The sequence below is a fragment of the Chelon labrosus genome (assembly GCF_963514085.1).
Source record: "Chelon labrosus genome assembly, chromosome: 17".
Classification (NCBI taxonomy): domain Eukaryota; kingdom Metazoa; phylum Chordata; class Actinopteri; order Mugiliformes; family Mugilidae; genus Chelon; species Chelon labrosus.
Genome location: NC_140350.1, coordinates 18,074,668 through 18,218,846, shown reverse-complemented (window position 1 = coordinate 18,218,846; position 144,179 = coordinate 18,074,668). Strand labels below are relative to the sequence as shown.

Genomic DNA, 144,179 nt, shown 5'->3' with positions numbered 1-144,179 from the left:
GACTTCTTGTTTGACATATAGCAGCGTTCTGAAACTGCTGATATTTTGCCCCTTAGCTCCTAAAGTGGGTTAATTCGGCCACGAGCATAGTGACAGCACATATTTGGCCTCGCATCAGTCCGCTCACCCCAAAGCGTTTTAAATAAATTCATGGGAAGCCAGTAGGTGACACTGTTCTCTGTGAAGATCTTTGACTTTGGAGTATGACTTTCAGTGTGCTTTTCCTCTAAAATATTCCATGGATAGAAAGGCGAAAGCGAAAGAGGAGCACAGGGAAAAAGAGGGAGAGAGCCATTTGAAAAAAAGTGGGTAATTTCCTAGGCCAGTAATCGTTTCTCAGCATGATTGATTTCTGTTTAAGAAATGTAACTCTTTGTCAAGGACAATGCCATGCCATTGACACGTAAAACAATGCCATGTTTGTATCTCTGAGAGCATGTGTACATATACGTGTGTGAGCGTGCGCACTTCTGCCTACGTGGCCGTTACCTAGATTTGATTTTGTCCTAGTTTGTTCAGACGCACAATGCCTCTATACTATCCATACTCATGAATCAAAGCTAGACGCACAATGCCTCTATACTATCCATACTCATGAATCAAAGCTGATGAGAGTAAGCTATCTCCTGTGAGTGGAGGGGGGGAAAGGATTATACTTTAAATGCCCTTCAGAAACAGGGCTCCTTGTACTGGTGGACAGGCCATCAGAGATGCATTTATGTCTTGTCAAACAGGAGGTAGAAACACACAAAGGGCATGTTCCACATACAGTATTGATGACATTGTGGGGGAAAATCTTAGTTGTGGAAGTTTATGTGTGCATGTGTGAAGAACTTCTTGGAACTTGAAAGGTGTGAAGGTCAAGGTACCTTAACTTTGTTCCTGTAAGTTAAGGTGCAAATATACATTTAGTCCTTCTTCAAACTGCCCACCCAGATGTATCTGCTGCCATATCCTGATTATATTCAAATTAGGGCTGCGAATTAGCATACAGTGAGAATGTTTTAACTTCAGTAACCTGTGCTGATTGTAATTGGCAATTCATCTGTATTATCCTGTAGTAGAGGGTCACCATTTATACTCACATTAGCCTAACATGCATGTCTATGTATGGATGTAAACTCGTCCAGCAGGTTAGAACCCAGAACCTTCATGCTGTGATTAGCACCATTGCTAAAGGTTGCTAACACTCACTTAAGAGCAGAACTTTAATGGAAATGTACATCATTTACTTACAATTTGTGAATAGACTGGAAAGACAAAACAACGACTCCCAGGCTCTGACCACCAACCAACCATCAGACTAAATTCAATGCAACGGTTCAAATATTCAGCGGCTCAATTGTTTCAATTTGTGCAACTACTTTGTTGTCTTCTTTTTGGATTTTGTCAGGTTTGAGCTATTGGCCATGCTACTGCCCTCTACTGGACAAAAGTATTAACAATGAGAAACGACTTTCAAGCGTCTGGCTCTTTGTTCAATGAATTTGTTCACTTTTGACGTTTGGATAAGGGCTTTTTTTAGTAAACATTGCGACGCGTTGATGTATTATATGCATAATTACTAGCCTATTGGTAATCGATGTCATTGATGATGTCGACAAGTCATTGCAGCCCTAATTCAGATTGATATCCACATTAAATTTTGATTTTATTTCCAAACCACATCTGATGAGTCAACTACTGTTGACTCCAAGTAGCAGCGTACTTTGAAGGACAACTTGGAAAGCAACAGACTGGACCGACACCAAAATAAATGGCTGGCATTTATTTTGGTGTCATGTACATATTTACCTCCTCCCTCTCTCTCTCTCTCTCTCACTCCCGCCCACATCATGGACAACGAATTTTCCCCATTCCACCTCCATTAGCAACTGAAGGTCATCGTAATGGGGCCACTGGCAGACCAGTGGAATTGCAATTTAAGACAAAGACAATTAGACATTGATAGGACAACCCACCCCCACCTCTGACACATTTGTGCGCACACACACGGCGTTCAACGGCAATCACTCTACTCCTCTCACAAATCCCTGTTGATCGCCATCATTCTCCCACTCTCAGTCATTCCATCTGCCATCAGCCATTCTCTCACTCAGTCACTCCATCTGTCCTTTCCTCCGTCTCATTGACCGTTTTACTCATTATCTTCTTACTCAAAGTTGCCCACAGGTGGAGAATGCCAACGCTTGCTGCCTCATACGACTGTCTATTGAAAGTTGTACCCACAGATTTTAACACAGAAGCATTCCCCTTTCTAGACACCATTAATGATGGAGGGAGTGCATCAATTCAATTCAAAGTGGTGTCACTTGAAAGGTTCAGTTGAGAAAAAGATTGTAGTTTAGGCTGAATATCAAATAAAGAACATTCTTATTCAAGTCCCTTTTGACGTGTTCAGTATCTAAACAAGGTCACAATCTTTCTCTGACATTCAACAAATAAATATGAGTATCATACACATCTGTTCTTCAAGACAAATTGTAAACAGGCTTCGTTTTTTTAGGAGAACTGGCTGCTAAAAGTGATGGGTGAGCAGAAAACCTCCCATTAAAATGAGAAGAGAGTAACAGTAGTAGATAGGTTGAAACAAAAAGTGTGAATAACACAATGGGCCTACGTTTGGCAGCGTTCCTCTGCTGAAAAAACAAAGGAGAATAAATTACAAGCTCTTGAAATGCTAGCCTCAGAATGAGCTGGTGCCTGGTGTGCAGGGAGGAATAGCCACAGTCAGATTTTAGATTTCCCCCTGCCTTGAAACATACCAATCAACCACTATATTTTGATCACTGACAGGAGAAGTAAATAACATCTTGTGACAATTCAATGTTCTGCTGAGAAACTTTTGGACCTGGCATTCATTCATGTGGATGTTACTTAGACATGTAGCACCCACCTAGACCAGACCAGACACCCCCACCCCATAGCAATGGATCTGTCTGTGGGATGATCCACAGAGGCTCCTCCCCTCAACCCATAGGACCGAAAGGCCCCCACTAACAACATTCTGTTGCCAGACACCACAGGACACCCTCAGAAGGCCCATGTCCATTCTCTGATGAGTCACAACTGTTTTGGAGGCACAAGGGAGACCTACACAATGTTAGGTGGTCATAATGGTATGCCTGATCAGTGTATATCAGTGCATGCCACTATAGCAACCACAATTAAGTACGTATATACAAGATCAAAGCTGCATCAGGAAGATTTTTACCTTTCTGCAAGCCCAAAACCAAAATTATTTTATGTTAGTGTCGAGCACGTCCACATAAATTCGATCCAAAATTCATTTTATATTCCTTTTATTCTTGACAACTATTGTTATCTCAACTAGACAGTGACAGACTTTATACTTGGTAACGCAAGTCTCATTCTGTTCTACTCTATACATGTTTGACAGAGCCCCATTTTGATGGAAATTGTGCAGCATATACTGCAATCATGAAATGGAAGCAACACAGAAAGGGGGGATAGCCTCTGCAGATATGCAGATAAATTAAAGCATCCGTCTTCCATCTTGCCTGTAGGATAAATCTCCTTAGGGCATGACTCATCTCAGGAAGTCAAAGCAGCGCGCAATCTAGTACTTTCCGGTAACTCTCACAATATCCAGACACGACTGCCTTAATTTGGAAGGCTGTCATGCTGAGTCAAGGGAGGTAGGGAAGAACAGAGCACTTAGATTCTGTGTTCGAGCTTATCTGTGTGTATGGGTGTGTGTGTGTGTGCCTGTTCACATGCTTGCACTGAACACAATCTCAGCTGATGAATAGTTTAGCAGAGTTTTATTCCATCTCATTTAAAGGCGTTACATGTCCCCCTGGTTCTGGAGTCCTTCTTAACTCATTAAAGCCATCAAGAAAACTTTCAATGAGCATCAGTGAGGAAACACATCAGACCGAGATAAAGTTGCTGTCAGAGCTCTTTATTGGATAAAAAAAAAAAAATGAGATAACGTTCGGTCAGGTTGAATTATCTGTGCCTGTGTTATGTCTGAATGTGCTATGTGTGAATGTGTGTGAGAGAGAGTTTTGTCTCTTTTTGAACATTTGCATAGGAGCAGAATTTTACATCCCAGATTGTCAGCATTAATCAAATCAATTGGCAGACTGATGGCACCCTCTCCTCATTTACATTTAGAAATTGCCCAGATCTGTGTGATTCATTAAACTGATTTTAATGGAGGTAAATAAAAAATTTGTGAAAACTTTTTGGCACTAAAAATGGGCTGCAAAAAAAGATCTACAAGGGGATAGTACAGTGTTTTACTCATGTTTGCTGCAAACGGAGTTCTCTCTGGACTGAGGGATGTCCTGATAAAGTTTCTTTTTGTCCCCGATCCAATACTGATCATTTAATATTCAGTATCGGCCAATCTGAGTCTGGATCCGATACTAAATTTAAAATGTTATCCCCTGGAGATTCATAAAGGCTTATCTTACTTTCCCCGATCATGAGTGCACCATGCGACTGTATTTAGTACAGTGTTGTCAAAGCTAATGTAGGGAGGAGACGGTAGCTTATACTTTGGCTCCATAAAACCTGCGTCTGTACTAAAGAAATAGGCTGGTCTAACTCGGTAAGCCTCTCTGTAATATTTTTTTTGCTTGGCGCTGTCTTGGGGAAACTTTTCTCTTCTTTTAAACGCAGCCTTCAGTGTTTGTTTCAGTTCAGCCTTTGCTTGAGTGCACTAGTTTTGTTTAATTTTTTCACAACCACTGATACAGAAGAGGAAGAAGACGTTTTGACGGTTACAGGGACGTGGTTTTGGTCGATGGCAGACCTAAATGTGAAGGTTGTTGGATTGTCGCATTAAAGAGCAGTGTGCCAGCTTTTATGTAACTACTGAAAGGCGCTACCAAGGAAAGAAACATTTATTCTATACCAACAATTATAGGCTTTATTCGAAAAAAGCAAAAAGAGGAACGGAACGACCTCCGTCACCGTTGCATTCTCCAATTGTACCGCACACTCTTCCATAGTGTTTAAAGCTGAACAGCTCCACATCATCCACTTAATGGGCGACTTGTAGAGGCCCTACACTGAAGACCACTTAATGGTCTCCTCAGAGGACCTATTCTTAAATGCCCCCACACTTCTCCCTGCTGAACTATGGTCCTGCTCCCTTTTAAGCAAGAAGCATGCAAGTAAGTCTTAGCTAACACCACCATTAATGGGATGACCAAGATGCTCTCGCAGTCCACTAAGCCCAGTGGTGTCCTGTGGTTACACAGCATGCAAATGGCTTCACACAGAATTCATGATACAATGAATCCCAAACTACTAAGGAGCAGGTATATGGGGCCTTAAAATGAAAAAAGAGAAACATAATAAACCAAAATAACGTGTTGTTACCACATGCTTTTGCTATGCTTCGCATTACATATGAATTCACCACTTATGGAACCTTAGCCTTTAACAAACTATTAACGGTATTGGTGTGAAGCTAAAACTCAGCTTCTACTTCTAGTTTTTAGCTAGTATTCTTCAAAGAATTTAAAGTTTGGATTGTCTGACCCTCAAATGAGCAATACAAATTAAAAAATAGAATCCCATGTCTACTTGCTGTGCATAAGAGCATAATTATAAAGTAATTTATTAACGATTTTAGGTTTGTTTTTTTAATACAAGCAATTGATTTTAGACGAAACACAGCATCTCCCTGAATAATCAACTCCACTATTTTGCAATGCAGTGCAGTGCACAATAGTAGAGTGCAAAAGTGTTGGCAAGAGCACTTAAAATGTCAGTTTGGTGTTATTCTGTTTCAGTTGAACTGCTTAAGTGTAAATGTAACGGTGTGACGTGAAGAAAAGCTGAACAAACACCAAGACCTTTAATTAGAAACGGAATATGAAAAATGAGAATATTTTTTAATGAATTCATTCTTAATTCAATGACCTTAATTGACAAGATTAATGTAGAATAAGGGTGCAGTAGCTGAGGGGTGCTGGATTTGTACCAATTACACTCAACACATAAATTAGGCCAAGACAAATAAGCTCGGTTATGGGAATTACGAGCACAGAATGACAGATAAAATAAGAAAAACACTGGCCATTTAAAAGTTGTTATCAGCCGCACATGTATGGACAATACACAGAAAACCTCTGTGCACCAAAATGCTAACCACGTATCGTGCTGCATGCCACTGTTTTCACATGGAAGTTATGTCAGTGGTGTTTAATTTACACTGAAAACACTTCTTGGTGTCGACTCCCCTCAAGGCTCGCCAAAAATAAATAAATGCCAAAGCAGCTACGTGTTCTACAGTAGCTAAACATACATTAGTTATGCACACCAGATAATCCAACCTGAAATGTGCAATTTGCAACTTTGCCCTGGAGTGCTATATAATCCAAATGCTCATGAGAAATGCCAGTCGCACTCGCGGTCTTGAATAAATTTAATCTCGGAGCTACGGCTTCAGCACAAAGCGATTGATTATGGGAAGAGTAAATACAGTGTGAAAGATGACAAAAACTGTTTTGCTCATGCCATGCGGCGCAACAAAAGCCATGAATATTAAATACTCACATTGTACTGTGTTGCATGTGGATAAGGGGGGAGTAGCAAGAGAGAGAAAATATGAAAAAGGAACAAAAAATAAGGGCAAGGGGAGGACTGAAACTAGATTAAGATGTAAATATACATTGATTGTTCTTGTTTGAGAAAAAGGAAGAAACCTTGAAGCAACAAAAACATGAGTGTGAATAGTGAAGACCAGGTCAGTGAACATGCCAAAGCCCTTTGTTTGTCCCTGAATCCAGAATCTGACAAGACAATCAGGGACCAAACGATTCTCTCAGGGAACTCCCCTCTGCGTGGCTCGCAAAAAACACCTAGGTAGGTTGATCATGTTCCTTCTCTTTGAGGCCGCTTGAAGACTAATTACTCCCTGAGAACACATCACAGCTCCAATTCCGAACGTGATCCTAGAAGCTTTAAACGGGTCAAAATTACTTTTCTCTCTCTCTCCTGGGTTCCACCCCAAAATTACTTTGCGAGCTTCTTATTAGTGTCGGATCTACGGGGACTTCGTGTTGTTATGGTGCTAAAGACGGGGTTTTGTTTTAACACTGTGGCAAGTATTAATGTGTTTTCAAGGACTGTCAGGCCTCAAACACTGTAGAGACCATTCTCAATTCCCAAACACATGTCCATTTCTTGCTTAATACCGTTTGCTCACTGATGCTTGGTAAACCCTTTTTTTGGTTTGGTTTGGTTTTTTTAAGGAACAATCTGTAGCAAATAAAATAAAAATGCTATGAGTGCTGAACCACCTAAACAAAAAACATATACACATATTAATAACTGTCAAATATTATTTGAAGAAGTATTTGCAGATTCTCCATTTGTCCAACTGTTTAGATGCATGAGCTCATTTATGCAAGATTTGCCCAAATTAAATCCTGTGCCTGTGTCAGCAGCTTGAACCTGTTTAATAAATCACAAAACACTGAAATAAGGAGTCTCCAATTAAGAAATTTGTGCAATCAGCCAAAAATATTTAATGGTCCATCATCCAATGTAAATAATGAAGTTCTTGCCTTCAAAAGTAAGGAGCTGGTTACCTTGCTGAGAGGTTAGAGGTCTACCTCTTCATCTAACAGCTCACTGTGGCTGCTCTTTGGTTTTCTATTACTCTGCAATATTTCAAACAGATCTGCTTTAAAAAGAATCCTGAGTTGAAATACGGCAGTCAGCACAAAGCTCAGTGTCAATGGATTATATTTCCTTTGACTACTTAAAAAAACATTTCATGTTTTGCTAGTTAAATGCTTTTAATGTGAAGCATTAAGTAGAAAGTGTTGGGTATGAATTTCCATATATAGTAACTTGGTAAGACACTTTCTTGGCAAAGAAAAGGGTGCATTCATTCAGTGATTTTATATAAAACGGACCGTGTCCAACTTAATATAATTGCAAACTTGATTGGCAGACGTTTGAACATTGATATGCAAAAATAAAATCTAGATTTGGTTGTGTAGAGCTGAGTATTTCACTTTAAAGCTGCAAATGTGCCCGGCAAGAGATAAACTGAATAAAAGCTCCAATGTTGGAGCATGTCATTTTTCCTACGCCCACATTATGCAAAAGGTTTGACCCCATAACGATGCTACGGGTATGTTCATTATATCACAGGCCTATGAATAAGCACCGTTAATGTACATTCCGCTCACACTGCAGTCGGATTGTGAACTAATGGGATACACAGGGGAGCTACTGCAGATGCTATGCATGTTAAACAGTTGTCTCCTACACTGGCGGACACATATGTGAAAACTCCCACACGCACACCAACCTATGCATATGAGATCTATAAACAGACCTGCAAAGACACAATCACCCGTAAACACATGCCTACGCAGCAACATACTCCTACACAGGTAAACATATTCACGCCGGCGACGAGGAGAGGCAGAAAAACAGTAATAAGCTTTAATAGTTAAAAGAAAGGAAACCCAAAAACTCAAACAATGAAAGTTAACAGTGACTGGCATCTTTGTTGTCAATAAGTCTGTAATCTTACATAATCAACATTACACACAATGAAAACAAACAGGGCAACAAAATGTTTGAGACAACCAGTTATTACCAGAGAAAAGAGTTACATACAGTGTAATTATGACTGTTTCTGTGGAAGAGCATGCGAAAACAAAATTATGTTTTGATTGCCTTAGAGCCCAGTCTAATGATTCATTTTCAACAAATTGCCGGCATTGTTGAATTGTCCTGATGTTTATTGATGCGTATATTCCATTCGCCGACATTTATTTATTTGTTGTTGGGTTTTTTTTCCCCCTAGCAGGCTGATTTAAGTCAACTCGACTTGAAGTTCACTATATGCGCGTTTGCCTGCCAGAGCACAACTTCACTTGACATAAATGCACGTCAGTAATTGAGTTTCAACCATTTCTCAGTTAAAACAGGTGCACCAGCTGGCACTGCCAAAGAGAACCCAGTCCCCTCTCTACCTCCAGCTGGGGCTCCAAACACACCCAAACAAATAACCTCACAGCTTGCATCTTCATCTCTCCCCTCTTCCTGACATGTTCAGTTAAAACCTTTCTTCTCATCTCTAACCTTTCTTAAAAAATCTTCGGGTCCTTCACTTATGTGCTGATTTTGCCTGCCCTTATTCCATCTCCATTGCTTTCCTCTATCCAGGAACAGATTTTGCTGTGAAACTATTAACTCTTCTCCAGGGATGCAACGAATCCCTTCGTTCAAGCCTTGAGGTAATGTGGTATTCTAAACAACATCAAATACTCATACAGAGTTAGGGTTTGCTTCTATCAGAAAGTGGCACAGAGACATTCATATATGCGTGCCAGGGAGACGGGGGCATTTATAAAGCTCACATGCTTCTTTTTTATGAGCCATTAACTTCCCACCTGACATTTGGTTCTCAGGATTAACTCTAATTCAGTGAAGTGTCACTGACAGGCAATTAAGGCTTGTTCATTTGGTCACAAATGTTACAATTATGCCTGACAATGGTCTGTAAACCATTCCTCTTTACACATCACTTTGTACTTAAAAGAGAAAAATAAAATCAGTGAAGCATTTATGTAAAAAAAAAAATCTCAATTACTGAATCAGCTTCCTGCTTCTTTTCCACAGTGTCCTTGCCACCCCTCTGAATGGCATTTGGAGCAAAAAAAAGTAAGCAGGAAAGAGAAGAGTTCAAACAAGTGAAGCAGTTCCTTTGCTGACAGCCTTCTGGACATCTGTCCAAATACAGGTCAGGTGTGAAATAAGAACAGCTCAACCAGAACTTTGTCTATACGTACTGTATGTGTGTTACTGCACGTATGTGCACGCACCCACATATACTGAGAAGAGCATTTATTTTTTTTTGTTCTTGGGCAGGTTTAAATTCTCATTTGATTCATCTAAGTTAAACATAACGTGAAATGCGAGGCAGTTCTGAACACACCAAACCTCCGAATTTAAACATCTAGATCATTGCGATGAATTAGAATGTAGCTGTTTACTTCTCCCGTCAGTGGTCATAATGATATGCCTGATGGTCCATGTAAACCACATATATCTTATCAGACTATTTAGTTAGTGTCTATGTTAACAGCTAAACTAATTTGTTAAGACTTGTTTTTTTTTCTAAAGCAGGAAGCAACCATAAAGCAAACTATACCTCCCAAATGTAGGTTTGAAAGAAATATGCAGTGACATTGTTTGCCCTTAAGAAAAGTCAGACTGAAGCCTGTGAACATGGCAGTGGTAGCCCCCCACCCCCAACCTTCCCTACTGATGCACATCTGGAGCGTTATTGATTTAGTTATTCAATGGCTGGCAACATGGGACTTAAAAATTGAATGAAAAACAATGGCACAGGCACTTAGCACATGTCCTTCAAAAATGACTGGAATGCCCAATAAGTCTGATTTATTTATATTTTCATCACACTGTTTCATTGAATTTGAAGTATTTCAGTACCAGTTAATTTACATTTGTCGATTTGCCCGATCAATCTTTAATTCACCTCTACCAAATCCTTTGAAAGTACAATTTGTATGCAGTCCTTACTGTTCCGGTACTTGGAATGTCATTCGTCTCTAATTCACCTCAAACTCTGAGGGCACATGAAAACCATGGGACCTCTCGCACCACATCAAACCTCACATACTGCAAATTAGCCTGAAATAGCAGTGCATAAAATAAACAGGTAAATATGCACAAACAGGCCAATGAGTAGAATGTAGGAGCAGGCGTCTGTCAGCGTGTTGGCTTGGATGGAGTGTGGAGCATTAAGGATGTTTGGATTCAAGCACTGTGTCTCCTGTGAAGGTTGCTCACCTGAAAGCCCCAGCATACCAATGAACATGCATATATATACACACACACACACAAAAACACACCAAGGAATACTTGTCAGATTGACTGGATGCCTCAGGACTTTTCCATTCTAGAAAAGGATTTTACTCAAAAGCAGCGTAGTCAACATGCATGAGCAAACACACATGAACATACACACAGAAATAAGTGCATATAAAAAACCCTGCAGAGTTAAATGAAATAAAATACAGATGCGCTGTGTAATTATTTATATCTTCATCAAAACACTAATATGTTTAATGTAAAATATAATTAAACGTACATTAAATGTATACTAGATTCAACGGCACTTAAGAGAAAGCCAATATGTCCCCAGAGAAGATTAAACATTTTTTCATTTAATTGTGCATCAGCATTATTCCGACAAGGTAGGGAGCTGGGCCAAGCTTCTGCACACTTATCTGGCAACAGGACAAGAATTTTCTTTTGAACTGGCAATCAGGTAACCACAGTGTGTTGGATAATTGGGTTTCCGTGCCAGCTGTTGCCTCTTTCACAGCATTCTCTACGTCGCGTCTACAAGTCACATTTTGCATGTGCCCAAGAAATTCCGATGTTGTTTTCATTCATTCGTTTGAATATGTTCGCAGCAGATTTTTGTGCCAAGTGTTGTTACATGTAGCAAAACAGAAAAATCTAAGTAATTAAAGGTGAGTTTGAGATGTCTTGAAGCGCATAACCAAGATAAATTAACTGCTACTTGTACAAGTGAGAACTAGCTAAATGTATAGTAAATATATAAAGGAACAACAAACTATTCTATCACAGCAATACCCCCTGGATTATGGAAGACCAGATGTCCCAAAATCCAAACCAAATAAACAAATATTCAACAAAATAGGTATTTAGTTATGAATTTACCAATGCATTTTCTGTCTTTTACATCCCTATCTCCCATTTATATCCTCACACGTATTTATTTCTGGCTTTTCTTTTTATATTTCATCATGCATTCCTGCACCATTATGCAAATAAGGGACCTGCCATTCAAAGTGTCATGCATGTATGAATTTATTTGCCCTTCCCCATATGAGCTGGGTTCTGCTCAGTGTTTCTTCCTTCCAGCTTGCTCTGGGGAGGTTTCAGACACTGAGTCCTGTAAAACACCTTCAGACAGTTTTGATTGTTGCTGGCATCATATAAATAAAACTGAATTGCATTGCATTGAATCCTAACTATGTTCAGAATCTAGGGCATCGACAGAAAACTAAAACTTTATGGTTTTCATTCACTGACCTAGGGATGAAGAAGCTTCTCCTTAGACCCGAAAGGCTGGAATTTTAACTTGGTACACTACCACGCTGCCCGGAGCAGTGTCAGTATTAATGTCTCCAAATTGCTTCAGGGACCATGGGTCCTTAAGGCTGGAAGCAAGTATTTTCACATTTTTACAACAGTGTCAGCACAGGATTAAGTGAACAGGATTGACTTGGCATTTTATATTTCACACCATAATGTGAAAATTACCTATGCTCACCACATCTTAAAGTAACTTTGCATTTAAGTTTTCTCTGGCAGTCTTTTATTTATATAAGCCAACTGGAACCACTTTATTTTTATTCTGGTGTTTCAAGCGAAAAGACGTTTTTATAGATAACATACGGGATGAACTGGGATCTTGTCTCGTAAAGAAAATGTACTGTAACTTTGAGGCTCTGCTGTGATTGGCTACACGTATTCCAATAAACTAGGAAGGAGACAGTCAAGTTTATTATAAAATCAAATGAGCACAACAACATTATTACAGTGATTTAAAGCAGCAACTCTTATTGTACTGTCAGACATTGAACGGTTGCCACCGCATGCTGATAGTACTGAGTAATAGATTATGGGAATTTACAATTTGGTTGGGGCTGTTGGAAGGTTACACCCTCCTGCAGACTAGAAGTAGTGTCTGTTGTTTTTTTAAACTGAAGCGCTGTTTTATAAATTCTCGATTAGAAATTCTCAAAAAGGTTTTAACAGTTAAAGATGCTTAAAAAAGTCTGTAATGCAGCATTCATCTTTTATGTGTATACAAAACATCATCTTGAATTCATATGTTTTTTTGAGCAGATGCGTGCAGTTGCATGCTGATGAGATGGTAGGAAAGAGACCACTGCATCCTTGGCTGTGCTCCAGCTTGGCTGATTATTCTGATGCTGGTATTTAATTGGTGTTCATAAATAAAACCGGCTGGTTTAACTTGCATCGTTATACCGTCTATGATAATAATCATTTTTAAAAAAAGGGATTTGAGGCATCGTTTCACAATTTTCAGATTGGTCAGGGAGCAATAGCATGATGAATGATGCTGAATATTGGGTTATTAAAATACATCCCACTGCACCACAGCAGTTTGTTGGTATGCGTTTAACTCTCTTGGTACTGTACCAAACCTTTCCCCATTGGCAAAGGCTAACAATCCAATTACTGCAAAAAGGTAAGCGCTAACTAATTAATCAGAGTGAGATCCTTTTTTAACAGACTGATGAATTTCCCATCACATGCACTTTAATTAAACTGTCTCAAGGACATGTTTCTCTCTCTTTTTTCTTTCTTAGGGTTGCATTGTCTTTTCATGGGTCCCTCACCACTCCACATAAAGCAATGGGCTATATGTTATAATAACCTTCCAGACTGTATTTTAAAGATTGACTATTTGTCCAAAAGGAAATGAAGTTAGGCCATATTGTGCATGCTCTTGTTGCAGAACGAGGCAGTGACTAAATGATAGTAAGTGGTTACCACCCAACTGCTTGGTGCTGAAGCAATACATAAATCAAAACCATATCAAATGTGCTGCTGTGGACCCTGATCATTTGATAGCATACGTTATCCCCGTTTGTTCATTTCAAAGCTGCATGCGCAGGCGTCCCTTCATCTGACACCATCGGACGCTTTTTCAAATTGTGTCAGACGGCTATTCAGCCTCTTTTTACAGTTGCTGTTTATAAAAGATAAATCAAAGTGATTTATTTCGTTTGATCAAAGAAGAGGACCCTAGAGGTGGTAATGTTTCAGAAAAATCACATTTTCACTTTAATTTAACAAACTGAAACATCTGGTCTAAAAAAAAAAAAAAATCTTTCAGAAGTTGATTGTAACATGGACCATTGCCTAAATGAAGAACCAATAAAAGAATAATAGTGTGTTTTGGCCATGGCTAAAAATGTAATTAAACGCACCACACATACACCTCAATGAATATACACCGATCAACCACAACATTAAAACCACTGACAGGAGAAGTAAATAGACTGCCACCACAGGACACCCTCAGAAGACCCGTGTCCATTCTCTGATGAATCCCAACTGTTTTGGAGGCACAAGGGAGACCTACACAATATTAGGAAGGTGGTTATATGATGATATGCCTGATCGGTGTGTTAGCAAATGCCATGCGTTGGACTGGCGGAGGCTGGTTGGTAGTTTTGAACATGTTGCACAACCGTATTGCAAATTGACAGTGATTGACTCAGTCCTTGATGTACTCTATGAATACATATCCTTCACAAAACTATCATAATTATACTTTACTGTCTCCAAAAAGGCATCAGTGATTAAGCAAAATTCAATAATGGGAGAAAATAATGGCACATCCCAACAATAAAACAGCAAGGAAAATATGCCCGTGAAGAAATAGCAGTGCTGCTAACGTCTAATTAGGGCAATAATATTTTAACCTCACTTTCCTATGAGGCATGAGGGGCACAACACCAATGGCTTATTCATTTGTTTCAGACTAAATTGTGCTGATGACCTCTGTGTTGGTGCAAAGAAAGGAGGTAGGTCTGCATTTTATTGTGTCAGTCTTTTATGCGACCCAAAGGATTAAGCCTGGTTTTAGGAGTGCGTGTGCAGTGGTCGTCAAAGGACCAGTTTATCCATAGCGGGAGAAATTAGGAACACGGTGAGAGATGAGTGTCAGAAGCTAGGTCACCTTTTGTTTCATAAAGCCTTGTGACAATACGAAATTAGACTAGGCCGGATCTGCTCTGCAGTCATTTTCTCTTCATTAGGGCTGGTCAGAAAGAATCTCAAAAAATGCCACTTCATAAACTGAAATGCAAATTTCACTGAGTGAAGTTAGTTCACATCATCAATCATTTATTTCAATGTTTTATTTTTATTATTTTTTTTTTTGTACATTGTCCTTTGAGTTTTCTTCCTAAAGCAATTGCAAAAAATAACACAAACAGCATCTATAGCTGTCACTGAAAACCTCCAAGACTACAATGGGTCCGTTATTCACAAAGGGAGTTTTTTTCAGTTTCCTTCAAGAGGATTTACGCAAACGTTTACAAAGGCCTAGAAGCACAAATCATTCTTTGATTTCACAAATCTACTTACATAGTGCGCGCTTTTCTTTCAAAGTCAGCACTTGAGATTAAAAAGAAACATGGTAGGGTATAACTCTATTCAAGATGAGAGATCGAGCACAGACAAATCAAGAATTAGACGAACTTGAAAGAGGAAGATAATATAAATACAATGTTGAATGTGTAATGATAGTGATAAGGTGTTTAAGTTGTAACCAAGATAATGTTTTGCCTTAAGTGATATGAGTTGGTAGCCATTAAAATATTAATCACACTCTAGTTGCAACAAGTGGTTACTTGGGGCTATTTAAGATGTTTTTTTTTTTTTGTTCTTTTTTGCATCTTTGCTCATAACGTTATTAAAAATGTTTTCCTATCATGAGCTGTGTATACCATTGTTTGTTGCACATCGTCTAACATGATTGACAGCAGACAATAATAAATTCTCTGCAGCTTGTAGTAGCAAAGCATTTTTGGAGAAGGTTCAGTGATGTGTGGTTGAAAGTGGAACATCATCGTATTTGCTAATTCTATCCTATCCATGAACTGGTCCTCTCTTAATCACGGTTTTATTTTGTAAATGAAAATACATACCCCGCCTACTTTCTTGTTTACGAGACTCTTTGCTTCTCTTCTCTTATAAAAGAGAAGCAAAAAACCATCTGCCGACAGTGTTGTGCTGTCATTGCGAATATAGCTGTTTTATTACAGTTTACATAAACAACTCACGACAGATGTCACAGGTCCCATTAAAACCCATAGATCCCTTAAGTAATTCTAGACCTCAGCCATCACCGAACTGCAACTATGGCCCCCCTTTGCATTCTTAATGCTGCTAGAAATGTGTAGTGCTTCTATTTCAGTATTACTAACCCATAAATATTGGCTCTGATTCAATTTTTTGACAATCCACACGAGGGATTAACACTGTGTAAGACGTCTTGTTGAAAGCTTTTCTCCTGACTTCTCATTTCAGACTCCCATGACGCCCCAAAGAACATATACAATATTGCCAACATTGTTTTACAATTCAAGTAAGGCACTAAAATTGGAAGATGAGTCAATGCGAGAGACTGTTGTCTGTAATTCCTCATATTCTTGCAGGGAACACAAAAGACTTCCTGTAAGGTTTCCGGCAAACTATAGAAAATGTAAAGCTGTCATTGTGAGTAAGCTCGATAATAGCAATAGCAGCATTCCTGTGATGTTAGTTTTCAGTACCCCTGTTGCTATAGCGAGAATACGACCTTGACAATGTGGCATACTTGGAATTGACCCTTTCAAGACACAGTAGTCCATAAACAATTAGCATTTAGATTAAGTTCACGTAATGACCACATTTCTGTGACATTTCAGGTTATTTCCTTCTATCGTGTTGCAGTGCCATATGCTGCTCATTGGTGGCAGCTGATGGTTTATTCTAAGCACCTGGCATGTTATTATAAACACCTGTTATTTAACAGGGATGACTGTCTTTCTATGTTTATATACATATATATATATATATATATATATGTATATAAACCCAATCAAACTAATGACACAATATTATACTTATGCATTAGGGTCAGCCAATCTGGTCCTGTCGCTTAATGTTAACAAATCTGCACACCTGCCCCTCAGTCCCTATTCACCTCATATCCTAAGGTCATTGCCAGAATGGGTTTCCCTCCCTATTCGTTTAAACACGTCTCCTTTTGAAGACGACAAAAGCACAGGTGTGGCTATAAACGTGATCAGCGACTTTCATTACCTAAAGCCTTTCCAACAGAGTTATTTCTCTTAACTCACCGAGTAGCCAGGAAGCCACACCAACTTCTCTGTCTACAAACTGGAAACAGATTACGCTCCAACAAACATCTGCCAGGCCATTAAAGTGATTTGGACGAGCTTTATGCAGTGACGGACAGAAGAGTAATGATGTGGTAGTCATACATGTCATCAGAACACATACTTCGTTGCTCTATTTAGTTGGAGGACTATCCCATTGTGTGCAGAAGGACACTTTTCCCTGTATTTTTAGAAACAATCGCTTCAATTTAATGCTGGCAGACTCACATTCTGATGAAATCTGACCGTACGTCAGTAGCCTACAAGAGTCTACTCTATTCAAAGCCAAAAGTTAGTATGGGGAATTTGGAAACCGTATATATCAGGCATTGACATTTGTTGACAAGAAAACCTAGTTTCACTGAATCTCTATGCTGTAGGCCCAACCAGGCCTAACCAAATCCTCGTCATATTCAAAAGATTTATCCGTCTTACACTAAGCCATATCATGCACTCCTCGTCTCTGTCCTTTGCAGCCCTAATTATTTTCCCTATAATCTATTGGGCTGCAAAGTCACACAGAGCTCTATCAGATCAACCCTGGTGCTTTGCCATTTGCCTACACAGCAATCTATACAAGGGGGTCAATCTGTAAATCGCCTGCAGCCATCTACTGTTTGAAACTGATAGGAGTCTGACGCTGTAGACACAGTGGAGCAAAGCTCCATGATAGTAAGAAAATATGGAATCAGTAGAGCACCGCAATACTTGTTAGCTTGTAAACCATTAACACAACTGGATGTGTAGTATTAGTGACACGCTTTTTCAGAGAGCATTACTCTGAGCTTATAAATCTTCTCAGGGTTTTTTTTTTCCCCTCACATATATTTTCTGATCCATGGTAAAACTAACAATATATCCTTTGATTATATTATATTTTGATACTATAATTTAAATCTTTTCCCGTGTCCTTCTCTGATCAGTTCCAAGCTCTCCAGACAAACATATTCACTGCAGTGTGCACCCCATCTAGCTGAAGCCTGTATCTCCATATAAATAGGCAATAACCAATAATCAAAGCCTGCAGGCGCGCTGAGAGAGAGAGAGATGCTGACGTGAGCCTGCTGCCAATGATGCGCTAAGAGTAGGTACTCAGCAGGCACCGTCTGTGCTGCGGTGCCTTTGCAGCACCGGCCAGTTAAATGGCCAAGCATCCAGTAACCAAATGGCCTCCAGGAGGAGCCAAGAGGGGCCTGACTAACTGACCGAGTGAGTGACTCATCCTGCACAGCCACATGGTTTAATCAGAGAGCACACAAACGTGAGGCCAAATACTGTAGGGGGGACGCAAAGCACACTAACATCCCATCATTTGTCACATGGCCATGCATGCATGGAGCTTATAGAGCAGACACTGTTCCTCACATTCAGCAAGACAATCAGCGTGCACTGGGTGGCAGTGGGCAGTCAAATTTCTTGGTAAAGGGAAAACATTCACAGTCTGCAATGTGAAATTAAATACTCCAGCACTGTTTCAAAGTTTAAATTGGAATACCAGTGTGTGGCTGATAACGAGGTTGACAAAATATTAATATTAGGTAAGCTTAGCCATAAACATGGCTTTTGCTAACTGTTTATCTTTCCTTACCCTTTTGAAATTTGAAGGTGGTTGCATTATCCATGCAAGTTCTTTGAATAACTTGACGGGCCAAAATAAAAATTCTCATTTGAAAAAGGAAAAATGAAGTCCAGAGTTGCAGAGCGCACATTAACGTCAGTGATGTATTACCAGCGTTCTTTTATATACGTATATAAATGCATTGTCTTCAGACATTTTTTTATGTAACTCTGGGACACAACTGCTACTAAATAAACGTAAGCGAGGAACCCTGCAAATGTATTTGCATAGCCACATTTAAACACGACAATGAGCACGACTGTTTCAAATGCTGATAAAGCGAACAATGCCAGTTTTAAAGCACATTTGCCTCAGTTGTTGCAGAACCACAAAGCAGTCCCGGGCACAAATGCGGCTACTGTATATTTCTTTTCTTCACTTGCAAAGTGACGCTGACGAATACCAGAACTTCAAGGTTAATTACAAACACACTTATAAGTATCGAGGACAGAAGAAAGTGCTACAAACCATGATGCCTTGATAATAATAACAATATATCTGACCCTAGTAGAGTAGTATACTAGAGGAAATATCCTCCTCCAACAAAATGGGTCCAAAATCTACAATACAAGCAGTTTCAGCAAAGTTGCATTTGAATAATTTACAGTATGATTTTCTCCTTATATCTATCTATATCCTCCTGTTAAAGAGTTGGCATTCTGACCAAACTATCGAATAGTCACAGTGATTCCACTCGTAGCAAAGAGTTTGCATCTCTGCATCTGATGAGGTGTCATTATTTCAATGTGTTTGATCACCCTGTTTGTTAGCCCACTGCTTTTCCTCTTGAAGATGCCTGGAAATGTGCCTGTGTGTGTTTGATGAAATGCTGGCATGTTACGTCTGTTATCTGTCATGTTTGTTGGAATAATCACAATATTGGTACAGGAAGGGGAGAACGCACTGCCTTCAATACCACCACGGATGTCAAATTACAGCCAGAGGCAGACAAGAGCATTAAAAGAGAAACAAAATAAATGTTGTTCCCATATTTAATTTCGTGTCCAATCTTTTCTCAGAACAAAGTATAATAAAAATGGCACTGCTTCTATTCTGAAATCGCCACAGCACCTATGAAAGAAAAATAAAAAAATAAATATTAGACCTGTCAGTGTCATAACATGCATGCTGGCAGACTGACAAGAGCTGCAACATCAACCGTCCTCAAGCACATAATGCATTCAAATCTAGTGTTCGTGTATTCTCAGGTGTCTTTATTTCTTGTATTCCAGTCAGTTCTGATGGGCCAAAATGCATTATGCAAAACTCCACATGGTAAGTTAAATGAAATGAAAGCAATATACTGCTACATGTTCACATCAATGCATTTATGAATGATTTTAATAATGGAGTGACTACGCCACGGTTTTAGAGGAACTTTCCACCGTCTCTGCCAGCTGGAATGTTGCATCTGCCGCCATTACTGCGGTATTTACTATCGTACTTAGGGGTACTTTTAGAAGTCCGCCAACATTCCCCTCAGTCTATCGAATTTTGTATACTGGCACCTGGAACTACGTGGACAGACTCACTTTTGGACCCAAGCCTCAATTGGCCATTCAGGGATGTGCAGTTTTATGCACCTCCAAATTGGCTTCCCTTTTCAGACCCAGAGGTGGGAAGGTTCAACACAGAAAATGGGCAAATATGGTATGATCTTCTATAATCTTGTGCAATGTGTTAACTAAAACAACATGCTCCATCAAAGCTAGAACCTTCAACTTCTCTGCTTAAACTCTGTTGGCTATTTAAAGCTCACACTGAAAGTAAGCACCAAGCCACGAAACCTTATTCAGACTAGAAGGCTGTGCGTCCTCAGTGTTGACAAAAGGATAAAAGTATGATTTTCCTGTGGAAATCTGTATCTTTTGCAGATGCAGTAATCATTTGCAAGTTTGAAAGGTCAGTCTTACATGTTTATAACCAACTTGTGATGAGAGAGGAGAAGAACGCCAACAACAGCACGGTGTCTGCTGTCTAAAAACCTCACAGCCTCCATGACCAAGTGAACCGTCATACGAAAGGTTCCACAGCTGGTTTGCTTGTCCTGTTAAACATCCCACAGCCACTACTGATTAGGTTTTAGACAGCACTTGGATAAAGATATGCAGAGCTGATAAGTGGTTTTGACCTCCTTCTATAACCTGTACATTTCCCAAGTTTGTAACTGGGCACAGGAATTGACAGCAATTGACTCCCACTCTAGACGTAACGTGTGGGTTCAACAAGTCCTCTAAATTAGAAATATGCAATTTTTAGCAGGGCTTACTGATGTGATGCAAACATCAGTGTATAGGGATGGTATTGAAGGGATCATCTTTTTTCTTAATGGACAAATAAATTCTTTTTTTTTTTTTTTTTAATTTTTTATTTTGGCAAATACATTCTTAATACAAATACATATAATTTCACACTGTTACAGCTGTATTACTGTTGTCCAAATGTTGCCCATCCAGAGTTTTTGGTTGTTGTTTTTTTTTTTTAACAATAACATAACTAACTAAACACAGTCGAACAGGGGAAGCTCCTCACTCCATGGTCCATCCGAGCTCATATCAATATACATGCATACATATAAGGACAAATAAATTCTAAAACAATAAAAAATAATAATATTAATCGGTATATATTGCATGTTTCCTTCCTTTGGAAAGTGAAACTGAAAATAATATTTTTTCAGTTCGATGCATGCAATGTGGTTTTCTATTATGGATACAGATTCTTAAATCCGTGCTAACGCAGAGAGATTGCAGGTCTGTTCTCCCACACCACCAATTCTATTTGGTACAGGGCTTTTTTTTTTTTGTTCTCCATGATCCGTTCAGAATTAAATCAATCAGAGAAACACAATGCACAACATATTGAAATGCACTGCTGGCAGAGTAAAATGGTTTTATTAATACATTTGAAGGTCTATTCAATATCCAGCATAAAGTGTTGTGGAAGATTAGAGACAAAAAAAAAAGAATACTTGCATATATTATGTCTATATTTGCAGAAAATCTCATTAAAAATAAGAATTTAAAATATTTTTTGTGTTAGCAGAGAATGACATGCACTCTGTTCCAAAGATGTATTTACAACTGCAGCTTTAACAAAAAGACAAAGCGGTTAAGGACACTGAACAGTTGCTAAACAGTTTAAAAAGTCACAGAATCAGCATGTCCTTTTGTCTTTTCAATAACTAATGTCCCTTTTTATGCTGTTAATGTTGTGTTAATGAGGGTGCCTGTGCCATTAAGTGGAAGTGAAGCTATTTTGGACATCTTGAGCCATATAATTTAGTACTAATGTGGCTAATGTGCCGTTTTCTTGGCTTTGACAGACAGTCCAGTCGGGTTAGATTCAGCTTCTTCCCCCTCTTGTCTTTCCTTTCCACACAGGCAAATTAACACGTAATTATGCAACATTTGTGCACAGCTAGGGCACCCTGTGGGATCCACCTGGCACAAGCAGCCATAGTGTGGGTTTCACAGCACCTCTCTTCCTCTACACATGCTACTGACAGGAAATGGAGGCCATTTAAGAGATGACCTCATCTATGGAATTAGAACGCTGCCATAAATCGTGCGCGCGCAATGAGACTCGCGCGAGCGCAAATCAAACATCCGCGCGCGCAATGAGACTCGCGCGAGCGCAAATCAAACATCCGCGCGCGCATTTTTGCCCCCCGAGCGCTTTTCCAAGCACTCGCGAGCTATTTTGTAGCTCGCGCGCGCGCAGAGTCCGCTCGCAAAACTTTCCCCTGCTCGCTCGCGAAACTCTCCTCTCCTCGCGCGGAAAACTGTCCCCTGCTCGCGCGCGAGTTATTTCTTTTACTGGGCGTTTTTGTCAGTGAGGGGGACGGGCCTGGGGGCATGCCAATCACCATTGTATCCCCGAATATAATTGGTTGAGCGTATTGGCCAGTTGAACAGCAGGGTACGGCAACACTACTAGGACAAACGGGACAAACCACACAGCCCCGAATGCCTGAATGACATGTATTGTGATTTGGTGTCTTGACTTGAAAGTTTGCAAAATGTCACACAGAGCAATGAACTTCAGTATGTTTGACTGAGTGCTGTCTTTCCTTCCCTCCATCGTCGACATTAATCTGATAAAATGCTGATCATTTTTTGTAACTTGGATTCTGTTGCACAACGACATTTTTTATTTTGGTAAAACTGTTTTGTTCATATTCTCGATTTAGACTTCTTCTTTCTCCCTGAAAATTATAAACGTAATGTTAAAAAATCCTAAAAATAAATAAAAAAGATAGAAGGCCTGTAGTTTATATAGGCGTCAGCAACTCTCGATATGAGAGCAGCATATAGACGTATGGTCCAGATGCAGATGTGTGTCAAAATATAGTAGGCTATTTCTTATTAAAATCTTATTAAGGCAAAGATGCCCATGGACACTCTTTTTAAGAGACACAACCCTGCAAACATTTCGACGTCTAATAAACGTTGAAACAACGTCTAAACGTACACGTCGCCAGGAGGTCTAAAAGTAATGCTGAAAGGCAAATTGAAACGACGTCGCGTTGCAACCTCGACGTCTTTTTAACGGTCATAAACAACGTCCCGTTGTAACACAGATGTCTTCTAAGCGCGCATTATTCACCTTCTAAAAACGATCCAGTAAATATTCTGATATATATTTACAGCTGTATGTGTCGAGTTTTAGATGTTGTTTCTGCAGTGAAGTTAAAAAGAGGTTGACAAATGCAGGTAGAGAAGATGTTGACGTTGCGATCTGACGTCTTTTCAACCTGCATTTCAGCATTACTTTTAAAGCCCCTGGCTGCGTCTAGGTCTCGACGTCGTTTTAACGTTTGTTCAACGTCGAAATGTTATCTGTTCAAACTGACTGATTAACTGTAACAATTAGTGTTTACATATAGATAATACATTTAATGAATAATAAATGATATTAAAAATATTTTTTGCTATAAATAAACACATTTATATAAATACAATGTATTAACAGAACCTACCTTTGGGGGGAAATTATAAGTTTGACAACACAAAAGTGCAATTTCTTTAAAGTTTTATTACACAAACAATCAGAACACTTGAAAAACTAAAAACTAATCAGACCAACATGATTCTTACACATACAGCTCTGGAAAAAGTTAAGACACCACTTCAAAATGATCAGTTCCTCTGGTTTTACTATTCATAGCTATGTGTTTGAGTAAAATGAACAGTTTTGTTTCATTCTATAACCTACTGACAAAATTTCTCCCAAATTGGAAAAAAAAATATTATCATTTAGAACATGTATTTGCAGAAAATGGCAACAGGTCAAAATGACAAAACAATTCTGGTGTTTTCAGACGTTGTATAATGCAAAGAAAACAGGTTCATATTCATTTTAGAACACAACACTACTTTTCAAACTTAGGAGGAGTTTAGAAATCAACATTAGTGGAATAATCCCAATTTAATCGCAGCAGTGGTCTCTTTATTTTTAGCTGTATGTGCAATAAACATAAAAACACCCACACAGTTGAAAAACACTTTGTAGGCGATCACGATCTCCTCTGGACCCCTCTCCCTCCTATCAATGGCTCCTTCACCTGGAGTGGAGATCCTCACTCTGTCATGTGAAGCTGGAAAAACATTTGAAGTATATTACTTAACAATTCTTAAACACATCTTGGAAAATTATACACCGTTTTACCATCTAATTCACCTACGTGCATACTACATACATCACATGAATGTTAAGTCATGAAACAGACATAAATTGCTTTTTGGTTATATTTACATAGGCCAAAAAGTCCCAGATAATGATAAAATAAAAACATTACATGATCTTAAACAGAAGAAACATTGTTGATTAACAAAGCAGACAATTAGGCATTGCATTGGGAGTCAAATTTTTATGTTCACAATCCACTGAATATTAACATTTTAACAGCTAATCAATAGATTAGGCTACTATTGTTTTTTTTGTTTGTTTGTTTTTTAATGAAGATAAATTAACATTTTCAAATTATCTTGGGGAAAAAAATGCATTTTCTGGACACCTCCATGTCAGCTCGTCTGTATAAGTGCTTCACTGATTTATGTCTGGATTTCTAAACTCCAATAGTCCAAAAATATCAGAATATTAGACAGAAAGCACACTGCAGAGCCCTGTTTATGTTAGCCGAGTGAGCAGCTAGCTTGAAATCCACTCGACAGTTAAACACATAACGCACGGTCGGTCAATGCCACTTTTTAAAACACAGAAAGTTGCAATATGAACCTACAGTCTATGATAATGAACACATATAAACCGTCTCTAATGTTTTATGTCAACGAACTTACCGAAAAAACTGTTCGGTACGTGCCGTGCTTGCTTCTCTGCAGTCGTTCCGCTGCCAGGTTTGGAGTAGAAGGTCCCGCCCTTTCCGCCTCTGATTGGCTAGAAGGGCTCTCACCCGATTGGTTGTATAATTTAATTTTTTCTTCTAGTTGGTTTGTGGTCGAGGTGCAACCTAGACCTACATTTATTTTTTTCATCAAGTTGGTTTGTGGTCGAAGCGCGACCTAGACCTATTTTAAACTCGTTTCACGCTAGAGGTCGCCCCTTAGACCTACCGTCAAGGTTGATGAAATGTTTGCAGGGTACTGTCTTTGACGTTACCTGAATGGCGGTTCGGCAACCAGCTTTTTGGTGCATTACCGCCACCTTCTGTTCTGGAGTGTGAATAAGTGTGGTTTGTCCCGTTTGTCCTATTAGTGTTGCCGTACCCTGCTGTTCAACTGGCCAATACGCTCAACCAATTATATTCGGGAATACAATGGTGATTGGCATGCCCCCAGGCCCGTCCCCCTCACTGACAAAAACGCCCACTAAAAGAAATAACTCGCGCGCGAGCAGGGGACAGTTTTCCGCGCGAGGAGAGGAGAGTTTCGCGAGCGAGCAGGGGAAAGTTTTGCGAGCGGACTCTGCGCTCGCGCGAGTCTCATTGCGCGCGCGGATGTTTGATTTGCGCTCGCGCGAGTCTCATTGCGCGCGCACGATTTATGGCAGCGTTCTAATTCCATACTCATCCTCCACTGGCTTCTATACTGTACACAAGTGATAATAACATCACTGATTGAGCCTATTTTTGAATAGGCACCAGATTGGGGTTTTGGAAGGTGCAATTTTCACAAATTTCTCCTCTGTTTTTGGTCGTTTTTAGATATTTGCCCAGAAGCAGTTCCTGAAGGTCATCAGTATCAAAATGTGTTTTATGTGGATACACATGGATGGTGAACCAACATCTGAGAATGTGGGCCCTCATTACTGTCTGTTGTAAATTGCCCTGTAAATGTCTGGGCATGAAAAGGCAGAAAACAGATACAATGATGATAATCATCCCAGAATGTGTGTTGTTCTTCCCCAAGCCTATTATTTGTCCACAGTAGGGTTGAAAAAACACTTAACATGTGCAGTGAAAGTCAGTTCGATGCCAACTTGTTTCTAAATACAGTCTGCAATCTCTACGACAAGCTTGACACTCCATTATGACAGCTGTCAAATAATCAAAATCTACTTTCTTTCTCGTGAAAGACAGGTTAACTTCTGTTGTTGTGATAGCACTTCAGAGTGAAACTAACAATTATTTATTTTTTTCAGCAAGTGACAGATTTGTAAACCGTCTCCAGTTTAGATATCTCTTGCAGCCTTATTGCTTCTTATATATTCTGCATATGAGTTTCATAAATGTGTATGGACAACGCATCCCAACTTCCTTGCATTGGCCAAAGTGACGCTATTTTCCCAGGGATATGGACGGCACCATCTTGCGACTTTGGAGCCAGAGTCTGTGCTGTACGGTCTGAAAGTTGAGCCACGCGGAACAGTGTTATCAATGACCCATCCACACTTCCTCTAGACCAGTGGTTCTCAATTATTTTCTGTCATGCCCCCCATAGGGAACAGAATTTTTTTCAATTTAAATTTAAATACTATTGAGAACCCCACCCCCCACCCCCCGCCTCTCAACATTACATTAACTACCTAAAATGAATAAAACCATCTTTGAAAAAAATATTTGACGTGTACTTTTGTGTTTTAATTTGGCCCGAGTCACATCCACTAACATGGAGGGGATGAAGCGTATGACCTATGCTGCAGCCAGTCACCAGGGGGAGCTCTACTTGCTTTGGCTTCACTTTTGAGGAGTTGTGCCGCATCCATCTTTATACAGTCTATGATTCAAACCATTAATTTCTACGTTTTCCATTTCTAAAGGGGCATACACAAAGGAAGTGAGAAGTGTTTAGCAGCAATGTGGTGATGGGAAACCATGGTATGTTAATGAAATTTAGCAAATTGTAGTGATGACAGGTAAAAGAAAAAAGCCTTTGATAATGGAAACTGGGCGGGTACCACATTGAACTAATCTCAACTTTGATGCAATACAATTCCGTCCATGAAATTCATATTTTTGTGTCCTGCACTGTTGGAACTATATGGAGTGGGAAAAAAAAAAAGATAGTCAGCTTGGCAACCAGAGCCCGGAAGTTCCAGTAGTGGCCGATTGTCAGCCACAAAGCAAATTAAATGCTGAAATACAGATATAACACGACTTAGTAAGATAACTGGATAGATGGATAGATATTTCATCATCAATAGTTGTTGAATTTGGATGATAAGATGAAATATAATTTTAACAAAAAAAATAAAAAAACATTGTTAATTGTGTATTTGTTTGGATGGATAAATAAACAGTGTGAATGAAGGGAACAAGGAACGGTTTCTAATCACCTCATCGTAAATGAAAAGTGGTCATAACCACTTTTTTTGCTTATGGAATTATTTAGTCACAATATCTTGTATAGTATTTGTGTAAAAGGATACACTAAGAAATACACAATGAAGGGATCAGAAAGAAAAAAAAAATACTTTCATCCCTGAGTCTTTAAGATTCAAGAAAGCTGCAATAACCTGTGATGGTAATTCCCTTTGGCTTTCTCTAATTAGGACTTATTGGTTCCTTGACCCTGAAAATGTAGCCTGAGCCTCGTGAATAATCAGTCCAAGTCACACAGGATGCGAGATATAGAGAAATTATTTTTTTCAAAGTCAAAAAAAGAAAAAAAGAAAATCTGGACAGAGACTAATGTGTGTTTCTGTGCAGCACATTCATTGGAGTGAAATCCACGTCTTGTTCTCTCTTTGCATCATGAGGAATAACCTATTTACATAAACTGTGAGCAAAAATTTTCCATGCACGGATGGCTGCACATATATAAAACTAAGCATGCTGTTACATTTATGCTTGTACTATAAATGTTTAACTTCAAAGGGCATGCGATTAATATGCATGACAGAGACAGCAAATGGGGGAACAAGGGAAAAGCTAAACTGGAAAGGCCATCATGTGTACAGTATGTGGATGCACGTCCGTGAGCGTTTCTGTTCTTTGCCCTCCGGTCCTTCTGGCTCTGCGTTGATAAACAGGTATTTGGCTTTGGTCATAATTATCCACTCTTAAGAGGATATAGTAAATGGGTACATCTGTCAAGTAAAAAATGGCATTGTTGCGTGGCTTCTACTGCAGTTTGTATCATTACCCTAGACCAGATTAGCCTTATTGAAATTCATATTGGTATTACGATCCATAAGAGACCTTCTTTTCATCATCTATTGAAAATTCCTCTGTCAGCCTGGAGAGAGAAGTGGTTTATTTGATGAGCATGAGGGGGAGATGAGTGGCGTGGCTGTGAGCTGAGGATTTCAAATGGTTGTGACAGCCACCTGGTGAAAGTCAGGGTGGGATTAAACAGAAGGAACCCATTATTGGATAACGTAAAGGACTGTATGTGTGCGAGCCTGTTTAAAATGAGCATGGCGTAAGAGGATGTAGAATGAGGAGAGAACGGACAGCGGGGGGATTTTCAACTCCCCTATTGAAAATGTTATCTGAAAGGCTAGGCTCAGTCTTTGTGAGATCAATTCTTTTTTTTTTTTTTTTTGAGGGCTTCGATTTGTTGTTGGAAAGTGACATTTCTAGCATTTCTCCTCCTAGTGACTTTTTGTATTTTGGTCACTTACTGTGAGGTGTAATAGGAATTGTGTCAGTAACCGTAAAGTACTGCAGCGCAGAGCAATTTTGGTGGCAAGGATTACTGGGATTTGCTCTTGATCTGCCCGTCTACCTCAGTCAAAGGTGCATAGCTCAGTCTAGTTTAATGTACAAAAGAAAAACATGAGGCTAGCTGTCATAGTGTGTCACAGTTTCTGAACATCATTCTTCTGAAATACATTAAATTCTCTCGTTTTGTGTTGTGACATTATCAAGTGGGTCTCTCTGAAAGATGAAGCAAATTAAGTCGAGTGCAGTTCCTGGAATGGCTGCTTAAATCTTTCCCCAAAAACCAGTCAATCCTCCAATGACCCCAATGTTAAAATGGCCAACTTTACAGCAGAAATAAAACCTGCACACAACCTGGTGCAAAAATGGTTTTGTGCTCTATAGATAATTTCTCCATTGACAACAACTGTACAAAAATGTTTAAATTGTCTCACATCTAAAAGTCATGCATAATTTAGGACGTAGCTGCTGTGAGGGTCAGGCGGGTGCGGCCTCTAGATTTCTGGGAGTTAGAAGGGAGCGTTTCGCAGCCAAGATGGTGACGGCCAGTGTCGCCCTAATTAAGCTTCAAGCTCTGCAGGAAAACACTTATCACGGAGAGTTCGTCCATATTTATATGCAGTTAGTGGACTAAACACAACAGACGACTCAGGAAAAAAGTAAAAACAATCATTTATTCATCCACATTTCCTAATATATCTAAAAAAAGTTACAGTACATGTCCTCTTATGATTAATTTCTGCAGCTCTGGTTTATAAATCACTTTAATTATTGCAATAACTAGAGTGATACAGTTGCAGGAAGCCATATTTTAAAATTTATGAGAAAACCTTCTCTTCTACTACCAATCATTGTTTGGCGTTTGGCCTAGAACTCCTAAACAGTTTCTTACAATAACAGTGCTCATTCCGGGATCAGAGCTATGCATTAAGCAAATGTGTTCTCTGCTCCAAGGCTAAACAAATGTAAGGTGTTTTATCTTCCCTCATTGTGATTCTGCACATCCCACACAAGTGCATCGGTGGTTAAAGAAGATCTGCAGAAAAGTATCTGTCAGTCATCCACCGAACTGTCACAGCACTTTTTTTTTTTTTTTTTTAAAAGCATAGTAAAAAGGTGTGCTCCCATGAGTAACGGCACCCCCACCTCATCCGTGTGCCTTTGGATATGATAAATTAATATATTGTATCTCAAATATCAGTCTTTTTAGTGTGACAGCAATCAAGCAAGACTTTACTGATATTGCAGGGTTTCCTATACAATGATAAAACTATGGCAGCCCGCCAGGGTCTAATTTACTCTGACATAGTGTCATAATGAATCAGAAATATTTTTGTACGTCTCAAACAACATTGTGCTTGCGTTGTGTTTTTCCCTATTGCTTGCGAAAGCATCTCAAAGCTAGTCCTTCCAATTCTTATTTTAATCTTTCAATACACCAAAATATGTGAAACAGGTATTAAAAAAAAAAAAAAGTAATTCTGAGATTCTGCTTGCTTGTTCATTGAGTAAAATATGAATTTGGCTCCTTAGAGACATCATCACACAACTTCAGCACAAAGTTGTCCGATAGCTAATTTACATGATATCTTGTAGGAAAAACATTACAAAAAGCCACAGTTCACGAGCCTTTTGTTGCTGCATCTTGCAACGACTGGGATTGAAATTCGTCAGAACTATGGAGGCTCCAAAATAACAAAAAGTTTCAGTCGAAACTCTTAAATAAACTGCTGTGACAGAAGCTGAAGTTTCAAGGCGTTTTTCCTATGAAAGCCTCAAGATAGACGATAAGAGTAAACACTACATTACATCTGGTAGCCTTTTTTTTCTTGTGACATTGGTAAGACCTCAACACAGGACATGCATACAAGAAACCAAGGACTGGATGACGTAATAATTTTTGCGTAATGAGGACTTATGATTAAAAAGCGCTGCAGAGTGAGGCAGGGTAATCAAAAGCAAGACAGAACTTAGAAAACAGAAACACCAGGAAACACAGCGGTGCATGAACAGGTAAATCCATGGTAAGAGAACAGGTGAAAAAGGAAAGGCAGGACTATATATTCACACTGAGATTAATGAGCCTTGCTGTGTGGGTGCACACAAGAAGAAACCAATCAAACAATCAATGGAGGGAAAAAACAGTAAGTAGAAGTAAGAATCAAAACACCAAGGAAGAAACTTTAAAAACAGAAATAGGAAATGCATGAAAACCAAACAGGGTTAAAGAAAATATTCAAAACTTTACCTCATGAATGCAGAAAGATTCTAAAATTATAACCATGACATTTACAGTGCAACAATCAGGTTGAGTTTTGAGCTCCATTGTGGCTGTCAGGACATTTTTATATTAGAGTTTAAATGTAAATTAGTTTTCCATCGACTGAATCTATGCAATGCAGAACTGTACACTGAGATACAGAGGAAGCATTTAAGAGACACAATAGACCTATAATCTTCTTATTGTGAGCAAGAAGCATTTATGGCTTGCATGGTCAGATCCAGATGATCAAAAGAAAGAAGCGCTCTGATTGGATAGGACATAGTCTGAGGAAGTAGATGTAAGGTTCCACGATACACAACTCCACATGCAAAACTTAACACATTCATGTCACACAACAGACACCTTTCAGTCTCAGATCCTGAGATAACAAACTCATGCTGCGAGTTCTCAACACCTCAACTAATGAATCAACAGTTCTCCCTTCCTTAAACTCAATTAATGAACAACACTGGGAAAACTATAAGGTGACTCAAACGCAACAAGCGAGACAATCGTGCACTTATTCTGCTTCATTACAATATGTCTCATTGCAGTTGCCAATCAGACCACCTGTGCTGGCTTTGTGTTTTTAAATCTAACATTAATCAGTTTGTTTTATTAAATAATGCATGCATTTAAGGCAGGCATTTAAAAAAAAATATGAATTATACTAGTCTCACATTACAATTATGAATAATGTTTAAATAAATGTTTGGAGTTTTTTTGGGAATGTTATGTTACATGGGTAGCTTCAGCCCCAAGTGGATATTTGGTTATGGATGGTTATGGTACCTTCTTTACGTCACATATTTTTTGGTAATGTGAGCCTTCAAGTGTATACAGTCCTATTGAAATTCCGTTATTGTTTTAAACACTGCAATATGCACTCATAAGCATTCAAATTCCAAAGCAAACTTAGAGACGGACTCAGCCTTCTGATCATTTCAAGTGTTGACAGTCATAACAAAGTTTTAGAACCTACTTCCTGTATTGAAGTCTCTCATTCCTTCTTGAGTGGTGAGTGAACCTCAGTACAATCAAACGTTATTTTAAAGTCACAAATTAAGCCAGCCTGCACACATTCTGCAATCCACACATCAATGCATTAGAGATAATCTATTAGAAAATGTAGAATATGCTCCAACAAGGAATTTGGAAGAGGAGGATGTGTTAGAGAAATAAATACAGAGAAAACAATGGAGACAGAAAGAGAGTGTAACTCATTATCTAGGAGAAAGGAGTCTGGACAAAGACAAAGAATTGTTGACTTTTCTATGGCTAATGTAATTTCACGTTTTGGATATTTGCAATGCTTCATATCTGCCTCAACCAGGGTCCTTATCTTAAATTTACTTTATTTACCTGATTTGTGTAAAATTATTATGCGTGTGGGTCAGTTTGACATGCATGTTGCACAGACCCTAAATTAAAATGTGTATACTCACTGGATCTAATTGCCAAAAATAACAGCACCACACATTTCAGTGCAGGAAGAGGTTATGGTGAGCTTATGGAGAGTATTCTGTCACTTGTATGCAGAGTAAGAAACAGTGTATTTGCCTCTGTGAATGGCAGTGTTGTTCTCCATCTACCACTGTGGTCCAGACTTAATCGCAAAAAAAATATTTTATAGACTGAGAAGAAATTTTTGTTCAGACATGCATGGCACAAGATCAATCCGACCAACTGTGTTAAGCCTACGGCTTTTTAGCTTTTACACAAATAACTTATGAAGTGTTTGACAAGTAAAATCTCAGGTTCACACCACCCTAAGTCCATGGCCAAGGTGACCTGAGCAAGCATCCAACCCCCAAACTACCCTGGGCTCTGCACGGGTCCCAGCCCACTGCTCCAAGTGAACAAATGGATGTTTTAAATGCGAAGAAAGAATTTCCCCCATGAGGGATCAATAAAGGAAATTAAAAAATAAATAATAATGGGGCAGTAGATGAGACTAATGAGTTTAAAGAACTCTTTTTCTCTTGCACTAACTGCTAGTCAAAATTTTAAGCAGTCTGGTACTCAGGTTGAAGACCAAACATGTGATGTCATAATACTTGGACTCCTTCACTTCCTACAATAAAGGGTGCCAAAACTGAAAGTGTTCTCAATGGTTTCTGAAGTGACAGTATGTAATACTAGCATAATCAATGTCATTCCAAACAGCCTCAGCTCCCCTTTGTGCTTAGTTCTAATTAGCTAGCTAATGTTAGCATATTACCAATATAAAACAGTCAACATGGTGAACCTGATGCCTGCGCTGCAAGTTGTTCTTTGAGTGGAGTTGGATTAACCAGTTGCTCCACAGAATGTGCTATTCTGAAGTCTGAGGGGTGAGATCTGCGACCTCTGGTCATAAGAATTACTAATCCTTGTTTAAATTTGCAAAGATGTTTGGTTATGGGGCTAGAGAATGACAAGGAAATTAAGTTAATATGTAAAGTGGGAAAAGAAATGATTTATTTCATAGTGAACATAGCATTGCCAAAACACTGATATAGCAGGGGTACTGTACAGCATGAGAGAAGAGTCTCCAATTGTCTTCGAGCAAGAAGAAACATAGCAAGCCTGCACAGTGTAGCATGCAGTGTTCAAAGTACCACCCTGCAACACAACAAAGTGTCAAAAGCACAAAGATGTAAGAACAGTCGCAAACAACAAAGAGAGACAGAAACGTAGTGACAGAGAGAGACACATGCACACACCCACCCACCCGTACGCACACACAGACAAACAAACCCATTATTAAACAGATCACTGTGTTCCTGACTTAAATTCAGCCTGTAGTGTTGTGCATGCCCAAATCAGGACTCTGGTTACTACCTCCTACTCACCAAAGGCAACCCCACGTTCTGTGTCTGAGTAAGATAACCAAACTTGATGTTTTCATAAAGTGATAATTCACCATCAGAGTTGAGAATTAGTTTCATTTTCATTTTCTAACCAGAGAACAATAAGATACAGCACACTGTGTAATCTGTTCATGCAGTGCATGTTAGAGCTGGGGTGATTTCCTCGACAAGCGAGCCTGCCGCAAGGCACACACACACATAAGCAGACGCAATCAGACGGGTGCACACAATGGGACCGGCTGACAGTATCTTCTCTCTAATCAGAATCTTAATTAGTCTGCTAGCAGCGTCCCATTAACATATATTCCTCCTAATTAACTAGGGACACACACACACACACACACATACAGAGCGAGAGAGGCAGAGATAGAGAAATTAAATATGTTTCTTGCTGTATCATAAGATGAGAAAATAAATTAACGAAGCTGAACAACAAAAGTAAAGCTTTAATCTGTCAACCTTCTTCTGCCTTGACAGAAACGGCTCAGCTCCATAACTTTGGTGGGAAAAGTCTTTGTCAACCAAAGTCAACACAAATTAAGTTTTGCCATAATAGCTTTCTGTACTCTGAGTAATGTTTCTTTTCTTTTCGTTTGAAAGGGAGAACAAATGAAAAATGAAAGCAAAACAAGGGGTAAAATCGTCTGCCAAGGGGTATGGAGAAAGGTCAAGAAGGCAATTCACATTTGATGTAAGCTTATCTTTACCATGATCTCATGACGAATGGCACATATTTTTGTACGTTTCAAACAACATTGTGCTCACGTTCTTTTTAGATAAAATTGGGTCACACCATTCCAGACAAAAACGAGGTGAGATATCGAATTATCTATCTGTGAATGTTCTCAGTCGTCCAGGCCATCTTATATCCCTCCCAACAAAGGTGATAGCTAGAAGCCACTATCATTGCTGAATATATATGCTGAAGGTTAATAACTGACACATGAGTAATGTAAAGGTCAAATGATTAAAACTTTATATGACTCAAGCTCAGACAGAACTAACTAAAACGAAACTTATCAGAAAAATCGGCACTTGAGTATGCATCAGCATTATATTAACTACCTAAATGACAGAAACCATCCTTGAAAAAAAATGTATTTGACGTGTACTTAAGTGTTTTAGTTTGACCCAAGTCCCATCCGCTAACATGGAGGACATAGAGCTTAGTGTCTATACTACCGCCAGCCACCAGGGGGAGCTCCTCATGCTTTGTCCTCACTTTTGAGGAGGAGCCGTTCCGCCCTCCATCTTTATTTACAGTAAGGTCCGAAGCGTACTAACTCTTTCACTGATCAAACAGCAAAACATAATAATGGAGCAGTTTTTGTACTCACGCTCTTCCTGTTCTTTAAGTTTACAGCATGTTGTAACTGGCGAGGGACATGGTGAGGGAACCGCTGACAGAAAGATGAGGGATATCCAAATGGCTGTTGCTGCTTCAGGAAACCTCGACGCTAGTCAGCGGGAATAACCGTGGTCTTCTAGCCGCCCACAAGAACAGTGTCCAAGATGTGTGTCGTGGCCCAGTCCTTTGCGGTTGAACATACATGTCTCTTAGGTTACACCTCATTTCGAACAGCCTCTACGCAATGCAATAAGCTAATTCCGGGTTTATTTAGCTTTAGCTTAGCTTCTGCTACAACACTGCAACAGTTTCTAATCGCCATTAGCGGTTATGACAACTATTACAACACCGTGTCATAATTAAACTGTTTGTAATTACAGTTAAATACATATTAATAAAGTATTTACCTCTGGGAAAGTTTGGGAACTATATCATTTCATCCGTTGGTGCACTTACATCCATCCATCACTAGTATCTCTGACGATACAGCCCCTGCTAATTCCCTACGGGGTTACCTTGATGTTGCGCGTACATAGCAAACAAACTGTTTGAATTAATAAAACTTTATGTACACTGACAATCATATTAATATCATCCTTGTGACGAACATAAACAGGAAGAGAAGGTAACTGTGATAATCTTATTATTTATTCATGCTTGTCTGAAGATGTTTTCTTTTATAGACAGCTGGCTACACGACCCAACACATGATTTATTATTTTTTTAACAAATGATATGACACCACCATCATGAATGTTTTCCACGCTGTTGATTAGGTCCTGCGGAACCGTGGTGGAACAAAGGTTGCGGCTATATGGAGCTCCGTGTCTCAGGATATTTATAAGACCACAAAGACTAAGCCCCTCTTATGTAACTGATTTATCCAGGATGGAGTCCTTGGAAGGTAACTGTGGCCAATTCTCCTGCATTGGAAGGTACGCCACTAATTGATCGTGTTCATCAATTGGTCATGTTGAGACACGGGGGTGCCAGAGCGAGTCCTGTTGTGTCAAAGATGGTCCACGCAAACACACACTTAGGCACACTTCCGGTGACATTCTCCAGCTGCTTCGGAGGCAATTTATCACAAAGTCATGTTTTTGTGTTACACATATCCGTCAGCAGTGAGTCACCATTTGCAATAATGCTGGTATGATATCTGGGCTGAGCAAACACCGGTTACCCTTTTGTCAGTTTAATCTGAAGCCGAAGACTGTGGGTGATGACCGAAAAGCGTGTTGTGGGTGAAAGATGAAAAGGAACATTTTGCATTAGACTCTAATGTCTTTGTTGCGATGCCAGGCCTGCCCACAGTTCCGTGTCATGACTCACGTCTATCCAGAGCCACCACAGCTCTATTTCTACACCGCTCTGTTTCAAATCTCAGCGTCACACTGTGTTTGTATGAAAAGGCAATGCAAATGTGAAAGGATCTTTGTTGCCATGGGATGCAGATTCTTTTTTTTATTGAAATGGCTTACACTGTGCTACATACAGTTGTGGAAACGAAAAGCACATGGAAACTGATGGCTATTTTTGACATGTTTGGCAAGCAAACATTTGGTCTTCTTTGAAAAAGTGCTTACCGAAACATGGGTTTACTTTAACAATACTGATTTATTCAACAATAGATGTCATATTTGTCCGTGTTAAAGGTAAGTACGCACCTGGCATCAGAAGCTGTTACTGCTCCCTTTAACATAACTTCGTGTCGGCGTTTGGCATAATGGTTCACCAGTCTCTGATGATGGCTCGATGGAATTTTTAAGCACACTTCCATGCATAATTCCTTCCGTTGGAAGATGTTTGAGGGTATTCTTGAATGTACTGCCTGTGTCAAATCCCTCCCAAACACCAATTTAAATCAATTCAAATAGTTGAACCAATGCCCAGTCCCTAAGGCAGTGACGCAACCCCTAACAATAGCATTTCCACCACCATAATCACAGATCACATGCGGCTCTTTTCATGAGAAGCTGCCTTATGTCTGCACACTGTATGTCTACTGTTACGGTGGCCAAACTTTGCATTTTCTTTTACGCCGATGGCAACACTGTGTGCTGCCATGAGCACATGCCCCCCCACGAAGGCCAAATTTGTGCATTCCCTCTTTGACACCAGCAGTTGCAAGATCCGACTCGTGTTCTTCTGTTTGTTATCAACTAAAGAGTTAAAAGGTAGCAGTGCTTCTCAATTTCACATAATCTAATTAGTTTTGACATTTTAATTCGTACCGCAGATGTACGTGATGTGAAGTCTTGAAATTTAAATGCAAACCCACGGGCAGTGGCTGCTTGTGAGTGAACTTGTACTTCATTTTTCTATTAAATGAACAGATGTGAATGAATTACAAACTATACTTTTTAAAGAGCACATTTAAACTAAATTTGAAATTAGTTGTGCCAATGATCATCAGCTATATATACTGTGAGTTAGCATGACTCTGGGTATATCTGGTCTCACTGGGGTTATTTGGCGAACATCAAATGCAGATTTGTATCCATCACACAATACCATCTGGGGAGGGAGTCCAAGCCCAAACGTATCTGCCAAAAATGTTTTGTAGTCTTTGTTTTCTTCCTCTCTGAACTAAATGCAAACACAAACACAGATTTAGAACTGTATACAATATTTATTGACAATGTATTAATTTCCATTGGTTTTTCATAGTAAAGACAGACACTGGCTTTTACAGGGCTCATCTTCGAGAAGGGTACAGCTCTGGGTTTCTGGGAATGTTCTCGTGAGTGGCACATACAAGGATTTCTCAAGGTGGAGGGTGTCGAGGGGGTTAAAAAGGATTGATGCCGCTCGGAGTGAATTCCGGGGCAGCAGGAGGCTAAGGCTTCTTCTGTGAGTGTGTGTGCAAACATACACTGTCACCGAGATGTGTCGTTTAGGCTTTTAGGATGTCAGTCTGTTCCTACTCTCCAGAGAAGGCTCTGCCGTCTGATGAAATCCTTGCATTTCCAAAAACCTCAACTTTCCAGGAATAAATAATAATAAAAAAAACATTTTCAAACCATTTACAACCATGTACTTTATCAATTTTACACAAGGTACTATGGAAGGATTTCATCAGCATACATACATTTTCTGTGTCCCTAGAGGATGGTGTATAGTATAAATATGAAAACTGCCAAAATTTGATTTACAAGGTTTTGTTAAACAACAGCGTTTGCACTCCCCCCACCCCACCCTCCCCTCAGTAATATAGAAGTATAAAAATATATGAAACAAAAAAGCGCTGTGAAGTACAAGCACATATCCAAAGTGTAGAACTTATGAAGCAGAACTTTCTTACTACCTGGCAAACATACACGCACTGCACACTCTCACACTCAGATACACCATGTCATACCACACACAGTATATTCTGAAGATTAGGAAATACATTAATATTGGGTAGCTTCAGACGTGTCTATGGCTAAGGAGGGGGGTATCTGCCTATGCTGAAAGACTGTGCCATACTCTCAGTACTGTAAATGTGTACCGCATACAGCATTGTGGGACTTGTGTTAAACAGAGAAAGGAAACAAATCATCAAGGAAACATCTGGAACAATCTACTTTTCTTAGTACAATTACTGGGTTCGAAGGTGTGGCTGTGGTGTCGGTTGTGTAAACTGTGCTGACCTGAGAGGGTTGAGTTTTGGCCTGATACAAAGGCATCACTGGCCCCTTTAACACTTGACCCTTTGTATGTGTGTGTGTGTGTGTGTGTTGAAAAGGTGGTGTACATTAAGCTGTACTTAGCTAATCATTGGTACAAGAAATCGTCATACGTCCGCTGACACATTGCAGCAAATACACGCTGCAAAAGAATATCAACTACATTCATGAATACGTGTTTACAATTTGGCAAAAAAAAAAAAAAATACATAAAAACGAAAAGTGTGCTTTGATGAATAGAGCAAACAGAAATCAAACGTAATGCTGTAAAATAGTCTATATACATAGGTTCACATCAGCCTTTGCATTCTCATAATGTTACGAATGATACTGAAAAGTTCAGTTTGTCTTTTCTGTAGGAAGCTCATCTGAATTTATTTACAGGAATAATATGTTCCAATCGACGATTAACAATATATTATATGATATATACATATTAAAATCTTTTATATATATTTTTTCAAATTGTTGTTACATGATTTGAAATTAGACTTTATCGCATCCTTATAGATCTCTAGACACCTCGATCCCTTTGTGTATGTATTTTAAACGTACTTATAAAATAAACTACTTTAAGAATATATTAAAAATAAGATATATAAGAAGAATTGCTGACACAATCACCAGAACTTTAAAAAAATACATAAAAACAAAAACAATCCACTAACTTTGTGCAGATTTCAATCACTAGAAACACAAACTGACTGATAAATAACATAGAAATACCAGTGAAGTGAACTGAACTGGACTGTTGCTGTCCGTCAGAACTATGCTCAGTGTTAATACTTAAGTTTCTGGGCATTGCGAGTGAAGATGCATCGTAATGCCATTCTTTAAATAGTCTCAACTGTTACATAAATGCTTAAAGACGTTTTCATCAGGAACGTTATTTGCAATATCAGGCATACCTCTTTTATGTATCTGTAAATGCACACATCCTTATGCTTATCTGTGGGGTTAGTTAAACACAAAGAGCACAGATTAAAAGGAAACAACTGGATGAGAAAGCGATTAAAAACAGAATATCGAGGAGTTCCTACTGTACAGAGCATGCAGTGAGTCATAATGTGCGGCTGCACTTTAATTAAACATTACAGTATTAATGATTGAGTATTCGCTCGCACCTCCACACTCAAAACGAATGACACGCCAGGAGCGATGAACCCTTTGTGCTAGATTTTTGTTGATTTAAATAAACTCAATAACAGCAAAGAGAGGAAAAAAAAAAATTAAGTTTCCATTTCAACCTCTGATAACTGATCACGTCCTCTGTGTATGTAGAGTATAAGCCATAAAATCACAATTCATTCATAAGGACAGCGTGGCAGTTCTATGGGGAAGGGATTTATGACAGTGTATTATAGCCCTAGGTTTAATTTTACTTTCTAACCTTGTAACTGAAACGTAAAATGTGATAGTAATAATAAAGTTCCTCTTAAGACACCCCCCTATAAGCACCAGATATTAGATATTAGAACTATGGTACAGCCTCTATGGCTTTTAAGAACGTGTGTGCAAAAACCACTTATAAAATCTACCATGTGACTTCACAGTCAAAAGCACAGCATCTGCAATTATCTGTAATGAGTTCTTTTTGGACTGGCTGCTACGCCTTTTTTGATTCTCAACCTATTTTTTATTTATTTTTTTTCCCCCCACAACTAAGAGGTTTTAGGTCTCTGTACGTTAATTATAAAAATCTGACTTGGGAGGCAGATACGGCACATACTGTAAACCCAGTAGAGTCAAAATAAAAAAAATATCCTCTTAACACAAAATAAATGCTATAATCATAGTAGATAGATGATGTTTGTGCTTTTATCCATTCTGGGCTTTCTTTGAGAGCAGCCGTGCGTATTTCGTCTTGAACTGTCACTGCTAGGAAAGTGTCTCTTGCAGCAGTGGTTAACTACGTTTTTAAAATCTGCGATCTAGGTATGTATTCAAGGAAGTGGGTATAGAGAGCTGCAAAGGGAATTTTGTACAATATCCCTATAATAAATGCCATACAGGTGATATTTACATTAATTGTTCACAGACTAAACTAATTTCTCCGGATATACTTGTCCCCAAATACCTTTTATGAATGAAATTATATAATATATTAATATTTATTTTCTTATTTTGCTCATTCATTTATCTATTCGTGTCGCTTATTTTCTTTTAGCAGTTTGACACAGTTTGGATAGTTATGACAATCCAAATTAGATGTATTCACTTCACGCTGCTTGACATAACTTAACATTCAGCAGGCTTTGTTGAGTGCAAGCTGAATAATAACCTTTAGATGATTTGAAATGCTCTTGAAAAACTTTCCAGTGGCACTTCTGTTGAAAAGGTTGGGAAAATACTGAGAAATAAATCAAATTGTGCCCCCGTGTATATTAAAGTAGAAAACGGTTGATCTGATTTTTTAATTTTCACATTACATGATTATGTAAATTGTAAAATTTTAGGCCCTTAAAGGGGAACTACTGTTGTTTTACAACCTGGACCTTATTTCTGGCATTAAATACGATCGTTTACTCACCCATATAACTTTTGTGTCATTTGTAGTCAGTCAGAAGATGTTTAGATCTGCATATATCCATATAGTGGGAGTGACTGGTGCACCGAAACACAGCCTCTAAATAACACATTATCTGCCTCAAAACTTGTTCATTTCACCAACATTTTGTTGTCGTACACTAGTGCTATGCTGAAATGAACGAGTTTCACGGCAGATAATGCGTTATTTAGAGGCTGCGTTTCGGTGCCCCAGTTACTCCCACTATGTGGATATACGCAGCTCTAAATATCTCCCGATAGACTACACAAAAGTTATATGTGTGAGTAAACAATTGTATTTTATGCCAGAAATAAGGTCCAAAAACTGTAGTTCCCCTTTAACCATGGTACTAACTGATTTAGTTGATGTGCCTAACCTGTTGACCTGAAACTTGCTGTAGCACTTTTAAGTAGTGTTAGTGAAAGTAAATGCTCATTTAAAAATAATATGTCCACTTCTAATTGATATAATATATTGGCAATGAATTACCTTGACTGAAACATGAAACATAATAATAAGAAGAAAAAGAAGAAAAAATAAATACATTAGAAAAAAATGCAAACAAACACAACTCACAAAACATGTAAAATTTTACTCAGGGACAGGCACCTTATATGTTTGTAATCTCTCTTCTATAAGGTTTTTCACGTGTTAGCCAGCAAATGTATTCCAAGATATGGTGGATCCAGTCCTGAATACAGCAGTTCAGTCTAGTATTAGTAGATCACATAAATATGAAACGAAACAGATACAAAAAAAAAGAAATGAGCAACATATTCTGCTGTTTGTTCTCGCCCTCACTTGTGTCCTTTTCTTCTCATTTTAATTGACGTAATAAAGCCAGTAAACAATGTTGAAGAAGGAGAAGACGGTTGGGAAGATCATCCTCGACCATTTATCGATCGAGTTCACGTCAGTCAAGTCTGGGATGGTGATTTTTAGCTGTGAGGCACGCCTCCGTAGTCGGCTTTTCTTCTGAGTCATGTGGCGCTCCAGTGCGTTTCGCCCAAAGTTGTGCCTTGCTAGCCCCGCTTTGCGATACTGTAGAGTTGAGCTATCGTACGTCAGCATGGTATTTCGTGGGTCGTTGAGACCCAAAGCCAACTCTGAAACGCCCATGTCGTTCTTGATATCCAGGGTTCCCAAAAGGATGTTTTCATGTGGGTCCATCTGTCCAGGGAGAAGAGTCAAGTTTGTCTAGTGTATTTATGTCAGTCAAATGCATTTTTTTAACCTATAAAAATGTCATTTTAGAAAAAATAAAACACCAGTTAAATCTGATTGAAGGGAAAAAATATATAATATGAAGGGCAGCACTGGTGGAGGCAAACCTTAGGAGAGTTATATTTTGTGGTTTTAGCAACTTTCAGCTCATTGTTTTGGGTTTACCAACAGATTTCCAAGACGTTGGATTGACAATTGAATAATAATAATAATTCAGTAGTTAAAGCTATACATATAAAGTATCAGCTTCACATTGTGGACACAGATTTTTGCCGTACCTTATTCTTTTGATCGCCGAGTCCAATTGCTGCATCATCCACAAAGATTGGTTCCCACATTGAATCGTGGCCATCAAGATCCCTTTGTTTCATTCTTGCGTACAAAGTATCATCTCTGCCAACTACATTACCCACCAGCCACTGCGGAATCAAAGACACAACACATTCACAGTTAGTGGAAGTGGTAGGTTAAGCAGTGTAAGCTGGAAACAAATAATGTGTATCTTCATTCATTCATCTTCTGTGACCGCTTGTTCCTGTGAAGCCTATCCCAGCTGTCATCGGGCGAGAGGCAGGGTACACCCTGGACAGGTCGCCAGTCTATCGCAGGGCTAACACAGAGAGACAGACAACCATTCACACTCACATGCACACCTACGGCCAATTTAGAATCACCAATTAACCTAACGAGCATGTCTTTGGACGGTGGGAGGAAGCTACCTGAGAGAACCCACACATACACAGGGAGAACATGCAAACTCCACACAGAAAGGACCCAGACAGCCCATGGATTCGAACCCGGGACCTTCTTGCCGTGAGGTATCAGTGCTAACCACCTTTCCACTGTGCCGCCACTAATGTGTATATTTTTTGAATAATTCTTACGTTTACAATTGCAAAATACTTGTGGACATGAACTGTACACTTCACAGTACATAACTGTTGAATCATTTGAGAAAAAACTATTTTGTTATAGTAATATTCTTCCTTCATTTCATTCACTTGATGTCTCAGGACATTAGTGCAGACATTTTCCGGCCCAGTTAGCTTCTGTGTTTTGTATTAAACATATTTCAGCAGTCCACATTAAGCCATGTTGTGGTGGCTATTTGCATCTCTGCTGGTAGACATTTAGTTCATTTCATCTGGGAATGCCAAATGGAAAAGTGAACGCAATTCTGTTTTATTGAGACAAAGTGCCAGGTGGCACAGAGACCCTCGTTCCCTCTGTTCCTGCTGGCATCATGTCACATTGGGCTTTCAAACTGGGAGAGTGCGGGTTTATTAGACTGGCTTTACTTAGCACAGTGAAGGAAGAAAACATTGGGTCAACCCTCCTTGCGAAGAGAGGGCCTTTCCTTTCTTTGCTAGTGATTATTTTTAAGCTACTTAGACAGTTTTATGAATAATTTAATTAAGATTGTACCACAAAGAAAACAGGGAATCCCGTGAATTAGAGCAAAGAAAACTTCTTTGGCTCAAAAATGCAAGCATTTAGTGGATGACATGCTTGGAGATTGTTTTACATAAACAGACATTTTCTGAAAATTGATTCTGGAAGTATTAAGTCATTTCCATTATTAGGGTAGGCCTACAAAACTGCAAGGACGAGCAAAACAACTAACCTTGTTTGGATCCATCCTCATCTTTTCATTGTTGGCTGTAGTTATTTTCTCCGCTGCCCTTTTCTGACGCTGAGGGCCCCGGCCAAAGAAGATGTAGTTCACCAGCGCATACTCCAGCAGAGCCAAGAAGACGAAGACGAAGCAGCCCATGAGGTACATGTCTATGGCCTTGACGTATGGGATTTTGGGGAGCGTCTCTCTCAGATGGGTGTTAATGGTAGTCATGGTGAGCACCGTGGTGATACCTAGTAAAGGAATTAAAGGAGTTAAATGCAGTGCCGCTTTCTAAAGTTCATCTCAGGAGTGTGTCATTTTTTTTTTTTTTAATGTAATAACTATAAATCAGAGGGGCGAGCACGAATCCGCGTCTTGCATTTTTCTTGTCTGTTAGTCTAACTGCGGCAATCGCTCAAACTGACTGAATGTGTGACAGATTTAATCCCCCGTCAGCGAGACAGCTTCGTGATCACCCTGTGCTTGATTAAGCCTGTCAGGATCAATGAAACCTGGGGGCCGACCCCCGTGATTTTAAAACATACTTTGGGAGACAAGGTTAAGGACTTGAAGCACCTGAAGTGTCGGAGCAATTTGAAATTCAAATGTCAACCTTGATCTTGTTCATTAGTGGAGAACTCCTACAGAGAAAAGTTGTTGTTTTTTTTTTTTTAAAAAAGCCTCGCCCAGCAAGCCGTGGCAATAGGTACTGTCAGACTGACTGTGCATATCAATGTGTTAAGATTGAGCTTATTATGACTGGCACGCTAACACTTGCTGGTAGCAATTTCGTTACCGGCTCTAAGTAGTGTGCTTCCAACAATGTGTCTATTTTGCATACGCAGGAATTATAACAGCACGAGAAACCTGATTCTAAAGCTTGGATATAATTTTCCACGCACGAGTAAATGCTTGTCTTCACAGCTCCTGTAGCGCTCGCAAATTACCCCTCATGCGCCTACTCTGAAACTGCACATTGCGCCGTTATTTAAGACAATGTCTACTGAGAGTCCCAGTAAACAATTACTAAATTACAGCTGTCACGCCGCTGTCAGATGACCACTCCTCAAAATAGGATTTGGGCAATTTTTCCCCGGGCTGTCGCTGCAAGAGCTTATAACAACAACAGCGAAGGATTTCCGCACATGGTGGCCACGTGATTTAGCCATTACAGGTCAATTTTAATGCCCAAAACCAGGTCAAAGTAAAGTGGTTCCTGAATCCAGTGTAGAAAGGGGGGTGACCAAACATTTCCCAACTCGGTTGACCTGCCTCCATTATGGAGCATTGCCTTTTTTTTCTTTTTTTTTTTCATTAAATCCTATGCACGCCTTCCCCCTGGATCACTAAATGCAGCTCAGTCGTCAATCAGCGAAATTGCCCTGTCGACTAAAGCGAGGGATGGGTAAAAGGATGGATGATGCTGGGTGGGTGGAGTTGGGTTAAAAAGAAAGACAGCGAGCTTCTGACAAACACGGAGGAGCTCGATACAAACCTCGCTGGCTACATGGGGTTTACATAATCAAGGATGACTGGGGGGGAAATTGTGACTTCCAGAACTCTGGAATCAAAGTAGAAACAAATCAGTCTGGTCATCCATCATAATATGTGTGTGGAGTGGACTAAAGTAATACTTGATACTGGATATTGACCCTGTTAAAAGATGCATCTTCATATGAAGACTTCATAAAGGCGTGACGTACTATAATTAACAAATTGATAGACATAAAATAGGAGAAATTAGACCAAAAAAAGTGAAATCCTCATAATTAGAAGTGATGCTCCTCACAGTTCAGCAAAGTTTCGACAAACTAATGCGCCCACCGCCTCACCTAGAGCCACTCTCGCAGCAGAGGCATCATAGTTGATCCAGAAGGACACCCAGGAGAGGATGGTGATGAGGATAGAAGGCATGTATGTCTGCAGGATGAAGTATCCAATGTTTCTCTTCAGCTTGAAACTCAGGGACAGACGGGGGTAAGAACCTGTGGGGAGGAGGAGAGGGTGAGAAAAGAAAGACTAGACTGGTACACGAATGAGGTCTCTCTTTAAGGTATAACTCCCCTTTAAATCGCACATTTTGGGATGTTTGCTGGCATCAGTATAGACTTCTAATTTTGGACCTGCCACCTTCGTGAATCTATGGTTTAAAAAAACTGCTTGGTGAATGTCTGCCTCGATGATTAAAAAGCCGACTGTTGCCTGGACACAGGACAAGAATAGAAATCTCTGCAGTAGAAGCCAGACACTTATAACACCTAGTTATTAGTTCTAGGTTGAGAATCCATCAAATAAACAACAAAGAGCGTTCACCACTGGTGGAGGTATTTTTGTTTTTATGGCATAATAAAAATATGGACGACCCACTAATGTTGGATTGTCTTTTCAGAGCCAGTGTTGTTTGTGGATCAGTTCGACTCAAGTGCTTTCATGTACTCACACAGTGACAAAGACTCAAAAAGGGAGCTGTCCAACACTTTAAAATGTTGAAAGAGACTATGCCAAAGCCAGATAGCATTAAATGAGCATCAAGAGACTGACGGCTGAAACGCGGTTCCATTCGTAGGAAGAATCTCTTAACGGGGTCATTAAGAGACATTACCTGTTTCTTTTATATTCTACCTTGATGAAGCGTGTAGACATTTACTATATTTAGCCATCTTAAATTGGCTTTGTGGATGGCAGTGTTGGTCTGTCAGTCTACCAGGCTGAAAACTCTCTTCAGCTATGTTCAGGCATCTGTGATACTCAGACGATAAATCCTGACCACTGGTGATCTAATGCGACATTGAGGCTGAAATTTCTAAGTGTTTTTTTTTTTTTTTTTTTTCAAAAATTTGGAGGATAAATTTGTGATCATCTCACTTCCCTTTTCAAGATCTCACTTGTCGGGGAAATATCACAACATCTATTTGATGTGTTGCCTTCAGGATTCTTAAGCAACGACTCGTGATGTCCCTTGTGTTAAATTCACGAATAAACTAGTAAAAAGAAAACTGAGTTCTGTCAGCCAGAGATGGCAACTTTATGACCAAGCTGGATGCAGTGAAAGTTTGGCACTATGTATTCCTGTGATACTGGAAAACCAATGCTACAAGATAAGACCATACAGATACAAAGGTGTTGGATTCTTGGGCTGATCCTGAGTATAGCAGCTCATCCTTGGGTAGTCCACTGAGCACTCATCAGAACCACTTGTTTCCCTGTTATATACACCGATCAGGCATAACATTATGACTTATACTGTGCAGGTCTCCCTTGTGCCTCCAAAACAGCTGTGACGCATCAGAGAATGGGCATGGGCCTTCTGAGGGTGTCCTGTGGTGTCCTGCAACAGAATATTGTTAGTGGGGGCCTATGGGTTGAGGGGAGGGGCCTCTGTGGATCATCCCACAGATATTTGATCAGTTTTGGGATCTCGTGAATTTGGAGGCCAGGTCAACACCTTGTGCTGTTCTTCATGTTTTTTGAGTTGTTCCTAAACGGTTTTTGTGTGTGTGCCTGTGTCAGGCTGCACCCTGCTGGGGATGGCTGCTGCCATCAAGGAGTGTCATTGCTATGGGATGGGTGCCTGGTCTGGTCTAGGTGGGTGCTACATGTCTAAGTAACATCCACATGGATGCCTGGTCCAAAGGTTTCCCAGCAGAACATTGTCACAAGATGGTCAATGTCATTTACTTCTCCTGTCAGTGGTTTTAATGTTGTGGCTGATCGGTATGCACATGATTGGTAAAATCAACTTTTATCAGCATGCATAGTTTTCTCCTTAAAAATTGTCCATACTTCGGTTGCATTACCATACTGCAGCTGGATGGAGGATGGCGCCACAAGAAGAGCTCGAGTACAATTTATTAGAAAGTCAAGTAGAAACAGAAGAAGGGTGAGGAAGAAGGATTAAGTCTTTATAATGGAAGCACAGACAATCCACCAGGCCCCTCTTTAAATGTCACCACTTAGATCTGTTATTTCAATTAGCTTATGTTAACACGAGCCACGGAGACAATCACTGAATTATTTTCCTATGAAATGGGGAAACTGCTTGGGTATAATCACTATTCATGAGGAAAACACTGACATTGCCTATCCTTGGAGTGAAACATGACACTTGCATTGGATAAAAGCTCATGCACTTGTGCTGATGTTTGCATTCCTCAGTGACCACCGGGTCAGGTTCCTTCATCTTGCAATACACAGCGCGTGATAGAGGAATCCCCCATCTCCTGTATCTCTGTTTAGGGTAATAACATCAAGCATAGCGCCGGGACACACTTGGGTAAACTTGCTTGTATATTAATGGTACACACACACACACATTCACACACAAACACACAAACACTGGGCATTCTGCAGTCGGCATTGTGTTTTTAATGAGCTTGCACTGAATGTGTGACCCCTGCAGACAAAACAAGTCTGTACTGGGGGAGTCTCCCATAACTAACACGGAAACCAGAAACTATCTTCCAATGAACGACTGTTCCCGCTTACGAATGCTCTCCTGCATGACAAATTCATGAATATGACAATGTCAAAGAAATGAATATTTTATTGCAGCAGGCAGCATTCTTTTCGTTTGTTCATGTTGAATAAGTCATGGTGTCTTCGGCGGGTCTCCCAGCCATTACAGCACTTCATTTGAAGCTGTGTGGTTTTTTTACATTTAAATTGCATTTTGCATTTTGCATTTTGCATTTGCGGAAAATTGCCACCTTCGCTGCAGCAGTAATGATATGGAAACATCACAAATAAAGGGGGAGTGACAAGAGCCAAACATGTGTACAGAAAACTGAACTCTTTCATAACTTTTGCAGCGTTTGACGTTTAACATTACCTGTGGAGAAGACGACATTCTTGGAGATGAGCTTATGATCCACGATGGAGAACTGGGGCAATTCGATCTTGTCCACGCCCGTCACAGCGTGATCTCCCCCTCGCCAGTAGAATTCAATGTCATCTGTAGTGTAGCCATCTGAGAGGGTGCAGAGAACAGGAACTGGTGAGCACCGTTAAAGGTCTACATATGCGTTCGTAAATGGGTCCCATCTGGATCTCGGGCCGTCCTGTTAATTAATCACTTAGCATGATTAGGCCTCTATTTGTCACCGTTGACAGCAGGCGTAGTAATTTGCTAAATAAAACGTGTTCTAATCCACAAGGAATGGATGAATCTAATAACCCATCGGATTTGTGTGTATGCAGGTACCGTACAGTTTGTTTACATTTGCTTGTCGTCTACCGCTTCGATTTGAACCAGATGCATTTCCACTGTAGCTAAATTAAACTGCACAGGCGGGGATGTACTATATGATTGTCTGCCATCTAATTCCAATTTGGTCTAGATATAAAAAATTCGATTAGCACGTGTATCATGTCCAGACGTACAAAAAAGCTTTTTGTAGCCAAGAAGTCAAATATTTTGAATTCACTGTGACCAATCAGCACCCCCTTTTTTTTAACCATTTGCAGCAACAGTAGTCCTTGTAAAGAATGAACCAGAGTGACTTAAAGTAAGGTTGGGGTCATCTAAAAACATTTGTAATGACTTTTCATGAAACATTTGATTTCTATTGTTTGAACTTGTTGTAACCCAGAGGTTCCAGTGTCAATTTGCTTAAAATTTTTGAAGTCTGATAAGAGCCAGGAATGAAAGCGTTTATATCTTAATACTGAACCGTAGCCACAGCACTACCTACTGGTAGCAGGAAGACAGCCTCATGTGACGATGAGTGGTTGTTCTCCAACACCAGGTTTTGGACGCAGGAAATTACATGCTACTCTTTTTGTTCAATACCTGAGAGACTCTAGGCCCACATGCCCAGAATTAAATGTTATTTCTGTTGTTTTCTGCTGTGATGGTTTTTCCAAGAACCAGCATGGTGTTACTTATTATTACTATTATTGTTATTATTTTATGTTGGCACTACGCTTGCCCCACTTCTAATACTTCAAGGTTACAAAACCTTGGAAGAACTCATAATTAATGCTGAGTTACTTGGAAACACACGGTTACACATTCACCGATCAGCCGCAACATTAAAACCACTGACAGGAGACGTGAATAACATTGACCATTTTGTGACAATACAACGTCCTGCTGGGAAACTTTTGGACCTGGTATTCGTGTGGATGATACTTAGACATATAGCACCCATCTGGACCAGACCAGGCACCCCCACCCCATAGCAATGACACTCCTTGATGCCAGCAGCCATCCCCAGCAGGACACACACAAAAACATGAAAAACAGCACAAGGTGTTAACCTGGCCTCCAAATTCCCCAGATCTCAAACTGATCAAGTATCTGTGGGATGATCCACAGAGGCCCCTCCCCTCAAAGGTCCCCACTCACAACATTCAACATTCAGGCCCATGTCCATTCTCTGATTAGTCACAACTGCTTTGGAGGCACAATGGAGACCTGCACAATATTAGGAAGGTGGTCATAATGTTTTGCCTGATCAGTGCATACACCTGCACAATCACAGTTTAGAGTGAGCCATAATGTATCGCTACAAATGCTGCTTGCCTTGTTCAAAGTGCTCTCAAGATTTAGGCATCCTTAAGCAAGATGCATACTGATGTTTTGGTACTGACAAATATCGTATCATGAAAACTATTAATTATGAAATAAAGTTGAACATACTGTGTAACATCCTTTATAGTCAACGGGTGCAGCCCTCTGTTGCTCAACATATTCAGTATGGGTCAACTTTATTGTGTTTTGTCCCCTGAGCAACTAAATGATTAATGAGCAAGGGTGATTGAATAACCGGGTCTTTTTTTTTTTTTTTTTGGCTTATTTGCATCACTAGAACTCAATAAAATCTGCAAAGGAACAAGAAGCACAACCATTAATATTAATCTGAACAAAAGCTGTTCCCTCTTTTGCTCTCATTCTAGCCAAATCAGCAGAGACAACGACAAGAAATGAGACCAGTAATGACTGAGTAAAATGGAAGTCCGCAGTTATAACTTAAGTAAAAAGTCAATAAGAAAAGTAGAAGATCTTTATTAGACCATGAAACCTGGGTCTTGTATAGACCAGTGCGCACTCCCCGTCCTTGTGCAGTTGTGCCATGTTTGCTTGCTTCAGGGCACAAGGGCATTGGTTTCAAAGAGAGGAGGAAAAAAGAGATGAAGAGACGAGGAGAGACAGGACGCAGATGGGGCTAGTGTGGTTTATTAGAGGGATGGCTCAACTTTAAAAGCAAGCTAAAACCGCATAAGTCTGCAATTGGTAAAGCAATTTTAAAAACACATAGGTTATAATCATGTAAACTTATGTTTAAATGCCTGTCCTTGTAGTACTGAAAAAAAAAGTACTGAAAGCGGAAGCAGGACGTGCATGGCAGAACTCTGTGCATACACAACATTAACAGAAGCTTTGTTTTAAAAAGTTAGCGGTACGTTTGCTTTTCCACTTTGGCATACTTTAGGACTGACACGACTGACACACAGCTACCTATTTAACGTGAAGCACACGCCTCTTTTCCTAATATAAACTGGCAGCGCTACGTTACTTCTTCTCGTCACGATGTGTGTCTTGATGGTTTTTTTTCTGCCTTAAAAAAACTTAATATTGTAGTCTTACATCTCTTCGTGTGCAATTTTGTACCACTCCAATTCAGGCAACAGCAGGAGACGGATTATTCTGAACAATAATGATGTTTTCCGTTTCTAAACATGCAACATCCTCTGTAACGGCTGCTGCATTCATTTTCCCCAGTGATTATTGTATATTTGTTTGCATGCATGGACGGCTTTTGCCTTCTTGTACGTGCAAGCATTACTGTGCTGAACGCTGATGATGGGGAGATTAGAAACTAAAAGTGAATTAGCGTGTTTGATTCACACAGTACAGGATGTGTGTGTGTGTGTGTGTGTGTGTGGTGATGGTGGTGGTGGTGGGGGAGGGGGTGACAGTGAAGATGGGGCTGTCTGGTTGACACATGAATGCATGTTTGACAGAACAATTTAGAGGAACTCCCACGCTGCTTCATTGATTATTATTAAGTAAAATATAAGCTGTTACACCACTCCTCCTTTCTCCTCTCCTCTCCCTCTTCTGGTCCACACCTCCCAGCTGTTTTTATCCCCCCCTCCCTTCCCCACCACTTTTTTTTCCCATTTGATTGCACACTCTGTCATAACTACTATTATGTGTCCATCCACCTCTCACTGTGCCGTGCCACATCTCTCTCTCCCATCTCCTGCTCGCCTTAATTAATACTTGCGTGACCTATTTAGTCTCTCTGCATTAATGAGGCAGACTTTTCCGTGGCTGATTTCAACAGTCTCCTCTTCATCCGGGGGGCTCATTGCACTTTGTCTTTTTAAAAACACATGTTGTTCCAAAACATCCATGTACAGGATGGTTTGAGCAGTCATCATCATTACCATCGTCATCATCCTCGCCATGTGTAAGAGGTAATCAGCAAAATCTCAAAATGCATTCCTGAGGGAATAACTTGCCAACAGATGGGTGGTGAAATGAGATTAAAGTCTTTTCTTCTGTCTGTCCCAGTGAAAAGCATAGCAGCTGCTTTTTGGACCAACTGCAGCTGATTAAATGCTTCTCTACTAAGTGCAGAGTATGGGGAAATTCTATTAGTTGAGATGGGATGAAATAAAGGCAGGTCAGGTCAGGGGCACATGGAAATAACTTAATTTCGGATACATTTCCTAAGTGACAAAACTGCAACCGAATAAGCCCACTACTTGAGATTCATACTTTAAATTTGAGTCCAAGAGTCCATTCAAAGTGGACTGTCGGCGGCTAAATGAACCCTACTTTTTAAATAATTTTTTTGTCGTCTTAACAAATCTTTGGACCCACGCTGAGACTCGTTTATAAGACATATCAAAATAAGAGCAACAAGAACTACTGAGATGATCATTTGGTGGAGACGTTCCTTGAACTTTTCAAATAATACATCACCGAATCCTCGATTACTGTGCACATTTGTGATGTTAACGGGATAAAAGTTTTTTTTTTTATAGTAATGAGTCCAGGGCAAGCTTTACATTCTATCCACAGAATGCACTTCTGTATTGTGACTATAACTTCCAGTCCAAGGACAGCTTTTACAGGAACTGGTTCACAAATATGTCAACTACACTCAAAATGCAAAGTATATACTTACAGTACAGCAGAACTGAATGTGTAGCATACCTTAAACTGTCAACATATCAATGAATGGGTCAATGACTTTACCCAGTTCTTTCAATTCTATTATTATTATTTTTTTTTACTCTATTGTTTTTACGTGACAGCGACTGACTTTCCAATTTTCCATTATTTTGCTCTCTTGCTGAAGTTACTGTGTGTGTTTGGCACAGATAACTTAAAGCCCTTATTGCCATTTTGAGGAGTGGGAGGGAGTAAAAATAAAAAAAGAGAAAAGTATCTTCAATACATCATATCAAAATGAGCATTAGTCTAGAGCACAGGTGTCAAACATACGGCCCGAGGGCCAAAAGTGGCCCAGCAGAGAGTCTCATCTGGTCTGCAACATGAATTTGCAAAGTGCGAAAATTATATGCAGTTTTTTAACGAAAATAACGGCTATCCCTAATTTGTCTACTGTTTTAGTTAGAGAAGTGGACAGAACACAACACTGAGACCCAGGACTAAACAGCAGACAGCAATTTGCCTAAAATGTCCTTATTTTTCTAAACAAATTTCATTTTTTTTTTTAGGATAGTTTATTAAATGTAAACATTCTCCTAATTTACTTTGCAATTTACTCTTCTTTGCTCTAAAACAAATGGAAAAAATCTGGAGTGGTTGTTACTTATAGGTTATTATGCTATTATCTTACTGGTCCGGCCCCCTTGAGATCAAATTTTTTGAACAAAAATGAGTTTGACACCCCTAGTCTAGAGTATATATTAACTATGAAATGGTAAAATGAGAAAATTAGCTCTTGGACTCCTTTCGTCGGCACGCGACGCAAACCCTACAATATGCATTTTACACTAGCACAAAGGATTCTCTTATGGATTCCACAGTCTGGGAGCGCTTGGAGACCGAAAAATAAATGAAATGGTTCACGATAACATCAGAGGAGATAGCAATACAATACTAAAGCTATTTAACTGGGACTCTGGCGTATCTCCCTGACCAAATCTGACTGGGGGGCTTTTTTATCAAGCTTATGAAATAATGTTTCAGTTGATTTGTTTTAATGGGCAAGGAAGGATTTTGGAGGAAGATAAAACATTGGCTTTGATATTGCTCTGGGCAAAATCTAATCAGGGAGTATTTTTTTTCTTTCTTTTGTTCTTACTTCTAAAACGGGCTTTGGAGCATCATACATCTATAATAAAATGTAAAGAACAGAAGGATAGACACATGTTCCCATGTGTAATCAAAGGCATGTGTGTAAAAGGCCATTCAAATATATAAAAAATCATTGGATTGTCTTCACATGTGTTTCTAATGAACACACAATACTTTTACAATGGAATTATTCAATTATTGAATTTGTGAATTGAATTCTTCAACTATTGCTAAAGAACAATAGCCCAAAATCAAAAGGTACCACGACTCCCTAATTTATTCCCTGTGAATGATGTTAGTGAAAAATAAAGAAAAGTCCAAAATTCTCTGACGTAAATATTGTGTAATTGGCAGAACCTTTAATACAGTACCTTGCATCCACCAAAAACCTGCAAAGTTCAACCTAATGAGATGTTCACAGGGAATGGTTTGAGAGACCGGGCTCTTGCTCCTGTACAGTTTACATGCATGCAGGCCAACTTCCTTTGCAATGCATGAGCAAATACATGTCCACAAACACATGACGACACACACGCTTCCATGTGCACACAGAAATATCTTCAGACACACACACACACACACAAATGGGCACTTCAAATCAACCCCCTCCTGACGGCTGCCTGATTCTCGCCCTCCCTCGTGAGCGTAGAGGGCTACTCTACTCTTAAATATGTCTCAGATGAATTTTTGATTCCACCAAGTTCAAAGCGACTTTAATGTTATTTCTGGTGTCATAATTAAAAACTTTTTGCGGTACACTGCGAGCCGCAGATGACTGCATGCCTGGACGGGGACGGAACATCTAAAAGATAAGATAAATAAATAAGCCTTGCAAGCCCAAGTGTAGAAACCATTCACACCCCAGAGGATGTCTGCAGTTTCTAAAAATGGGCTCTGATAAGCAGAGATAGCAACAGAGAGTCAGAGAGTGGAAGAGGCTCAGTCCATATGATGTGGATCGCTGGTGCAGAAAATATAACTATTACTTGGCAGAGATGCTGTAATGAAATGATAGTTTCACTGCACTGTGAGTGCAATATCAATTGTAATGTGCATTTCACTTCTCTCTCAGTGCACATGCCAATAAACACTGTCTATTTTGACATGCAAGTGAGAGGACATATTGGTGGCTGGAAATCTGTCTTAATGTCAAAGCAGGCGCCCTTAAATTCCCAATTTTGCCGTCTGCTGAAGAGCCGCCTACAGCCGAGCACAAGCTAAAGCTAAAGCAGCTAATCACGGTCTTCTGTGCTTCTGTGTGGTACTCAGTGTTTAGCAGCTTGGTGACCCTGTTATGATTTATTGAAAAGCTGCACAGCTGCTGTTCTTGGGAAGTCAATGTTACATGTTTTACAAGGAACTAGATTCCGGTTAAGGTAGGGGCACCCCACAGCAGGACACATGCACTGTACATTATTGTAAACTGCATTACTGTAACAGTGACCCAGAACATGAGGGGTTTAACCGTTTTAAATAATGCAGTAAATGGTATTTCCTTGCGCTAAGTTAAGATGTTGCGTGGCCTACTATGCTAGCTGAAGTGCTGGATTACGTATGCATCGCAGAGATGACACAAATGCAAGGTGACACGGCTTGGCTTGCAAGGTTACAATCCTGGCCTTTATCCACTGATGCCGAATATGAGATTGGGTGCTATTTAAGCCATGTTCAGTTTAAAGAAATGTTCCCCAACCCTAACCCTATTCGAGTGAAAATAAAAAGATGCGGTGAAAAGAGAAGCATTCAACGGTAATGTGGTAACATTTTTGTGTATTCTTCTATAAGTTTAAGATGTAGCTCACAGAAGATAGAGCTGCATAAAAATGTTTGTATGGCTATCTTAGTGAGGGCATTCATTGACATCATGCCTTCCCTAGCCCCTTACCCTAACCATCTCAACTAAGTACCTAACCCTAACCCTAACCTTTAACCTAACCATAACCTTGTTGTAACCTTTACCTTAAAACCAAGTCCTAACCCTAAAACAGCCTTGTAAAGAAAAGAGGACCGTCCAAAATGTCCTCACTTTGCACAAATGTCCTCACTCCAGTGGTGTATAGCTCTAGTCCTCAGAAAGATAGCTGTACAAGTACACACACACACACACTCCCACTTCTGTGCATGCATGCACACTCCTCCCCAGCCTGTGTCTTTTAAGCCCGGTTGGAAAAAGCCTGTCACCAAATTAAAAGAGAGGGATGTGTGCACGGGGTACTGATGACTAGCTGTGTTGTGGGGCGCTCTCATTTATGAACAGCCAACGCTCCTCTCTGCCTCCCCCTCCCCCGCTCCGCCATCATTCTCTGAACTAGGTTCAAACAAGTGGTGTAAGTGGACACCGCACAGCAGGAGGTGACGTTTGTGGTAACAAAATCAAGAAATCTTACCAGGGGTATACTTGGTCCCCAATTAGGTTTGATGGCTTGTTGGTCCTCTTGACAAGGGAAACTATAGATGATATGTGAACTGCTGTGCGCACAGTGGTGTCAGCATAAAGGTCGCCCTCGCAGCAAAAGCACGAGCACACGGCTTCTTCAACTACATGTCTGTGACATTATGCACGGTGAAATGTGAAAGTTGGAAAATGAGGCCTAATGGTTCATTTGTTTTTGTTTTTTCTTCTTCAGTCTAAACCACACTGTAGTTTTCTATTATAATTGTTATTTGCTCAGATGAATAGATTTTTTTTTTTAGAGTCGTGGGTGTCTTCTTAAAGACATCACACAGCCTTAGCCACTGCACTCGGTCTCTCTTTTCTGGAAGAGACTGCAACCTGTCTCAACCATCACTTTGAGTCAAAAGTCAAAGATAAAGTCAGAAGTGTAAAGTTGTAGAGAGTCAGGAGGATTAGTCTCCACTGCCGTGTTATAGGTGTTCACAGAGGTCACAGTTTCCATTTGTACGTTTTTTCGAGAAAACGTACAAATGGCTTGATAGCAGATAGCAGCATTTCTACAAAACCGTAGACGGCTGCCAGCACTTCTCTTAGATTTTCCTTTCACATTAATGTCAGCTGCACAAATGTGGATTGTGAACCTTAGAATAGCAGTGATAATGGACTATTCTGAAAGCTTTACGTATTTGAAATATAAATCTATGTCCTTTCTCACATTTTGGAATATCCAACTTTGTGCAAATGTATTTCTCGATAATCTTATAATGTCTGCGATGTCTACCACATCCATACTGTACCGAAAAAGGTTTAAAGGTTAAAATGCATTTGAACATTTACTTTAAACGCTCCTACTTTCGCACAAAGTGAAGGACGGGCTGGAAAAGGCATGGTGAAGTTGTATATTTGATGGACAGCTGATTTTTGATAAGGAGCTAAGATTCCAACTGTACTTTCAGAACCAAAGATAGATGGAGACCTGTGTAGGTGACCTGAGGTCGCCTTATCAAACGTGCAGGAAATAAGGTTTAATTGGTTGTATCCCTCCTGGTTCCCTTCAGCCTTTTGAAGCTTTTAATGTTCCTTGTATTCTGCAATCTTTCACAGCCACAGCTTATTTTTAGTAGCCTCTTTGATGATGTTATTTCCCTCATTTTTTTTTTTTTTTGATTTTCTCAAAGCATGAGTACTCTAGCTATGAATCGAATCTGTCTGTTAAATGCAAATTTCCCATAGATTGATATAGAATTAGACGCAAGCTGTAATGCAGCTGGGGAGGTTTGTGTGGCCATTATGCACCAAGCACAATGCATTCTAGTCCATTAGCTGGCGACCATATAGCAGAGCCTTCATGCATTACAACAAGAACACTTTTACAGAGCTGACTGTAGCAGGCTGCGTCTGGACAAATGGCCTGTGTCTGAGGACAGAACAGTTTATAAAGTGACTTTGGAGCTGTGTGTACCCTTAGCCTTGCATCCAGAAAGTTCCTGTCTCTTATTTAAATAAAAATATAAAGCCGCTGGAAAATTCAAGTATAATATGCTGTTTCTGTGACTAGAAGGACAAAGTTCAGAGTATCAAGGCTCAACCAAACTTCAGTGTCTTAACTTGTGTGACACAAAAAACAACTCTTGAACAACTGTCTTTGCTCCTTTATGCTCCAATTCCCTTCATACATAAGCACCAGCTGTAGACCTTCCAGCTCTGTTGCTCAATTAAGTGTAGCACCCCTCAGCCGTTTCTACACGTTACAGATGTATTACCCATCTTGACTTATAACTGAAACTGGTTCATGCTGAAATATGTTTACTCCTCATGATATTGAGATGGGTTTCAACGTTCAGCGCTCTCTAGTGAGCCAGCAAACTAAGGCAGAAAGGTTTTTGGCAGTTTAGTAGTGCATCTGGGTTCCCAGTTGTGCAACATAACATGCCTTACAAATACACTTATAAATGCTAAGAAGGTTTTTGCCTTTTCTTATTTTGTCATGGTTGACTGAACAGATGAAAAGCTGAGCAAGGAAAACTGAAAGTGAAAACTTGATGGGAGAACAACACACATCTAAGGATGCATACAGACCTAGAACACCGTGGTTCCCAGGTGCCTCGGAGATGCCACCGCACCTTAGAACAACCCTTATTATGCACTTGCTGTGAATTGTTGTCATTCGAAACTAGGCCGCACCTGTGCGCTTTAGCTACCGTTAGCAGCAGCACTTATTCATCACTTCAGCACCACGGACAGTGCACATTACACAAAGTACAGCACTCGAGGAGAGTGGAGGTGCTTCAGCCGTCGCTCGTTTGATGAGGGCCATCGGTGTTAATCGAGGATCATCTACACCAGCCCGTGGTGAAATCAAACACAGTAAATATTACCCTTTAATTCAAAGTCCTTTTTGCAAAGCAACTTTGTTTCTTGGTATTTCTGTGCAATACAAAACATCTCTAAGGCATTTATTCAAACTAATACAACGCATCTTCTTTACAAGAGGAAACACCACCATGGGTGTATTTAGGAAGAGAAGAAAGCTTCTACTATACCAGGGGAAATTCTGTAAATTGAATGGAAAGGATTATGCTGAAAATATTAAAATTAGCGCGTATCCTTGTACTATAGTAGAGAAAAACAAATCCCGGGACCCGGTGCAAGTCAAGTTACACACCGTTCTGAAGCAAAATAAACAACAGCAGGGGACACTTAGTGAATAAAGGAAGGAACTCCTACTTACAACTCTCTATCTCGAGTGTGCAGTTTTGCTCATCCAGTGGATACCGTCTTAGGTCCATCATACAAGCAGCAGTGGTGGTGATCCTGAAAAGAAATATAAACATATATAGAGTTCACTGGGGAAGTTGAAGACAGTAAACGCCAACGTGATGTGGACACAGATAACTGATGATTAAGATGCTGATGAGAAGCTTAAGCCAAACCCTTAAAATGCTGCGGCGTGAATAATTCAAAGCTAATTTAGATGTTGACGGATTTCTCAAGATTTCTGATTTGATATCCGCGCGACTACAGGTAACTAAACAAGACTTAAAATCGCAAAACTCTACAGGTGACTGCTTTTGAGGTGCTGGGCCTGGGAGTGGGAACTCCACTGGGGATTGCAAGACCACAGCTAATCCTCACATCCCAGTTTTAGCATTGTTTGGATAATCCTGTGGGTCCTCCGTTAGGCCCCACCTGAGATGTGAGCCACTGCAGGGATCAAGCTCCGCGGGACAGCGGTGACAGCAGTAAGGCCCGATAACATTGGCAGTGTTTGCACTCTGACAACTGCAAAGTCCCGTCATGAAACACTGACGTGGGTTGAAAGGGAATGTATTAAAAGCTGACGACATCTTGGCTTTCAAGTCGAGATTATTGCCCGGGGTAAATTAAATCCTACCCATACTGCAACTGACGCTACTAGTGCAAGAAGAAGGAGGAGAAGATACTACAAGTTTTTCTATTAGAGGGTGAAGTTTATCCTTTATTTTCGTTTTAGTTATCAGTCTTGTTATTATGAGTTATGTAACTTCTCTTATGTTTCATCTCTCCAGCGCCACAGAGCTTTATTTAAGTGTACCATTTGTGCGAGTTCAGGCGCAGTTGTCCGTCCCTTCCCTCTCCACATCTGAATGACAGCGCTCGCCTTTGTGAACGCTGTAGCCGAGTTGTTCAAAAGTTGCGCGGATAAACAAGAATAAAAGAGATCGTGGGAGGCTCTTCTTTTTTTTTTTTTTTCTTTTTTTAATGTTTGCCTCCACTTAGAGTCAAAGCCCTTTTCATAATGTTTTTAAGTTCCTCACCGCCGGAGTGTGTTCGAGTGAGAGCCGAGCGTTTACGGGGCGTTGGCACGAGGCCACAGTGAGACGGGGGAATGCACGACTCATTGAGTTATTGCAAGGCGTTGATTTTTAAGCTAATGAAATGTACCTCAAGACGGCAATGAAGTTAAATAACTTTCAGAGAATATATTATGTATCATACCCATAAATAAGCCTGACATTGTTCCTTGAACGCTGTGTAGCTGAAGGGAGGTATTTTTTATTGTGTGTGAAATGATGGAAAAGGCCTTTAACACTCCCTCACGCCGTGTCTCATCTGAACACTGTTTATTACCAGACGTTTCACTTAAGAAAGTAATTTAAATGACAAATCATATTACCTTGTTACAGGCTGAAATGGGGCCTAGCTTCCTCTTAAGGTGTCACAAATCAACACAGGAAAAAAAAAAAAGATCGATACGGCCGTAAATTTATTCTTCATTTCGGCGAGATCGCGTGGACAGATACATGAGCTGTGGAGCGTAAAGCTGACCTTCAAGGCTTAACTTTCCTAGCAGAAGCCAATCCTGACACAAAGTCACGTCTCCCGCTTTACCGCTCCTATCCCTTTTTGCCTATGCATGTCAGCGCATAAGCGTTTAGCCGCCCGGTCGTCTATGAAAACAAACAGACAGGGATGGATTATAAGGGATAATAACGGCAGCCGACCATGAGTCAATAGAGTACGGTTATGTTGTCCATCAGACTTTGTGAAGTGAACATAAGGACGAGGCTGTGAGTAATAGGCTGCCATTCTTTCCCTGGCTCTGGTCTTGTGTGGGAACTTGACTCCCACTGAGAGAGTTGCCACAGAGCAGCACAGCATGGTGGGTAATCGTCTAGGCACACCTGACAACACAGATAAATTTGTGCCAGAGGAGAAGCTCATCTTGAGTCCAATCCCATGCGTTACACAGCAGAGATAATCACCCTTCTGCGTCTCTGTGGCTCTCCCTCCTTTGCTCTCTACTGTCTTTGTTCTCTTCTTTCACAGTTCCATCACTTAAACAGCCACCGCAGTGCCGGTGTGTTTATAATCACGAGCCACACATTACAAAAAAAATAAATAAATAAATGAAAATCTGAGCCAAAATTTGTGGAATTCACACTGGGCAACGATGCAAAACCCTTCGCGTGAAGTAAAGATTTTGAAATGACGATGCAGAAGTGCTTTCACAAAGCTCTTGTTGGGGCCGTCCCAGCGTCTGTGTCTGAGCAAGAAAGCTCTCAACAGGCAGCATATGGCGAACCGCGCCTTTCTAACTCTAAACAGGCTTTGGGGTAAATCTGAGGTAAAACTGAGGTCAGACCAAAAACAAGAGGAAAGAAAAATGTGAACTGTGAACCTCTACTTTACCAAAAAATACTGTTTATAATCCAACTGAAAGGACACCTGTATTTAGTTTAGGCTGTGTTTTTATTTAATAAACTGGTAGAAGCACCAGGCCATTGTGTCCTCCAGTGACCTACAAAGAGCTGACGTCAGACACCTTCACTTTGAAGTTTGGACACATGATTCTGCTTGGCACACAGTGTACGCTGCTGGGAAACGTTTGGACCTGGGATTCATGTGGATGTTACTTAGACATGTAGCTCCATAGACTGTACATAAATATGGACAACATGTTGCCACTTCCTGGCACTGGTCAAACTGACACTATTTTCCCAGGGACACGGGCAACTCTCACGGTTCCTCAGGTCCGCTTTATGGAGCGGTTGGCATGAGAACTCGTGTCACATTCTGTTTCTATAGCGCCAACTAACTAACCAAAACGAAACTTATCCAAAAAATGACACTTGAACATGTGTCAACATTATATTAACTACCTAAAATGACAGAAACCATCCCTGAAAAAAAAAACTGATGTGTATTATAGTGTTTTAGTTCGGCCCAAGTCCCATCCACTAACAAGGAGGAGGTGGAGCTTATGACCTATACTACAGTCAGTCACCAGGGGGAGCTGTAATGACTTTGGCTTCACTTTTGAGTAGCAGTTCTGCCATCCATCTTTTAAAAGGAAAAATAAGTGTATATGACAAGACTTGTGAATCACATTTATGTTTTCCTGGCACGCCACCCCTTGCAGTCACATAACCTAATCTATCCATACAAAACATCTTCAGCAACTTATTCACCCTGCCCCGACAAACAGTCACCGCGTTTTCCTTCAGCCAAACTTTGCAATGATCCAAAGACAATTTCTTTTTTCTGTCTTAATATTTTTTACTGACAAATAACCGGTATTTTTGTTTACCGTGGGTAGAATTCCAAACAGTGGGAGGGCAGCAAGGCAAAAGAGATGAAAAGAGACGAGTCAAGACGAGAGCATTTGAGGACAGAAGAATGTCAGGGGAGACAGTGAGGGGGCTATCACAACAGAACCTTTTAATACCAATAAAGAAGTTCAAAGGGAAGAGTTCCAGCATTAACATGCTGTTTCATATTACACACCTCAGGGATTTCCACCCTGCAGCGTGTGACAGTAAGGTTGTTTGAGTCTAAGAGGTTTAGATGGATTCTCCTTTTCTTTCCCTCTTGTCCCCTGTCTTTGTCAGCATTTATTTCTCTCTGACGGATTTGCTGCCGGTGATGGCGCTCTGTGGCTTCCAAGTGTTTAACCAAGGAGTAAATTGCTGGTTACTTCCTGGCAACTTTCTGATCTCTGTGTCAAGACGCAGCCATCGGTGTAGAACTCAGAGCGGGAGCCCCCGGCAAGAGTTGTTGAAAAGACCGTTCTGGAAAGGTAAAGGTTATTCATGTCTATAGTGGGTAATGAGCGTGCATTTGTGATTGCCGTTGCTTTCACCCTGTGGATGTGTGTCCCCGAGTGTCTGATTGTGTTTGCAGCTGTCTGGCTCTCCATTTATCCTCACATGCTTTCTGACTTGTCACATCCATTAAATGATGCACGGATGCGATTCTCACTCAGTCTCTGCATGGTTCACGGTTGCTTGGCTACCGCCTGAAAACACTGCCAACCGCTCCGACCGAGCTCCATATGTTGCATCACCTTCAGTGACCCCCCCCCCCCCCCCCCCCCCCCCCTTATTTAGCAGACCGCTCAAAGATTCTCTTTCTGGATGAATTAAACTTGTGAGGTCAAGTCAGGGCCAAGGGTTTCTAGCAGTCACTGGGATTTGGGCCTAGTGAATGTGGAAACAACTGGTCACATAATCAGACCAGACGTTCCTAAACACTAAGGATAATCAAAGGGGAACTACTGTATTTTACAACCCAGACCTTATTTCTGGCATAAAATACGATCATTTACTCACCCATATAACTTTTGTGTCGTTTGCAGTCGTTCGGGAGATATTTAGATCAGCGTATATCCATATAGTGGGAGTGACTGGGTCACCGAAACGCAGCGTCTAAATAACGCATTATCTGCCGCGAAACTCATTCATTTCACCAATATTTTGTTATGATACGCTAGTGCTATCCCCCGTTGTAGTTTTTCGCAACATGGCTGAATATATTTCCGATTCTGAGGTTGTGGACAAACCATAGAAGTAGCAAGCCGACCGTCACAGGTGCGCGTGGGTCAGAAGACATCATCCGGGGTCTGTAGGTCAATCTACAGATCCCGGATGATGATAACAGGTAACTCCGGATTTAACGGGGAATAGCACTAGCGTATCATAACAAAATATTGGTGAAATGAACGAATTTCGCGGCAGATAATGCGTTATTTAGAGGCTGCGTTTCGGTGCCCCAGTCACTCCCACTATATGGATATATGCAGATCTTAATATCTCCCGCACGACTACAAATGACACAAAAGTTATATGGGTGAGTAAACGATTGTATTTTATGCCAGAAATAAGGTCCAGGTTTTAAAAAACAGTAGTTCCCCTTTAAGAATAACGTAATTATACTTTGTCACTTGGGGTGGCCGTGGCTCCACAGGAGGAGCAGGTTGTCCACAAATCAGAGGGTTAGCGGTTTGAGCACATGGAAAGACGCTATATAGCTGCTTGACCATTTACTAATACAATTTCTTGATAAAGAAAATCTAATAATGCTGCACTGCACAGCAACAAATATTGTAAGATATGCACTGTACACATACAAATAATCAAACTCTTGTACTGCATCTACTGAACTGAAGCAGTTCAACCAGCACGGCCCTATATACTGTAATAGAAATAGACATTCACATGCAACTGAACAGTTTTCTTAATAAGATTTAATTGTGTAATTGTGTGTAACTGTGTCCTACAGTTGCCGAGTTGTTGACCTTATTTACATAGATGGTAGAAGTAAGTGTTAATAGATGCTTCAGACTCAGTATGACTGTATTCTGCGACGTGCAAAATAAAACGTAAATTAAGTATGGTTCCTCATACTACTCACAGAAAACTCGGTCGTATTTACTGCTGAAATATAGATGCATGTGAACAAGATAAGCCTGACAGGCGGAGGGTGCAGCGGGCTCCCAACCTTTGCCTTAGCTGCTGTCAGTGGACGTGGGAGAATCTGGGAGCCTGAAGTCTGGTTTCCCTGTCAGTCAGCGAAAGTGACGTTCTGGTCATGAGAGTGAAACGCAAAGCCGCTAAGCAGCCAGTATGGGAGTTTCAGCAGTGATAAGGCAGCTGCTGGAAGAGAGGAGCGGGTGGGAGGACAGAAAAGATGTGTGCATGGCTTTTAAGGCATGTTTTGACTTTGTGATGGGGTGCTTTTAACTTAAATGAGGTGGTTTGTGCTATTTTGTACCTATCCTGCTGTATGAAAAAGGTAAATACTCTACTCTGCACCAGACAGTCTAGTTTTATAGTTGCTTTGCACATTTGAATTTTACTTAGAAAACATATGATAAATGTAACCTGACTCATGGCAGTGTAATCTCAGTTTATTAGTTCTCTATTAGGGGACAAACAGTGGTTTCTTCTTCACTATGACAGAAAAAGATGACATAAAGGTTTGCTGACCACGACCACTGATTATTAAACTCGTAAAATTGGGCAAACAATACTAGAATACTTAAAAAAGAGGTTTTAATACTAGTTTCTTTAAATGCATTTTTCCATGTGCTTCAGTAAATACTCAATGCATGACCTGTATTTGGAATAATAACTGCGTTATAACCATTTTTGTACTCATAAAGGAGAGCTGAATACCTCACTCCCACTGCATTGCTCTACGCGTTCTCACCCAGGAACGCACAATGCGCTGGGTGCCGGAGATCCATTATGTGATATTTAAGATAATGACAGCATTCAGGGAGCAGTCATCCCCCACAGCCAGCTGCTTCCCACCCACAGCCTACTGTGAAAACATAGGGAGTAGGCTGCGCGTGGAAATTCACTGCCGTTTGTTGTTGAAAGCCAAAATGTTTGCCATTCACCGGGAATGCTTTGTTAATCACTGACAAATAACGCCAGCCATTAGTTGCGTAATTTGTCTTCTTAATTGTTAAAAAAACAATTAACAATTGTCGTGTCCCTCTGCGAACTTATCTTTAGCTCGACAAAAGCGAAATAACCCCAAGAAAGGAAACAAGGACCCAACCTGCTTCAAAGATACAGAGGGACACTTTTATTGCACTGTTGTTTTATTTCCTCATGTTATGGTAATTTTTTTCAATTTTTAAAGTAAAAAAACTCAAACAAAAACATCAAAACAATGGTGGGTTTGCTATTTAAGATTAATGCAAGGGTGTTTTATGAGTTAGAAGTTATGCTAGCCCTGCGATAGACTGGCGACCTGTCCAGGGTATACTCCGCCTCTCGCCCGATGACAGCTGGGACAGGACAAGTGGTTACAGAAAATTAATGAATGAAGTTATGCTGGACATGTTCTATCAGACTATCGTTGCCAGTGCCCTCTTCTAAGCTGTGGTGTACTGGGGAGGCAGCACTAAAAAGAAGGGCACCTTGCGGCTGGGCAAGCTGATAAAGAAGATGGGGTCTGTGGTGGGGCAGAGCTGGAGTTCCTGACATTGGTGGCAGATGCAAGGACCTGTAAATTGTTTATAATGGACCGGCTATTATGAACAATGTCCACCACCCTCTACACGGCACCACAGTCAGGCAGAGAAGCTTGTTCAGTGGCAGGCTGCTGTCTCTGCCCTGCTCCAGGTTGAGGAGGTTGTTTGTCCCTCAGGACATAAGACTATACAACGCCTCCCTGTGAGGAAACAACTGGACTTTGGTCATTGCTGCCAATACTGTATATTTTTTACACAGCATTATATATTCATATTATTATATAACTCAATTATCTTTATGTCTGTTTCCATGTGATGAAGCTGCTGGACACAGAATTTTCCCCAGGATAAATAAAGTATCTATCTAATCTAATCTATTATGTATCTCCAGTTCTTCTAAGACAACTTTACATTAATCTTGTAGACAGTGTTTGACGTATGTAGCTTGGCAGCAGCCAGATTTAGTTTGGGATTAAAGGTCATGTCGTGATTCCAAACGGCAACATTAAAACATTGTTTGCAAGCTTAAAATCTAATTAAAAAGGTTTTGTAGGTTTTTTTTTAAAGTTTGCATAATGCTGTAAATATTGTTTTACATTAGAGTTTTTCACACTCCACCCACTGTAGTTTCTTACAGATTTTAATATTTGTCCCTGCTCTTAGCATATTATTTATTTATTTCTTAAGTTTTGAATTGTGGCATGATCTCAATCCCATGGTTATGAGCTCTAAATTTTTCTTGATGAAAAACAGATCTGCTTAGCACTTATGCCCGCAATTCCATCTGGTCGTGTGGCCCTCTCTCAGGGATGTCATGTTCATCAAGAGCTAGTTCCAACACGTACGCACAGATTTCCTTTTTATTTATTTATTTTGCATTAACGAGGCGCTGTTAGGTCAGAGCCATGGTAGCCCGTCCCACCAGCTGTCACTGAGCGTTTAAAATGATATCTTCATTTGCAGACTTCGCAAATCTCAAAATGTCAATATGTGTATATATTCTTATTCTATGTCAAAGGACAGGAATAATAATTTAGTTCAGGGGTGTCAAACTCATTTTAGTTCAGGGTCCACATACAGCTCAATGTAATCTAGACCAGAAATATTATAGTACAAAGACAACTCCAAATGTTTCCCTATGTTTTAGTGCAAAGAAGTACAAGTACATCATGAAAATGTATATATTTACTAAGCTATCCTTTCATAAAACATTTACGAACAACCTGGAATTTGTTCCAGGTTGTTCGTAACCTGGAACAAATACTGTGTGGAATAGCAACAGTGGACAAATTAGGAATAGCAGTTAGTTTTGTAGTGCTCTGTTCTCTTTTTTTTTTTTACGGGAGGGTCAAAACTATTCTAAGTAATCATTCTTTGCATGAATGACAGATCTACTGAAGTATTAAATTTGGGATGTGTGTATAGCAGCGGTCACAATGTGTAACTCTTTCTATGGTGCAGAGAGACCTGGTTAGCTTCATCTATGCTGCCCATTAGAGCTCAGCCTCCCATGCATTAACAAAACCACTGTGGCCCCATAGGTCCCTACTTGTTAAAAGGAAATACATTATATATACTTCAAGAAGCACCATAACATTTATTTTTGACCAGGTGGTCCCCACCTTTGAATTTAATATCAATTAAGTCCATCAATTAAGTAAATGAATCTATGGTACCAAACCGTTGGCCCGCATGTTGGAGCTCATTTGAATCCAGTTCACAGTGTCTTAATAGTACTCACAGTTCCTGGGATGCTGAGTGCTGTTAGATATACAGTAATTTGGCAAACCCCTCCTTCAGCAGTGTCCCGTCACTGTGGTGAAGAAACACGTCCTCAGGCTACGTCCACTTTCATAAGCATCCAGTAGGTTCTCAGCAGCTTGGTGCAACAAGTGTTTCCCAAGCACAAGTCTCCCATACGGCTAGCACAAGGAGCTAACTAGCAACAGTCCGCAGTGTGGTCATGGTTTAGCATCAATTAAGTAGAATTCCCAACGGAAAAGGGATCCGACTGAGCATCCAGTCTGTCCAGCAAACAAATACACTAAATCATACAGGCAGACACGTAACTAAATCACACTAACTTAAAACACTACAGCTTACTGAACTAAGCTTTCTTTCTCCTCTTGGTCCCTCCCACCTGGAAACATGATAGGTTAACTTGAACATCACTAATTGGCTAATCAAACAGACTGACACATGTCCATACCATTTCCAACACAAGACTATGGTGCGTTCAGGAACCATGTTGAACATAGGACATTCCAAATACTTAATACCCAAATACCTGTAGTCTTCTATGTAATTTCAGCATTTTGCAAATTCATGCCATGGGCCAGGTTAAATCCTCTGGCGGGCCGGTTTTAGCCCACGGGCCCTATGTTTCACATCCCAGTTTTATATGAACTGTACTGTAATTGCTTTTTGATTTTCTTCCATAATGACTTCTACAATGGACTCAACTGTCATCACGTGGATTATTAAGGTTTCATGCAGTCTAATCTAATCGATCGGCATAATAAATTCCGCATAATTTTTATTAGGCTTTCAGGGGACAGTAATATGCTGTATCTGCATGTGCTGCACGGCTTTATGAGACATACGCAAGATCCCATGACCCAATTTAGGATTTGTAAAAATCTGGTCATCCTACTTACATGATATTGAGTGTCAAGGGTGATGGATTTCTTCCCCCGGTTTCAGTCTAATCCCACTTCAGCCAGAGTAATATTTGCACGGCGTAAGTTCCACAGTGCACAGGGGAACGTTCAAACTCATATTCCAAGTGATTAGGGATTTTTCATTTGCATATTGGATTCGGTGGATTGGTTGAAACCATAGGTCATCCATTTTGACTCAAATGACCTGACACAAGAATGATTTGTACCACTTGAGTTCTATTTCAGTATAATCTCACAATCTGCTGCTGCCTCCAGCTTTCTTTTGCTCGAGTTTGTCCACTTTTGATGTCCAAGGCGACGAGGGCGTTGGCACTGAGGCAAGAGAGGAGCACTTTAACACAACGATCAAGAAGCACTCACATTCAATCTATAGCGGAATGTCTAGACCGCAATGCTGCCATGATGTCCACGTGACTGACAGTCGCCCTGAAATTGTTGCTTTTTCCTTCCCACACCTGTCTGCCTATCTATTGGAGGACTATATTATAAAATGTGTAATTTCCAAAGAAACTCTCCTGGAAAATGTTGGAAGTCAGCTGCAGACAGAAAGCTGTTGCCATGACTTCAAGAAGTGCTCTAAATGTGGATGTCTATAAACAGAACCACTTAGCTGAGAAGCTCACACACAAACGCTGGTGTATCTGTTCAAACATGCTCCATACTTGAACTGTGTCAGTCTGCTGCAGACATTATAGGAATCTCCGGAACATATTTTCTCACTTTGAAAAAGTTACAACCAATACACTTTTAATATATCACAAGAAGTACAAAAATAAATCTGATCCAGATTCACTGTCCAGTTAAAGATTAACACAGAAGTTGCTTGCCATTAGAAATATTTATATTTATGAATATGTATACAAAGTCATTATATGCACTGACTGTGACTCATCAGAGAATGAACATGGGCCTTCTGAGGGTGTCCTGTGGTGTCTGCCTTTGGGACATATGGGTTGAGGGGAGGGGCCTCTGTGGATCATCCCACAAATACTTGATTAGTTTGGGATCTAGTGAATTTGGAGGCCAGGTCAACACCTTGTGCTGTTCTTCATGTTTTTTTAGTTGTTCCTAAACCATTTCTGTGTATGTGCCTGTGTCAGGCTGCATCCTGCTGGGGATGGCTGCTGCCATCAAGGAGTGTCATTGCTATGGGGTGGAGGTGTCTGGTCTGGTCTAGGTGGGTGCTACATGTCCAGGTGACATCCACATAAATGAATGCCAGGTCCAAAAGTTTCCCAGCAGAACAGTGGATTGTTACAAGATGGTCAATGTTATTTACTTCTCCTGTCAGTGGTCCAACTGGTTTTTATCTTTTCTTAATTTTACAAAGTGTTAGCCCTTTGCTCTTCCTCCATAAAAATCAAATGCAACTGTTCTGAATTAAAAATAATGATCATAAAAAAAGATTCACTCCGAGTCTAAGAAATCCTTAGACCTCCCCTCAGGATTTTCTGCAGCACCTTTCTGTCCTCAGTACTTTTTTCTTCACCTCTTGCTTTTCTCAACAAAGACCGTGATTGCTCCCTCTTCCCTGTCCCTTCACCATCCACCAATTATTGTCCCTTTTATTGTCGTTCAAGTGGAATACGTTGTAACCTGGTGCAATAAACCTGAGCAAATGATAGCACGCTGAACACCGGGTTAGTGTTCAGCTGGGTTGGAAATGAAGATAGACAGCACTGATGAAGAAGTCCGGAGAGAACAATCATGGCGAGATTCCTTTCTTACCCTCTCTTTAACGCCCCTACCGCCCCCCTCTCTTTCTTGCCGTGTCTCTCAGTCTCTCTATTTAATTTCACTCTCCCGCAGTAGTGCCGGTTCACAGCCGTGATGGTCATTAAGATGTTATGATTTTCAATAACTTTTTATGAGTTTGGGCATCGGAGGCCTATTTTGCGAAATGAACTGATGAGGCATCAGCGAGGAAGGGGAAGTGCGCCGTCATCATGTTAACTTTGAGAGGTTACAACTCTGTGGAATGGCTCAATCAGTTTATATAGTGCAACGGGGTGGTGGTGGTGGTGGAGGGGAGGTTGTTTGTTTCTGGCATCTGGAAAACAGCTGGGGCGTGTCATATTAACATATGAAATGAGGAAAAAGAAACAAATAAAAAAAATCATCTTGGGGAAATAGTCTGTGTATCAAATAAAGTGGGCATCCCCAAAGAATGATCACAAAGAAAATCAAACCTGTATTTTCTTCTATTTTTTTTATTTTTTTTATTGAAGTTGTTCTCCGGTGGTGTGGCCTTTAAAGTGCCTAAAGACTTTGAGGAATACTGAAAGCCGCCATTGTCTGAAGAAGTCATCCGTCACAGTGTAAAAAATGCCACCATATGCTCTTAATTGTTCTTTAGTAAGTAGCACGACGAAGATGGATGGATGATTCTGTCAGCTGACCGTATCATATTTGAATTAATTTGTTGTTGAAATAAGGACAAGGAACCACATTTAAAAAAGCCCGTAATCTGAGCAACATCATGGGAATGGAGGGGAAGAGAAAACAAACTTTGTGCTGAAAACTTGCAGCCATACTGTTACAAGCCAAGAACAGAAAGTGCTCAGTTAACCGTGGCGCTGTTGAGGAGCAAGAATCTAAACATCTAAACTAACTGACATGACATTTGCAGGAAAAAAGTTTTTATTTATTTATTTTTTTAAGCAGCTTAATGTGCTGCAGCTGACTTCCGCTAATTAGCCTGCAAACTTACATTAGCGGCGCCCATCCCTGGCGGACGTTAAAACAAACAGAAAAGTCACTTTAATTTTAGCTGAACAGCAAGGCTTTACACCTGCGCCTGGGCTTTTGCTTGGCGAGGTAAGATATGCAGACACATTGCAAAAACAGTTGGATTTTGTGTTCTAGGAGGCCTTTGCTTGGTGATGTGCACACGTCCTGTAAATGAGGGCACAAGTAGGTCATCAACGTTGTAATTTTTCCTTCAGGGGCGATATTGCACCTCACATCAGTAGTTTTCTTCATCTGGCTCTAATGAGCTAATTACCAACTTGGTCCAATGCAGCAATCGTTGACTCATTGTTACATTAAAGCTTTTTTCTTTTTTTCTTTCCCAGGTTGTTTGTGTCATCTTAAAAATAGAAAGCACGCCGACAAAGAATGGGAAGTGTTTGACAACACAAGTGGAAAATAATGCAATTTGTGCAGCTTGGCCTGTCATTATCGGAGCGCCGTGCTCGTGTTTGCACGGATAACACAATTTACATATTCTTGCAGCGCTGTCAAAAGCGTTATTTCAAGTGTTAAAAAAAATCTCACCTTAGACCGTACAATACGGTGCCGTCCGGGTGCAGGCGGATCATTCTATTTTTCACCGTGACACCGTGCACAAACGATTTCTTGTCGTTGAGGAAGTACGTGTCGGGGACCCAGAGCTGATCGGCCACCCGGTTATCTAAGGTCAGGTTGAGGGGGATCTCGGAGTAGGACAGCCGCTTGTCTCGCCAGGCCTGCTGGAAGTACATTGTCAGTGTGTAGTCCTGTAAGTGCACAGAGACGGGCAAAGGAGGACAGGGGAGAGGAAAGCGAAGAGAAAAAAAAATTAAAACGAAGGGGACGGATAAGGACAAAGCGGGAGGAAAGCAGCCAGGAGAGAAAGGGAAAAGAGAAAACAGAAAAGACATGGTTACTCCAAAAAAAAAAAAAAAAGCAAGCATTTTGCACAGCCCCTCTGTAATACTTTTCCCCTGCAAGTTCTCAGATTAGATCCGACCGTGCTTCAATATTGGATGAAGTTCACTTTAAAGCAAATGGAACAGTAGAAGTACAGGCAAAAAAATAAAAAAAAAAAAATAAATAAAAACTGAACTCTTCCTACAAAGCAATGGGGAATTCCTTCTGTTCATAGAAACATGAACTCAAAACAGACAGCGTGAACGAGTGTGTATATGTCAGGGAGGAGAGGAGAGACAGAGAGACAGATGGTTAGGGTTAGATCTGTGTGTGTGTGTGTGCGTCAGTTTGGATCTGATCTATACAGTATCTACCACCGAGGGGTGCAGCATATGTGCACGGCCTTTTTCGGTCGGTTTGTCAAGTATGTTGCTTTTTTTTTTTGTGCGAGTGACATGCATAGACAGACGGAGAAAGAGAGACCACATTTTCCAGATGAATGAAAATCACCTCCCAGCAACCTCAAAAACCAGTTTTTATCTCCCATGTGCTCTATTTGCCTGGACGGCGGCTGTCTTTCCGAGATTAAGAATGGTTCGTGGAATGGGCTCACTAATTCGTACTTGCATAACATATTCACTCGTTTTCTTGAATTCGTTCTTCCCGGAACTAGTAGACCATCCTCTCGCATCACAATGAGCTTCGTGCAGACAGCGCACACAGCCTTTTAGGTATATGTCTGCCTTACACAGCAGAGTGAGTAACCGCTTGTCCTCTGGAGGGTCGCGTGGGTGCTGGAGCCTATCCCAGCTGTCACTGGGCGAGAGGCGGGGTACACCCTGGACAGGTAGCCAGTCTATCGCAGGGCTAACACACTGACACAGACAACCATACGCACTCACATGCACACCTACGGCCAGTTTAGAATCACCAATTGACCCAACGAGCAAGTTTTTGGACGGTAGGAGGAAGCGGGAGTACCCAGAGAGAACCCACGCAGACACAGGGAGAACATGCAAACTCCACACAGAAAGGCCCCAGTCGGCCAATGGGTTTGATGAGTCAAGAATGTGTACCAGTATGCTATAGAACAGTGTTTTATTAATTTACTATCTCAGTTGCACATGCAACATTGCAAAACATACCCGCACGGAGATGCGGTAGATGCAAAAAATATGCAGTTAGCTGATCAACAGTAGCAGCGACTCTTTGCCAATGGTTTTATCACAACAAGCCAAATCTTAACATAAAATTTTAATCTGAAATTTGACGTTGACTGTGATTAGTGGGATCGTACGCGCAGGGATCTGCTCTCTGTGACGCCAGATGCACACGCCAAAAACCTGGACCGGCGGGTTAAAAATTTATAAACAAATACAACTTTGATAACTTGCTCTAAATTTCCCTGACAGTAAATCTAGGACACGTTAAAAACAGTCAAGCCAGCAGTCAGATGCTCGTGCGGCTCAATGGGGGGGGAAGCCAACCAATCATCCGTGGGAAAACTAAGTTAAATAAACTTGCTGTCTCAGGGAACTTTTTGTCAAGACTTGCACATCCACTTCCTGGCAAAGAGGCTGAACATGCATTTTTGAATATGCCCGTTGGCTACAGATCTGACATCCCACGGCACCCTGGGAACTGAAGACTTGGTTATTGACTGGATGGAGTCAGGGAAATGGGAGCAGCTTTTCTCGCAGAGGTCCTTGTTTGAGTTAAATAGGTTTTGTCGTTGTTGTTGTTTGTGACATCGTCGTGGTTGCCGTCAACCACGGCCCTGACGAGTGAGAGACGTAAACTGTACAGCGGCAATCCAAGTATTGAGCGCTATAATTGAACTTGGAATAGGAACAGAACGATTTGAGTAAACTCAGCGTCTATAATCAGATAGGACAGTAGTTATTTTCATTTTGACAATTCAATTCAATTTTATTTATATAGCGTCAATAACAATACGAATCGTCTCAAGACGCTTTACAAAAACCCGGCCTGAAACCCCCAGAGCAAGCCTGAAGGCAACGGTGGCAAGGAAAAACTCCCTTTTAACAGGAAGAAACCTTTCATATATGAAAGAAACACCGAAATGCCGTATTTTAAACGGCTTCAAGAGAAACATTTGAAGAGATGTGGAGAGACAACATAATACAATGTTGGGCAGTAGGATCTCACACTAAAAAATGCATGGGAATAGGCTTGCAGGCAATAGTTTGTTTTTCACACTGTAGAGGGCTGATGTTTGGGTAGCCTCGGCACCAACGGAGCCCTGCACGTGCTGCCTTCCCAACGCTTCCATCCCCGGTCGGTGGTTATGTAACAGCTCTTTGTAGCGCGCTGTGCACCGCGGCACGTGCGGCTGAAGAGATGCTTGTTGCCATGTCGTCCTCCCAAAGTATCCTCCCTGCACTCATGGATGCACAAATCGAATCCAGCTCATTTCACTTTAATTTATGCCGTCATTAACAATACAAACTGTCTCAAGGCGCTTCACGGAACCCGGAGCTAGCGCCGAGGTGACTGCGGCGAGGAAAATCTCCCTTTTCGACAGGGAGAAAACCTTGAGCGGAACCCAGCTCATATCGGGGGACCCATCTGCGTGAGGCCGGCCGGGTGGAGACAGAAAAAGAGAGAGAGAGAGAGGAGATGGGGAGGAGGGAGCGTTGCTGTGATGTGTGAAACACCAGGGATGCTTATCTACCGCTCCTTCTTGGACACACGCAGTACCTCTTCCTGTCATGTTAGAAAGCTAAAAATGACATCTGCATTCTCCCCTTTTTTTTCCACAACGTGTCCGTCTTGTCTCTGTGTGCATGTGCATTTTGTGCCGCTTTCACCTTGAGCTCCAGGGATTACAGCTTGGGCTAAACAGGGAAAGTAGAAAAGCCGTTTCACCTACAACAACTGAATATTCAGTTTTTTTCATTGCTATAGAATCCTGTGCAATATATAAGAAGATAAAAAGGATCGTGATGTTGTGCGTTACATCATATGCAGCCTTTCATATCATTTGTAAAAGCCATCGGCCGCCGTTCTGGCATGTGCACACGCATCTTTCCCCGCCGCCACTTTTTGAATCCGAAGCACTCCCGGGAAAAGTTAGACAAGAACAATAAAGGACACTCACAGTGGAGACAGAAGAGCATTAAGTGACATGGGGCGCAGATATTAAGCTGAGCGAATGTTTCCATTGTCATCCCCGAGAGCCTATTATTGCAGGCCTATCTACTTGAGAAAGCTGTGGTTTTGCGCTGTGGGACGGGGCCCCGCGGAGGTGCCACCGCGGCTAGTTTACTGTGAGCATAAGGAGCTCCGCAAAGACGGCTAGAGCGAGGTCCCTCCTTCCCTCTCAGCGTGGAGGGAGGAGGTTGTAAATCACCAGAATAACTGCGGCGGGTGTGCGAATGCGAAGTGCAAGGGAGGCTGTCATAACAACAGTCATAATGAGCATCAGTACGTAAACAGTGGCGGAGAGAGGAGGAGAGTGGGAGAGAAATGGAGAAAAGGAAGAGTGATATCAAATTTACGAGTGCAGATTAGGATGTGCTCCCGGGCTGCCAAGGAGAGGACAATGCAAAGTGATCATTAAGTTCTCACACTCAGACCTACTACAGATTCCATTAGAACAAATAACTAATATCTAGCTCCGCCACACATTTCCCACTCTAATATGTTTCCTGATTTAGTGGAAAAGACACAAACCATTCAAAATAAGTCTGAACTTTTGAATTATGGACTGAACACATGGACATCATACTTCTGTTTAATATACAATGTACAGCGCAGCCTGCATGTCAGTGAATATGTCTGCTCAGTGCACCGATACGCAGGCCGTTGCAGCTACATACATCCTCATTGAAAACCTGTACGGGTTCTGGAGGAGAGTCAGGTGCTGCACGACCACTTCTACACCGTATGCTGAGTCTGCTCACCTGGCCCGTACACACACACTGCCACACTCATATAGTTGCTGTCATGGCCAATCTGCAGTAGCCCGTAGCTATCTCAGCAAGCGAGATGCAAATGGTCCGGGCCGCAATTATTTGCCGGTGCATAATGAAATAGGCCGTTTGACCCGCTTGTCATCTCGAGTCATCTTACCCCAAGCCACCGTGTGCATAGATGAAAAGAAAGAAAAAAAAAAGAGTTTACAAAGGGGCTGCAAAACAAAATTTTTCAACTCAAACTCAAATCAGGCACGGCGGGCAACTGGCCCCTTCATTAAAGTTCAGAAACTTTCTCCAAAACAGTAAAAGAGCTTCACATCCATGAAATTACAGATCTATAGAGGTGAGAAACTGTTCCATAAAAAGTTTGATGACCTGTGACACATCCCAACCGGCTTCCTCTATAGTCCTTGTCTGTCTCCACTGAGAGGTCACATTTCACAGCCTTAGTCACCGTGTGGGCAAATGCAAAGACTCCAGACAATGATGTATTTGCAGTATATGTTTGGGCAGTTAGCTCTTCAGGCAGCCAAAGTGTGCAGAATTTCATGTTTGCATTTGTGTGTGTGTTGCATTTTTATAGAACCCCCTTCCCCCAGCAAAAAACTCCAGCTTCCTTCTTTTTCCAAATCGACTGGAAGAGATCGGACCTTATAAACCATTGGAAATCAAATCAACAACAACAACAAAAAAAAGATGCTGCAGCTGCACACCCTGACCTCGTCAACCCCACTCATCCTCCAAGCTGCCCTATCCACTAACCCTTCACATCTCATCTCCACCCCCGCACCACATGGCTTCCCTTGGACTGAGAAGAACACGAAGAACTGATATTTGTCTTGTTTTTTTTTGGACTTGTGTTATGAACCCTCACATAAGCCCAGCTTCCTACACTGCATCTGATCCCTGCTATACATCTTCGCACAACCAATGACACAATTACATGCAAGCATTTTCCGCAAATCTTATGAGTAAGGATTGATTTTATGTGATTTAGGGCATAAAAACTACTTGTTTAATTGGTTAGAATCTATACTTTATGATGATGATGGATTGGATCACCACATCTTATGTGAAAGAGGCCACTCATTGGCACAAACCTGCAGAATATTAATCTCATATTCTAGTTTTTGGCCACAGCAGAGTCTGGATTCTTTCCTCAGTCATTAGTGGAAATACACTTATTATTCGCATTTCAATTCAACAGATGTCTTATTACGGATACAGAAAGACAAAAAGAACCAAAAGCTTTAACCCTTTACGAGGTACATACTGAAATACTTTTAAATTAAAAATTTCAACCTTGTTCGTGTACAAAGTCAAGGTCAATGAAGTTACCATGTATGGTTCGTTGCTCTTAAGTGGTAAGAACATTTAAACATCCACCATTAGAACATGAATGCTGATTCAGGTACTTGTCAACATACACATTATCACATTAGACAACATTAGGCCACTTCTCCGTGGTACCTAATAAAGCAGTTATGGTCAGCGTTCATGCAGAGGTGGACCTTGCAGACCAAATCTGACCCTGATGTGACCTGAGAACATTGCCTTGACCTTCTCTGGTTGGCTGGGTGAAAACCACATGCTTCTAAACCACATGCTGAAGTTATCAAATATGGTTCCTCGCCCCATAAAGGGTTAACTGCGCCCAAATGACTTGCTCCTTATTTGGTTTTACACAAGACATAAGAGAGAACATCATTCGGAGAAGAAGAGAGGAAAAAAAAACAATGAGGACTTGAGAAAAAAGTTGGTGAGTGATGAGTTTTGATTGTAAGAGGACAAGGTTAGACAAAGGGGAACAGAGGCTTACGTCTATAGGGAGAGAAAAAAAAGAGTGAGGATCAGGAAGGGGATGACTGAATAGCGAGTACTGGTTATACATCTCTTTCTTCCCACTACCCTTGAAGCCCGTTTTCCATTTGAGAGATGTGGAATGGTGTGGAGAGTTTGCTGGAAGGGATGGGGGGTGGGGTGGGGTGGGGGAGTACGGGAGGGTTTTTATGGGGGGGGGGGGGGGGGGGGTAAATGAAAGGCATTGGAAAGCTCAGCGGAGCAGTGATGCAAATTGCTTTTATTCTCACAGCTCTTCACTTCCAGTCTCTGATTTCAGCACCAGCAATGGCCTCCCTCCGCTAAGCGTTCTCCCCTCCTCTTTTGCCCTTCTCCTCATCTTCTCCATCCATTCAGTTTCCCCTCTTTCATGTTATTTTTTGCCCATTTGATCTTCCATTTCCACGACTCCTTTGCATGAATCTCCTTCCATCTGCTTCTCCCTATAGCTTCCCCTCTCTCTCTTATATTCCCTCCTCGCACAGCCGTCTTTCTCAGAGGAGCTCCTGTTGCATGTTTTTGCATGCAGTACAAAAAAAAAAAGAAAAAAAGGTGGGTGGGAATTCATTGGAGGCAAGTGTGGATGGTAGATCATTACCACTAAACAGACATACCTGAGGGAGTCGTCCAGAGAACATGACAGGTGGTAGATCAGCCTCTGAGGGGCTGGATAGGTTTTGAAGGATTCAGATTTAAATAATTTCTCCTCTGGAAAGAAAACTACACATTTTCCACTCGAGTAAAGAAGCAGTTCAAATTCTTAGTCATGGAGTAGATATTGACCGTTAATATTGACTGTGATGTGATTATGATCTTAAAATAATTGCTTTGTCGCCGCTGGCGTAAGATGTGCAGTATATGTCGCTTTAAATGATTTCTATAGTGCACTGACCTTGAAGAGTGGGGTGGAATGCAAAAGCAGCCTGACAATACAGTCCTCTGCCTGGGTGTGCGGCACTCTCATCTCTTCTGCCCTCTTTGAAATACCTTTAGCGGGGAGGAAATGTGATCACTCCACCACTCAGCCATATGTCCATGCTGAATACTTATCATCCACCTACTTCAGCTCCTCCAAAAAGCCCTCCAACAACAAGTGGCTTTCAATTTCCTATCTCACACGGTCCTCATGCCATCAGCGACTGGGTATGAGGAACCTGGCATAGGGCACAGCATTTCCAAATAGGTCTAATAATAAACACGCAGATCCCTGCAGAGTTGAGTGACATATATTCCCCCGGTCTGTAGAGTACCACGTATGGAGTCCTTAGGATTCAGCTCCTGAGCCGGAACAGCTTGTGCGCTGCATGCAGTAAATCGGCAACAGGAACGCATACAGGGGCGGCTGCAGGGAGTTTATCTGGCCCGTTTTCTCTAGAATAAATAATGTGTTGTTGCTGTTGTTTAACAGGCTGAAGGATTACACAATAAATAAATGTTGCATACAATGAAAATCACAAGATTGCCTACAAAGGTTTTTTTTTTACAGTGTGATTAGTACACATCATGGTCGTAGTTCTTGTTGTTTAATCAGATTTAGTTTAAATTTAGGTTTCTACATGTATCTAACAGTGAATGAAGTTTTGACTCAGCCTGTGACCCACTATTGCAATATTCCTGGAAAAGGTAAGGCTGTATTCAGTTACTGCTGCTGTGATGTCTATGAACAGAAATCTGGATATGAATGCAGGATGCTATCATCATCAAACAATAGTTGAGGGGTTCAGAGATTGCTGTAAATGCAAACATTTTCTACAGCTACCGCCCATAGACTGTATAAAGATGGAAGGTCGAACAGCTCCTTAAAGTGAATCCAAAGCCATTAGAGCTCCCCCTGGTGACTGGCTGCAGTATAGGTCCTAAGCTCCTTGGGCCAAAATAAAACACATAAAATACACGTCAAATAATATTTTTTCAATGATGGTGTCTGTCATTCTAAGTAGTTAATACAAAGCCGATGCATACTCAAGTGTCACATTTTCTGATAAGTTTCGTTTTGGTTATATAGATGCTATAGATGCTATAGAAACAGGATGTGACATCATGCCTACCAGTTGCCATGCCAACCGCTATGTGGAAGCCCCGTAGGACCGTGAGAGTTGGAAAAAATAAACAGATAGGTACAGTGTATAATCCAGCACTTCTTTGTAACTGGTGGAGGTAGAGCAGAGCACAGTATTAATTACACAAAAATTCAATTGAGTCTGGTGAAAGTGTGGGCGGGGCATCGATGTCGCGGCTCCGCCTCGCTCCACCCTCGGACTGTACTGCACAGACTCTGGTTCCAAACTTGCAAGATGGCGCCGCACGTATGCCCGGGAAACTAGCATCAGTTTGGCCAGTGCAAGGAAGTGGGGATGCATTGTCCATATTTTTATACAGTCTATGCTACAGCCTCACATTAAAAGCATTTACATGAACCAAGTTTAGTCATCTGCTTTGTCAGTAAGCTTAATATTTAAAGCTGCTGTTCATCAGAAATGCATCTGCAAAGCAAGACAGCTGTTTGATTTTTTTTTGTACAGTGGATCAGTTTGAAATAATTCTAGTAGTAATTAGACAAGACAGGAGTAGCCACAGTGACCTCTTAGATGAGGAGCTGCAGGCAACAAGTGTCTTCTCAGTTACACCTTTCACTGTGCCCTTCTGTTTGCATACTCATGCCGTGTGCAGCTTAAAATCAGACCACTCTTAGACTGAAGGAAAAACCCCAATTACTGCCAGACATCTTTATTAAAATATCAAGTGATAATTAAGTGTCACTAAATCAACCAGGCCAGTAACAGTCATCCAGATATTAGTGTCAGTGAAGCTCTGATTGATGTGGTTAGGCAATGGTTCTGAGATAATGGCAAAAACTGGCTGCTCAGACAGTGGAGCGTGTGCACCTTTTGTGTGTTGTCAAGGTCTTGCGATTGAATCCGACAAGCTCTTAGACTCAGTACACTTTTTGTATTTTTCCTCCCTCGAAGCTATTCCCTTAGTTTATGGCATGTCGGAAACTAGATGACGAATTTCAATAAAGCCCGGACTCTTGTTTGTTTGCTTGTACTTTGTCGGAACTTCCCTTCCATCACAATGGTCCTGTCTCTCTCTCTGTGCCTCCTGTCCTCCCTCGTTCTATACGCATCTCCCTTTTCCCTACTCTTTCATCATTCACTTTGCCTTGGACATAGCTTTCAAGAGAGCTCGCTGAAGGTGAATCAAATTTAGAGGAACCTTCTTTTTTTTTTTGCGCAGAGTTCTCCCAAAGCGGAGGTTCACAGCTTTGCCAGTTGGCAGTCGCGCAGCTTAACTGGCTACATACAATTTATTAGAGTCGATTGGTGCATCTGCAGGCCCTTTTTGCGACCCCGGAGAGGAGTGGAGTGGCAATTCAGAGAGAGAGAGAGAGAGTGAGATGGGGGAGTGGAACAGAGCGGGACGCAGATTATTAGGGTGCTTTTGAATCCCGCTGGAAGACAGGGAAGGGGGGAGCTGATGGCGTTCTCAATCTCAGCTGTCATTCACATGAGACGGAAGGTTAGCTGGCCAAAGAAACGAGGGGGAAAAAATGAGTCCATCTCAGTGCACGTCATTTGTCCCACTTACTGCTTCTCCAGCTTGGAGAGATTGCGTGTGTGTGTGGACGTGTGGGGGAATAGATGAACACGCACTGCATTTGTGCGTCTGTTTTGTGCAGAGAAATGTGTGTAACTATACATCATTATGCATTGTAGCCGTGCCTGTTTCTCCACAAACCAGATTTCTGCCTTTCCAGTGCAGCTAAGGCTCTACACTGCTTTTTTGACTAGTCCGCACACACGATGCATATACAAATACCCAGAGACGCTGGGGAAGTCCCACATCTCATGCATTATGGAGGGCTGAGGAACTGAGGAAGAGGCTGCTTGTTATTCAAGCAGAGTGTCAGAAATCACACACACAACATACCCACATTGTCAACAATGAGACAATGCAATATACGGACATCTGTGGATCAAGGGCACATATGGAGTATGAGTGAGTACACAAAAAAAAAACCTTCAGAACATATCTGAATCACAAATTTACACATGTGTCTGCGCATGTCTTTTCTCTTTGTCCATGGTAGAGAGTTGTGTGATTTGATGGCCTGTATACAGCATCTCCTTGAGCAAGGACACCCTGGAAGAAGCAATATCTCCTCACAGTGGGGATGACCTACGCGAGACGCAGGGGTTCTTTAGGGGTGTCGGCGCCGGTGCGTTTGCGTCTGTGTGTGTGTGTGTGTGTGTGCGCGTTACAGTGACATACGAGGATGACACTAAAAACATGTTGTCGTGGAAGTAATCCAATTCATTTTCACACTTTAACTGAGCGAATGTCACACAACGTGATACTGATGCGAAGGACGTAAAATGGCATGAAACTTATCCATTTTTTGAAGGGTTGAAATAAAGAGAGTGTAAAAATAAAATCCGCCCCCTCTCCCTTGGAGTCATGGCAGACACAGGTTGCGCCGTAACCCGTAACAAATCTTTTACTTGTGTGAAGACGATGACATTTTATATTTTTGTCTTACTTACAAAAGTTATACTGTCCATGGTAAAATATTTTGAATGAGACACATATGCCGATCAGCCATTACATTAAAACCACTGACAGGAGAAGTAAACAACATCGACCATCTTCTGACAATTCAGTGTTCTGCTGGGAAACTTTTGGACCTGGCATTCATTCTTGTGGATGTTACTTAGACATGTAGCACCCACTTAGACCAGACCAGGCACCCCCACCCCATAGCACTGACACTCCTTGAAGGCAGCAGCCATCCCCAGCAGGATGCAGTCTGACACAGGCACACACACAAAAAGCTTTAGGAACAACTAAAAAAAAAAACATTAAGAACAGCACAAGGTGTTGACCTGGCCTCCAAATTCACTAGATCCCAAACTGATCAAGTATCTGTGGGATGATCCACAGAGGCCCCTCCCCTCAGAGGCCCCCACTAACAACATCTTGTTGCCAGACACCAAAGGACACCCTCAGAAGGCCCATGTCCATTCTCTGATGAGTCACAACTGTTTTGGAGGCACAAGAGAGACCTGCACAATATTAGGTCATAATGTTATGCCTGATCGGTGTGCAACCTGTATCATACAGTGCATGCATAGTGATATTAACTTGGTGTGCAAACAGGGATATTTAATACTCACAGTACTCCAGAATGAAAGTGCATCTCTGACAAATGCACTCATACAGCACATCATGGCTAGCACTAATCCTCCCAGTGTTATTTCCAGGGTTCTGTTCCTCTCCTCATTTCACCCTAACTGACCTCTTCAACTAACGGGCGCGAGAGATCAAGCTCGTAGATTTCATTTCCAGCGGCAAATCCCAAATTTATCTTACAATTTTTGCATAAAATAACAGCTCCAGCAAAAAAAATATAAAAACACTTTTTATTCGTTAATTCGTTTACGGCGTCGGTGCTGATCTTCATCTGAGTCGCAAGCATGAACAAACACTGCGCTTGAGTATCTCGCACACGGACCATTTTCATATTTTTATTTTATTTTTTTGTGTGTGCGTGTGTGTATTTATTGAACACACTCATTAAACAGTAACAGCCCTGGTGGAAATGGACCTTTGGATTTAATAAGGGGCCATTTAGCCGCAATAACCTCAAACAAGCTCGAAGCAGAGGATCAGAGCAGGGCAGTATCCAGCAGGAATTTAGGACCGGTCCGCAGCATCTCTATTGGGCTTATTGGATTTATTTTATGTTTAAATTCACCGTCCTGCTGCAACAACCGACTTCTACTTCAACACAACCACTCTGACATTACCCCGGTAAACCAGGGAATTAATATTATCACATAATTGCAAGCTGTCCAGGGTCCCAGGCAGCAATGAGTCCCCCAAATCATATTTCTCTCTTCGCATTTCGTCATATTTTGACATTGGTTTGCCTTTATGTGTTGCTTTGGTGTTCTTCTTTTTAATTCACTGAGCAATCTGCATTGCACTTTTGGACCAATCTTTGCTTGACACTCACTTATGAGGACTTATAATAACTCCTGACCCCAATTAGCTTTTGTTGATGTCATTATCCTAGGGGTTGACTGACTTTTTTTTTTTCCTTCTGTCCGACAACCACTGTGAATATTTAAATTACGTAATCGGTCTGGGCAGGAACAATTTAGAGATTTGCATGTTGACTTAGATGGAGCCTTGACCAAATTTTACAACAAACTTTTTCAGTACACTGCGTTGTGCATTATACACGACTTGTTCCACACATGGATGTAAGCTGAAGAGGAAATGTGGATAGGACATACAGTAAGAGTTAGCTGATACCAATTCGCAGAATCGGAAGAGAGAGGGAAGAGCAACGGAAGCTCTTAGCCAAGACAACAAGTTTGTGTTTTGCACTGTACAAACTGGGCATGTCAACTCAAATTGCTCAACAAACCTTAAAGGAAGACGTAGCAGGAGCAACGCTTGAGCCGTGAGCGAGGCCTGCATTATCCCCCTCAACACTATCCTATTATCAGCTCTCAGTGTCATGCTCAGCTGCTGTGAAAACCAATCCACACCCGCCGCCTCTCCTGTTTGTCCATTATCAACTTCTTGTATTTTTGACAAGCTGTGATAAAGCAGGATCTGGGCGCGTGCTCCGCCGGCGACGGGGCCGTGCGAGTTTCTGCAATCTGTGAAATTCGAGTGCCGTGGCGCCGTGCACGAGTCAAATCCCGATGAGCCACAAGACCAATCATGAGGCAGGGGATGACGGGACGGAGCACCAGAATCATCGGTACCCGTAGCGCACAAGGACATTTGTCTTGCACAAATCAAAAATTGCGTGGTTGTTGTCCTCGTATCTTCTATAGTCTTATCAATCACCAAATAATGAATGCGACTATATTTTCATCTGGAATTATCCAATACAACCTCCCTGATAAATAAAGATCATGCAATTTGTTCCCAATGAGCTATTCTGACTTAATGGAAACAGTTAAACAAGACTCATTTAGATTATGTTATTCCCTTTATGCAGTAAGTCCCTTTACAGAACTGGGACACAATTGAATAAACTCATACATATACAGATAAGTAGCTCTGTCTGGCACCTCTTATTATCTGGGACTTGAGGCAATAGTTAGTTTTCTGACAACAGACACTAAACCAAAGACCTAGATGCACACTCACACTCACACTCACACAAACACACACACATACATCATTTTGACCTCTGTTCAGCCTCTGCAGGTGGATGAGCTGGAATGAAGCAATCTCTCGCTCCTCACACTTTATGGGATATCATACTGGGTGTGTCAGTCTGAACATGTTACCTTGATTAACAATCTAAAAATAGGTCCCGCACAGTGATGAGCGTAATTCCCTGTACACAACATCGAGCAGAGATGCTCACGCGCTCCCTCTCAGGTTTAAAAGAAACCTAGTCAACCCTGATTCAACTTTTTTAAACAAATGACTACATTCGTGAGAGGTCCTTTTGCCAAACTACAGAGTTGTAGCTGACTGCAGTCGATGTATGCGCCCTTTTTGGCTTCTTTGGAGACACACACACTCCTAGAATGACACAGCAGCATACTCCACAGTCTCCTACCCTTGGAGATGTGTGCACAACAAACTGTGAGCGTCAGAGATAACGCACCACTTTTAATACATAAATAATCACCTGGCCTGAAGCCACGACGGCATATGGCTGAAAATATCACAGTCAACGCTTGTCAAAGGCAAATAGCTGTCAGTGAGCATTTAACACTGATTAACATAGGAAATTATGGTGATTACATACACACCATGCCTTTGGTTTAAGGCACTTGGTGATTTTGAAGTTCAGACATTCACTTGTTACATCTTCGTCCTTGCTTAATCAGCTTCCCTGCATGCATCACGTATTAAGACACATGCAATTACAGGACATCAGAGTTGTTGTGGGTATAGGACAGTAAACAACGAGAAGAATCTCAGAGCAAGCAACCTGTCAAAAATAGCAGGTTTTGACCAATATTTGGATTGTGCATTGAGGTAGGAATGCTTGGTTCTCTCGGGGATCCTTGCAAAGATCTAAAAGTAATGTTTAAAATAGTTGCTGTCTGCAATGAGACTTTGTTCTGCCTGACACAGGAACAACTCAAAAAACACGAAGAGCAAGACAAGGTGTTGACCTGGCCTCCAAATTCACTAGATCCCAAACTGATCAAGTATCTGTGAGATGATCCATAGAGGCCCCTCCCCTCAACCCATAGGACCCAAAGACCCCCCCCCCCCCACTAACACCATTCTGTTGCCAGACGCCACAGGACACCCTCAGAAAGCCCGTGTCCATTCTCTCATGAGTCATAACTGTTTTGGAGGCACAAGGGAGACCTACACAATATTAGGTCATAATGTTATGCCTGATCGGTGTATATCTAAGTTACCAAAGTTTTGCTTCTGTCTCTCAGTATTAACTTTTAAGTCAATGACAGACAGTGGTGAGGGAAGTTTCAATGCACAAATGTACTCATTAAGTCAATGACATTGACTCAGTATAGTCATTATAATATATAAGGATGAATACAGTATCACTGCACATGTATTCACAGGGAGTCTATTTATGGGGCAGAAGTAACCGCCATCCTGTCAAGCCTCCAATGCTAGACCAAGCGTTGGCTGTAGCAACTGTGTCTGTTTGTTTTTGTTCAGCTTCTGAACAAAGAGCTCAGAACTCATTTAAAACTCTTCTTCTTCTGTTTCCGCCCTTGTCCTTTTCCCTGTGCACCTGAGCAGATTGGGTGCATGCAAATTCTTCACTTACAGCGAGTCAAAACTTTTTCAACCCACACAGGTATGTGCACCTGGGCGCGCGTCCCATATTTTAGTTAAAAACGCGTCTTTCCATCGACTTTTTGTGCAATCTGAGCTTCGGCTATAATTACTTGGAGTATATCCATCTCCTCGGCTTAGATCACATTTGGAGTGGTCTGCGGACAATAGATTGTGCTGTCACTCCTAATATGTCTATGAAGGAAAGTCCGTGGAAAGTAATAAGCTGTAAGTGTTGTGACTGATTGGTTTCAACACAACTTGGAGAAGGTGAGCGCGAGCGGCACCGCGGCAAACACATACAGCGGCGGGGCCAGTGAGCCGAGAGACGCCTCCTGAAATGGTAGTCTAGCCGATTAACCCACTTCGATTTGTAACTCTGCCTAATCCCCCCTGCAGCAGCGCCCCGGCCTTGTGTCATTATCAAGCAGGCTGAGAAAACACGAAAATGAGAGCGAAAGACCATGGACGGGAGGAAAGAGAGAGAGAGAAATACAAGGACAAACAAATGTAACTGACACAGAGAGAGAGAGAGAGATATCAGACAGGTGTGGAGATGATTACCCTGCAATACGCACATTGCACAACGGCAATATGCTGTTAATTCCCCATGCTCTGCCCACTGACAAGAAAACAAGACGCTGTTAGGCCTACAGCTGCAGGGAATGGGCTGTTGTCTAAACATCCACCCCATCATTCACTGTCACAAGCAGCAGTGAATCAGATGCCTAACTAGTGAGCTTGTTTAACCTGGGGGAATTGATTACACGCCTTCCTTCCCCTGACATTTAGAGCTGTGGACTAATTGTACAATAAGCAGTGTCTGTAACATTAATAACGACCTAAGCAGGACACGTTCGGTGCATGCCATGGCGGCTGCATGTTTCTCCGTTCATCAATCTTAGATGCTGCACGTTATGCTTCAAACATAGCCGTATAATCTCAGCTGAACGGCGAGACACAAAGCAGCGGTAATGGAGGCAAAGAGCTTGAAGTATTCCTGCACACATCACCAAAGAGTAGCTGCAGGGTTCTTGGCCTGGCTTAATGGAGTCAGCTTTAAAAGTTTTAGGGAGCTTGTTTTTGCAAAACAGAGAACCGAGAAAGGGCTTTTGAACCAGGGGAAGGGTATACGCCCACGTCGTAGCCGAATTTAAATTTCTATCATTGTTTTGCCTCCACATTTTTCTTTCTTACGCTGTATCTTTACAATTCATTTAACAGGGAAGAGCCCACATGGGTGCAAGTAGCTGAGGCTATGGCCACTTAGGAAAAAACAACGCTTCAAGGGAAATATTAACATGACAGTAATCTTCCGGCTGCTCGTGTTTGCGACGTAACTGATGGATTCGCTTTGCAAATGAAATTTTGACTTTCGACTCATACCCAAAATTGTCAACCTGCAGCACCAGGCAGGGGATGTAAAAGCAGTGGCTAATCAAAGCTTTGCAATCTAGGAACCATCTGCACCAAAGTGCCAAATAAAGAGTAATGACGCCGGCTTGCCGTCATGCCGTCAAAAATCAAATAATGGAAGAGAAATAAGAACAGAGAAAACAATGCGTGGCCGCGCTGCAAACTGTGCTAAAACACGGAGGAATGGGTAATTATTCTCCTGAGAATAAAAAAAAGACAAGTTTAGGAGACTGAAGACACCTGTTGAGAAAGAGGCAACTGATAAGATTTGCAGAGATACCTGCAGTGACAGCAGAAATAATGGCGGCCTAATGCTTCAGCCACCGTTTACTCAGACATCTTTGTACACACGGCTTATGAGATTCTGGCGGCACAAAAACCTGTGGTAATCTTGTCATGGCGACAGCTGCTCCGTCTACCTCTCCTCCTTCTTCTTCTGCCTCTAGTTCGTCTCACCAGTACCTCTGTTCTTTATAGCATCTCTCGGCTGAGCTGCTGTTGTTGTCCTTGGTTGAAACTTTATTATTACAGCCGCCAATTCGAGTCTCCCTCTCTATAAGCGTTTACACGACACTCCATCTGTCTGCACTTTCATTAACTGCCTCCATTTTAGGTTTGTTTGTCATACCTGACTGACTTCAATTGACCAAGTAAAAATGTAATTACCCCTTAAGTTTATAGCTCCTCTCTCTCTGCCTCTCTCTGTCTGTGTGAAGGCTAACCGAACATTATTACTATTTTTAGAAACCGCCGTTTGAGATCCGTCTGAAATGAGAACACGGGTTAATTCTTTGCTTTTCCAGGTGTTTTAAAAAAAAAAAATGCTATTCTCACCTCCCTGCCTGTGAGCCCCAGCTGACTCGCTCGTACTAAAACAGGTGATGTCAAAAACCACACTGGCAGTCGACGCGAAACCTCTGGTTTATTTTGTTTTAACAGTTTCTGGACAACAAAAAAAAAAAAAGAGATGCTTTGATTTGATAAAGTGCCCTACTCTGTGTGTATCTCAAATATGTGAGCTAAATACTAATATCAGACAGGCAGAGGTGGACTTCCCAAGAGGTGCTTTAAAATAAGTCTGACTCACAGTCTGAAACATCGCTCCTGTACATTAATGTAATGAACTCACTTTCAAATTGCCGGGAAACCGATAAAAGGCTTCAAAGTATGCACAGCGAAATGCCAAGGTGCCCACGCTAATGCAATATGACTTTTGTTAGCTGAACTTATCTGCACTTCGGTAACGGAAGCAAGTCCCCACACGGATCTGATGCGTGCACAGGAAATGCCACATTTGTTTTGTTTTCTTAAAAACAGCATATTTATTTTACTTCTTTATTACAGTTACTGTTCTTCATTACAGTTATGGAGAGGTACTGCATCGTCCGGATCGCCATCCTCACTCCTCACAACACAATCACGAGCATATTATTTACATTGGTTCTGCCAGTGAGCAAGCGCCTGCCCATATGTCGTGTGTTACAGCATAAAAATCCTCATTTCAGTACACAAACAACCCACTTACTGTACGTGCGCCTTTTACTACATTCCACTGGCCCACGAGTGTAAGCTGAATAGATGACTAAAACTCCATAGGCGGGCGCTCGTATCTAAACCTACCGACATCAATAATGCAAGGCGGAGGGGAGGGCTCGTTTCAACACTCTGCTCACACAATTCATCCACATTTCCTTCACCCCCTCGAGCATCCTTTGTGACTTTCCTCTGCGCAGAGTTATCCATTTTCCTCCATATTATACGTGCTATACAAGCGCCTCTGTAAGGTTCATGTTTTTCTATGAATATATTGATAAGCGTAGCAGGTTGCAGCTGAGCTCTTCAGGTGGAGAACAGGAAGCCAGGTGGAATAATTCATGGCTTAATGAAAAGGTACAGAGTAAGTAAGATTCTTCAAGGACTGCAATGGTTAAAATGAACAGAACACACCGCGACCCAGATATTTAGTGTCACTCCTATTTTTGTTTGACGGACCTCCAGGTCAGATTAGCTATTGTTAGGCATGCTGCTACAGTAAAGATAGAAAGGGATATTATCCGTGAGTTCTCATACACAGCGGCAAAGCGATGCTCATTCACAGCGCCAACTTGACCATTGCCAAACAGTGCAACTTTATCCTTAAAAATTTAACAAGAATATCTTTTATAGTCCAGGTTTTGGTATCAATAAGTTGCTTTGGCATAATTGAATAATTGAAGAGCTGGCTGAAAATAACACGATGTTTTAAAGAAACATTTAGAGATAATGTGTGTTTAGAGAAGCTGTAAAATTCGACAATGATTCGAAGCAAGGGCACTTAAAGGGGAATCACCGTTTTTTACAACCTGGACCTTATTTCTGGCATAAAATACGATCGTTTACTCACCCATATAACTTTGGTGTCATTTGGAGTCGTTCGGAAGATATTTAGATCCGCGTATATCCATATAGTGGGAGTGACTGGGGCACTGAAACGCAGCCTCTAAATAATGCATTATCTGCAGCGAAACTCTTTCATTTCACCAATATTTTGTTATGATACGCTAGTGCTATTCCCTGTTGAGTCTGGAGTTACCTGTTATCATCATTCGGGGTCTGTAGATTGACCTTACTAACCTCTGACCTGGGCGATGTCATCACTGAGCACTGAGCTTGTTTACCTGTAATTTGCTACTGCTAGTTTTTTTCAACATGGCTGAATATTTTTTCGTTTCTGAGGTTGTGGACGACGACTTTGTTTATGATGGACGTCCTTACCTTTTTGAGCCAGAGTATACGGATGAGGAGCTCGTTGAAAGGAGGACGGACAACAGGTAACTCCGAACTCAACGGAGAAATAAAAGGCTGCGTTTCGGTGCCCCATTCACTCCCACTATATGGATATACGCAGATCTAAATATCTTTCGAACAACCTTAAATTACACCAAAGTTATATGGGTGAATAAACTATCATATTTTATGCCAGAAATAAGGTCCAGGTTGTAAAAAAACGGTAATTCCCCTTTAAGAGGACCACTTTTGATCATGGGAAACAGCTGTTTTTTTTTTTGTCTGTATTTCAGCTAAAGCGGAAACACGCTACTACCAAATGGACCAATCACAGCTCTTGCGCTCTGCGTTGCCACGCAGTCTAAACCGCCCCTAAACAGTCTTCACAAACCAAAAAAAACACTGTACTGTTAGCTACCTTACTTGGCTTCATTTCTCTCTCTTCCTCCGTCTCTTACATAATTCAAACTGCTCCTTTTCCTGGAGGCTCCGTTAACATACAAGTTCATGAAGAAACATGACTGGAGACTAGTGGGATTAGGATTTGCGAATGTGTCCATGAGAGAGAGGGACACACACAGAAAGGGGAGAGTGGTTGCATCCTCACTAAAGACGCATTAAACGTGGAAGTATGTCCATGTCTGCCCTATATGTGCTAGTGGGCTTAATGTGGACTGAGGATAAGAAAGGAGGACTTCCACAACGGGAGGGGCTCGGAAGGAAACAAAAACTTCAATGCAACAGTTTTGAGTAATTAACCTTCACAGCCAACTCAAAAAATGTATTAGTATCATTATAACTTTTGCAGATTTTGCACATAAAAGGAAACGGCACTCTCCTTGACTATTTTTATTTGGGCATTTCTCTGTGCTGCACTCTATCCAAACCAAACAAATATGTTCCATTAATCTCTTTAACTGTCTAATAAATACTTTATCACCCAAGATTCCTCCCGGGGACGCGAGGTCAATCCCAATTTGCTCATTAGCTCGTTATGAGTTTTAAATATAGAGCGGAGATCGTTTTAATAGTTTGACGGTTCATTTTATGGCGGGAGTAAAAAAATAAATAAATAAAAAAAGTCAAGGGTGTCTTCATGAATTCACACGTTTTAATGAGTTTATCGCATTTCTTTTTATTCATTTCCCTCCACAACTGGAAGGTGCTTCAGTCTGTGAATCTTCACACATTGCCCCTACGCTCTCATTACGCGGCCGTTCTCAGCTGCTCATCGGTTTATAATTCGGTCCACGTCATCAACAGAATACCGAAGGTGGCTGGGAAATAGATTTAGACACAACAGCCTTAATGCAATTCGAAAGCTCTTAGGTCAATATGAAATATTATGCAATACCACATACAGTAAGTGCTTCCACGAGCTTTCTTCCGTTGTATTATCATATTGCAAGCAATAATCTCTTGCCTTTCCATCAACATCCATCATGATGCATCTCATCTGTATAGTGTGTGGCGCGGGCCTAATTTGCGGTGAAGTCCTAATGTATTTATAATAAAGTCGCTGAGAGGTGGAAGTCACAGGGTACCAAAATGAGGGATTGTGAATTTCACAGTCCTTCTCCAACAATCAATAAGCTCCTCTTGACCTTTATGTGCATCAATAATGGTATTTCTGCCTTTTGGAGGAGGATAAGAACTTTAGTTCATCCTCAGACTGGAGTATTTCTCCCCTGTGAAAACTGCTGGCTTAGATTTCAAGTGCCCGGAAGCTCAACCCAAAGCAAATACTAAGACTTGAATGGCAGTGGTGAAAGTGCAAAAAAGGAGAATAGAAAGAAAGAAAGAAATGAACTAATGCCTCAACATGCCTACACAATTGCCAGTGCATGAGCTAAGGCCTGCAAAGCCGCTTGCCTTGGGTCGAATGTCTAACGTGACATTGGTATTCGCTGCGTGTGTCCCTCTCTGTGTGTCCACCTCTGAGTCATGCAGAATGAACCCTCAGCAGCACTAGGTACATGACCTCCCCTCCAACACCAGCACCGCTGCTGGCCCTCCACATGGTAACTTGTTAATGTCATCGCTCTCTCTCCTATCTGTCCGTCTCGCCCTGTCGCTCTGTCTCACACGCTCGTAGGTGCAAAAATTGACCCCTGGGTTTTACACAATCATATCCTACCCCTTTCACCCTCGAGCGCTCGGGACTTTGGCTCTGACACCCAGGAACAAGTGACCTTTCATGAGTATGTAATAAACAACAGCCACAATCTCATTCCATGTCGGGCTCCCGGCCTGAATGACATCGCATGTAGCTGTCTATGTGATCATATGACTCAGTCCGGCTAGTATCAAAGCAACTCGTCCACCTTTTTCCGAGAGATGTGCATTATAGAGGCGTGTCTTTAATTATTAAACAAGAAAAGGCATAGTAGGGTTTTGGGTTAAGGCCCTGTGACATGCTTGAGTCCAAGTTGTGCATTAGGGGAGAAAAACTGCTTATGTGACAAATACCAGCGAGTCCTCTTCGACATTTTCCCTTGAAGGCTTGCATATTTAGTTTGGTGACTCATCTAAAGTCAGCTGAAGGCTAAAAGATGTACTGTATCTAAATATGATTATTTTCCATTTTTAACATAGCGCTGAAACACGTGGTTTAAGACAAACCTGTTTGTAGTGAGTTTTAAGCCCCAATCCCCCTGATCCAGTAACGCCACCTGCTTGTGTCTCTACTTCTAATGTGAGGCATTCACTGGAGTATAATAGCGGGTAATTGAGGGTTCTGTGGGTAAAACATACCAAAGAATGGATGTCTTGCTCTGCCATAATGATAAATAGGCCACTGTTGGATACATTCCTCTGTGACATCTTTCCATTATCCTCAATCCTGTGCCTTATCTGTTCACTAAAGAAAGTACACGCGGCGGTTCTATCCCTGCACCAAAATAAGTGGCGGACAAAAAGCCAGATGGGGTAGAGGAAATGGAAGAAAGGAAAGTGCTTCTCCACCAGCTGCTATCCTGAAAAGTGGTTACATTTATAGGAAGGAGAGCAGATCAAAGATGCTGAGACCATTACGCACACATGTGGCCTCTTCTTTTCATGAGTCTCCAGTGGGTCAGGTGGTAATGACTCCCCTTTCGCATTAGAGGGTGTTTAGCGGGCCAAACCTAACAAAGGAATGGGGAGATCAAAGAGGCGCCGTGGTACAGGCTTTGTGTGTTCGGGTGGAGAGTGGGATTTTTGGCCATGTGTGTGGGTGTGTGTGAATACATATCCCAGCCCTGACGCACTTCTGAGAAGGAGTAATGAAGCTAGGATATACTGTATTCTGTTTATCTCTGGGAGCCGCTGCTCATGGGGAAGCAGTGTCCAAAAGGGTAAGAACAGCACAACAGATTCTGTCTTTTGTTGGACACATACTATTGTACATCTATATCAGAAATATGGAACCCCTTTCATGCTCTGTCAGTGTTTCCTCGGTCTCTTTTGGTTTTGCCTCGTCTCCAAGCTACATATCATCTTTACTGCCCAGGATAATTGTGTAGCACACAAGAAATTCTATACTTTGGATGAAATGATGCTTGTTCTTTAGGTGATTTACACTGACAAAAATAGCATCTTGCATAATGCTTGTATTCGAGTCTCACAGGTACATGTGCAAACACAGCGTGAGGCAGCTTTCAAGCTCTTGCACTGATTACTAAGGGACGGCATCCCTTTAATTAAGATTTCAAGGCCACTGTGCATTGAGTGTGCATGTGCAAGCGCCGATGGCCGTGCAGGTCTTCCGCACGTACGCATGCATCACGCGTCTTCTCATCCTACCGCTCCACGTCAACGCACTCCACGGGAGGACAGAGATGACAGCATGAGCAACAGCCTTTGGGTGCCGCTGCCAAAAACATTCCAGTGCGTAATCATTCCTCGACTCATATCACAGGCTAGTAACACCAAAACTACAGCAGAGGCGGGACGCATCTGTACAAATTATGTAGGAATTAAAATGTGCCAGCTCTCCCACATTGAAGGTCGTGGACAGAAGGAGACAATGTTAAAAAAAAAAAAAAATGGAATGACAATGGACCTATCAGAAGCTCATTCACATTACCATAAATATCCATTTTTGCTCACCTTGTCAACTGCATCATAAGTGTCAAGAGTGACCTTCCACCGTGATAAAAGGCAGCTGTGTGTTTCTCTACACACTGAGGTGCAGTTCTGCCATCTCATCACTAGGAGGTGCGCTTGTTTGAAACTTAATCTCTCCACTTCCCACATCCACAGCCCTCACGTTCTTCCCACTGTCACTATTTCTGGGAAACGCTCTCAGAAACCAGCTGTGGCAAGCGCTGAAACATTTCTCGTGATGCAGCGCGAAGAAACACGAAATCCTGCTAGAAAGTTAAGAGAAATTTATTTTTGAGGCGTGTAAGAGATGATGAAATTGCACCTTTTTTTTTTAAATTTATTTTTGTTTTATTTTTTTTTAATTAAATAATGATTTCATGAGGTTACTGGTGGCTTGCCTGCACAGCCTTCCTGCTCAGCAAATGAGGCAGCAATCAGCTTATAAGACCAAAAACAAATCGTCCATCTGTGTCAGTCAATTTGAAAAGCCCCAGAGAGTTCATGTCACCTACCCTGGCTCTTACTGATCACTGACTTTGAAGTCTCAAACCCACAAGTCGATGCGAGTGATCGCAAAAAAAAAAAAAAAAAAAAAAAACATTTACGCAACCCAGCTCTAGGAGGGGGTTTCCCCGGTGGTTTTGGAGGGTATTTTCCCTGCTAGGTCCATGCACAACAGCGGCCATTAGCACAGAGTGGTCACCTTTTTTTTTTTTTTAATTGTGAAAAGTGCAAGTGATAATGGCCTACTTACCATATTGACTTCTGATACCATGTCTATGCTGGCTATGTCTATATTCATTCCCACTCCAACCGGAGGACCTGGGGCAGATCAAAACAACGGTAAGCAGAGGAAACACTGTACATCAGGTGCAGCCCGAGTGATTCACTGACACATTTTACAGGAGGCACTTCACGGGAAACGTCAATAATGAGTGCGCGGCGGGGACACGGATTAACACTTGCGAATTCGGCTGTTGTCAGCCCGGGTAATAGTTTATAGTGTTCATTTCGGGTGGGACTGGGAGCGCTGACCTGCGGAGGAAGAGTTGGTCTTCCCCCTAAAAAGTTGTTGACATGAAATCACCCAGCATCAGAAAATATCTCTGCCGCGATGGACACATGAAGAGGGTATAAAGAAGACTGGGTATAGATTTAGTCTGAATTACAACAAACCTGCAGTGGTCGATAGCACACATTTATTTATTTATTTATTTTTGGTAGTAATTATTCATTGAAATAAACGAGCTGGTGTAATTTATCGCCCGCATTCTCCCTTCATGTCGACTGTTTTCACACATTTCACCTGTAGTGTAGCATGTGAAATGCCACAGACTGTGAAACCTTCAGGTATCGATAAGGAATAGATCTTTTTTTTTTCAATTGCAATTAAGGTACCGCCGATTATTACAGTAATTCCAACACTGTACTATTACACAGGCTGACAAGGCGCAAACTCGAACAGAGTTGGTGAGAATACGAGTTCATTTACCTCCGAAATCTGGCCTCAATCGTATATCATAACCTTTCAACAGTCTATCCACCGTTTCTTTGACCAGAGACATATTGCTAGGGTCATTGGCACCGGCACTATAGAGAAAGAAAAAAAAGAGAGAGGGCAGAGCAGATTTTTTAACACGAGATATTCTTGGAGCACAAGTGCCCAAGTATTTTGCCATGCCGTCTGTAACACAGTCACACTTAGTAAAATCAGAGGAGCGTCCTCCGACTCTTTCTCTTACCTCTGGGCGCACGCCACAGCCACAAAGACGGGGAAGAGCCAGGCGCAGAAACACCTCATTCTTCTTATTCTGAACACCGCCATACTTGAATTATTAGTTTTTGTTTTTTTCTTTTAGTGAAGACGGACGAGGTCCAACTTATTCTTGCCAGTGCAGTAATTCCAATGCCGGGCGCATGCGTATTCCCGACCACAACATCAAGAAGCAGCGCCGCTGCTGCCGATGGTAGTGGCGGATCCAGACGCGGAGGAAATTTAAAGGAGAATCCAGACTCCCAAGTTACTCAGGGGCACACGGGGGTCTCCCCTCTTATTTCAACACCCAGTGTGATTAACTGAGAAGAGGGGGGACTGTGACGGGGAAAGTCGGTAGTTAGAAACCACGGAGGAGAGCTGCAACATATGGATGAGGTTGTCTCTTTCCTTTCGCTCTTATGACACCCGCCAGCCAGCTCGTCTAGCTGTCCCTGAGCAAGGCACTTAACCTCACCGCTAGGGAAGCCCAGTTGTTATCTGGACTGGACACATGCTTTAAATGTTTCCTAAATATGTAGATGAACAAGTCAAGCTTAGAGTTGACCACCAACCTAAACTTTCACCTGAGACCAATAAAGAACACATGACTATAAATGGTATTATCAGTCATATTTGTCATAGCTGTTTCCTTCTCGTTTATTATAAAGTATAAGTATAAGTGACATAACTTCCTGCGTGCACACAAGTCAGATACAACTGCACAACAGTTTGTGCCTTTTTATAAATAAGAAAGAAAGAAAGAAAGAAGAAACTTTCTCTCTCCATGGTGCTGAAACCAGTAAATTCAGCCACTCTCCACTGAGCGCTGTGTATCCTCACACAAACACCGTCCTAATTCTATAAACGCTTCCCCGCACCAACAGTTGCTCTCGCATCGATCTCGGCGCATTCAGGCCCCTGACGAAAACGGGAAGCGTGGCTTGATACTCTGAGAGGCGCGGTGCCAGTGCACTGCCTCGGGCTTGGAAGCGCAGAGCAGTATGCGCTGAAGCCTACACTCGGCGCATCCCTCACAGCCACGCCACGCTTGCGGCTCCACGCACCGGTAAGCAGGATGTGCGCCGCTGTGTAAACTCGGACACGAACCGTCATGGATATGGTGGGATCAGAGGCGGATGCTGGAGCACTGAGCACCGCGTAGAGAGAGGTCCAACAGCGACTCTGCTGCCTGAGAGGGGAGGACAACCGATCCTGCCAGGAAGCTGAGTGCACAGTGTTCTCTACTGAAAAATCACACTTGAAAACTGTTATAAGACTACTGGGTTATTCATATATAAACACGCAATCGATTGTGTTATCAAAACCATAAGTCCAATCTAACACTCAATTTGACCTGATGGTGGCGCTGCAATTAAATTCGTTAGAATATGAAATGTTTTAAAGTTGAAATTCCATGCCCATTGGGGGAAAAAAGCTGAATTTATCTGCAGGGGGTTCGTGTGAAAACAAAGATTAGCTTGGCAGCCTCGTGCCTGGATTTAAATTCATTTTTGCAAGCCCCCACACAAGACAAAAATTCAATTACGCAAAATATGCTTACACTTTTCACTTTCCTTTTTCATTGCATTGTCAGAGAGGCCATGGGGCAAATGTGGAGTACTTGGTAATAATTTTCTTCAAATTATTCTCTGCACCAAAATGAACTGATTCAATTTAAGGAAGCACGGGCAAGTTTGTGCTGGCCGGTGCTCAGTGTCTCCGGGACGGATGATGTTGCCAGGGTTTTTATTTTAAAGGTTTAATTTGATTCACTTATACACATATAAGCATGTTTAATGTCAGACCTGTAACTTTATGGTGGCTTGAAATAGTGACAGTAATGATTATTGCGATGAAGAAGTGTCAATAAGTGAAGCTGCAAACTACTGAGGATGAGTTCTGTTCATAGTGTTGCAGTGCCCCCAATTAACTAGCAAAGGTTTATAATTTCATTTATTTTTTGTACTTTTCGCATCAGCTACAATTAGTTCTGGCCAAAACAAGGCAAACCATAACCACATACAATGAAGAACTAAGCTGAGAAACGCAGGATTTCCTAAAGTCTGAATCAAGAGGCACAACAACAAGCTCTCGTTTCCATATGCTGGCGTGGATTTGTGAGAAGAGGCTTACTAAGTCGTCTGCACAGAGGGCACATGGTGCAGATTTAATGTAGCATGCACATGTGTGACTAGGATGATGCGAGTTAGGCTGCTGTGATACCTGGTTACCCCCTGGCGGGAACACCAAGAACTCGGTGTGTTCCTGACTAAGTGCCCGCGTGTGCTCGGGGGAACGGAGTAGGATCAGCACCGTGGATAGCACTTCACGGTACATCTTTTCCTAACGTGCCTGCCGTCGTGTTTTATATCAATTATGTAATCAACCCAACAAGGAGCTGCCGATCAGAATCAGATTGTTGTTTTTCATGCATGCGCGGATTTTGAATTGCAAGTCAATCTATTTAAGTAATGTACAAGTTTGCTGATGGGGATATAATGGATCGCCATTCATCTGGGGTTTACATACAATGCCGTCTCTTTGACCGTGCATTTCATATCTCACTAAAACTCATTAGAGAAGGAACAGATGGTGGAACAATAAAGTGCTTTGCCAATCATATTACTGAGAGTATGAAAGGGACCAAGTTGTCTTGTAAGCCTCGATTATCAGCGTATGGATGTGGACATCCCTCCGGAACTGGCACTGAGGCAAGTGGGCACATATTTTGACCCGCTACACTGTTCTTAATGCCTGATTTGCTCAATTGTTGAACATTCCTAAAAGGGCTGTGGCTCTTCTGTTCTCTCTGCGTCTTTCTGCATCTTTGCACTAAGAGGGATATAATGACTGCTTTCCCGAGCCCCTCAGTAAACCGAATCTCCGCCAGTGCAATGGTCTGGCTGTCTCGTCCTGATGAATAGTAATAAAAAAAAGAGAGGGTGTCCGCAGTGTCTAAAAAAAAAAAAAAAACTGAAAAAAAGAGACATTTGTGTTGCTTCACGTCAGTAAACAAGGGTCTGTTTGCTGGAATCTTGGCAAGATGACGGGAAAATATGCATACGCGGGGAAGCTGCCTGTGATCTTGCTCCGTTTGTGTGTCTGTGGCAAAGAAGAGAACGAGGACTGTGCCTGAGTACACAGATAACGCATCTCGGTTAATCATCTGCCATGACATTGACTTTTACTTTTTGGCGGCACAGTGGAAAAACTCAAACAGTGGCATAGGATGGACCAGAGAATTGTGTTGCCATGGACGTTACATTCAGTAATGAAAAGGTTTTGATCTTCACCCATGCTCAGCCTTGTTTAATCTCAGGCCTTTTGCCCCCGAATGGGAAGAAAGATTCCACGTTGGGACTATGGAAATATATTTGTCCCTGCATTGCAAGCGATAAGTAAATGCACAGTACACAGCTTTAAAACCTTAACCTATGCTTTTATTCTTTTGGTGGTGAAGTATCTTTTGTTATATACCTACAAACAAACGTTATTTAATTACAAACACAGGTATATGGAGTTTATCTGTGTTAAGCAGTGTGCCTGTAACTCTATCTCTACCCACCACATGCCTCAGTTTAATTGTTTCCACAAGGAAGTCTTGCTAAAGCTAGTGCAAACCTCCCCAAATGCCGGCAAACCAATAAAGCCGGTGCTATGGGCTTATATTTACTCGCAATTTTCAGCCATGTTTAGAGTGAAGGTGGGAAGGGAAGAGGGTGGATTACTACGCAGTGCTTAATAAACCTCTACAGCTTGCCGTCTTACTGTGGAGTTTGCACCTGGTCTGTTCTCAGCAGGTAACACCTCCCGTGGATCGACTGTCTGATATCCGTGCAGCCTTGCGGAGCGGCGGCGGAGCGGCAATATGCCAAAGCACATGGCCAAAATCAAGTGCCACAATTCCACTCACCTACTTGCAGCTTTCTGTCTGTCATTGAGGTGTATTAGCTGTCAACGGCATAAGTTAACATACATAACATTTATAGTATGATCAAACACAATTTGTCAGCCAGAAATGGAGATCGCTCTCCGGCTTTCCCTGTAATTAAAACACCTCTCTGTATTTCTCTTTTATGTGTACTGCAATTACGTGCATTGACACTGCCGATTAGAGCTCCTTAACTCAGCAGGATGGCTCTATTAGAGGCGTCTGGAAGGTGCATTTAAATGACGGCGGTATAATTATTGACAAGGTGAATGTTTGGGTCAGTGAGGTGCAAAAAGAATTCAAGGAGAAAAAAAAGGGGGAATTTAATAGACAATTATCAGCAAAGTGCAGTTTAATTGTAACTGGCCAGAAAATGATTGATGTTATTTAGTGAATTTATTCCTTTAATTACGAGGACAGAGGAACTACTCAGATCTTTTGCCTAAGTTTGTGGAGAGACTATTCTTGGGAGTGTAACTTTCAGACAAATGCAGTGGACTACGAAACAATAAATTAGCCTGTCAAGTGAAATAAAAGTATGAATAAAGTCAGCTTAAAAAGGAATTACAGCACTAAGCTAGACTTTGCATACCCCAAAACTGTAAAGGTTTTGAAAACCTTCTGTTGGCTGATGTAACACTGCGCCCACCGAGGTTGTTCTGTGAAGCAGGAAAGTAGTAATGAAAAATTGATATACTGTACAGCAACAAGCACTGCTACTACAAAAACATACATTTTGGATTGCAATTTTATGATTCTCTTTCAAATGAGATAGATCACCCTGGCAGCTTTTTTTAAAACTTGTACAACAGTTGCTATGGAGAGTTCTTATTATAACCTAATCCATGAGGTCTGAAAACATGGTTTCAAACTTTAAGGCACGTCTGTAAAATAAGGAATGAGCAACGTTTGACTGGCCGGAGGACAAATGGCGCAACCAACCACTTCATACCACACAGAAGAGCATATAAAACAGCACAGCCTAGAAATTCTTGTGTGAAAATAGTAAAACAAACTATTAGCATTACGTAGAACCCCAACGTCTTGGAGGTATAGTCGCGTACCGCCCCCGCAGTGCTTCGCTGTAATCCATTCCGGTGCAAAGACGGTTTTTAAATGTGTTTTTGTATTCATAATTTCCCATCATTGATGAATCAGAACCGCATTCCTCAATCTTCCACTGACGAGTCAAAATGCCAATACGCTCCCCGCCCACTACGCTTTCAACTGCAATTATGTTCATAAATTTTTCACCGTACCTAATAGATCTACATCCACTGTGCAGTCTGCAGTGGTTGCACTCCATCCATTACTACTGCCCATCAATATTGCTTTGAAATGCCCATGGATGCATCCTAGACTGCAGGCTTTCAATGCGAGCTGCGGCCATGACTACAGCGCCACTTCTACTGACCAGGAAGTACACCTGTCCCGGGCAAAGTGTCGCGATTTCGACCTCCGAAGTGTGGATAAGCAGGACAAACAAAGTCCATCAGCCAACCTTTACGCCTCATTACCTTCCCTCTACCAAAGGAGGCGCCACCTGCTACCTCTTCAAGGTTGTGGTGTCCTTCCCTGCCTAGCTAGCACCAAAACAGCAGATATTTGGCTGATTGCACGCCTTCCACCACACTCTCTCTCAGAGTCTTTCACTCTGCCCCTGACAGACGCTGGTCAAAGCTGCCAGAACTGCTGACAGGAGTCCAGGGTGAGTGTCAGCTTTAGCCACAGCCGGATGGGTGGAAAGATGAAGGGAGTGATGGAAGGAGGGAACGATAGGAGGATTATTTAAGGGACGCTGCCAAAAGCCCCTCTTTTGGTGTCTTGGCATTGGAAGTGGTGATTTAGACTGTGACACAGGGTGATAACACAGCGGTTGGCTTCTAGTGATGCTGTTCCATAATGCCACCTGCAGATTACAAAAATCAGGGGATAGTGTGCCATTCAGAGTGCCTCTTTAGTTCCAGTATGGAATATCAGCTAGGTGAATAGGGAAGACCTATTCTTGAGTAGTCAGTACTCAACATTAGAAAAATAAATCTTTTATAAACATGCTCTTCTCTTATGAACTCAGTCTTAAAGGGGAACTCCTGTTTTTTACAACCTGGACCTTATTTCTGGCATAAAATACGGTCGTTTACTCACCCATATAACTTCTGTGTAATTTGTATTCCTTCAAGATATAATTTGATCGGCGTATATCCACGTAGTGGGAGTGACTGGGGCACCGAAACGCAGCCTCTAAATAACGCATTATCTGCTGCAAAACTCGTTCATTGGACCTGTAATTTGCTACTGCTACAGTTCGTCCACAACCTCAGAATCGGAAAAATATTCAGCCATGTTGCAAAAAACTAGCAGTAGCAAATTACAGGTAAACAAGCCGACCGTCACAGGTGCACGCGGTGCTCAGAGATGACATTATCCAGGTCAGAAGACATCCTCCAGGGTCTGTAGGTCAATCTACAGACCCTGGATGATGATAACAGGTAACTCCGGACTCAACGGAGAATAGCACTAGCATACGATAACAAAATATTGGTGAAATGAAAGAGTTTCACAGCAGATAATGCGTTATTTAGAGGCTGCGTTTCGGTGCCCCACTCACTCCCACTATATGGATATACGCTGATCTAATTATCTCCCGAAGGAATAAAAATTACACAAAAGTTATATGGGTGAGTAAATGACCACATTTTATGCCAGAAATAAGGTCCAGGTTGTAAAAATCAGTAGTTCCTTTTTAATGGTGCCATTATATATATATATATAAAAAAAACACATTGAACCAGTCCTTGTGCATCTTCAGCATCCTTGACTGACACCAGCAGTTTTGATCAGGTCAAGTTTAATCGGATCAACTCAGTGTGAAGACCGCATCTCTGCAGAGTTATCCAAGTACCACCTCTGCAGGCCCACTGACTTTAACTTGACATTGATTATTATTTTTTTTTTCTTTTTCTTTTTTCGGAAGTGGTAACCATAGAGACCGAATACTAATTCTGTATCCATCTGCTGAGGGAAGGAAGATCATATAAACGTATATATTTAGCATCACCAGCCAAACGGTTTGCACGTTTCATAATGAGACAGGCGTCGACAGAACAAAACGCACCATGGAAGTTTGCAGTTTGAGCGCTGAGTGGACCCTTTGTCATTCTTGTTGTTCTCTGTTTCTGCAAGCCCTTCCAGGAGGCTTTGTCTGGTTAACATCAGCAACATGACGAAACAAAGATAAAATTATCTTTGCACGGGCACAACAAGGCTTTCTGAAGCGGTTCAGATATTATAAAAGGGATGGAGCACATATTAACTAAATGCAGAAGAGCATGCCACACTGGCCTCTGCATTGTATTTGCATCTTATTGATAACCCCACGGAAAGTCTGATTATATTTAGTTGTTAAAATACATTTCACATTGTGTTGTGCCTCCGTTATATTTCACTGTTATTATTATTATTATTTAACAAGTCTATCGAATTGAGGCTACTTCTTTTATTCCCACTCTCTCTCCACTGCCTGGAGTTGGTGGTTGTCCAGCGTACCTCACTGCCGATCTTTTGGCTGCAGTCAGGCAAGGGTTCAACGGAGGCAGTGAGGACAACTGTTTTCTGAAAATCAACATTTCATCTTACTATGATATGGTTCCGTCTCCATGGAAACTGCAGTGGAATATTTTATTTTATTATTTTTTTTTTTCCCAACGTCGGATCTACTGGAGGTGGTGCAGCACATCATGTCTAAGGGGAAGAGATTTTAAAGAACTGCTGTTTGTGTGCATTGTTGGGGATGTGAGGATGTCTATAGGAGCAGAGAGAGAAAGAGAGAGAGAGAGAGGAAGCAGATATAACCGGGGCCGAGTCCCAAAGTTTTCAAACGATTAACTTTAATGCAGCTGATTTAAGAGCACTTGCAAACACAAGAAGCCTCTTCACCGAAACACTAACCTGAGCAAACAGACAAGCAACACTTAACCTCAACAAATCTTCAGTTGCTATATTTATATCCTGACTCCAAACACGGGACCTCCCACCATTACCTAACTCCCTAAAATACCCCTAATTAAAGTCTTAAATCTTAGGTCGTTTTATCGCCGGAAGACTGACTGAAACTTTCACTAACCTAAGCTTAAATTCTGAGTGCACCCTAAATCTGCACCGTGACCGTGCCCAAGTTACTTTTAGAAGCCAGAAATTCCTCACCGGTCTGGAGGCACACTCACATTCCACCACACATGCAGAGTTTCTTCTACTGTAAGTGGTTACCATAGATACCACATGGCGAGGCTCATGAAGTACAGTGGGTCCATCTCACGTGGGAGAAATTATGTATTTATAGAAGCACTGTGGCGGGGCCAGAAATGAGTTTAGACAATGCACTTTTTATTATTTCTTTTTTTTCTTTTTGGAGCGATAACAAGCAAAGAAGTGGTGTTTAGTATGTTAAGTATCTCGGCTTTGACTTTCAATTGTCATTGTGGTTAGTACTTCAGTGCAATAAAAACAAGCCGAACGTCAGAACAGAACAATATGCACAGCACAGCACTAACTATATTCCAGCGTGTTTCTCTCTTTTGTCTTTTTATCTGCGTCCTTTGTCTTTTTCCTTCCTACTCTGCGTGCCTTTGTCTATAACAGAATCAGGAAAATTTTGAATCCTGAGCACGGTGCAGCTGAAGAAGGAAAAAACCCACCCTGGTCCCTTCATCCGAGAGCTCCAGAGGTCAGCGAGTTTTAGAAAGTTCCTCGCGTTAATCTGCTAGCTCTGCACCAATCTCCTCGAGAGGGTTGCTGCGAGTGACTCAAGCGCAGAACGCATATCATGACATGTTTAATTAAATCCTATTTTGCTGAATAATGAAGTAATTAACAAACTCCTACTGAAGCCCCCTTTTTTTTCCTGCTTCATCAAAACACGCCGGATTTCGAAGTATGTCCCCTTATCTTCCCGAAGTAATTGTATTTCCCAAATTGGCATAATTGAATTGCTACCCACCCTGGCATACGAGGTGTATTGTTCTAAAGGAATGAAGCACACCTAATTGCAATCCATCATAATCACGCTGCCTTTTTCATCTCAATTCAGACCTTAAGTCTAATGAACGGCTTGGTGATTATATTTTGTGGGAAATATTGTCTATTAGATATAATGACTTCCAATTATTCGCAATTGTTCACTTGACATGGGCTTTAAAACCTAATGACCAGTTACAAAGAAGGTGCGAATTAAGCCAGATGGAATTAGGAATGAAATGTCAGAACATGTTAGCTATGGCAGGATAATCAATAAAGACCGGTAAAAGGATTCGGGTTGTGGGATTCATTTTGGTTTCATGTAATTATGTGCGTTTATATGGCTCCCAATTAAGACGGTTCAGCCATCTGCCTCCCTAGTGCCTTCGCTGATTGTGGATGTTTAGCTGGGTGACTGACAGAGCACACGTCTAAGTGTAATATCCAGGCGGGCGCTGATCCAGTCGGAAAGGCAGGCGTTGCATTTTGTCAGTCAGTTAGTCAGTTAGTCAGTGTGGTAGCAATCAGTGAGTCACATAAATAATCAGACGCGAGGGACGTACGTATTTAGAATCATGTCCAATCTAAACAACGCCGTACAGCCGCCGACCTTCTCTCTCTTTCTCTGCTAATTTTATTCACTCGTACATAATGGTTGGCCACAAAGCCCAGATTAAACATATCCCCCGTGGGTGTGTCCATTGCTACTTACAGCTATAGAGGGTGGATTAAAAGGGCGCCCGTGTCATGTGAGTGTGTTTGTGCCTCGGCTCGGACGCGGTGTCAGAGGCCGCAGGAGACGGCCCGCCACGCGCAATCACGCCGATGGGGGAGCGGAGCAAGTTCTCGTTTGCCCCGGCTCATCCACAACGGTGGCCAGAAGCAGCGAATGAGGTCAGGAGCCTCTCGTGGTCGGCGCGCTCTGGTTGGTCAGATCAGTTGACCTCCACGCTGATAAGATCACGTTGATCATGGCATTAGGGTCAGATGACATTTCCTACCAGCCAACAGAAATCACCATTACTACTGCTTTTAATACGATTCTATCTCAGTATATATTGTGACTGCTGCTGATGCTGCTGCTTCTGCTTTTCTTACTTCTCCTGCAGTTGCTGCTATTCCTTCTGCTATCCAAACAATACTGCTATTATATAAATTATTGTTACACCTGACAGTTTTGCTCCTACGACTGCAACAATCTTCTATAATAACGCCTTGATGGTGGGTTTGAAAGGAGATCATAAGATATTTGTTTTTATCCCTAGTTTGCCCAGAAAAGTTGCAGGTATGTTTTATAATCAATGCATTATGCCAACCAACTCCTCTGTAGTTTTTTTTATATACCAAAACCAACTCATATGAACTAGAACCCCTTCTGAAACCAGTTTTCCTTTGAGTACTAAAGTTAAATCTAGCACCGACCGCTTGGCTTTTCAGAATCTCTCAATCCACCAGATACGCCTAATCTCCTTTGAGAGGTCTAACCCCGCGTGCACTCCATTTGAAAGTGATCCATTGTTGTTTGCACGTGATTGAAATCATATTTCTGACATTACGCAACTTGCGTTTGGAGTACAAAGAGACCAGAGTTGAAGGATTATGTTGCATAATCAGTCTTCACATTTCGATGCTGTCAGAAGAATATCCTATATTTTTCCTCCCCCGTGTGAATTATTGATAACATGACTACGATACCACTTGTCATGAAAAAGTAATGCAGCGCCCAAAGAAAGTGTGCCGTCTCATTGATCACTGAAGACTTAACAGTACAGACGCTCGCTGACGTTGATCAGAGAACACTGGGTTTTATTTTTATCTAGATGTTCTTGTTCAGTTTTTCCCTCGACTTGTTTAGTGCAGCAGTCATAATTACAGTGTTTCTACAGCAGTGGTGGTACAGTATCTCTCACTCCCACGCAGTTCTTGCTTCTTTAACTCCTATTTCCTAGCCAACCTGTAAATCGATTGATGGGTGTACTGCACTGTAAGCGAAGAACAACCCACCGTTGCAAGTTTTGGCTTTTCCTCTTTGCCATGAGTTGGTGCCTGTGCACACTGCCGTAAGTCAGTAAAAGCTGCAACTTTACTGAGCACCATTGAATATGATGCAATTCTTAAAAATGTATTTGTGCAGCAAATATAAACTCCTGTCAGCGTGGAAGGAAACGCTGGCTTTGTCAGTGTGGTGTTTCCCCCCCTTGTTCTTGGTCTATGGAGTTTTGAAGGAGCACTGAATGTATCTACCACCCACACCACTCAACCACCCAACCACTATATGAATCATGCTGTATCTCTAGTAGTCTGTTTTTGCGCCACCAATCCTGTGGTTTCACACACATACACAGCTCAACAAAAGCTGAGAAGCAAAAAACATAAGAAATTACGCATTCAAAATGTCTCTGGATGAACTGTCCACTGATATAACAGAACTGTATTTGTACAAGCTCTCTTCCTCTACTTCTCCCTCCTCGCTCTGTGCGTCTCTCTCCATCGCTCTTTTCTCTTATCAATCAAAACGGCACGGTGACCGTCATTATATTTCCACCAAACGGAAACATCCTCTAAATACCCAAGCTGCACTTGAGACCGGCGTGTTTCTTGTACAATGCTTTGTTCTGCTACTGCTAAAGCCCCCCTCGTCCCTCCTCTTCACTCTCTTAAAAAACTCTTTAGGTTTTTCCAGCTGAGCGATTCAGGCTGAGGCGGGCGCAACCGCACTAGAGGGAAAGTCAAGTCGTGCTGGACTGGCGCGATATCCTCGCACGGTTTACAACTAGAGGAAGGACCTGGCCCGTGTTTAATCATGCTTCTAAACGATGGAATATGCTGATTTTAAAAGTTGACCTGGGATTTCTAGTTGTCGGGTGTTTGCGAGGCATGGCTTTCCTTTTAAGTTGCTTATTTCTGTCTTGGTGAGTATGGCAACTCTTTCCCTCTGCGTGTTCTCGGACTTTTACGCACGGCAAACGACTGTGGATTGATGTGCATTTGAGAAACTCTGCATTTCCTTCAGTTTTCTCGTCTGTTGAAATCAGCTTTAATTGCTATTTATCTACTTTAGTTACAGTGCGAGCAGTGTTTTGGGGACTCAGAACAGTGATACCAGTATCTATTTGGACAACATCACGCGTATATTGGATAGGCTACTGGACGGCTATGACAACAGGCTACGACCTGGGTTTGGAGGTATGCTAGTGACCATGTCATATTGCATTTTGTGCGTAATTTTGCATTACAATCATTGAACTAATATCCATTTTCTCACAAGAGAAAGTTTTCCAGTAGTTGTCTTTGTCTCATTTCCAATATCTGTGCTGTAATAGGTAAATATAACCTTTTATTTTATTTTAAAATCACCAGCTAACAACTGGAAACTGAGTTTAAGATGCTACTTTAAATCAGTTCCATTTTTGGTGTTGTCTGAACAAACTGGGTTTACAGTGGCCATTTTACTCTGTGCATGGGTTATGCATATACTTTATTTTTAATTCCTTTAACTCATCCCGTGTGAATGAATCGTCCGATGCAAAGTTTTTTTGGCTGCATCAAACAGAACTCCTGTCCCTCTGCTGTAGGTCCAGTCACGGAGGTCAAAACTGACATCTTTGTCACCAGCTTTGGACCCGTTTCAGATGTTGAGATGGTATGTAAGCCACGCTGACCACAGAAATACAGACACAGGAAACACAGGAGAATTCACTGCGTGTGTTTCATTCCACCTCAAAATGCCACAGTACAAAAAACAGGACAAAATGTACACTATCGCAGTGCATATAGCCTCAACTCACGGTTCTCTCAGCCTTCATTATTCCAGCATTTGGGCAGGATGTCATTAGTGCAGCTTAGGGTTTTAATCTGGTTGACAATCCCCCCCCTCCGCCAGAGAGTGATAGAGCGATGTGGCTGATGTTGGGACGGGATAGGCTGGTTCCTCCTGCCATGGGATAGGCTGAGTGATGTATGTCAGTTGTGCTCTACACTGTTTAGGCTTTCGGCTTTAGATACTGCTTCACAGCCTCTAAAGCCTGCTTGAAGTGCCATGGGATATGCCGGTGGTGGTGGCTATGAGAGGCACGTAAACAGCTCTTCATGGCAGCGGGGTCAAACATTTGATCTAAAAGCAGGATGTGCTCGTATTGCAGACTTTATGGTGACTCTGCGGATGAAATAAAACGTTACTGTGTTGATCGCTGGCCAATCACTGAATTCATTTAGCTTTCAAAACTGAGAGCTGTTGAAAATACAAGGAAATATGTGGTCGAACTATAAAGAAACAAGATATATTATGTCTTACATTTACATATATAAATGTAGAGCTATATATAGATATCCCAACTTCGCAGTTTCATTAGCACTGGCAGCAATAGTCGAAAAAAATAAACATAAGAGAAAACAACTAATCACATTGCCAATACTCTCTCCAGCAGGTTCCTTCGAAGCCATGGCTCACACACCCATCTGCCATTCTCTCAGGGGGTAGTAGATAATGTCGGCAGGAGATATTAGATGCTGGAGCAGCACAGAAGCACCGGCAGTAGGATCGGTGGTGGTGATAGTAGTAAATAAATCCCTTACTCTAACTCCCATCCAGGAATACACCATGGATGTGTTCTTTCGTCAGACGTGGATTGACGAACGGCTAAAGTTCGAGGGCCCCATCGAGATCCTGCGGCTCAACAACCTGATGGTCAGCAAGATCTGGACGCCCGACACCTTTTTCCGGAATGGCAAGAGGTCGATCTCTCACAACATGACCACCCCCAACAAGCTGTTCCGCATCATGCAGAACGGAACTATCCTCTACACCATGAGGTAACAGTGCTGGACAGTGAGATCGCAGCCCAGCCAAGACCGGAATAGAGCACAGACCTGGAAAGCGAATGAAGTAAAATAGGCATCCAAGAATATGCACAGACATGAAAAGAAATGATGAGCTCTGTTCCAAAAACACGATATGTGCCATCTGACACTGAAAACAGGCCTGGAAAGCAATTCAAACAAACATGACTTCAGCTTTGTTCCAAGAAGAGATATGATGAACACACACACAAAAAAAAAAGCCTCTAGAGTGAGCGATGGCACAAAAACAGATTTTTAAAAGAATAATTTAATTATCTGAGTGGATCAGCTTTACTTTATAAAATTTAAAGATACAGTTCAAGAGCTTTATGTAATCTATTTGGCTAACTATGATATGATGCAAAGTCAAAATGTAATTAATACAGAGTTCTCGAGGGAGTTTGCTGCAGACGAGAAGGCAGACATCAACCCTTCCAGTGCAGATGTTGTTCTTATCTGAAGCATTAAGGACTCCACTGGGATAATATTATACAACGGCATATTGACTTTTTACAGACCATCATTGGGAGAAAAGAAAATCAATTTGAAAACTTTTAAATCTTTAGTTCTTTGGCCGGTAGCTCACTGTGTAATTAGCCGTGAAAACACACATCACAACAAATGCACCCAGTTAATTGGTGTTCTATGGATAAGTGCTGTATTAGCATTCGACTAAAATAGTTAGCCCAGATAGAGCAAAAAGCAAAACTTTTTTTTTTTTTTTGAGTGCGTCAGTTAAAGTGTTTGGAGCGGTAAATCATTAAAGCATTTGGGATCAGTTGTCCCCCTCCATCGGTGTGACGGTGAGATATTTCCTGTAAGTTTTGACCCACTTAGTAACACTGGCTGCTTGTATCCACTCTCATTCTGGCGAGCAAGAGTATGTAAGGTTATTGCAAGGAACAGCGTTAAAGATTTCTACGGATATGAAGTATGTAAAACATGGCGTTTACAATTTAGATTTTAGGTTCTAAAGAAGTGCAACAGTTCACAAAAAAAAAAATAAGGTTAAAGATGGTGTAAAAAGGGTTGTGAATGTAACTTTAAAAAACGCTTTAGGCAAACAACGATCAGGAACTTTGACAAACAGTCAAATGCTGTGTCCGGGAGGTCAAGTGTCCTCCAGAGCTAAGATTCACCATTTGTGTTTGCAGTCTGGATGTCTTTTAGAGTTCACCATTTACATACTGTATGTACTGTATCTGTCTTAAAGCAGCAGCTGTTACTTAACCAGTATCCCTGAATCGAACACTCAGCTCAGCTCTTCTCCTTTCTCCCAGATTGACTATCAATGCAGAATGCCCCATGCGCCTAATGAACTTCCCGATGGACGGCCATGCCTGCCCGCTCAAGTTCGGGAGCTGTGAGTTTGTTTTTGCTAAGTCTCACTGGTCTGACAGATCATGTCACTCTCAAACGATCATCCTGTCACTCAGTGGAGATTTTAATTTGTAATGGTGCATACTTTACACCTGGGAACAGCAATGCTCGGGGCTGCTTTTTAAATATGTTGCGTTAGGAATTGTGTTTGGTTTCTTATTTTTAAGAATGATGGAAATAAAGCCGGTTCTAATAGCCACAAGCTAGGAAGTATTAAACTATTTTCTTTCATCTTTTCTTTTTTGCATTTCAAAAGAGCAACCGTTTAACAAAACTCGTCATTCATCCCGTTTAGATGCGTACCCGATCAGCGAAATTGTGTACACGTGGAAGAAAGGTCCCCAGTCTTCTGTCGAGGTGCCGCAGGAATCGTCCAGTTTGCTGCAGTACGATCTCATTGGGCAGACAGTGTCGAGCGAGAGGCTAAAATCCAACACAGGTGAGCGAAAACATTTTGACCGACGTGCACAGTTTTCTGAGGTTAAAAGTCACTAAATTGAGGCTAGATAAGTCTTCAGTGAGTTTATGGATAAAGCATTTTTGGAATAATATATTGCAGTCATTTGAAGCACTTTTACAGTTGTGTGCCCATGAAAACCTCTCCACCAACACATATCTTTGGTCCTCACTGTCTCAGGTGAATACGTCATCATGACCGTCCACTTCCACCTCCAACGGAAAATGGGCTTCTTCTTGATTCAGACTTACATCCCCTGCATTATGACAGTCATCCTGGCCCAAGTCTCTTTCTGGATTAATAAGGAATCTGTTCCAGCTCGGACTGTGTTCGGTAAGCCTTCTTTACGTTCACTTTATTGCTGTGCACTTTGTTTACTGTGTAAATTGCAGTATCAATTGTATTTTCGCAAACTGAAGTGAAAGGAAAACACACGCCACAAAACATTTTCCTGCAGGAATGGAATCATTTGGGAAACTTAGGCTTTTCCCAATTGAAATGCATGAGTGCACTTACTTTAAAGAAGGCTATACTATGGGAAAATGTCAATTTACTGAAACAGAAGCAGTCAAGAAATGCTAAAGCGGTGCGCCGAATCCTCCCAATGAGTCTTAGTTTTACTTGTTGTTGTTGTTAAGAGTTATTGCAATCCGTTTTTCATCTCACTAAATGTTCATATATCAAACCTCAACTCAAGTTTCTTCAACAATCCAAAGTCCAAATGAAGATTCAATTTATTACCGACTCGCCGCCCACTGCTTGACCCCTTGCTCTGCAAACTTTAAGCAACAAACATCCCTCCATTTATTGCACTCTAACCGCGCAGAAACACAACCAGCTGCAACAGAACAAAGACAGACGCAGTCATCATAGCCTGTTTCAACCTTCCCTCATTATCTCCTTTCCTCCTCCACTCTGGTAGAGCTGAATTAATTGGGAATAAATGTCCTTTTTTAAAAATTGGTCATGCAAGGGCCGAGAGGGGGAGGATGTTTACTTGGCCCTCTTCCGAGCACTCACAGGTTCCGCTTGCTCACATTACATTACGCTACAGTTGCCACCGAGCTCTAGCCTCGGGAGCACGGAGGGTGAGAGACACTGAACAAAGACGGAGATAGACCAAGAGCAACGGCAGAAACAAACCAGAAAAGGAATAAAATGGGTGGGGGGGGGGGGAATGTGTGAAGGTGCGCGGACATCGCCATCGCTTTTAATTGAATTTCCCCTCGTGTAGAAATTCAACAAGCTGCAGCTGAGCGGAGCAGCGCTGCTGGCCCGTGTAGATTATGACTCCGTGGTCTGCGCTTTTCTTTGGAAGCGAGCCAGAGCTCCGACAAGCATGCACTCTTCTTCAGAGAATAGATCCCGATCATTAGTGTGAGGAAGTTGAGGCCCCATATGGAAAGCACATCTGTGGCATCTCATTAACTTCACTCATCCCGCTGTTCTCATTTCACCCAATATTGGGTATACGATAGAAAAACTAAAAGTGCTCATTCTCTTTCTCGCTCTCTTCTGGAGTGCTGGCTGTTTGCAAACCCAGGTACTGCTGGGTGGTTTTAAAGAGGTCATACACACACAAAAAAAAGAAAAAACGTTATATTTAGGATGTCGTTTAAAGTGCCTTGCTTTGTAAGCTCTTAAGTTGCACGGCAAGTGATAGCATGGCCAAAAGCTCGTTCCTGCGTAAGTTTCATTGTCACTGAGGATGGTGCATGTGATATAAGAGAGTGGAGAAGACAAATTGCCATATGGATGTGCTGCACCCTGACAGTACATTAAGCCATAGTGTGTTGTTTCCTGGATTGTCAACAACCTCGCTAAGAGCTGAAAGTCCCTTGAGCACAAGTCTTACAGACTTAATTGAGTGTGGCCTAATTTGTACCTAGCTTTTTTTCCCATAAAAGCACATAAATGCCCCGAGCATTTCATTTCTATCCTGTCTTTATACTTCATCCCCCTCCCCCCCTTCCTCCCTCCCTCCCACACTCTTTCTTTCTCATTCTCTTGCCTCCCATTCTGACAGGCTTTCTTCGCGTGTCCCTCCTCCCCTTTCCAATCATTTAATGCGGGCTTGAGACAGTCGGCGTTGGTTGACTCTTGGAGGGGGCTGTGTTTGAGAGTTGTCCGCGTTCGCTGCTGAGGCGATGTTTGGAAAAAACGCTTTTGAGGCATTATCAGGCGCATTAATTCCTCCATAAGTTCCTCCGCTGTTAATAAAATGTGAACAGCTACAGCGCACGTTTGGTAAAAGCATGGACAGCAGTGTTCAATGGGCCCCTTCTCCCTGCTTGCTTTAGCTTGATGAAAGTGAATTAGATATGTACTTTGTTAATGGGCCATTAAAAGAGATGCTCATTGTCAGCATCTTTATCTGACTTAACAGGGACGGAATCCGGGCAAGACAGAGAAAAACCCTTTCACAGTGATTAAAAGGGACCTATTATGCTAAATTCCAGCTCTGTAATTTAATTCTGGGACTCCGCGAAAGTAGATATACATGACTCACTGTTCAAAAACCATCTCTGTTTATCTCATGCATTCGTCTCATGCGGCCCCTCTGTGTAGCAACACGAGCCCTTTAAGGCCAACGTCTCACTAAAAGCCCAATTTCTGAATCTGATTGGTGGGCTTTGTGGGGGCATTTGTGCTGCCTCATTCTTGGTTAGAAATGGAAATTTTGAAATATCACACTCATCTGCTGCGTATTGTGTGGCATAGCATCGGTTATTTGTGTGCTGGAGGACCTAATATACTTATGTAATACAACGCAAGCAGTTTCCCAGCACGATAAGCAAGCTTATGTCCCTGAAATAGAGATCTGTTACGTGGTTCAAACTAGTGCAAACCATAAAAATATTCCTGGCAATCAATGCTTCAATCTGTAAACATTTTAAATATTTAGAAGAACAGACTTTAAAAAGGACAGCCCATTCTTTCTTATGCTGGGAAAGATATCAACCCCTGCCAGCTATCCATTCATACATCTGTTCATGCTTCTTTTGTGCGTTACCTTCATGTTACCACACATCCATTCTTCCTTCTGTTAAAGCCTCTATCCCCTCACCCATATTTCTGCTATTATGAGATAGGAGCTAGACGTAGAAAGACAAATATTAGCAGATATTAGCCGTTACTTTACGGATTATAACTCGTCACTGTCTTGAGAAGGTTAACGGATGGCACGGGTTCGTATTCTTACGGACAGATTAGCGTTCCCTCGAGTGACTTTTTGGCACATCTTACTCGGCTGCAATGCCATATGGCATGACATTTGAGTTATACGTCATGAAACAGAGCTTGTCTTTAGCATGTCTTTAAGATACTGTGTGGGCACTACCATGCATTGGCATTTTTCACTATCTGTATGTTGTATTATTGCACAGATGGCATTCTGTGTATTTTACATGTCACATAATTCTTTTGTTTGGCAGACAAACACACATATTAAGAAGTGATTTATTACCCGAATTCAATTTCAGTTTTTGTATCAAATATTGCTGTCCTGGGTTCGAATCCATGGGCCGACTTGGCCCTGTCTGTGTGCAGTTTGCATTTTCACCCTGCGTCTGCGTGGGTTCTCTCCGGGTACTCCGGCTTCCTCCCACTGTCCAAAGACATGCTTGTTAGGTTAATTGGTGATTCTAATTTGGCCGTAGGTGTGCATGTGAGTGTGAATGGTTGTCTGTCTCTCTGTGCTAGCCCTACGATGGACTGGTGACCTGTCCAGGTTGTACCCCGCCTCTCGCCCAATGACAGCTGGGATAGGCTCCAGTCCTTGTTCCCTTCACAGAAACAAGCGGCTACAGAACATGAATGAATGAATGAATGTTGTGCATGCTGTAGTCAGTAAAAGATTGTAGTTCCCAATCATACTATAAATAAAATTGTAGTCTTTGCACCTATGCATCTGCATGCATTTGCATCTGTGTGCATTTATATTCACAAAGTGAGTGTTCAGAAAATCAATTTGTGTCTTTTGTAAACTGCCGCACACACTTAGGTTTTGGATTGCGTCACTTTATCACAGCGTTACTCACTTTCAGACACGTGGCAACGCTCAAGGTCTAATATGTTCCGGGAAAATCAATGCTTAAACTCCTATAATCTCTGCAACGCTGAACTGATTTGCTGTAGTTTGGTGAGGAGACGGCGTATTTGCTTTATAGATTTGGAGAAAAGAGGATCTGAAATGATGAACTTGTTTTTTTTATTATTATTTATATATATACATATAGTAGAGTAACATTATTTTGAGTTGTTTGTGTGTGTTTGTGCATCTGGTGAGTTGACTGTCCAAGTCACAGCTGACTGTAGTGGTCTCTCATAATCAAACCTGAGTGTTGTTATTCACTGAATGAACATTTCCAGGAGCTGAGTCACAAGATGATTTCTCAGAAACAGAAAGAAAAAATAGACCCAGAAAGCTACGAGCAAACGCCTTCACATTCACCTTCGTACTTACTGAAGTGTAACTAAATATTGTCCATCCATATATATATATTTACAGTATAGCTTTTACAGTATTATTATGCATGATGTTTTACTAATCGGTTTTTAATGATATTCTTAATCAAAGATTGTGTAAAGAGGGATTTGATATTTTCCATCATTAAACAGGGATTACTGAAGGGAAAAATAGCATTATTCAGTGTAACCTTTAGAGCATTTAACAATATTAAATGAATAGTTTGACATTTGAAGAAGGGTCCTTTATTTCTTAAAAAAGACCGAGATAAAAAGATCAGCAGTAACTTTTCTGTATGCTCCTTCAATATGAATCTGAGCTGGGGACAGTTTGATTTTTTGCAAAACAGCTAACCTGATCCTGTCCAGTATACTGAAACGGTAAAAGCATTGTGTTCCTGACTTCTCCTCTTTGCATGCAGGTATCACCACTGTCCTGACCATGACAACGCTCAGTATCAGCGCCCGCCACTCCCTCCCCAAAGTCTCCTACGCCACGGCCATGGACTGGTTCATCGCCGTTTGCTTCGCCTTCGTCTTCTCGGCCCTGATTGAGTTTGCGGCCGTCAACTACTTCTCCACCCTGCAGGCCAACAGGGAGCTGCGGAAGGCGGCGGCCATGAAGGTAGCGGCTCAGGAGGCAGCGGCCGCCCCCCCGGCTGCGGCCGCAGGGAACGACGCAGAGGTGTCGTCGGTAAGTCGACTACCGTGATACAAAATTAGAGACGCACCGATCAAGCTTTCCTCCCCTGACACCAAGTAACTAAACTCTGGCATCATAGACTATTAAACTAATACCAATACTCTATTGGTATGTCTATATTTTAAAACCTGCATGGACTGATTAAGATCACCTCTCTGTGTGTAAGATAACATGTAGCTGTAATTATGCATCACTTCTAAACTATCTGAACCCTTTTAAATGATGGTACATAGTGGGGCTTACCGATGTTGTGTACAGATACAGATTTTACAAACTGCTGAGGCAAATGATGAGCAGAGCTGATGCTGCACTCACGGAAACAAAAAAAAATATTTGGCCTCATTACATGCTTGTACATGTCTTCATCAAGCTCCACCGGTGCGTGCTTGTGCCTTTATCTTCACAATTTAGAGCTGAGTTGCTAAAAAGTGCAACTCCGAGCTGTACGTGCAGCTTAAAGTCTGCGATTACACCATTAGTACTCAGCGCCTGAGCTGTTCTCCTTTACTGAACTGTGGCCACTTATTGACAAAAACATCTGAACTAGAAATGGAGTCAAACTTTAGGTAAGGTCAGCTAGTGAGAAGACGGTGAGAAGAGAAGGGCGTGCTGTGGTTTGGTATATACGGTGTATACGGCACGTGTGATCTATCACTGTCATCTCTCTATACTGTACATCTGGTTCAATTTCACACTCATTGTGCTTTTTGCGTATTTGCGGTTTGACTTGCTCAGTTTTAGCATCTTGCCAAGCTTGTCTCTATTTTTTTTTTTTATCCTGTCTGTCATATTCTGTTTGTCTCTCTTTCTGTCTAAATCCTCTCTCAGCTCTTTTCGCTCTATATAACAATTCCAATGTTTTCTTTTTTCAATTTCTATTGGCATGACATGCGAGCATGTTTGTGTTGCAAAAGCACAAAAAGGGAAATAGAAGACCAATAAAAATGAAAAAATGATCAGACTGAGTGAGTGAGGTTGCATTGATTACAGATACACTCCTCTGACGACTTTCACTATTTCTTGCAAAGCTTTGTTTCAATCCAACTCTCTCTTTTGTTGGTATTTTGCTTCTATTCAAACTTTTTAGTCTTACAGATTGGTGGACATTGAGATTAGTTATAGATAGATAGATGGGTACTGAACTCTTCTTTAAGAGTCTTTTTCAAACGTGTTGATGGATAAGACTGTTCTGTGGCTTTAAGGAAGCCTGGGTGTTCCATTTAGTGCAGTGAAGGACATGGCAGCTACTGTATTTCTGTTGTTATACAATCACCCAGCGCTGATTACTCAGGAAAGTGTTGCATGAAATTGTGTTTCTGTTGGTTCTTCCCGGTTAGGGTTAGGCTTACATTCTTTTTTTTTTTTTTTTTTAACATCACCCATCGCTGACTGACTGAGCGCCTTGTAAGGAACAGCACGTACACATGCTTTTTCAAAATGCAATTATCCACCAACGTTAGCGTAAAGCCACGCCGATAAAGAACAGGAGCTTAAGTTAATGTTCACATCAAACACAAGAACAATACAGAGACGCTGGATCTGAGCGACTTTGACTGTGGTATGATTGTTGGCGCCAGATGGGCTGGTTTGAGCATTGCTGAAACTGCAGATCTCCTGGGATTTTCATGCATAACAGCCTCTAGAGATTATGCAGAAAGGTGAGAAAAACTAAAACATCCATCCAGCGCTCTGCAATTTTAAGGAGAGAAACACCTTTTTTATCGCCAAGGTAAGAGGAGAGTAGCCAGACTGGTACAAACTGACATAATGCATAATACAGTCACTCCATTAACGGTTCCCTGCAGCTGTGGATGAGCCAAAAAAAAAAACACCAATCGAGATACGCGAGTTACAGCAGCAGAAGTCCATTTCAGGTTCCACATATGTCAGGCAAAACCCCTAAATCTGAAGCTGCATTGGGCACAGGCTCGCCAAAACTGGACGGCTGAAGAATGGAAAAATGTAGCCTATTCTGACGAATCTCTGTTTCTGCTGAGGGTGCAGATGGTAAGGTCACAATTTGGCATAGACAGCATGAATCCATGGACCCAACCTGCTTTGCGTGAACAGTCCAGGCTGCTGCCACTGATGACGTTATGGTGTAGAGAATGTTTTCTTTGCCCATATTTGGCCCCTAAGGACCGGTCAACTGTGGTTAATAATGTTCCCATATTCTAATTACTGCCTCTGCCACAATCTTAGTGTAAAAGTAGACTGGTGTCTGGAACATGAGAATCAGTAGGTGTGCGCTACCACATCTCAATTAAACGGAACGCCACTCAGACGTGGTATTAGAGGAGATTGGCAACCTGAATGTGTAGCTGACAAAGCCGCAGAAATTACGCGATGCGGTCACGTCAACGCGGATCTCATGCACCGCTTCCACCACATCACAAAGAACTGAGGCCGTTTTGCGAGAACAAAGGGAGCCAGTATTAGCATGGTGTTCCTGATAAATTGCCCAGTCAGTGTACATGTTTGTCCCCTTTATGAATCGTTCTCTCTGCATTATAAATTCCATCTCTCCTGGAGTCACACGTGCAGCATGCACAATGCAAACAGTGCACAATATACACAATCCCTCACCCCAGAGGGAATCATACTGTTGCTTGTAACTCATCCATACCTCCACCCGTGCCTGCGTTCTTACCAGTCATGCACACACACAAACTCAGAACATTATCCCTACTTTCTGCCTAGAGTGTCCAGACCTTATGCATGGCTGTCCACACAGAGCACATACCGGCGTTTAATCTGCACCACAGATACAGACACATACATATGGCCTCACATAATCTGCAGCAAACTATGCCCCCAACCCCACCTCCTCACCCTATATCCATACAAATCACTCCACTCTTGTCTTATCCATCATTTCATCTACTGTATATCAGCCATCCATCCATCCATCCCTCTCCTCCAGTCATCTATTCGACCCTGTAACTGTGTGATAACCACAGAGAGTAACGCGAAGGGACAGCCAGTGGCTCTGTGAACAATGTTGCCGCAGATTATGTAAGAGCCATAGATTAAGGGAATATCCAGCAGATCACTGCAGGCTCACAAGAAGGAGGGCAGCCACCACAATGAAGCAGGGTGGGGGGGGGGGGGGGGAAGATGGCCCAGTCCATTTTTATGGAGCAGGATGGATAGATGGATGTGAAGGGCCAGTGTGGTTTGTTTTTGTGTTGCGTGTGCGCGCGTTACGCGGAGTTACACTGACAGAAAGAGGGAGTGGGAGGGATGCATCATGGAAAATGACTGCTTTCACCAAATATGTAGGAGGAAAGGCTCTTCATTACACAGAGAAAAGGGAAAAAAAACAAAACAATGGTGTATCACTGGGAATAGAAACAGCCGTGCACCAGTCACGATTTAAAAGATATGACCTGTTCTGAGTGTCAAACAAAGCCATGATAGGAATGGACACACACACAGTACCGTCGGATAAAGGAGCAGTTCATTTAGTGATTCAAATATAAACCTGCAAACATGGAGGACAAAGGGGGTTTTTGTCACTGTAAGCCAAGGTTGCTGCAAGCATTGTCAGTGGAGTGTATGAGTAGGTGGAGCAGTATGTGCTGCAGAAAATAAAACATTTGGGTTAGAAAAAATAAAAAGAGAAGAAAGTTTCCTTTTCATTTTATATATAAATATATATATATATACCTAGCCACAGGTGTCTGCAATCACAGGATTGGTGATGACTGTTTGGGTGAAGAGACTCACTGATTAAATCAGGACAGTTTTCAGGACAGGTTTGATTTTTAAATTGTCCTGCTCTCCGGGCCTCCTGATAATTAGACTGAATGTATGTCTGACCTCAGACAACAGAGTTGACAACAAAAGTAAAGCTACCCCGTGCCGTTGTGTGTAGTTTCTCACTGTATCACAAGGTGCGCATCCTTATCAGCTGGCAGATGTTGTTGAATACATTGCCTTCCTCAAGAAACATTTGCAAAATTGATAATCTTTTAATATTTTAGTCCACATAGAGACACGTCAGCTGGTAGGTTTTCATCTCATTGCCTTTACTTGACACATGCTGATGGTTTTTTCTTTGTTTTTTTTTTTGGCGCGTTGTTACGTTGCGAACGGCCGATCAGCGAAATGACACGAAATAGGATCATAAATAAATCCTTTCATGAAGGACATTAATGAATGCCGTCGCAATGTTACGGCTCACATGCATCACAAATCTGCTTCGACGCCCCCTGCAGTTCACACAGTCGTCAAGCCAAATGATTTGTTTCGTGTCAGCCGTGTCGCCCGTGTGTGTGTGTGTTCTTGTTTGCTCGTATGTACATCACACAGTCGCAAAGCGCTCCTCGTGCTAAATTTTGAGGCGTAATCAGAACTTTCCATCTGCTCGCCAGCAGCTTAAAATCTATTTTAGTCTTCCAACAACTAGTTCCTGTGTGTGTGTGTTTGTAATAGCAAAATATTTGCCAATGCTTAAATCCAAAATTTGGTCATAAATCCTTGGGAACCGTTTTATTTTATTTTTTTTTTATTGCTGCATGGGAGAAATAATCTGTGTTCTTTACTGAAATAGGATTCCCATTCCTTTAATACGCCTATGATACTAAATCATTTGTTCATGTCAAACCGTGCTGTAATGGTGCTACTAACATTTTTAAAGGCTTCATCACTTTCCTTTAAACCACAGCTCAAGTTCAAGAGAGTGAACCGATTGTGATGAAAGCCACAGAAGTATTTCAAAATTGAACATTCTTGATATTAAGAACGCAGAACAACATTTCAGCGGTGTAAAATGACGTGCTATTTGTAGCTGGCGATGAGGACGTTTCTGTTATTGTGAGTGCCATATGTTTCAAATGCACCAATATGCAAAGTGCATTTCCATACACATATCCATCTCTATCCCTTCTTGACAATCCCCCACAAGCGTACACCCACTCAGCACCCACAGATATGGACCTCGATGTACTCACCGACAACGTTCTCCACATAAATCACACGCAAACACACTCACGCAGCTCCCCACCTACCCCCTCCCTTCCCTCCCAAGTACAGATAACCACTCCCAGACAACATCCGTACACGCATCAGTCAGTGCCCGTCCCGCCTGCATCTAAGTGGGTCTGTTGAAATCTGGAGCAGTGGATAAGGGGAAGAGGAGCTGATCCCTCTGGGATTTGAAGCCAGTTGTCATCATGAAAAAGTGACTTGTCATTTGGATCAGCTACACGCACGTACAGTACACTGTATGACGGCAATTCATGCAAAGTGCACTGATCTTACCTAAAAGGGAACCATTATGGTGATGGGTACTTGGTATTTGAAGGTGCTGTATATATGGCACTTTGCTCATACAGAGTGAACCAGACCACCTAGAAACACTCACAGCAGCTTCCCCGATATTACGTTGCTATAAGGTTTTACAAATCTTTTCTTCATCCCTTCCTCTACGCCGTACACCTGTGGACTCTAGACCTTTGATAAAATGTCACAACCTAATGAAGCGTGAAATTGTGAAGCATCATCCTTTCCCCTTTCTCTCTCTCTCTTTCTCTTTGACACGTCCTCATGGCATGCTAGTGTCGGTGGCCTTAAAGGTGGCAACACCCAATACTTGTACAGTGGAGATGCGATAGGTTTCGATTTGCGACAAAGCACGCAAACCCCCGAGCATGACTCAACATCCAAGGACAAGATTGTCTTCGAGGCAGGAAAGGAAAGATCGGTCTACTTATTCGTCTTATTGAATATTTTGTACAGTTCTTAGGGGTGCATTTTCTGTAAATGCTGCATTTTGTTTTATTGTTAACAGCCAGTATACTCGGATCTCATCTTAGTCTGAGACGGGCCACCATGCGTTTCTGGAAGGGTTCCTCTAAGCCAGAGGATTGTAACAGTTTAATAGTTTCTCACCCTGTAGAGGAGGATGTAATCCCACGGCCTCGCAAATCCAACCTAAATCTCACAAGTTCAGTTTTTGTTCCAAACATCCACAAGGAAATGAATATGCCCGACGACTAGAAGCTGGACAGTTTGACGGGGTTTGTGCTAAACTACTCAATCAAATGAACCTAGATGTTGTTTTTTTTAAAAAAAAAAAGGTTATAGAAATGTAATGCAAACAAGGAGTGTCCCTATAAAGCAATAACATGGTTTTCACAGAACAACATGCTAAATATTTGATTATGTTTCTTCATAACTGTTCATCAGGCTCATTTGAATAATATTTCAGTAGATATATTGTTCAATACAATATTCCCTTAAGCCATCAAGGTTTCATACACTTTTCTCTTTGATTTAAAAAAGGCAGCTCTCTCTCTCTCTCTTTTTCAGTCTCTCTCCTCTTCTCTTTGAATCCACCTACCGGCAACACAGTGTTCCTTGACCCATTTCCCAGACGTGCTCCTCTCCCTTCTTCTCTGAACACATACTGTATCTGATTTACATCTATTGGAGCAGGGAGCATGTGTTGAGATCACACTAGTTTACTGAAAGTTGATGAGGCATTGGATAACCATGTGTCAATATACTCAGCCCCTTTTGTGTTTAATATGTTTTGTGTGCTTCCCACAACTACATCAATCTTAATGGAACGGGTTGATTGAAATCACATCCAATCAAAAGCAAAAACACCATTGATTTTCTTTGTTGCGCGTAATTACTGTGGTACACATTGTTATTCTACACGTAGCACTGCAGACTACACACGTTCCCACTTGCACAAATTAACCCACAGCTGTGGCGCTAACGTCAGGATGATTTTTTTTCTCCCCCTTTTGCTTGATTTTTCACTGAGTACAGTATGTAATGACTTGATGTTATGAAGGACTACCATTGCAGCATGTGGACCTTTGCAGAATCTGTTTTTACTACAGTATTAACTCTGTTAGCACATGAGATTTTATGACTCTCTGGGCAAGTGTACCCATTTAATTATTAACAGCCTCATATTACATCACACAATATTGCCCTTAATGTGAATTTCTTCATCCAGTTTTTTTTTTTCTTATCTTTCTCCTCTGCCTCTCTAAGGTGGATGCCAGCAGTGTTCTGAAGAAGAGGATGAACTCTGCCCCGCTGTTTGACCGGCCTGCCAAAACATTTCCCAACCCGCCTGTCAATGCCCAAGCTTTCCTGCAGCAAGGTTCAGCCGTACCGGCCAACAACATTCTCACTGGCACCAGCATCATCGACAAATACTCCCGCATCCTCTTTCCCCTCTCGTTTGGCGCCTTCAACCTGGTCTACTGGATCGTCTATCTTACCAAGGACACCATGGAGATGTCCAGGTGAACAGATGGCGTGGTTGTTTCAAATAATTCCAGCATTTGTTTTGTTGTACTAGGAGCACAGCGTGGCGATTATTGCACAGAGAGTGATGGTGGAACTATTTTTGCAGCACCTTAGTGAGCATAATTTGCTAAATGTGTTTTCTGGTTAGATCTCGCACAGCCTCAACGTGACTACTGCAAAATACATGCTCAGGTTCTGTACACGGTGGTTATGGACGGGGGGACGCCACTCGAAAACTCCTTTTCTCTATGGCGGGCCTAAGCTTTGTGCACACACATGCACTCAATAAAACATAAATACTAAATATCCCGACATGCAACAAAATCCGCTAGTAAGGGAGACAGCAATTTTGGTGAAACCTGTTGCATGAGTAAAATATAAAGCCGCTGCCACCTCTTCATCCAGCTGGTATGCATTAAGCTGGCATACGGTGCATAAATCTCTGTGCAAAAATGTGTATGTGTGCGTTACTCATGTTGTGGGGGCATAAATCTGTTGTTGGGGCATGCCTATCTTTGAATGAATGTAAGTAAACGTCTGAAGTGATGGAAACATGAATGGAGTGTGAGAGAGCGAAGTATGAAAATGCACTCCCTTACATGTTGCGTGTTTGTCAGCCCCAGAGTCCAAATATTATTCACCAGCTACACCAAGATCTTAAACTGACAGAACTAATTACTTCCAATTTGCTTTTCCAAATGCGTTGAAGAGCAGACACTTGGCTGGAAACGGTAGCTGAGAAATACCAGACCACCAGGCAACACTGGCAGGGTCTGCTGTTCTGCACCATTCGTGGTTTTGCAGCTTGTGTGGCACCGTCAAGTCCTGACTGTCTGCAGAACTCGTGGTCTTTATAGGTTTTTTCATACACAGCAAACTATGGCTCAGACGATGGAATGAAAACATCTGAGACTTTCTATGGCTAAGTGCCGCTAATGGGTCATAAATTGCATGGCCGTTATATTAGAATACATTTGTTTTCACTAGTGAGTGAAGTGAGTTTATATCAATAACTGCCGGAGCTCTTCTTATGATCAGCGTCTTCCTGTTTTCGAGCCAGCGTGGGAATGTAGCTTAACAGTGTCTGACTTTAACTTTCAAAAATCAATCCATGTTTTTTTTTTTTTTGGAAGAAACTAGTTTGTCTTGGTCTTACTTTTCATGCACATGTAAATACGCTGCACCTGTAGTTTTAATGTGTCACGCCTTCACCGTACGCGAGTAGCATTTCATACTGTGTGCTAATTAAGCTCCCACTCAAAACTGTTGTGCTTCTGCGTTCTCAGCCCACAAAATGTGATCTCAATTGAATCGCTTCGTTCTTAGATACCGGTTCCAGATTTAATAAAATGGCATCAAACCCTGCGTACTGCTGAACCATTCATCCGACGTTAATCAAAACTACCGTTATTATGCGCGGAATGTGGCTTGAAGCTGAAAACGGAGCAGCCACTGTCGTCAAGGTGACTTGCGAAGGCTCGGCGGCGCATTAATGCCATTTCAAAATTGCTTTTGTGCTTCCATTTTCCCAAGTGCCGTCTTTCGAATGCATGTCGTGAACTGAAGCGTCTGCGTAAGTCACAACTGTGTCACTGATATGCACAGCAATCTTCATGCCGTTATGACTGTCAATGAAATATGTCCGTTAACAGATATATAGTGTGTGACACTTTGACAAAAAGTTGAGGGTTACACCAGTTTAAGGAGGAGGGTCAGTTTGTGTATGTGCATGCAATGTTTGATTTGTCCCAGCCATGCTACGCTCTAAACATATGTGCAGTACGCACACCCTATCGATGTGCATTACCACTCCTGACTCCGGGGCTTTCAACTGTGTGGGTTCAGCTCCTTTCATTCCTTGCCTTGCTCTTTCTCTAAAACAGGAAAAGCCCCAAGGCACGAGCTGAGACAAGTCAAATGACATGACAGTGTTGGCAGACATCAGGATAGCTCTGTGTGACTAACCCTCTTAGTGACACTCTCTTAACTGTTTCTATTAATTGATAGGGACTGTAAGCTTGAAAGCAGATCCTGACTGACTGCTATTAGGAAAGCAGCAGAGTGCTGGGCATGTAATATAATATGCATAGATATTAATGTGCGTGTATGTAAATGTCCAAACCACAGGAGTGCGTGGGGGAGTAATGGAAGGACAGACAGGGTGATACAACACGGAGTGCCCCAAGGGCCAACAGCTGCAAATCCCAGTGGCGTTGTCACTCTGATCGATTGCGGTTACATCGCACTAACTGTGAGAGTCAAGATGTCTGTCATCAACGGAAACTGTCACCAAACACGCTTGCTGCAGCCTGTTGAGCTCATAGAAATAAATAGCATTTATTGCTTCTGTAGAAATTACATAAACAGGCACTGATGTCAGAGCCAGCAGCAATTAACCATAGGACACAACAATATAATGCAGTTCTCCCCAGGACTTACTAGCCTGTCCTGTCAGGAGCTGAAAGATGACTTTGATTTTTTCATTATTTTATTCATTTAAAACCTTCTTGGTTCAGAACCTGCTGGGTTGCAAATCACCAAGCACAGAGAAGTCGACGTATAGTATAATTCTGATTCTCACAGATGGCGTGGCGAGCTTACTGGATGCTTAATCAATAGAAACAATTATGGATGAAGAGCGCTTTACCAGAGAAGTGGCCGATAAAGGTGCAAATATGTAATTATTTGTAAAGCAATATTTTACAATCGCGTTAACAGAGCCCGAACAAAGCTATTGTTGAGCTGCAAAGAATGCATCCCCGCTTCGTACAAACAGATCACTGTGTGGCTGGCGTCCCATGCCTCACACTTTCACAGTTAACACCTTGCATGTCTTTGCTATTTTCATGCAGCGCCGCCCACACCGGTGACCCCTTGACTCGCAGATAGATCCACCTAAATCCAAACATCGCGTCCGTTAAATGGAAGCGGGCGGTTCTTTTCACTCCAGAGAAATAAATACACAGCTCCAGCGGCCCTCGCTGAAAGCAGATAGCAGTGTATGCAGCGGACCATTTTTCTCTCTTTGTACCAGTGCTTTTATTACAGAGGGCCATCCTGCAAAGATGAGCCGGACGAGGAGAAGAGATTTTCTGTCTGTGTGCGCGTGTGTGTGTGTGCGCAGGTGGATTCGTGTGTGTCTACTACAGGAGTACAAGTGTATAAATGTGCCGTGGCAGCAGTGCCTACCAACTGCAGGTCCTTTTAATGAATAGCGCCATTCAGGGGGAGACATGAAGGGAACAAATTTTGCTGAAAACACTTCCTCCCATGAAGTGCCCCAGCTGGTTGGCTGACTGGTTGCTGGCTGGCTGGCTGGCTGGCTGGCTGGCTGGCTGGTGTATGTGTGTCAGAGTGGGTACAGCAGGCGATAAGCCTTGCTCCTCTTTATTGGCCATCAGAGTGCCAGGCTTGAAAAAACAACCTCCCCATTGTTGCTCATAAATCAAAACCACTAAATGCCGTTTCCAACTCAATTCCTGTTTTCGACTGCAGGGCCGTAGCCATAACTTTGGTGTAATGATCATTCAATTACAGGCCACTCAGACAGGGAGCAAAGAAGACCGATATAAACAGTGATCCCCTATCTATCATATTTCTCTCCCGGGCCTTGTGGGAATTGCTACATCTGCCTTTGTCACCTAGTTTGTCTGCGGCACGCATGGGTGCATTTCTCACACATCCACCTGTGTTTACATGAACGTCTGTGCGCACGGCCATGCAGAGAAATGTGAACAATTTACAATTCTTTATAAGACAAATTGTTATCCCATATGGAAATTGCTCTCAGTCCCAGACATCCTCTTCACAAATATCCCTCGCCCTCAGTTGCTTTCTCTATTCCTCACTTCATCTCAGTGTCATTCCCTCAAACACTCTCTCAGCCTCCCCCTCCTTGTCTGTGTACGCCCTCCCCACGCCGCCCTCCACCTCTCCCTCTATCATAGTGCACTGCCTGCGCTCTGCCTCCTCTTTGATAAGACGGGACAACTCAACAGACTAAGCAGAGTGGCGTCCCTCCACCTCGTCTACTCAGCATTAATCATCCAGCCAGTCCGGAGCAAAGAAGAATCTCGTCTCTGTAGGACTACTTGCCTATCAGTCGTCTTTACTTTATGGATGCATATTGGCCGTTCAGTCACTTTAGCAAATACACTTAATAAATCCGGGCAGCCTCGACTAAAGAGAAACGGCGCCATTAACTGAGGTCACAAGTTCAGTCCGTTCAAGAGCCAAAGTGAAGCCGTCAGCAGATGCACAACCATAGAGCCTGACTGATGACTGAAAATTAAAAAGATATATATCTATATTTTTTTTGTAAATAAGAATAGTTAATTCTACCGTAAAGATTGTCAAGGGCACGGAAACACAAACACAGCAGCCTCATGCAATGACCACAGAAATGGCTTGCAATTTGTAATAATGCTACAAACAATGGCTCTCAAAATCAATGTGCATGCACTGAGATAAACAACACTACATGTAATGGTGCAGTTCCTTTGGTTTGTTGTCACGTTATGCTGTTTTGCCATCGTTGTTATCTAAGTAGTGTAACAATATAAAAAGGTAATGACACTAAAGACTACATAAACCAGTATATAATGCCGGACTAGAAATTAAAACAGACGGATGGATTTTACAAGGCTGCCATTTATACAGCTGACTTAAAACAAGCATGTGCATCTACACTGATCAGCCACAACATTAAAACCACTGTCAGGAGAAGTAAACAACACTGACCATCTTGTGACAATCCAAACTTTTGGACCTTGCACTTTTGGACCCCATAGCAATGACACTCCTTGATGGCAGCAGCCATCCCCAGCAGGATGCAGCCTGACACAGACGATGAAGAACAGCACAAGGTGTTGACCTGGCCTCCAAATTCACGAGATCCCAAACTGATCAAGTATACCCTCAACACATAGGGCCCACTAACAACATCCTGTTGCCAGACACCACAGGACACCCTCAAAAGGCCCATGTCCATTCTCTGATGAGTCACAACTGCTTTGGAGGCACAAGGGAGACCTACACAATACTAAGAAGGTGGTCACAATCATGACTGATCGGTGTACAAGCACTTAACATAAAGAAAGCAAGGTTGTTGGTCTCGACTATAAGTTTAAATTCTAATGGAAGTCAGTGCACACAGCCACACAGAAAAATAATATAATTCCATATTGTAACCATTAATTTTCCAGCGTTTTCCCATTAAAGAACAAGGACACGATACATATTCAACCCCAAACTGCCTCCTCACTTCTCTGCCAACCGAAAACACACAGAAAGCTCGCATTTCTTGCCACTGGCCATGTAAGTTATCGGGCTGAAAATGGCTCTCAGCGCTGTCAAAAGTGTCTCCTGCGTTAACACATCCAGCAGAGGAGGTGGAGGTGTGAACTACCTGGCTGAGATTCCCCGATGAGTTTCACAAGGTCTTTGTGGACAACATCGGCACCGAGGGACTGAATAAATTCACATTTTAAATTCAGCCTGGAATGGATGCCAGCCTCTACAGCGAGGCTGAACCAGAGCAAGCGGTTACATCATACCGATGCACATTAGTTCCAGTGTGCAGGCAGATGTGGACGAATGTGAAATGAAGTAGGTGTACGTGTGTAGGTGTCTGTACGCATACATCAATATGTTTGAGTGTGATAAACTATAAAAAAACATCTATCCTCTCTGCACACACTACTAATTCTACCATTCTCTCTCTTCTTCTTGTCTTACAGGGATACCATCTAAGCCCAGAGTTTGTCTTCCTGGAAATCACACACTTTTATACACACGCAAACGCATGCATACATTCACATAATAAATAGATGACAGACGTTTGCCAAGCACCCTTTTATGCCGCCTCAGTGCATTGTATTTCTTTTTAAGTAGCCCCATGGAAAGCGAGTGTTTTAACAGCAGATGTAGCTGCTCCTATTGCCAACTTGACCACGGAGCTCAAAGCCAAGGGGGCGTACGGTTCTGGAACCATTTCAAACTGCCACTACATTTTACTGCAGCTCTCCTTTATTTATCTCCCTTCACTGATATTTGGAAATTAAAAAGTTAGGACTTTTTTTTTTTTTTTTTTTAACCGTCTATTGAGTATACCTTGCCTGAGTGGATGCGGCAAGACCCGCCGCTACACGGAGCCACTTTGTTGTTTGTATTTATTTTCTGTGCGACATGCAGCATGCATGCATTTCTGGACATTAGAGTGATTCTGCATGTGTGTTTGAAGAAACACATTCCCCGCCCTGATATTTTAGAACGCACTTGAGGGAACGAGTGTACGCCACGTCCTGACTGGATCCACTGCGACTGACTGATTTGGAAGAACTCTCCGACTGCCAGCTCTTCTTTTCCCTAACAACAGTCTATTTCTCGGTTCATTGGCTTAATTTCCCTCTGCTGATGGAGGACAGAGGATGTGACGCAAAATCTTCAAAAGGGTTTTATGCGGAGTGTTCCACAGAAACGCTGGCCGAGTTGAATATCCACTGTCACATGCACGTACAGAGATCAAAATACACACTTCCTGGGCACTTGCACACATGCCACCCACTTAGACTTAAAATTTTCTATAATTATGTGTCCTAGATTTGCAATGGAAATCAGCGCAGAGTTGAATGACAAGCAAAAATAACTTAATCTGGGTTTGAGAAAATACACAGAAACACGCAGAATCTGCCTACAGGAGCAAGTGGAAAGAACAAGAAAAAAATTACGTTTAAATTTCACAATTAGTGTAAATCAACAGAAGACGTTTGAGCTGCAAAATCTATGACAGTCAATATGTCAAGGCAACAATAAATCCTAGGTGAGTGACGTGATGAAAGACTGGAAGAGTCTTCAAGAGCCCCAGCAACAAACCCTTTATCCCCAGAGAAGATTAAGGTCATTAAATCACATTCTTAGCGCTTTCTTTTTGTTTCTTTTTAATTGTTTCTGTTTATTGTAGTCGCTTTAATTGAAGTTAAAGGATTCCCTTACTGGTTGCCAAGTATTTCTTAAGACGAATGCCAATGCTCCTGGTTTTCATTTAAAAAAGCTGCAAAAAAAAAAATAGAAAATAGAAAATGAAACCTATCATCATCAATTATACAAGATGTCAAAACATATTCATTAATAATCCACTTGCGCGGATTTGCATATGATTATGCATTCCTTCCAATTAAGTAGAGAGGGGTGATATGTTGAAGCCATGTGGTGTCTAAATATAAGCTTGTGTGTTTACTTCTTCATGACATCCATCATCTATGAGGATGTTCTCATTAAAGGTGTCTCTTATTAACAAGGCACCAAAAGGTTACAGTATTCCCAAGAACAGTGGGTTATTTGCGGTTTGATTTGGACGTCCTCACTCAAAACTTATTTTTCTTTTTTCCAACTAATCGTTACACATGATGAGGGTCAGCAAACGACGGCCTCTGTTTCCCGTAATTCTTTGTATTTTACACGTTTTGCTTTTGATTGATTTGCAAACAGACCAGCATGTTTGAGCCCAGTCCGACCACACAAGTATGTTAAATCAATAATGACAGAAAAATATGCAATGCAACAAAAAAATGCAATATGGACAATATGGCTGGACCCCGAGGACGGGATCTATGTTAAAACCTGCATTCTGATATTGCGAAACTTGTATGGACTAGCTGCAAGTTAGCAGCTCAGCAACATTAATATTGGACAATTCTTCAAACCCTGGGATTGCATCCAGTGCCAAGGATTCTGAATTGTTGCTTTCGACGTGATTGCTGCACGGCAGTTGAGTTATAACCAAGGTAAGGCTACTAAAACACGTTGGAAAGCTTTGGCAAAGACTGTGGCTACACATTAATAGCAGGTCTGTGGAATGACAGGGAGTCTGATCTTCCAAAAGGAAAATCTAATGTGCTAGGCTTGGACTCGAGAGTGTGCTTCAGATCTTTGTTCGGTTGACACTGAACTTGAAGTGTAAATATGGCTTAGTGTTGTAAATTATGGAGTACAAAGGATGTATTTATTTTAAGGTCTTTTGTTGCATGTTTGTCTCTTTTTTTTTTTCTTCACATGCACACAAGAGGACTAAAAGAACAGTGGGGTATCTTGCTTCCTTCTCCATTCATCACCCACCTCCCTCTCTGTCTTGAGGCAGAGGATGAAGAGACGGGGCATTTCAACCCTTATTGCTCTGTGTGTCAGTTTGCACTGTGGGAAAACCTGACGGCCGGTGAATTCAGACCGCTGCTGATCTACTGGATAAACCCCAATGGAGCCTCAGAGCGCTGACGACCTTCCACCTCCAGTAGATTAAACTTCAGTCGAATAGTCAAACAGAAATAAACAGCAGTGAGTGCGTGCGCGTGTGTGTGTGCGAGCGTACCGTTTCTATATGACTGAGCTTGTTTGCTTTTATCATTGATCGGCACTCTGACCCCAGCCTAGCTGCTCAGCTTCATCACACCACCGCGAGAGCCACACTTGCATGACCTCCGACCCTTCATGTGCTCGTTAGGGTTGTTGAATGTAGACGGTTGTGAAGTCCACGGAATTCTATTGCTATGGCGACTGCGGCTGCACAATGCCCCTCAGTCATTTTTTATTTCGTTCCACGAGCATGGGGTTTGTTGACTCTTCAATTTAGCCCAGTGTTAATCTCTTTTCTCATTTCTTTTGCCTGGAAAATCGTGGCCACAATTTAGAAGACAATGAATGCTCTGTGTTGTTATTTTTATGTGTATATTTTGTGAATATGATTAAGCATCCATGTAGGTTTCTATTTGTATTCCTGCTTGAGGATCAGCCGCACCGCATTAACCATTTGCACTGGTTAGAACGACTGGCTACGGCTTTTATTTTAGGTATCTGGTCCCTCCACGTTTGCTCCTTGTAAACTCTACTCTCCATTAGTTTTTATCGTACAAGAGGGGGGCCGGTTTTTAAAGAAAACGATATTGGCATATTGAGGTCTTTTGTCCCTTGTTAATAAAGGAACTCCTACTCATCTTTCCCACAGGATTGTATATTACTTTGTTCAATAAAGCAAGATTATGTATATATATATACAGAATATTCTCTCTTCCACTTTGTGTAAAGCTGATACTGTGCAGTGAGAAAATGAAAACTTTTCTAATTGTTTTGAAGAATGCAGTTCTTTCTCAGTGGGGCATTTTTTCCTATTATCATTGTGATAATTTGACACGTCTGGAAGCTCTTTCCTCCAAACAGTTGCCTAAAATCACACTTCTGGAAAATCACTGGAGGTTCTCCCCGTGTAGAATATCGTCGTGTTTTAAAATAACCTGGCTTTATTCGTTACTTTAACCACACTGCATGATAATTCTCATTTCACACATGAATGGTGCTGTGGCGCTGAATGTGACCCTTTTACCACTCACGCACTGATCACAGCAACGACGTGATATGAGATGTCACGAGAGAACGGTACAGATACGGCTTGGTCAGTGACTCACGCATTTATGTAATTCAGCCTAAGCATTTTCTACTCTGTGAGTGGGTTCTGCTACAGCTTATGTCACTTAGTGCTGGTTGACGTACACAGACAGTCGGGTTTATATGGCCCTGTAGCTGGAAAGTTCTGCAGGAAAGGAAATCCACCACCTCATAACCCTGTCTGTATTTTTTCTTTTTAACCATATATACATGCATGTAGCCTGAAAGGAAAGTGAGCTACTAACCCCAGCACTGTTCACTTCCCATTCATTCACATCCGGTCACATTCTCCTCTCACTCTGCTCTCAGTCTTTCCACACTAAAAGCAGAAACAACAGAGCTGAGGTATCGTTCGGCTTCCTGTTCCGTTTGGATACAAACGCATGTGCTTCCACCTGTCTTATTCTGGGTCACCGTAGCCAATCACAAAAGGGTAGAGTGCCATCTATTGGTGCACAACCTGAATCCTCTCTTCTCTCCACCGCCACCTATCCACTCTCCCTCCCCCGCAGACACACTGGCGCACAACTCCTACACACTGACTCACCATATGTTTGTACACACGCGCAGACAAAATCACAGTTTGAGCACAAGCTGTAAGCACACACACACACACAAAGACTGACGTTTGGGAATATCTCGGTATTCCTTCATGTGAGGGTGCAGACAGATGCTTATATGTGCATGAATATGTACAGAAGCAAAGCTAAAGCTTAATCTTTCTACTCAGTAATAAGCCCTAAATACTGGATTTAAGTGACTATAATTTTAGCAGTGAATTTGTACAAATCTAATTATTATTATTTCACCTCAGTAACTGTGCATAATATTTGTTCTCAGAGTTTGCTGTCTAATGTGGATTAAAAACATGAAAGGTATTATGCGTATATTCTTAAGTCAACTTTTTTATTTATTTAATTTTTTTCAATAAAAGAGAGTCCAACAATAACTTGGACAAAAATGACAAAGTCAAGTGTATCTGACGCAAGAAAAGAAAAAATCTATTTGAAAATAAAAAAAGGTTTTAAATGCCTCATTGGAAGGGTCTCTGTAAATCAAATACAGTGCATCTGGAAAGTATTCAGAGCACTTCACTTTTTTAACATTTTGTTATGTAACAGCCTTATTCCAAAATGGATTAAATACATAAATTCGTAATGACAATGTGAAAAACATTTTTTTGAGATGTATGCAAATGTATTAAAAATGGAAAACTAAGAAATCATATGTACATAAGTATTCACAACCTTTGCTCAATACTTTGTTGATGCACCTTTGGCCTCAAGTCTTATATGATAAGTTGGGAAGCATCTTCAGATCTCCAGAGATGTTCAATCGGATTTAAGTCTGGGCTCTGGCTGGGCCACTCAAGGACACAGAGCTGTCCTGAAGTCACTCCTTTGATATCTTGGCTCAGTCTGAGGTCAAGAGCGCTCCAGAGCAGCTTTTCATCCAGGATGTCTTTGTACATTGCTGCATTTGTATTTTCCTCTCTCCTGACTAGTCTCCCAGTTCCTGCCGCTGAAAAGCATCCCCACAGCATGATGCTGCCACCACCATGCTTCACTGTAGGGATGGTATTGGCCTGGTGATGAGCGGTGCCTGGTTTCCTCCAAATATGATGCCTGGTATTCATGCCAAAGAGTTCAATCTTTGGCTCATCAGACCAGAGAATTTTGTTTCTCATGGTCTGAGAATCCTTCAGGTGCATTTTGGCAAAATCCAGTTCACTAAGGAGTGGCTTCCATCTGGCCACTCTACCATACAGGCCTGATTGGTGGATTGCTGCAGAGATGGTAGTCCTTCAGGAAGGTTCTCCTCTCTCCAGTCGACTTATTGTCTGCTGAGGCATGGCATTCCACTCTTCTTGAAGGGCTGCGCACAGGTCATTGAGGTTCTGGGGTGCAAGCTTACGACCCTCTACATGATGACTCAGCTGATCCTATAGGTTTTCTATGGGATTCAGGTCTGGAGAAAGTGCAGGCCACTCTATTTAAGGCACCCTAGCCTCCCTGATGATGCGACCTTGATGAGCTAGGGCATTGTCATCCATGAAGATGAATTCAGGCCTGTGTTGCGCATGCAAAGGCACAATGACTGGATTAATGATGCTATTCAGGTAGTATTGGCTCATCACCATACCATTCACAAGGTGTAGAGCAGTTCTGTATTGACTAGACACACCTGCCCAGACTGTGACACCACCACTCCAGTGGCTGATGCATAGCGTTCTCCTTGACGTGGCAGCCATCATTTCTACTCCGTGTGAATCAACTTTCATCAGAGAACAGCACTGAGGCCCACTGGTTCCACGTCCAGCGCAAATGCTCCCTGGCCCATGCGAGACGATGACGCCTGTGCCTGGTGGTGTAGTCAGGTACCCTTGCTGGTCGTCTAGCACGGGGACCATGCTGATGTAAGCGATTTCGAATAGTCTGCCTCTCACCTCCCTTAAATGTGCCTGGAGCTGAGTGGCATTCATCATCCGGTTCTGCAGGGCACTGTTCACAATGAATTAGTCATCAGTATGGGATGCGGCCAAAGGACGTCCACTTCTATTCCTTTCTGTGACTCTTCCAGTCTCTCTGTGTCTCTGTTGCAACCTGATGATGACACTCTAAGCTCAGTGGCAACTTCCCTCTGAGAACATCCCGTCTGTAGCCTCGCAATGGCCAGGTGCTGTTGATCAGTTGTTAGGTGTCGTCCTGGTCTCATGATGTCAGAATGTGAACGACATTATGAAGAGGAATATGAATTGTCATTGGGCCAGAACATTTAGTGGTCAATTCATGGATTAGACACTTGATGATTTGTCTGATTTTTGAAGTTAATCATATTGTCAGAGAACAGTATATTGTGCAATAAGTACTGAAAGACTGAACAGTTGGGCATGTGCATTCAACAGTAACGGTTATAGTGCATCTAAGGTGCATTCTGAATTTTCATCCTAAAGTCGAAAATCCCTTACTTTTTGTGAGTAGTAAATGTGTTGTAATGAACTCAGTTTATAAATAGAGTTAAAGTTAGTCACCTCTTTGGGAATGATTATGTAAAAGTAAGTCATTATGTAAAACAACTTTGCTTCCTTCAGGCACAGCATCATGAACGGAGGTGTGTATTTATCGCTTTAATTTATCTGGTGAAGCTGTTTCCCGGTCACAGTGATGTGAACTCTTGCAGGAAGAGCTGTTTGAGCAGGCATGATACGTGTAGGCATGGGGAAAAAAAAAGGAGGGTGGCTTATTCTGCTGACCTTTGACACTTGGTAAGAACTGTTATTCACATGCATCCAAGTAAACAGATGCTCCCCCTACACAGGCACACTAACAAGTGAGGGAGGAAAGTTGGGCTGAAAATATACTGTAGTGTAGTCAGTGCTCCTCCACCGTGAACGATTTCCACCGCACTGTCAGCAGGCACCATATTAACCACATCAGATTCACTCAAACGCCAGACTGTCACATGCAGTCTGATTCATCAACTTTCCACACTGTCAACCCGGGAGAGACGAAGATAGAGAGACAGAAGGAGGGAGTGGGGGAGGGGGGCAGAGAGGAATCAGAAAGTGGAAGGTTAAGGGAAAGATGGAAAGATGGAGAGGTGAGAGGAAAGTCAGGAAAACCTGAGAATTGGACAGAGGAGAGAAGCAGTAAGAGTGGGAATTAGTAGAAATAGGCAGGGGGATAGTGGATCCAGATGAAAGATGAGCAGATAAAGGGGGGGAACACAAGCAGAACTCCAGCTCTCCCGTACCTGTCACACCAAGCTGGTGCTTCAGAAGAAACACAACGGCACAAATCAGCCAATAACCAGGGAATGCCGAGTGTCAGACAGATGGGAAACAGTCTCAGGCTCTGTCTCTCTGCCTCTTCCTTGGTGACAGGACCATGGACACACTACTGGCGGAGTTTTGTGTGGAGGTGCCGGCTGAATCTCATTTCATTTTGTTCCATCTCCTTTTTCTCTGAAGGATGTAATGTGGTGTCATGCACACAGATCTCCAATTCCATTTGCTGCTCAGTGGCAGTACAGTACATGGAACAATGCTTAGGTGCTTTCACTTGATGGTGGGATATTTGAATAAAACTATCGGCACCAGCATCACATTTCAGCTGTTGAGTATATGGAAATACAATATATGGGCCTGAAGTGTTTTTAAGAGCACCGACGCAGTGAGGTTTTTGTGACCTTTTTTTCAAACCAAGGAGAAAATCCTTAGTGTGTAGTGATATTATACGATGTGTCGCTGTGTAAAATGTAAATGAGGTCTGGAGAGGCACATCGCAGCTGAAGTGACTTTCTGTAACTTGTTGCAAAATAATTTTGAACAGGGAGAGATTGGTTTTAAGGGTGAGGATGACATAAGTGTCGTGTTTTTCGTACCTGCGCATTTATGCAAAGATGAAAATTTATGCAGATTTCAGAGTACTACAAGAGAAAAACACAGTATATACACATCAGCAGGAAGGGTTTCTCCTAAATATGGTTTGGCATACTTCATCGCCGCAACTGTTTTTAATGCAGACCTGAAACAGAGTGATTGTTTTAGTAAAAGTAACCCCAGCTTTGAATTCATTTCCTCATGCTAAAATGGTAGCACTGCTCACCTGTATGACAAAATTATGTTAGAATTCATGCAGACCTTCTCTGCGAAACAGAGAGTAATTAGCATCTTAAATAGATCAACATTTAAGACTGAATAACAAAAATATTTTGAGACGTGTCACAGGCGCATTATAAATTTAAATGCAACACATATAAAACCCTTCTGGCATAATTTGGTTTGCAAAATGTGGAGATTATTAAGTTATAATAGTAACAATGGTAATGGTAGTAGTATATGTTTAAGATGTTCTTTGGTTTCAATAAAAAAAAAAAAACAGAGAAATGAGCACAGAATTTTAAATAAATCTAAGTATAACATTGTCATTCATAAGGCATTAGTGAAGAAACTGCAACATTCAACCCTGATGTTGCCCCAGTAACGCTCCTGTGAAACTGGCCAAAGCCTATATCATAGTAGGGGATAGTATATGAAAAGACCCAGTCTCATTTCATGGGAAAAAAAAAAAAAAATACATTTCCTGGTTAATTTGATGAGGAACATCCTGTTCTGATTAGACCTGCACATGGGGGAAGGTTAAAAATAACTTCAGAATCAGTGACAAACGACCTCTTTCGATGCACTCCAGTGCTCCATACGCTCTAGGAATGGAAACATAGGCAGATGAGGGGCTTTGAGGAGCATGCCAGATAAGATCTAAAAAAAAAAATATCAACATAAAGCTATACTGAATTTTAAAAATAAATGTGTATAAAGGTGGACGCCACACATTGGTTTCTGAAAGAGTGATACTGAAGCTCAGCGTGGCGGCTTCGGCCATTGCCATCTTGGCAGGGCCTGACTCCTACTGACTCAAAAATAGGCAAAGAGATGGCATACTAGTGGAGATGAAAGGCTGGACGATTCACACCTTAGCAGATCAACCCGTAACGCACCTACCTGTGACTCAAAGTGGACACACACTGAATTTTGCATAACCTCCAGTCTTAATACTATTTGACTGGTTGCTATATAGCAAAATTGTCAAACAGATCTCATGTATGGGGAAAATAGCCATAGAGACGAAAACATGGTTTGTGCATGGTTTGGTTTACCGGGCTGTAAATGTGTTTTTTATTGGGCATTTTAACCGTTAACTGGAACTGACTTAATTTCAGAGCCAGAATCAAGTGAACATTTGAGGAACTGCAGTTTTTGGCACTTTCGGTCACATCGGCTGCATTTTTCAGCCTCAGAGGTTGCGGCAAGGACAAACTTGATCCAATGTTAAATATCTAAAATACAAAAACACCTCGTAACTATTTTGCATGCACTTTTAAGACCCTCAACTCAAGCTGTCAGCTCTATCCTTAACTTAAGCAATGTTCATGCCCACTGCATATTGGAGATCCTACTTCTGATGTGGGGTAGTGTGAGTTCTCCTAAGTTTAATCTTATGTTTATTGTAAACCAGGTTAGTGTGTGACTAAAACTTTGCAATAAAACCCTAAATGCATTTGGCTTGATCGGCATATATATCACATAGATGGGTAAATGGTATGAAACGGAAAGCAACATGCACCGCCACCTGTGCCCCACTCAAAACAAAGCATTGTTCTAATCACTTTGGGCGGTTGAAATAACCTAATGCCATTGTACGCATGGAGATGTGGCTCCCTCATCAGCAGGATTAAACTGGTCTCTGTAAAGTCTCTACACAGCAACACCTCCAAGCATATTGAAATTCATCTTGGTACCATAGCAACCAACTTCTTCTTATTGCAAGAGGTCAGCTGGAGCTTGTAGAGAAGACGGCAGGGTACAAATGGCTGGGTCTCCCACGCTGACAGGTTAAAGGTTACATCTCAACTTCAGCACCCAGCTTTCTCCAACAAATTACTCACGAGAACACATTTGTATCTTTTTCTTCTGCTACTTACTGACCAGAGAACAGCTCTTACAGTATGTAAGTTTTTTATTTTGGTTCTTGCAATGTTCACAGACCCATTTTGCCAGAGGTTTCTTCACAGCGCTGCTGAGCAGATGGTCTTTATTTTCCCTACGTGGTTTCATGTTTCATACAGTTCACAAGTTCAAGATTATCAAGTTCCCATGTCAATTAATTTAATCTGAAGTATTACAAATAGACTGTGCCCACAGGGTATAGATGACTTTTCATGAACAGAAATGAATAGATGAATTCAGTCTGTCTGGGCGTCAAGCCAATTCTAATCAAATCTAACTTATTTTATCGAGGCAATTACATGTCTTTGCTTTGGATACATCTCTGCATGTTTGTTTTAGACTGTAACAAAACAGTGAAACTTTCCTCCTCTTTATTAGTTCACAATCAATTCGAAAGTCCTGGAAAACGCATTTTAAACAAAATACATACCATATGCATTGGGAGGAGCTGTTGAGTAGAGGTTAGAGATGCAGCTTTGGGACCAAAGGGCCCAGGCTTGCCTCCCCCCAGTCTCCATGGCTGAGGCGCCCTGAGCAAGCACCTAAACCACAAATTGCTCCCCGGGCACGGCACCTTAGAGACAGACCTTACAGACCACTGCTCCGACCGTGAGTGAATGGATGGGTCAAAAAGCAGGAACATAATTTCCCCATGTGTCATCGGGCGAGAGGCGGGGTGCAGCCTGGACAGGTCGCCAGTCTATTGCAGGGCTAACACAGAGAGACAGACAGCCATACGCACTTACACCTATGAGCAATTTAGAATCACCAATTAACCTAACACAGAAATGCCCCGGTCGGCCTGGATTCGAACCCGGACCATTCTTGCTGTGAGGCATCAGTGCTAACCACCACACCACTGTGCAACCCCATGTGGGATCTATACGGTATAAATTATAAATTATTATTATGTATCCGATTGGGAGGGGCTGACAGTCAGCTGAATAGGAAAATATTAGCAGTTTATAACCACGTAAACTGACAACATAACAAATCGACACACTTGCATTCCCTGATTCGTCCTTGTGGTATTTACACTATTACTGTTGCAATGAGATGAATCTTACCTCCTTTTCACACACACAGACTCAGACCAAACCAGGGTGCAATTCATACTGTCAACTGATCCTTGAAATATCATCCTGGTACCACACCATCACGACTCAGAACTCAAAATCTCAAAAGCATGACAATAGTGAAGTTGAGAAAGTTGAATTTAAACAAATATCCTTGAGCTGTACAGCAACCAGCCAACTATCTTGCATACTTCAATGTTCTCTACCGCACGTCAGCTATATCACAAAAATGAAGGTAAAGCTAGCTTAAACATATGCACGACCTCAACACACTGAATATATACGTGCGAACAGGGACATGCTAAATATTTCACGACATTTTAACTTGTCACGTGCTACCTTCAAATGAAACAAATGCTCAGCTTTCAAGCAGTATCATCAGGCGTCAAGTCGTGAGAACACCTCAGCTGGGCAGCTGTCGGCGCCTGCAAGCCAGTCTAGCTAGCTAGTGACGGATCTGATGAAAAGATGAGGAGATTGGGAATATAAAGCTTTCATTTTCTCTCTTCTCTTTTAAAGAAAACTCTATACAACTGAATTACAATAGAGTTAACTTGCCATCCACCTTTGCCGTTTCTGAAAACATCAGCAAACATGTCGTGGACTCAGACCCGATGGAACAATTCCAGTTGCAAGGTCGTGAATACAGTAAGTAGGGGCCTTTCATATGGATTTTTCACACAACAACATGGTAAACATGTCAATGTGGAGCCAGCAAGTGTGCGGTTTTAATGATTGCTCAGTTCCATTAAATGTCTCTGTAAGCCATGGCAGGGGCTTGCACAAAGGCAAGATCTTCCCTTGTGGAATGCAACCATAGCTACGACACGAGTACTTTCAAAATGCCTTTCTGAGAAAAAAAAAAAAAAAAAAGGTAAATAGATGAGCCAAGGCTTGCAAAACACAGCTGATGCCTGAAAGGCTTGTCAGTCTTTTGAAAGGAAGAATTACAAAGACACAGAGAAGACAACTAATTAACATTGATGTAGTGATCCATCAAGGACTGAGGTACTAGCAGTAGTGCCTGAAGCAACAGTAACTGGGATTCCCTCTTTAATACAAATTCGGAGCACTTTGTATGATTATATCTAGAATGGAAGTTGTGTGGAACAGTTATATGTTTTAAATTAAAGAGTCAAGCAAGGTGCTCATTTCCTAATGGTCAAATTAACAGGCTGGCCTTTACTCCACTGACTGCAGCCTACACACTCACCATAACCTTGATTCAATAAGAGTGGAGCCGAGCGTCGAAGGTTGAAAAACGAAATCGACTGAATCGAGTCGACGTCGACTAGTCGCTGACGTCACACATGAAAACACAGTAGAAAGTAATGGTATGGAGGCTTTTCTGAAAGGTAATTGAAGCTTGAACACGGGCTACTAGCCCACGTCGACACCAAAAACACCGTCAGCCTGACACTCCTAATATGTGCCTCTCGCTCGGCAAACTCTCAATCTCTCAACTCTGGCATAGTGCATTAACTGACATCAGGACAAAAAACAAAAAAAAACACACTCAGCAAAAATGTCAACTAATAGAACACAACAGAACTGATCACAAATACA

The 144,179-nt window shown here is 41.7% G+C and overlaps 2 protein-coding genes across 2 annotated transcripts; one reads left to right on the top strand and one right to left on the bottom strand.

Moving 5' to 3' along the window:
- Window positions 1-41,852: 41,852 nt before the first annotated feature.
- On the bottom strand, window positions 41,853-97,598 carry gabrb2b (gamma-aminobutyric acid type A receptor subunit beta2b; the record flags this gene model as incomplete). Its single annotated transcript, XM_084564331.1, has 10 exons — window positions 41,853-42,527; window positions 42,860-43,000; window positions 44,206-44,450; window positions 46,032-46,184; window positions 49,028-49,189; window positions 69,580-69,611; window positions 72,576-72,796; window positions 96,528-96,595; window positions 97,266-97,363; window positions 97,516-97,598. 10 exons carry the CDS (start codon window positions 97,596-97,598, stop codon window positions 42,180-42,182), a joined length of 1,551 nt encoding a protein of 516 aa, XP_084420457.1. The 3' UTR covers window positions 41,853-42,179.
- An 11,698-nt stretch (window positions 97,599-109,296) lies between these two features.
- Window positions 109,297-125,789, top strand: gabra6b (gamma-aminobutyric acid type A receptor subunit alpha6b; the record flags this gene model as incomplete). Its single annotated transcript, XM_084564908.1, has 9 exons — window positions 109,297-109,385; window positions 109,535-109,659; window positions 110,049-110,116; window positions 111,065-111,285; window positions 112,593-112,675; window positions 112,988-113,131; window positions 113,330-113,482; window positions 118,039-118,310; window positions 125,334-125,789. 9 exons carry the CDS (start codon window positions 109,297-109,299, stop codon window positions 125,592-125,594), a joined length of 1,416 nt encoding a protein of 471 aa, XP_084421034.1. The 3' UTR covers window positions 125,595-125,789.
- Between the last annotated feature and the right edge of the window lie 18,390 nt (window positions 125,790-144,179).